At 35.9% G+C, this 144,179-nt stretch overlaps 1 protein-coding gene, 1 long non-coding RNA gene and 1 other non-coding gene across 9 annotated transcripts; 2 read left to right on the forward strand and 1 right to left on the reverse strand.

Moving 5' to 3' along the window:
• Positions 1-9,577: 9,577 nt before the first annotated feature.
• On the reverse strand, positions 9,578-106,277 carry PCDH17 (protocadherin 17). 7 transcript variants are annotated; one of them, XM_051850016.3, is made up of 5 exons: positions 103,902-106,277; positions 71,295-71,353; positions 70,989-71,158; positions 29,767-29,850; positions 9,578-14,304 (listed from the first exon to the last, which is right to left on the reverse strand). In XM_051850016.3, exons 1-5 carry the CDS (start codon positions 106,275-106,277, stop codon positions 13,622-13,624), a joined length of 3,372 nt encoding a protein of 1,123 aa, XP_051705976.1. In that variant the 3' UTR covers positions 9,578-13,621. The 7 variants fall into 7 exon arrangements, 6 of the variants coding, with proteins under 6 accessions (XP_051705976.1, XP_051705975.1, XP_051705974.1 ...); XM_051850015.3 differs by having other exon boundaries at positions 70,989-71,161; XM_051850014.3 differs by having other exon boundaries at positions 103,692-106,277.
• On the forward strand, positions 71,805-78,136 carry LOC138843693 (uncharacterized). The gene is made up of 2 exons (XR_011378649.2): positions 71,805-72,356; positions 74,711-78,136. It is a non-coding gene; the product is annotated as an uncharacterized LOC138843693 (long non-coding RNA).
• LOC127492206 (small nucleolar RNA SNORD29) lies at positions 90,897-90,961 on the forward strand. The gene has a single exon (XR_007921366.1). It is a non-coding gene; the product is annotated as a small nucleolar RNA SNORD29 (small nucleolar RNA).
• Positions 106,278-144,179: the final 37,902 nt, after the last annotated feature.

The raw sequence follows: 144,179 nt of genomic DNA on the forward strand, positions 1-144,179 counted from the left end.
GGGGCAACCGGGACAGAATCCGGCACCCCGACCGGGACTAGAACCCGGTGTGCCGCCACCACAGGCAGAGAATTAGCCTAGTGAGCCGCGGCGCCGGCCAGAATAATATCTTTTTAAATCTAACATTTTGGAACTCTCATATTGCTATATTATTAACTTTACTGAATAAAGTAATTGACAGGTGTGTGTAAGTTTGATGAAACGGTTAAAAGCTGTTGAGAATTGTAACCTGTCAATGTTCCCTGGGAAACAAAGTCTTATCTATCTGTTTAGGGACTCTGTAAATGACTGTAGTGAGTCACCTTTAAAGTGGCTGCTGTCACTTTAGGAACTGAGTCTTGAAATAGGAATACAAAGAGTGGGTATATATATATATTTGTGTGTGTGTGTGTGTGTGTGTCTGTGCTTCAACAAAAAAGGAATGTGCATCCCCAAACTCCAGGCTCTTGAGAGCAGAAGTCAGAAAGCAGTATTTTGTTACATTAGGCCCTGATCTATTGCTTGGACCTCTGTCTGTTTGAAGGTAGTAAAAGGTAAACAGGAGCAATACTACTGGTTGTTAAGTCATTCTAGGTTTTCATGTAACTTAATACTTTTAAGCTTTTATTCAGTGGGAGAAATGCATAGGAGAGTGAGGACCCTGTCAAAAGGAGAGAGGGAAATCTAGATTCATACCGAGTACCAGGAGCCAGCCACATGAGGGGCACCTAGGCCAGGAAGCATGAGGCGGGTGGCCCAAAGGCCATGCACCCTGGACATGCGCAGGGGCATCAAGCACCCGCAATGGCGAAAGGCCAAAGAAAAGGAAAACAGGGCCGGGCATACCCACACCGTGTCCCAGATTTTTAACCCACTTCTAAAGGGGAGTGGTTAATTAACCTGATTGGCCGGTGGGCACACAGGTGTGGTCAGGTAGGGGCAAGAGGTCACACATGGGCATGGTGAAGGCGTGGTCTTCCAGCTCCCAAACCTGATCAGCTTTATCCTGTTTGCCTGCCTACATCAGTGCCAGGCCAAAACCAGAAGCCAGGCACTTAATCTAGCCTCCCGCATGGATGTCAGCTACTTGAGCCATCACCTGCTGCTTCCCAGGGCTTGTACTACAGGGAGCTGGAATCCAGTGAAGCTGGTCCTCGAATCCAGGCGCTTTGATATGGAATGTGGGAGTCCCAGACGGTATCGGAACCACTGAGCCAAACCTGCTCGAGTATCCTCTTATATGAAAGTCTGCTGTGTCTTCTGGAAGCCACTGAGTCTCCCTGAAAGATCCTCTCCAGGCTGCTGAGTCTCTGTTCTTCTCTTCCTCCTTCTTCTCCTCCTTCTTTTTGGGGCTTTTTGTGAAAACCTGCATTTCCTGTTATTCTGGTAACGTTGCCATTCACTATAGTGTCTGATATCTTTAACTTTAACACACTTAGCACATATTTAGCCAAATAAAATCCAATCTCTACCTCTCGTGTGGATTGGCTATGGTAATTGCTATTTATATTAATTGGCCTGTCAATGCACAGACTTTCAACTTCGCCCCTGGAGTTCTTGTCACCCTTTTAACACATTACCATTATTATTTTAAAACTAGAGTCACTTCAAGTTCAAATTCATAAAATGTGCATTGGAACCGCCTACTCTGCATTACAGATGGGTAAAACAGAATAGGTGTCAAGAGAAATAAAACTTTTAAGAAAGCATTTGCACTCACCTTCTCCTCACCTCATTTAGAAAATCAACCTGACGCTTTTTGGCAATCCATGTATTACTTTGAAAGAATTAAAACCAGTATTTATGGTTGGAAGATGCCTAAGAGATCACTGGAAACATTCATTTTACAACATCCGGGCTCATATATAGTCATCTCACCTCTGTGTGTGCATTGTCATTTCTTGATCTGCCACCTACCTACCCACATCATCTTTCTTCAACCTGGTCTACACAAACTCACAGTGTCATGATAGGACAGATCCCACTACACACCAAGAACAGATGTCCTCAGGCTGGGGAATAAATTGGTCATGCCAATTGACCATAAGGCAGCAGAAGTCCCAGCGGCTGGCTCTTTGCCTTTCCTTTACAGATGGTGAATTCTGTTTCATCTGCCCTTCTTTAGGGAACTGGCTTTAGTCTCCTTCAAGAGGAATAAACTGCCATCCCAAATACCCTCCCCTCTCATTCTATGGAGATTCTTCCAATACGAGGGTTCTTGGCACTGACTAGAGCCAGAAATTGTACTGTCAGCTGCAGCAAGACATTGGCCCTGCCAATATCTAGGGAAGAAAACCTCAATAACAAGGTCGCGACAAGTCCTTGCTGCTGAAGAATTTAGAATAAATTCCAGCACTCATCTCTGAACTCTGGAAGAAGTCACATCAATCCACCTAACGTTCAGTACAAGATATCCAAATCCCAGTGCTATTCACTCTTCTCCCGCCCAGGGCAGTGCTTTTCCATGTGACATCCTTGGTGTTTTTGACAGGATACATCTTTTCTTGGGTGGTTATCCCGTGCTTTGTGGGATGTTCAGCAGCAACCTTAGCCTCTCCCCACTAGAAGCCAGTAGAGGAGACCTCCTCACTGCCCAGTCTTAACAGTGAAAATGGTCTGCAGACACTGGCAGATACCCCTGAGGGAAAAACTGCCCTAGTTGGGAACCATTGCTCTAAGGTCACTTTCCCCAATTTTAGGAGCTAAATACTTATAAGCTCTATGTAGAGATTATCATGGAAGCACTAAAACAGGACACCTCTATCAGTTTCTGTAGCCTAGGATAGTGGCCACACAGAATTCTTAGGACTGGAATTATGCTTCCTAACAGAATTGAAGCAGCAGATTCCAAGAGATGCTTGGAAAATCTAGGAATAATAAAAAGCTGTATTTCCAAGAAGGAAAATCAGCCAAACCTTTGATTTTTATCTTTCTGTTCTCTTTGCTTCCCAAGTCTTCAAGCACGATTACAGATTTCAAAGGAAGAATTATTTCTGGGAAGTTAGAAACATACACATAAATACTCTACTGATGGCTTAAAGCTGAGAATCGCAAGATTCAGCAACATTGGCATTGCCTCTAGATGGTTGGACCTGACCCAAGAACAAGGTACTATTAGGCAGCAACTTACAAAGAATGGATCACCAGGCAGCAGCAAGCTGTCCTGGTGTTATTTTCCTGAATCACATTCAGCTTGGCACGCCTTCCACAGAGCTTTCCAAGCTAGTGAGGCGAATTCAAGTGTTCCAAGTTACTTCTTCCTTAGGATAGACATGCACATGACATCTCCTGATCTTTGGATTCAGTATACTCCCAACCCCAACCCCATCTTTCTAATTATAAAATGTCCTGAGTTTAAAAATTTTTGTACATGCTTCCTCTCTCCTCTTCCAGAACGTATTTCCTGTACATCTCTGCTGCCAAAATCCTGTCTCACCTGAAATGCTCAATTCAAATACTGCTCTCTCTAGGAAACTTATTGGTTCCCTCCTCTCATCTCAGATTTCTTCAGCTTTGTCTTTTACTCTCTATTCTCTTTCTCTGATTTTTTTTCTTTCTTCTCACTGCATCTTGTGCGAGGGTACTTCAACAAGTTTGTGGAAAATAGAATTAAAAGAGGTTTATTTCAATATAAAAATCTTGAAATTCATTAATTTTAAAAGGGTTTTATTTATTTTCACTTTATTTCAAAGACAAAAAGACACACACACATACACACACAGAGAGAGAGAGAGAGAAAGAGAGAGAGAGAGTGAGAGAGAGAGAGAAAGAGAGAATCTTTCATCTACCAATTCACTCCCAAATGCTGCAATAGCTGGGCTGACCAGGCTAAAGGCAGGAGCCAGGTCTTCTACTTAGGTGGCAGGGACACAACTACTTGAACCATCATCTGCTCTCTTCCAGGACACAGATGAGCAGGAAGCTAGAATCAGGAAGAGGGCCAGAATTCAAAGCCTAGGCATTCTGATGCAGTATATGGGTACCTTAATTGCAATACCAAATGCCCACCACTGTGCATATTTTCCATAATATGCTTATTATGAACTTTTTGAAGTTTCTCCTATCCATGGATTTCAAAATTTTCTATATGTACCTTATTATTATTATTATTATCATTTCATTTGAAAGAGGAAGAGGGAAGCAGGGAGAGAGAAGGTCATACACAGATTTTCACCTGCTGGTTCACTCCCTAAATCTCCACAATACCTGGGATTTGCTCAGACCGGGCCAGGAGCCAGGACCTCAATCCAGGTCCCTCATGTGGGTGGCAATAACCAAACTATTCAGTTCATTACCTGCTGCCACCCAGCTGAACTGGGAACAGAGCTGGTTCATGACCCAGGCACTCTGATATGGGATGTATATTTCCCAAGTGGCATTTTTTAAAAAAAAATTGTATGTATTTACTTGAGAGGTAGAGTTATAGACAGTGAGAGGGATAGATAAGAGAGAGAGGTTTTCCTTCTGTTGGTTCACTCCCCAGATGGTCGCAACGGTCGGAGCTGCACTGATCCGAAGCCAGGAGCCAGGTGCTTATTCCAAGTCTCCCACTCGGGAGCAGAGGCCCAAGGGTTTGGGCCATCTTCCGCTGCTTTCCCAGGCCATAGCAGAGAGCTGGATTGGAAGAGGAGCAGCCGGAACCAGAACCGGCACCCATGAGGGATGCCGGCACCGCAGGCGGAGGATTAACCAAGTGAGCCACGGTGCCAGCTCCACCCCAAGTGGCATTTTAAGCACTGTATCAGACAGTTCCCCTAAAATTTATCTTTTAATACATTTTCCAGGGACATTTAGAATTACCCCCATACTTCTCTAATAAACATCCACCATAGACTATTTAAATATCTTCATTTCAAAAGATTGTCTAAATTCTATAGAGGCAGCAGTGCCATTTTGATAATATCTGTATACCTTACTGTATCAAAACATACAGTGGATGTTCCACAAATCAGATTGAATTCAATTCAGAATTGAATTGGTTTGCCATGATCTCAGGAAGGAAGCGCTCCATAGACATCACAGTTGACCCATTCATTTATTTCCTGTCCTCCTCTGTATTATGAAAAGAAAATAAATTTTTGTAGTTGTGCAAAATGAAAGAAAGGATGCAGAACCTTTAACATTTGAATTTAAGAGATGTTTTGAAGAAAAATGTAGGTTGTGAAATCATAAGCACATCATCTCAGATGAAAGGTCTTCAAAATCAAATGTTTCACATGATGAGCTCTTAACATGAAGATTTCTTAACAGGAGTTGCTACAGTAGACTAACATTGACTTTCTAACACCAGTGTTTCCATGAAGTAGCTAAGCACCCATGAAGATCTTATTTAAGATTCCTCATCTCAACCTACTTATTACATTGTGTACCTCCTATTACAATTAACTTTTTAAGTTGTCAATTTTACATACCAGATAGGTTGCATCTAAGAGTTATTGTTAGTTTTTCTAGAAGATTATGAAAGTAGTTGGGACATTATTAGGTAAGTCATCACCACCACTTTAACTAAATTATAGCATATGCAAAAGGTGGTTATTTTAATGGAGGATATATGGATAAGAAATACTATATTATATTTAATATTGAGATAATTTATAAAACAAAAATGAAAATAAGAGAAAAATCAAATGGGAGATAGTAGCTAACACTGTAGAATGTTTAGATAATACTATGAACAAAGAAATGCAGACTAAACTCCGATTTTTAAAGGGAAAGGATAAAATAAAAGTCCAAAAGTTTTATCTCAAAGTCAGATTACATTTAATGTAGTCTTTGAACTGCATTCATAAGAGAGAATAATATCAAAATATGATTTAATAATGTTAAAGATATAAAGCTGAGATATTTAGCAGATTGATAAAGTAATTGTATATCACATTCATTCTATTTTAACTTAGATTTCCAAAATATAAAACAATTAATTGATGTTAAAGGGACACAAAAATTTATTACTCAGCCTCTTGAGAAGAAAGTTTTTTATAAGTTGTAGGGAAGGATATTGGACAGTTATTTAGCAACGTTAAATTCAAGCAGAGTCAGACTCATTTCACTTTTGATAAACCCCCTGAAAATTAATTTTATGGCAATTGCAACCTCCTCTTTTTATCTGATCATTGAAGACATCAATAATACAATATTTATCCAATGTGGATTAAGCAAGTCAAAGTTTTAATATGTGTTAGTTATCCTACACACATAATAATGTTCCTTTAAATCCCTGTCCTCTTTCTTTTGTGATACAGGGTTTTGAAATTCATTGACTTTCAAGGCCTTGACATAGTGGGCAAAGCTGCCGCCTGCAGTGCTGACATCCCATATGGGCGCCTATTCTTACTTCCAATCCAGCTCTCTGCTATGGCCTGGGAAAGCAGTAGAAGATGGCCCAAGTGCTTGGGCCCCTGCAAGTGCCTGGGAGACCCGGAAAAGCTCCTGGCTCCTGGCTTCAGATCAGCGCAACTCCGGCCCTTTCTGCCATTTGAGGAGTGAACCGGCGGATGGAAGAATTCTCTCTCTCTGCCTCTCTGTAACTCTGCCTTTCAAATAAATAAATAAATCTTAAAAAAAGAAATTAATAGACTTTCATATATTTATATGTGTATATTGATCCATATATATGTATTAAATATTTAACTATCCTCCTAATATAGAATTTACATAATCACTTCCAAGAAGCCAGTGCTTCTATTATCTTAGCATATGCAAAACTCCATGATATAAATCCAGTCAACATGATTGTTTCCAGTTGAGAATAGATCAAGTTTATGTGGAAAACTCTGAGGATATTTTTTTTGAGATCATATCACCAACATTGTGAAACATTTTACAAATTACAAGGATGAATTAAGGGCAATTGGGCAATTTTAAGAGATAAATTTTAAGAGATATGATGCCTTTTCACTTTCTTGTGGATTACAATCCCTCTTCTGTTTGTCAAATGATTTTACACTAAATTATGAAGCATTAATATGGAGATCATCAAAAGTGCAATATGTGACTACAAATTTAATAGGGAAGTTATAAAATCAACTCTTTAAAATGCCTTCATGTAATAAGTTACAAATACTAGAGAGATAAATGTCAAATGGCATGATCGCAGAATTCACAAAATCTAGAACAAGCAGTTTTTAGTTTTCAGTCTGTGTGCCAGGCTTCTTACCTACTTGTCCTTCACAAAGTCTAACTACCTTCTTGAACTTAATCCTTAATTCTGTAATTCCTTGCAAATCTGTGAAAGTTCCCTGTCAGTGGAACAGCTGCTACAGCCAGCATTTATCAGTGCTGATTAGGTCTGTGAGGAGCTGCCACTGTTGTGCTGCAGATTAAACCACCACTTGTGAGCAGGCCTCCTGTATCACAGTGCTGGTTTGAGTTCCCGCTGCCCTGTTTCCAATCCAGTTTCCTGCCAGTGTTCCTGAGAAGGCAGCCGGTGATGGCTCCCTGCCACTCCCGTGGGACTCCAGCTCTCGGCTTCGGCCTGACCCAGTTTTGGTCTTTGCGGCCATTTGGGAAGTGAACCAGTGGGTAGAAAATATCTCTGTTTCCCTCTCTTTCTCTCTCTGTGGGTGTGTGTATGTGTCCCTCTGTCTCTCTTTGTCATTCTGCCTGTCACATAAATAAATAAATCTTTTTAAAAATGTAGGTATATGAAATTATTCTGCTAGTTGGCTAGAATGACTCTATAAATCCTTAGGAAAGCAAGCCTTAATATCATATGTGTGCAATACCATTTTTTTTAAAACAAAAATAATAATAATCTATATAAAAGTTATAAAATTTGATTCTTTCTCTTGCAATATTTAAAAAAATTGTGAAATGATTTGGCTGAGTTATGCAACTTCATAGAACTAGATTTTTAAATATATTATTAACAGAATTGAATTTACTAGAATGTTATAAATAATTTGATGGGTTTAAGAAAAGAGGAGTAGACTAAATAACAAATCATTTATCTCAAAGTGAATGTTTCATTTTTAAGTCATAAAATAGAACATCTTATTCTGAAGGAATAGCTATAAGTCAAATTTTGTGATATATAATTCGTAAAAGCTCACTAGTATCTTCCCTCCCTTAATTAATCCTTGCATATAAGATAGTTATTGCTATTTAAAATAGTCTGATAAAAATGTCATCTGTTGGTATCTCCTTCTGATATTTTAAAAAGAAACATGAAATTAAGCTTTACCTGCTTTTAAGAATACTGAGAAATTAATTGCTAATATAGAACAGATTGTTTACCATGATTAGTGTCTAAAATGAGTATTAAATGTTGTGTTACCTTGGTGAAACGTGTGTAGCGATCTACAAATGCAGATAACAGTTTGAAAATGATCCATTAATTGGTTGACCTATTTTGCCTGTGATATATGTTCCATTTATAATTTCCTTCTAATTGTAGCATGGCCAGATAGAGTTGTTCATCTGAATTTCTCAATGCTCCTTTAATCCTGGTTAGATGTTTCAGATGATTCACTTCACAGCTTAGTCTACACTCACACCTGAAGCATCAAATGGTATGGTAGGCATATGTTTTTTGTTATCCTTCAAAGTGAAATTATCTCATTATGAAAAGATAGTGATGTCAAGATAAAACAAGATCAATCCTTTGTTATTATATATCACCAAAGCATAAGTTATAAGTTTTTTTGAGGGCAACATGTAAATCTTAGTTTTCTTTGTATCTCAGGATCTCAATATAGCACCTGCCACCTCAATATTGCTGAATGAAAAAAAAAGGCAACAATAAATGAACACATGAATAGTGTTTTTAGTCTATACTGATAAGTTGAACCCACAAAGGTCTTCTCAATTTGGAAAAGCAATGCACTATTTTTGATATATGTTATGCTGTCAGAAGAAACTTAAATTAAAAACAGTTCAAACAGACAGGATACTGTGTTGGTTTGCAATTTAGAAGATGCGACCATGGCAAGTGAGATAACAGAAATATGAAATGAGTGGATTAAATGAGGAAACATACAAACAGCCAAATCCAATTTATAAAAAGAAATGTGTACAAGTGTTAGAACTTACCTAGTCATTTCTCCCACCACATCATAACTTAAAGACCAGGCTTTGTTTTGGTAAGCACATTTTAAAATTTGGTAAATACTTTAAAAATTCAATAGATTCTTGACAAATGTATAGAAAGAGTCAGTATTTTAAATTGCCCTGGTAAACATGTGTTTACTTTAAAATATCACTTACAAATATGTGCTTCCATCTCATATGTAAAATTATGAAAGGGATTAAAAATTGAATATTTTTGAAATTTTTTGGCATCTTATATCAAATTATCTTTCCACCAGTTGTGAATATTAAAAGGCACAAATATCATTAGGCTATAATGCCTGGCAGTTATCTGACTGGCCAACGTATCTAAGCCATCAGAAAGACTGCTAATCTACTTGTATTGAGAAACTAGTGGCATCTTTGTTAAGCAATTTTTTAAAATCTTACTTTACTAGAAAACAGATAATTAGCAAAAATGGTTATGATGCCACATTTGCTTTTCCAAAATAATCATGACCGGTGTCCCTGTGGTATGTAGTGTGTAACACATCACTTTCATATTAATGAATTCAAGGGAAGGCAACGCCACTATTAGTAATAGCTTTTTATTCGGAGTCCTCATTTTCCAGATAGGTCACATTAAACACAGCCATTAAACAATAGCGTTGAGATAAATCCATACAATGTATGCTGCTTTTGTTGTTGTTGTCCTTGTTCACCAATCACTTGGTGCAGCTAGGAACATTATGGAGCGATGGGGCTGGTACATGGGAATAGCTAACCTGCAAAACACTGGGGCCAGGAATGTCAGACTATAAGCAGGTTTCATTCAGTTATATTTCCAATCAACACATCTTGATAGCCAAAACTCCCATTCGAATCAATGCTGTCTGTTGTCAAAAGAATATAATTAGCCAATAACGAGTGGGCATATCCTATGCCAGACCTCAGTCTATTTATTGACTTCAACAACTTCTCCGTTAGACAGCATACAGCTTTTAACCTGGTTCTAATAAAGCATACTGCTCTATTACTACTTGACTTGCTTTTAGGATGCCATTTTTAAATTGAGTTATGTCTAGATCCTTTAGAGGGAAATTATGTTTTACAAGATCTCAGCTAATTTTGGAAAAGAAAACAAGTCAATTTTCCAACTAGAAATTCGTTTAATTTATGGAGAAGTGGGCCAATTTTTGTACATTGCCTGCAATAAGGATAAGGATGTCAGGTTAAGTAACAACATGAAAGCATTAATTGAAATCGCATGATATGTCTCTTTAATGTTTACTTTGGTATAGATATAACTAACACTGATTCTCACTACTTTTAACTTTGATTAAAAAGCTTTTTCATCACCAATGTTTAATGAAAAGATTTTGTTAATGATTCTTTTTTCATTTTTAGTTCATCAGCAAGCAATTCTTAGAACTTCAGATTTCTTACTAAAATTACCAGAAACTGATTATTTTCTGTGCTTGTCTTCAGTTATATAAGGACCTAAAAGACAAAGTAGTATCAAATTATTCCCTTTGAATGTATTGGGATTTTTTTTCCCAGAGGGGTTAGTATTTTTTAGAAGATGTGAATTGAGTTTTTTTCACATTCTAAATTATGCTGAAACCCCTTCAAATCTCACCATTTGATCATGAGTCACCCATTAGAGGAAGGTGCTCCCTAAAGGTGTGATTTTGGCATCTCATAGGCTTCCTTGGAAGCCAAGCACCAGAGGTCTGTGATAAAGGCAGTTGCCAGCCAAATGAATAAAAAGCGAGATTCCAACTCAACTATAAAGGCTTAGAGTCCTGACTGCTGAATTATCACCAACTTGTAAATAAATAATCACTACTAAATACAGATAATGTGTTAAACAGCTAACACTAGTAAATCACTGGTGACAGAGAGCCTAAAGATAAATCCCTCACACCTTGGCACAACCAATTCTTGAACTCTTAGGTTGTTTCAATGTCTTCAGACACATACAGTAGATTGAACAACTAGTCACTCGGAGTTAAGAATGCTTTAACAATAAACTCTACTCTCTTTCTTGATTTCGTGTACATACCTCTTTAGATTTTACTGAGTGGTTATCTGTCTAGTAAGAGAGAGGCAACACTTGGTACAACTAAATGGAAATCAGTTTTCCATCAGATTTCAGCTATCAAGCTAAATCAACCTGTAGTCTCCTGGCAAAAATAACATCATGTAACAGAGACAACACATTTCAGATACATAAATTGTCCAAAATATAGAGAGTCAATTAGGTTTCACATGTACAAGATCCCTTCTTTTCTAATTTAAACATTTACGAATAGTAAAAACCAAGAGTAGAGCTTTGGAAAGGCTGTAACTAGGAACCAAATACAGTTCTCAAGAGAATAAGGCTGATGGGAGTTGTCCACTCTTCCCTCTCAAAGCAATTTTGCAAACGAGGTACAGTCTAAAATCTTGACAGCATTTGACGGAAATATTTTCAGTAGAATTTTTTGAGGTTTAAAATTACAAAACTTAATTTGATTCAGTGTTTGTTTTTGCTTTTGTTTTTGTTTTTAATATAAGGTTTTTATGACATTTATGCTGTTTCTACACTGGCTTGGTGGCCAGAAAAGAAGGCACAGAATTCTCCACCAGTTTGCAAATAATGCATTTTCCTGCTCCAGTGCACAAACAGCCTTTATTTAACTCAGCACCACATTTTCTAAGGTATGGGCTCGAAACTGTTTGCCATGAAGCTGTAAAATGCCAAAACTTTTAAATGCTGAAGGAAAATGTCAATCAAGGCATTTTCCCATCTGCTACTACTTCTGCAAGTGCTAATTTTATTTTTCCCAATTCCTGAAATTTGAGGTTTCTTAGCCTCATATGGAAGTAGGTTTGAAATGTGCTAAATGTCACAAGACAAGGTGTAAGCAAATGAAGGAAATAGAAGGTGTATTGTTCTCAAAGGACACCAATAAAAAGAGCCAGAGGAGCGCTGTGATAAAGGAAAAAACATTTTGTTAAGACCCAGACCTCTTGAAAAACACCACACAATGCAAATAACTAGTGCTGGTACCATACATGCATTAAAGCATTTTCATGTTTTTGAAAGAATGAGAGCACACATTTGAACCACTTAAGATACTTTTGAGAACCAAGCAATGGTATGATATCTACATAGGCAGAAACTGTATGTTATTGAAAAAAACAAGAAGCATGAAGAAGTTTCAGGTATTGGTACAAATGTAATTCATGTGATTTAGCATGACTTTAATAAAAGCTTCTACAAGGACTTGCACATAACCATGACTGATGGATGTATTTTTTTTTTAACCTTTCAGTTAGCTCCATCAGCTCACTCAAACACATTTTGAACAGATTATGTACTGTAGTACTTGGTAGACTATACATTAAACAAGAGACTTTGCTCTGAGGCACTGCTTCCCACACTCCATGGGGAAAAGGAAGCAGGAAAAAACAAAACTCATAGAGTTCGACAGCTACCGAGGCAACACTTGCCATTTACAATATAAGCCCAAATATTTTTGCAACACAACTATATATTAATTTAATAAAATACACAATATAGCTCTTATACACTCAACAATTTGGCTCATATGCACGGAATCTGCAATAAATCAATAAAAATATGTCATTTGATGTAAACACATTGAATCTTCTTACATTTGCACATTTAAATGGTTATGTGATTTGTGTATGTCTAAGACATTTTTACTTTCCTGAGCTATTTTAGTGTCCACAAATGAATAAAATGCATTAATCATATTAAACCACTCAATGGTAACTATTTTTCAGAATTTTCTGTGTCAAATTTAAGACATCTCATCATTATTTATACCTTTGTTGGACACTAAAATGCTATATAGGCATCTTAAATCTTTAAATTGTCTTCTCTTTCAATGAAGTGAATTAGTCTACATGTGTGCAGGACAAAATGGACTATATCTTTTTACATTTAACTTTTATACGGCATGAGGCGTCTTACAAATGACCAATTTTTTTGTTCGTTTTTGTTTTTGACTAATGATATGGAATGTTCTTTGTGTTTATATGTGTGGCAGGTAACTTTATACAGAAATGTTTACCACAAATATGTGTTAATGTTTGGTGTAGCTTGGACTACGGCAAGGTCTTTTCAGGACTTTCAGTAGAAGCCTGTGATGACTACTAGAAATCCACCACCACAGATCACAAATTCGGACCCTGCTTTGTATGGGGTTTATAGGTAAACAGTTAAGTCAGCATAAATCACGGAGGACAGTCTTAAGAGTGATCAGAAATACTTCGATTCTCACACTGCATACCTTCCTAACAGATTGTCAAAAGGTGACTCGCCTCCTCATTCTTCTTGTTCTCTCCTTGTTCTTTCTCTCTCTTTTTTTTTTCCTCTTCTCTCTTTAAGCATCATTAATTCTGTCCTATTATAAGTTTGGTCAAAACAAAACCATTGTTATCTCTGAAAAAGAAACAGCAGTGAAAAGAACATACTTGTGGGCACTTCAGATGTTCACTAAAAGCCTTAGAGCAGCATTGGTCTTTCTTCAATCCCTGTAAAATGGGCTGTCACCAGGAGGGATCATTTTTAAACAGAAGAGACAAGAAAATGCCAATGCCTTTTTTTTTTTTTTTTTTTTTTTCACTTTCTCACAGCCACAGGGTCATTTCCCCGGCAGTCTTGCAAAAGCTTATCAATTTCTCTCACAACTTCCTCTGCATCCACCGACTCTCTGCCCAGATCCCTGTTGGGATGGTCCAACTGCTCGAGAACAGCGCCCATCTCGCTGGAATCCCGGCTGGCTCGGGAATGCACATCCGCGAAGACCCTTGCCATCTGATCAGAAGCCATGAAGGGAGGGTCTCTTGGTTGCTTACTGGGAGACAGATACTGACTGTCAGTGGGCAAGTACTGGCTGCTTGCTTCGGCCAGGGCTCCTGGTTTTGCTTCGCAGCCATCCAGGGAGCCTTTCGTTGAGGTGCAAGGCTCAATGCATGCCTTGGTGGGGCTGCTTGATGCTGAGGGGACCTCTTGGAGGAGAGGGCTCAGGGCACGTTTGGCTTTTAAATAAGGTTTAACATTGGCAATGAGAATAGTGTGCTCTCGCTTGTCTTTTCCAAATGTACAAAAAGTCTTTTTCCCAGTGGGATTCACAGTTTCGTAAGTCTCAGTCTCAACATTAGCTTCAACTGTGGGTACAAAGAGATTTGTGCGGTAATCTGCATTTTCAGCCTGGTTGGCCGCAGGGAACTGTGGCATCCAACACCTGTCAGAATGACCAAGCACTCGGCATTCGTCTGTGCAATTAACACACTCTTCCGGTTCTGCAAAACAAAAGAGAAAAGAGCAAATCCAATCATTAGAGTTTCCTTTAAATTTCTACAGAGGCTGTGATCAGCTCTCAGTGGGCTTGTTTGACCTCTGCTCTCTTAATTAAAAAGGAAAAGAAAACAATAATTAAAACATTTCAGGATGGTTGCATAAACCTGCTGGTTGAGACAATAGTTTTATTTAAGTCTATTCTCTAGATATTAACGAATTCCCATAGCCTGGGAAGAAGCAAAAAGCGGCCACTGGAGAATCATTCTCAGTAGAATAGAGCATCACTGTAGTCTGCGCTCCTGGGGATATCAGTCAGTCTTTGTTCTCTATAACTCATCCTAGAAACAGGGCACTTCAAAAGGATTATCAGGATTATTTTTTCCAGATCAAATAACAAGGCAAAAACTGGAATGCAAACTTCCATAACAAGCCCTAAACTGTTCTATTGCTATTTTGTTTCTAATTGTTATTTTGGAGACAATCATGAAATAAAGGGTTTCCTTTAAAAGCCAGGTTTTCCTACTGAGAATGGCAAATGGAATTTTTCATCAAAATATATTATGAATAAGCTTGTCAAAAAGTGCACACTATGATTTTATTAGCTGTGCATATGGGTCATGTAATCAGTTTTCTTCACTTTAGCTTTTGTTTTTGGTGTGAGCAGGTGAAAATGGACTTACTCAAATGGTATAGTTGAGAATTAAAGACAAATCACAATTTCCTGTTTTAAATAATAATGCTTTCAGTATCAACTTTTACTTTTCTCCTTTACCAACAGACATTTAGAGAATCTAGGTAAAGACTTCTTCAGTGGTCCTTATCGCAAAGATGCTTACAAGGAAATGCAAAAAAAAAAAAAAAAATGCCTTCATCCCAACAACAGCTTCATATTTCATTGACCCCAACATTTTAAAACATGACTTCAGATGAAATCTTCCCAGTTGCCTCTTTCCTCTGCGTGGCTGTTCCGTTACATTTAGTGATCACTTTAAAATCTGGGACTTTCTCTTTCAGGAGAGGATATTTACAAATTACCACTGTCTGATAGGAATAGAATTCCCTATCTATTTAGGATCCCTTGGGATTGCCTTTAGTTGATACTAGATGATCCTTACAACTTCATAGTATCCTGTGCAAGGAAAAAAAAGTCCACATAAAATTTACTTACAGCAGAAGGTAGCGAATTTAGGAGCACGGATAACTTTACGCAATTACTTCTCAGTCACAAATGAAATGTTAATTTAAAACACATAAATATAATTCCTTATCAAAAAACTCACAACTGTTTTATCTCAAAAGGTTTTAGAATTGAATATTTTCTTAGGAATTTTTTTGGGAAGGAATCAAAGCAGTGTCTTAACATCAAAAAATGCTATAGTGTTTCACACTATGTGTCATTCACACTTGTAAAGTGTTAAAAATATATTTAGTTTAAATGATAACTTATCTCTACATTAATTTTGTCACTTTTAAAAGAAATATATTCCTATGAGTAAATAAAAATCATTATTGAGTGTGTTATACAATACTGGCGTGAATGTTGAAAAACAGTCTGAATCTGAACAGACACAAATAATATATATATGATTTGAAACATTATTATATGACACCAACAGCAGCAGAAGTGGAGAGGCATATAACATTTTCTAAGAAGTCTTTTAAATATATTCATATTACAGCTGAGATCAAAGAAGCAAAAAGATGTCAGAAAACTTCAATATCAGATACCTGTTTTTTTTAATCTACATTCCATGGGAATTATAAATATCACCTCGATCTATATTTGTCAGTAAGCACTGGAAGCAATGATATCATTTCATCCGACCAATTTAATCATTCAAAAAGACAGTAGAAAACTTTAAAATCCGTTTCACTGGATAATAAATTTAATATCTTTTACAGCCATGATTTTTTTCTTAAATTCATTTAGAACCAATATGCTGTCTTTGAAATATGCTAACACCCTTTTATATTCTAATATTGACTGGCCTTCCATTTCAGTTACTTGGATAGCCAGTGGTGAATGAATTCAATATGAATTTAAGAAGCAAGAGAGACAGAATAATGCAGATGTATGAAAGTAAGAATCGACCTTGAATTTGAAACCACCAACATAAAATGATTGTTTGCACTTCATTGCTGAAAATCTGCAGCTTTTTACTTGACTCCTTTATGTCACATCCCAGGAAGCAAATTTTGAGTATTGATTATGATACATTATAAGCTGTTCACCTTGTGATTAGACTGTAATTTTGACAGCAGCAGTTCACAGACAGTGAAGAAAATCGAATGGACCCTTTTGTACAAACAGCAGAAACTATGAGCACAAAGTGAACTGGAACTGCGAAGGGTCAAGTGAGAATTTATGGAGAGTAGAATCATTTGTAAAGAAACATAAATAGATGCATAGGTAGGTGCAGGTAATGTAATGAGTGACTAGGCAAACAGAAAAAGTCAGACAAAATGAATATGGTAGAAAGAAGACAAGAGCAGTGAAGAGGGAGAAGAGGATAGAGGGAGAAAGACACTGAGGGATTGAGGGGGACAAGGGAGAGAAGGAAGAAGGGAGGGAAGTGGAAGGGATAGAGAACAGGAAGAGTTTATGGGAGATGAAGTAAGCGGAAAAGGGAATGGGGCAAGCAGGCTGCCACAGAAGCTAGAATTTAAGACTAGATGAGTTGCCCTGGGAGTATCTCTGCTACCCATACCTTCTATTATAGTTTTTAGAATCCTTTTAATAAGGTAATTGAGCATAATAAATAATAGTGTAAAGTATTTTCTCAAACACCCACAGTTTTTAAAGTAGATAATCAGTGTTCAGGGAGAATGAATCCAAGAATGGATATTTGATTGTAACCTATAGACATGAAAAAAGTGGGGCCAGCACTGTGGCATAGCAGGTAAAGCCGCTGCCTATGGTGCCTGCGACCCCCCCATATGGGCACCGGTTGGAGCCCCAGCTGCTCTACTTCTGATCCAGCTCCCTACTAAATCGCCTGGGAAAGCAGCAGAAGATGGCCCAAATGTTTGGGCCCTTGCACCCATGTGGGAGACCCAGAAGAAGCTCCTGGCTTCTGGTTTTGGACTGGACCAGCTCCAGCCATCGAGGGCATTTGAGAAGTGAACTAGTAGATGGAAGATCTTTTCCCTCCCTCCCTCTCCTTCTTTCCCCCTCCCTCTCCCTCTGTCTCTCCCTCTCCCTCTCGCTCTGTCCCTCCCCCTACCCTTTACTCTGCCTTCCAAATAAGTAAATAAATCTTTAAGAAAAATGAAAAAAGAAACAAATGGTCTTGATAGTGACTATTTGCATACATTAGATAATTGTGTCATAAAACAAGTTCAGAGAACCTGGATAAAAGAAATTAAAACAAAATAATTGATTCAGTATTCACTATTTTTTTTCCTTTATGGTTTTATTTTCATCCTTTCCTCAATAGAACAATATCATCCTTTCACAAAATTCACTCCTTACCAAGAAAGAAGGCACAATTCAAATGGTATGCAAGTGAGAGAAACTGAGAAACACATATGTTTATATTGCAAACAAAAAACAATCTGAAGCCCCATAGATGTAACTCTGGGCAGTTCTGCCTATGGGGAAAGATTTAGAGTGTCTAATCTTTTAAATGTATAATTACCTGAAGTATCATGTGGCAATCAAGTAACTTTAAACACTTGTTTAGTATTAATGATCATTTTCCTCGCTCCTATAGCTACATTGATTATTATAAATGCTCCCAAAGGGAAATATTTAAATTCAGTAACCATAGTTAGTTTAATTTTGCATCTTAATATATACAATATTTTTACTAAAGGTATAAGGTAATTCAAATGACTATCGTACTTGCAGATCAGCAGCAACATAAGTCATACACCCACACACACACATACACACACACAGACACATACACGTACAGGGTTTTTTGTATGTGTGACATAAAATTAAGCTTTTCCCAAGATATTGCCTCTCCAAAATCTTAAATTCACAGTCTATGAATTCCATAACATTGACTGTTAGTGCTTGCCATAAGAGAAATACAGGTGAATTAAAGGGAAAATGCTATATGCAATATAAGGAATTCCATATAGTAAAAGACAATATTTTATTAATTCAAAAAAATTGTATTTTTATGCTCTCTACATTGAATATACAGATTGAGTTCTGGATTCCTGGCTTCAACAATCTTGGTTGCTGTGGGCATGTAGGGAGGCAACTAGCAAATGCAAGATCTCTGGGCCAGTGCTGAGGCTCAATAGGCTAATCCTCCACCTGCGGCGCTGGCACTCCGGGTTCTAGTTCCAGTCGGGGCTCCGGATTCTGTCCCGGTTGCTCCTCTTCCAGGCCAGCTCTCTGCTATGGCCTGGGAGTGCAGTGGAGGATGGCCCAAGTGCTTGGGCCCTGCACCCACATGGGAGACCAGGAGAAGCACCTGGCTCCTGGCTTCGGATCAGTGCTGTACGCTGGCCACAGCAGCCATTGGAGGTTGAACCAATGGAAAAAAGGAAGACTTTTCTCTCTCTCTCACTGTCCACTCTGCCTGTCAAAAAAATAAAATAAAAAAAAAAGGAAGATCTCTGTCTCTCACTCTGCCTTTCAAATAAGATGAAAAATAAGTAAATAAAAAAACACATATACATATATGTGCAAATATATTGTACAATTTTACACCTAAAAGTATCAATAGATAACATTTTAATCTTTTCCTACAATTATGGATGTGAAATCTGTGATTAGATCAACAACTTTACATCTGATTTTAGAATTTTATGTAATTAAAATTGATTTGGACATAAAGACACTTGTAATATGCAAATCCACAATTGCTGATGTATCTGAAATTTCTATCTCCTCTCCCTGTTTAACTTAGAATAAGAAATTTAACAACAACCTTTTTGATATCAGAAAACATATCATTTGTGCCAAAATATACTGTCAAAAGAATTATATCACCATGGAACTATTCTAAAGTTATATCTAGGTAACTAAAAATGTCCTTAGATAAAACACAAAATTATCTACACTTAAATTATTGGATTTTAACAAAGTTGACCATAATTAAATTTGTACAATATGATTTTAATTTAATAATTTCCCTGAAAAATTAAGTGTACACAGGTATCTCAATGATCAGTGAGAGGTGTTAAAAAAATACCATGTGAAAGATTAAAACTCAAAGCCAAAACACTACTTAAATCAGCAAGAATTAACAAAAATTAGACTTCTATTGAGTATATGTATCTTGGAAAATTACAGGGAAACCCCTTGTGTGTTTTGATTCTGTGGTGTCAATGGAAAAGGGCATACTTTAAAGAGCCAGCCAAACAATTTTTATAGCATCTACCTCTTTATTCTATTTTATCTTGCTCCCGGGCAGGAATTTATCACAAATGAGAGGTTTAAACTTACTTTCTCTGGCTTCCAAACATTATAAACACCACCCAAAGAGAAATTTATGGCAACTAATTTGTAACCACTTAGGCAAATGTTTGAGAGCACAAAAAGATTTCCTTCCTGTAGTTTCAAACTAAACCTGTTCCTTCAGGGCTCACACATTTGTACACCTGAAAACATGCATATAGTTTCTGGCTTACTTTTTAACAGTGAATAAGCACATGTCTTTTTTTTTTTTTTTTTTTCTTGACAGGCAGAGTGGACAGTGAGAGAGAGAGACAGAGAGAAAGGTCTTCCTTTGCCGTTGGTTCACCCCCCAATGGCCACAGCGGCCGGCGCGCTGCCGCCGATGCACCGCGCCTATCCGAAGGCAGGAGCCAGGTGCTTCTCCTGGTCTCCCGTGGGGTGTAGGGCCCAAGCACTTGGGCCATCCTCCACTGCACTCCTGGGCCATAGCAGAGAGCTGGCCTGGAAGAGGGGCAACCGGGACAGAATCCGGCGCCCCGACCGGGACTAGAACCCGGTGTACCGGCGCCGCAAAGCAGAGGATTAGCCTAGTGAGCCTCGGCGCTGGCTGAAGCACATGTCTTTATCATGAAAGTTCCAAAACCTATGGCATCAGTGAAGAAGTTCTAAAGTTCTGTGGCAACAAAAGAAGGATAGAAGAGTTTTCTATGCTTTGTGACTGTCAACAAAATGTTTTTTATTTCTCTTTTGTAAACAGCTTTAAGCAGGAATAGTGCTCTTCTGTTACTGTGGCGCTTGATACTATTTCAAGAGCATCTTAAAATTACTGTTGTTTCCAAGCAGACAACTCTGTAGAAGGAGGCCTATTTTTTAATTTGTTTCCATTTTTTAAATTTCTAATTTACCTTCTTTCACCACCATAAGCATTCATAACACTTAATTAGCTATCTAAAAATGTAGAGAGCAGGCACCCATTTCTGTTTATGGGTGGAACTAGTGCTCTGTAGATTAATTCTACAGGATTTAAACCAAGTGCCCCTCATAGAGTCTCTATTTACCTGCATGCCATGCAAGCCAAGACCTTTGAGTGTCAGTTCATGTGCAATGGTTTTCTACTGAGAGGTTTTAGTGGCGTAACAACAGTTTACAATTACTGTCTTTTGTTTCATCAGCACACACATAATTAAACACATGCACATGCACATACATCTCTATGAACACAAATTACAGTTTATCCAGATACACTCTAATATTATCAAGAATATCAACACTGAAATAGAAATCCTGTCAGAATACAGGGCAACCAAGCTCTAATAACATGGATTTTTCTCTTAGTAGGTTGGCATAATTTACAATGACATCTTGTGACGTGACATGTCTCTGACATAAGCAGTTCTTTCTTTTTGAGGCTATGATGATGACTACTTATTTACTTTTGTTTACCATCCTAGAAAGCATTACACTAGCTATGATGATGGGGTGAGTTATTCCATATAAACGGCATCTGAACAATCTGTGTTCATTATTTCCACTGATGATGTCTATGTCCCATTTACTAGTACATAAGTTAAAAATAAACCTTCCGAGTTCACTCTATCTGCTCAGGAGAGGAGTTAAAATTTCACTTTCAGTATTATTTCTAGTGATACTGCTTGAAAGATAAGTTGTCTCAAAATCTCTTTTTTCCTGTATCAGAATTAAAATAAAGAGATATTCTAATATTATAATTTTATTGTATTCAGACTTTTCCCACAATTGTTCACAATAATGACCAGGTTTTATTTCACACTATTTTTCTTAACAAGCTTTGTATTTCTTATGCAAGCAAAACTAGGCATAGGAAAGGAAAAATATGACATGAGAGAATCAATAGCTTTATTTAATTAAAACATCATTCTTCAACTGCAGTGGACTGCCCATGTAACTTATAGGTACACAAGTATTTATGTTGTTTTACTAATCAAGTACCACAACTGATACGCAGATAAGTGGATGTGAGATATACTTTTGCTTTTTTTTATTTGTTAATGTAAGAGAAGGTATGTATTTTGCTGTAATATGGTCATTTCATGAGAATGCTGTTTCAAATGTTGGTAATGATACAGTGAGGAAAAAAAAACTAATACAGGACTCCAAAATCTTAAATTATTTCCTAATGATATAGTAAAGAATCATAATTTGGAAACATAGATCACATAATAAAAATAATATGAAACACATGTGTATATATATGGGTAGATGCACTGCCAATCTGGCTCCAGATTTTTACTTAGGTTGTGAAACGCATTTCTATCTGTTTCTGATAGGCAGACAGTACATTTTTGAAGGGGAAGTTATTATAACACCATCAAATAATCAAACCGCGGCAGCTCTGAAGCACCAATACTCTAGCGTGCACCTGCATTACACAATGCTTCTGAACATACTGCCATGGCTGCATTCAGACAGCAGAAACCACTGGCCTATATCATGTTCCTGTGAATCCAACCGCAGCTGGGTATTTGGAACTGCTTGGAGCATTCTCACTTACTACTCAATGCACCTGCACACCTTCAGGGATGGTTTTAAGTGCAACCCTTTGGACAGAATAAAACATACCAGAATGGAATTTTCTGGCGTTTATATTGATAACACATAGATAGTGCTATGAGTTGAAGAAAATTTAAGACACACTGAAATTGTATTTATGTTAAGGAAAAAATGCAAAACAGTATGAGGAAATTTGACATGGAAGTACTAGGAATATAAAACAATAAGAATCTAAAGCATGCATGGGAAATTTATGGCACAAATATAATTGTGTCTCATGGCACATTGCTCTGAGATTAACATTTAAAATTTAGTTGTCCCCCAACCCTTTTCTGTAGGCACAACCATCACCTGGGGGCAGCAACAGATGCTTGGAAGTGAAAGTACAGCTAAATGGGGCCGTCTCGTTCCTGTACCCTGAAGAGAACTGGCTGTAAAGCTCAATACGATACCAACGGAACAAGGTTTGTGTTTTCTTTGAGAAAAAGACTCTGACAGAACCTCTCAAGGAAAAGCAATACAAATCAACATATCACCAGAGTAAAGACAGCTTTAATTCTATGAGATAATTACATGTGTGTAATTCAGCAGTTACTTTATAGGTTGTACACAGTAACTCACATGACTAAAAAGAAAATCATAATATCTACCTGCTTTATGCCTAGGCATTGGAATTTACAAAAAAGAAACATCTTTAATAGAATGCTGTAGGACAGACACTCCATCAGTCAGAGGACAGTGGTAAATAGACCTAGCTCTACCCACCTTTAGAATTTTCCAGTTTTTAAACTTATAGTTGTTAACCAAGGAGTTTATTAAAACTCTGAGTGGAAACAAGAAACTAGTTTTGAGGGCCTTGCAGAAGTAATTCATAAGCAATTACTCTTTGAACCATGTCACAAGAATGTCAAGCAACAAAAATACATGGAAAAGTGCAGGTTATAGTGTAATGAAAGTGTGCAACAGGTAAGTGCTTGATGGGTTATTCAAAAAATTATCAGGATTTCAAAAGAGAATGGAGAGTAGGGAGAGGGCACTCAGGTAAAGGGGTTAGAAAGACAAACAGGCATCACATAGGGAAGTGCATTTCACATTAGAATCAGAGAACAGCTCTGGATGTCAAAGACTTGATGCTGTGACTCCAAAAATGAAATAACAACATAGGAGAAATTAGTAGTATCCGGAAGAATGGAACATTTCTGAGTAAATAAACAACATCAGGGAATGGGACTCTAATATACTAACTTATATGTCTTAGAAGATTATTTGGGTGTTTGATTAGAAAGGTATTGGACAACACTTACAAATTAAAAATAGGGGCTGGCGCTGTGGCACAGTAGGTTAATCCTCCGCCTGCAGTGCCGGCAATCTCATGTGAGTGTCGGTTGGAGACCTGGCTGCTCCTCTTCCAACCCAGCTCTCTTCTATGGCCTGAGAAAGCAGTAGAAAATGGCCAAGGTGCTTGGGCTCCTGCACCCGCGTGGGGGACAGGGAGGAAGCTCCTAGCTCCTGGCTTTGGATTGGTGCGGCTCTGGCCATTGCAGCCATTTGGGGAATGAACTAACAGAAGGAAGACCTTTCTCTCTGTCTCTTCCTCTCACTGTAACTCTACCTCTCAAATAAATAAATAAAATTCTTAAAAAAAAACATAAAATAAAAACTGGGATAAGACATAGAGTAAGGAATATTCAAATGACTATTATTCCTGAGAACAATATCTAGAGTTTGGGACCCAATCAGCGTATCTCTAACAGGTACAATAAGACTTGACATGATTCATTGATGCGGCCATTATAGGCCCCAAACATATCTTTCAGCTTGAATCGCATCCTATTTCTCCTAAACTAAACAAAGTTTTCAACTGGTATTTTATATCATTGCTTTTTATAATCCTGCTTTTTTTTCTGCTGCATTAGAAAAATTCAAAAGTTGTACTTTGAAAATTTATATTTATTAAATAAAAGTTGAAAAAATGACAGGCAAAAAAAAGAAAAAATATTTTTTTCTTTCTATACCTACTTTTATCCTTTTGTTCCTCTTTCTCTGATTTCCTGGTCTTATTAACCAACCATGATATTGCATATGATGACATGTCTGGAAGATTAAAGGGTCTTGAGAAGACCACAAGAGGAAAGGCTGAGAATCACAGGGACTTTTTTATGTGTTTAGGAGAGAAATGATAAATACGCCCACAAAGCAAAGAGAATGACAACAAATAAAGTAAAAGTTAAATCTCAGTGATATTTCAAAGTTGATACTTCTTATCAAGAAAAGAAGTTATTAAAGGGAATTCCTGAAATTTTTCTCTCAAATAAGCATTTCTATTTTAGCTAAAGATAATGTTCTGATTTCGGCACTGAATTGTATTTCTAGGACAACTGCATAACCCTTGTTCCTTTTTAATCTGTTTGTTTCATTGAGACCTTGATGTCTGTAGAGGTCAAATTGTACTCTTTGGTGTCCATTCCTTGTATACACAGAACATACTCTACCTAGAATTCTCAGATTGGACACAAGGCTGTGATTGATGTAAAAGAAGGGTAATTTAAAAGGTGTTAAATACTATTGGTAACCCAAAAGAGGGCCAATCACTCCTTACAAATTCTCAATTCAGAGTCATTCATTTGTGAGCCTGTAATGTTGTTTTCCAGTGTGATCCCAGGGCATAAACAAGTTTGTGTAAAATGGCTCTCTTCTGCTATGAGATATACTTTCTTTAAAGTAACACTATATTTGTCTGTTAAATACCATGTGTAAATAAAAATCCAAACTTCTTATTATTTAGATTACCACTTTAAATTAGAAGACAAAGAAATCCTGTTTGGTATATGAGCATATTCCATTCAAACATGGAGGTCAGAACATCCTCCCCTTAGACAATTTTTAAACCAGTGACACTGTTACTGAAATCAAAGCCTATATTTTTACAATCACCTCTTTATAATTTTAAATTATAGAAAACTGTGAATATCCTGAATATACCTTGGCATCTGTAGGTTTCTTTTTTCCCTCCTAGGCTTTTTTTTTTTTTCTTTTTCTTCTACTGCATCATTGCATCAAATGAGCCAGTTTCCCCTTTTTGTTTTAAGTTAACTATGTCTTTATATTACACCTAATCTGACATCTATCATTAATATATGAAATAATTTAAAAATCATTGTAATGTTTGATCTTGAAAGGGTTAATACAGCTTCCAGGAGAACCTGATTTATATGCAGTGAGAAACCTATGCTCTGGCATGCAATAGTTAGTAAAAGCTGTTTGGTTTTTACAAGGACAAATTTAAAATTCTAGCAACTTAAATAATACTGTGAATTTCAGATCCAAGACTATTTAAATATGCTACTATCTGTCATCTTTAGAGAGGATGTTTGTTTTCCTTGTGCTTTTATTGCCTCTGTAAGCTTACCCCATCTCTGATAATGACACTATTTTTGATGACATGGATGAATACATCTAAGATTCAAGTCATCTTCCTAGTAAAGTGGTAATCCAGTAAGGGAGGTCAATAAAAAACATGCCTATTAAGCCAAACTCTTTGGAAGAAGCAAACAAGATAGTCTTATTAGTGCTTTTCTCTCATGCCTGCTATTTGATTTCTATTGGGATATATATCTATTTACCAGTTTAAATCCCATGGTTCATCTTATCTCTAGCACTTTATTGTTTTCGATTGCTAGAAACAAGTAAACAGAATGAGGTGTCATTTTTCAGCATTCTCAAAAAACAGACCAGAGTTAATTCAGAGCAGCTAATCCTCTCCTGCTTATTATTTAGTAATTAATTGCTGCCAATAGGATATAGGAGTCCCGGAAGAAGGATTTTTTTAAATGAATATTTTAATATATTAGCATTTTAAATCTTTTTTTTTTTTTAATTTATTTATTTGACAGAATTACAGACAGTGAGAGAGACAGAGAGAAAGGGCCTCCCTCCACTGGTTCACCCCTTAAATGGCCGCCACGGCAGGAGCTATGCTGATCCGAAGCTAGGAGCCAGGCACCTCCTCCTGGTCTCCCATAGGGGTACCGGGGCCCAAGCACCCAGGCCATCCTCCACCGCCCTCTTGGGCCACAGCAGAGAGCTGAACTGGAAGAGGAGCAACCGGTACCAGAACCCGGCGCCCACATGGGATGCCGGTGCCACAGGCGGAGGATCAACCAAGTGAACCACAGCGCCTTCCCCAATTAATATATTAGCATTTTAATGACATTCTAGGCTCCAAAAGCCAAACGCTATTTATTAACCCCCCAGAATTCTACTCAGAGGTAGAGCTAAAGTTTCTATTTTTATCTTAAGTTGGGTGGACATGGTTCTACGTGAATAGATGAATACCTTGCCCAAATCAGAATTTTCAAAAATAAAATATTGTTGAAGAATGGATAAAAATATACTTTAAGATTTAAAAGAATAAGAGATATATATGAGGGCCGGCGCCGCGGCTCACTAGGCTAATCCTCCGCCTAGCGGCGCCGGCACACCGGGTTCTAGTCCCGGTCGGGGCGCCGGATTCTGTCCCGGTTGCCCCTCTTCCAGGCCAGCCCTCTGCTGTGGCCAGGGAGTGCAGTGGAGGATGGCCCAGGTGCTTGGGCCCTGCACCCCATGGGAGACCAGGAAAAGTACCTGGCTCCTGGCTCCTGCCATCGGATCAGCGCGGTGCGCCGGCCGCAGCGCGCCGGCCGCGGCGGCCATTGGAGGGTGAACCAACGGCAAAGGAAGACCTTTCTCTCTGTCTCTCTCTCTCACTGTCCACTCTGCCTGTCAAAAAATAAAAAAAAAAAAGAGATATATATGAAACTGTACCTCTCCATAAATTATTCCTAAAAAAATCACTTACATGACAAAAAATTAAAAACAAAATTTAAAAATAATTTTAATGTCCTTAGTGTGAACATGCACACAAAAATACACAAGTTATAATTAAGAATATATTTTTTGGCAAAAATACTTCCTGTGAAATATAATATTTTTGAGAGAGCTATTAAAGTTGAAAGGTAATCTTAGAATAAAATACAAGTACACAAAATAAAATAAATTTGGCCTTGATCTTACTCAAACAACCACCACCCTACCACCAACCTGCTGATATCAATACTATTAATGCTATTATTATTCTAGATAGTATATAACTATCTTGAGAAAGGGAGAAAGAAAGAATCAAAGGGAAAATAATTGGCACTTTAAGTAAAAGCCGTTCTTAGAATTACTTCTCTAAAGCTATTTTGTTCAAATGACCTGTAAACATGTTGTATATTTATTGGAAGACCATAATTTTTTATCCTTTTTGTCCTGTATGATTGGGTCATCCCAACTATGAAAATTTAAGCAAAATCAATACATTCAATATCCATGTTCCAGAGTAAATATGCGGGGACAGGTTTTGTAACAGTTTTTACTGGTAGTGACAAGTCATTTTTCAAGTAACAGTTTTAATATTTCATAATTAAAACACTGATGCAATGAAGAAATTGGGAAAAAGAAGTCAGGAAACTCAGATATGGAAAGACAGAATATGTGCATTCTAAATTACTGTGCTATGGATCAAACTAAGGTTCAAAACAGCTACCAGAATCACAGAAAAGCTCTGAATCACAGAAAAGATTACAAAGCAAGTTTTTAAAGGATTGAAAACTGTTCCTTACATACACTTTGCAGTATACACGAAACAGGTGTCTACAGTGATGTTTAAAATATTTTTTTATTGTGGAGAGTGTTTTCTGTGGTTTAATTGATAATCAGTCACACTCAGAACAAAGAACATAAGAGTGAAGTGCATTCCCCATGAGTAAATGTAACAGAGAGAGGAACACAAATACATAAGCATTTCAAACTTCTAGTTCTAATGTAAAAATTCTCAAATCTCATACTGATATCACAAGGAGAATCCATTAAGACAATCTTTCTTGCTTCAAGCAGGACACATTTGAGCTTTTTCCTTTAAAATTATGTATGTTGGAATTCAGAATTTTGTTGCTGCCAAAGCTATTTTCGAGAAGCTGCTTAACAATTTCTATGGTCATAATTGAAAAAGGATGTAATATGAGCTACTCAGTTTGATGTTCAAAGCCCTCTATAATCTGTCCCAAATAAATTCTGTAGGCAGTTTTTTATTTAAGAAGAAAATGAATTCTAACAGGTCAAATTTGTATATGTGCTTTCACAACAAATTTGTTTATATAATATTTTGGAAAATGGCAACAATCTTCTAACTCAATCCCAAAATTCCTTTTGAAATACTGTCAATCAGAGAAGTAGAAGCTTTCGCTTTACACATAGTTGACATCACAAAATCTGCTCAGAGGAGCCAACAACTTGAATTTGTATATCAAGCTGACCTGGAACTCTAGAAGACAATTTATCAGATTCATATGAGTTTGTTCTTTGACGTAAAATTATCCAGCACTAAAATCCAAATCACACTGAGTATAGAACACATTTACAAAAATGCCAACATTCTAACATATACAATGCATTGATCTGCTTGTTAGTTACAGAACACATGGGTTGCATTTATAAAAATCATCAATTTGGGAAATAGTGATTTAAACAAATATTGAAAGATAGTCATTCAGGTTATATTCCAAAATCTGCAAAAAATTATTATAATGATTATATATGTGCCAAAATAGAGAAGTCTTTAAGTTCCTTTATGTAAAGATTAAACCAGTCAGAAATCAATCAAATCTCTCAAAAGCATCCAAATGATCCACAGACATGGACTATATGAAAATAGACATAGCAAAATAGGATACAGTGAGCTAAAATTTCAGCTGAGATAGAGACACTACTTCCTGCTTTTTGCTTTATTCGTCTATTTTAAATGTTAATGTGCCTTCCCAGATTATCTAAATCATGTCCAGAGCGTTCTTAGAGATTAGAGTATATTGGCAAATGTACTTTAATATTGAGCTTCAGTGGCTATTGAAATTTATATGAAGTTGGTCTTGCCCTCCCTCTAGAAATCCTTATTAGAGTGGTATGTAAAGAATTTTAAATGTAATGTGCAAAGCAGCCTTTCTACAAAGTAACACGTACCTAATATAATGTGTAGTTGGCTGTCCAAGAGGAAAGGAGAATTTGAGGATCCAGTTTCTCAGCTGAGACAATTCTTCAGGCTGGAACAGCAAAGCAGCTTTCTCTCCACCCACAACTTACGCCAGAGGAAAATAACCAAGTGCTTCTTTTCTGCACCAGTCCACGTTCCATTCCATCAATTTCTTCTTAGCATTTCCTACACTATCTCCAATGTGAAATTAGTATAAGTGCTAGGGTTTTTTACATGAACTAATTAAGAATTCTACCACTTAAGCTCACTTAAGAATAATATGAAAAATCCCAATTTAAATGAATATTTAGAATTTTGTTTTAACCCATAGTACTACACAGCCCTTCCTGAAATACTAAAAGTACCAATACAGAAATAATAGAGTAAAATTACTTATTTACTACACTGTTCTCCTTTAAAGAAATAAAATCTACAAGTTCTTCCTGGCAAAGGTATAGTCAAGAGCGCCATTGTCTCACAAGTAAAATTTGGATCACAGAGAAGAAAGCTAGCACATGAGAAATTGCTCACCTGGAGGAAGCAGATCAACAGACTGAAGTCTACTTGTGATGGTGTGTAGGGTGAGGATAGCAAAGGAAAGCAAAGTCGGGAATGCTTGAAAAATAAAATATTTTTAGTTAACAAATAGAAAAACCAAGTGGGGAAAAAGGGGCCAATTGAATAATGAATCCTTCTGTATTAATTTTAATTTTTATACTAAAAATTAGATTTATCAAACTCTGAAAATATGGCTGTTGATATTTCTCAAGCTACGTAAGACAGCCTTTTAGGGAGAAAATTACTCTTGAGGAGTATTTCAACTTAGGTGAGATGAAACCAATGCAAAGTAACTATATAGGAACCCCAAGGTCAATGGGAAGAATACTCTCATGAAGACAATGTATTCCTTCTTAATTAAAACAAATACTTTTCTGTGCTAGTAGATAAAAGATGTAAACAAGCAAGCCATCAAAATTAAAATCACCAAATATCTATTCTATAACACCCCTGGAGACCAACACGTTAATAAAAATGTTTATTGCATTGTAATGTTAGTTGCACAATGTATGTTGTCTAGAACTGAAAACAATAAACTATTTGCAATTTGGCTTTCTCTCAGTAATCTGACTTCAGTAATAACTCTCTCTCTCTATCTCTCTCTCATTATCTCTCTCTCCACACATAATTTCTGTATCAGCTTCTATATTTTTTAGTTGAAATTAAATATTGATATAATAAAAAACTAAGGAAATGTATTCATTTTCATTTTTGGGAACCTCCAACTTAGGTGTATTATGGGCATGTATAATTGATACACTTCTTATACTAGGGAAAAGAAGAACATTTTGTTTTGCATTAATGTTATTGAAATGTGAAATGAATATGAGAAATCAATTGCTGCTTAAAAATCCTGCCAAAAAAAAAAAATGCCTGTTGGTGAGCAAGAGTAACTGTGTTTTGAAAATAGTCTCATTTTCTTAGTTTCAACCTTTATTTAACATCTGTTGTTTGCCCCTCCCTGGAATGTAACTTTGCAAGTTTTGGTGTAAAACAGGTTCAACAGTTAGTAACTGGCGGCTCAAATGTTTGTTTTTTTTTTTTGTTGTTGTTTTTTTTCACTGTTACCTTGCAGATGTTTCTTTGATTTTCTTTACTATCTCCCTGGCGTTGAGTTTAATTTGTGTATATTTCTTTAAGATTCTTAAAGTATACTCCCATAACAGGTGGAAAAACCTGATAATAAGTCTGCTTCATGCACATGTTTAAATTATGCCTATTATGATATTTAACACAGTAAAGAAAACACAGGTTATATAGAATATTTGCTTAGGGAAAGGGAACATAATCTCTAAATCACCTTGTTAACATGCTCATCTTAAAATTCTGTAAGGACAATTGTTCTTGCCAAGTACACATAAAGAAAAGTCTATCATCTAAGGCCTTCATTTATCCTTAATTTGTTATCAGATTCATTTGTCTTTTCTACATATGACATAATTCTCTTGAATTTTCAATCCATCAAGTGAATTTTTCTGTTTTTTTTTTTTTTTTTTTTTTTTTTTTTTTTTTTTTACTATATAAAAAGCTGATTATATTCATTGTATAATAATCCAAGCTTGGTAGTCAATATCTAATATATTTTAAATATATTCAAAATGTAATATTACTTAAATAATATAATTAGTCACCTAAAGTAATAAATAGTTTTATCAGAAAAATATTTCTCAGGGCTAGTGTTGTGGCATAGCAGGTAAAGCCACCACCTGCAGTGCTGGCATCCCATATGTGCGCCGGTTCGAGTCCCGGCTGTTCCACTTGCAATCCAGCTCTCTGCTGTGGCCTGAAAAAGCCGTGGAAGATGGCCCAGGTTCTTGGGCTCCTGCACCTGTGTGGGAGACCCGGAAGAGCCTCCAGGCTCCTGGCTTCAGATCAGCTCAACTCTGGCCATTGCAGCCATTTAGGAGGTGAACCAGTGGATGGAAAACCTCTCTCTCTCTGCCTCTCCTTCTTTCTCTGTGTAACTCTGACTTTCAAGTAAATAAATCTTTAAAAAAAATATTCCTCATCTAATTTGGAGAAAAAACAGCCATCTCTTGTTCAAATTCATGTTCACTCAGAACTTCAGAATATGACCTTAATGTGGAAATAGGGTATTTGCAGATGTGATTACTTAAAATGAGGTCATATTGGATTAGCTCTGGCCATAGTCCAAAGACTGTGTCCTTGTAAGAAAAGAAAACAGACACACAGAGACAATCATGCATGGAGAACACCATGGAGACATGGGGACAGAGATTAGAGTATGTGTCTAGGTTTGCTGGTAACCACCAGAAACTAAGAAAAGGTAAGAAAGCATCATCCTCCAGGGACCTCCGAGTCTCCAGGACTGTGAGAAAATAAAGTCTGTTGTTTTAAACCACCCAGTTAGCACTACTTTGTTTCAACAATCCTTGAAAACTAACACAAGCTGTAAAAAAATAAACTTCCAAATATATAATATCCAGATAGCAGGGGAAAAATGCTCTTGAGAATGGCAATAAACTAGGAAGTAGATTCTGCAAACGTGCAAAAAAACAATTTGGCAAAATAGATAAGTTCATATGCCAGTAAAATTGATGTCTCTGTCCTCTGCCTGTAAGATTTGCCTATATGTAAGTGTTCCAAATCATATCAAATACTTTGAAGACAGATAGGCTCTGACTTAAAATGGTTTAACAACTTCTTCCTTTTTTTTTTTTTGTTTTTACTTTATGATAGTGCAAAAGCAAGTATTCAGTGGAAACCATACTTCAAATTATAAATTTTGACCTTTTTCCATGATAGTTATATGTAGCATAATACTCTCACAATGCTATGCAGAGACAGCTACAGCTCCCAGTCTCACCAATGGGAGTAAACATCCCTAGTTGGGTGGTGGAGCTGGAGCCAGGAGGCAGAAAACCAACCAGGACGCACAGATGGGCGGCAGGAAATCCAACTTCTTAAGCAATCACTACTGCCTCCCAGAAGCTAAGCAAAAGCCTGCCCATCAGTTAAAACACCCAACTGCAGAACACCATCACGTCGTAACATGATGCATTGTAGAGTATAGATTCTTTACTCTCTCCCTCTCAATCTGTCTCTCAAAAAAAAAAAAAAAGGATTAAATACACTTTCAACTGCCAATATTTTCAACTTACAATGAGTTTATCAGGACCCAGCACCATTATAAATTGAGGCACGTCAGCAGAATATTTCTTTAGAAGACAACTGCAACTTAATAGCTCATTTGCCTTACCTTCTAAGTCTATGGAGGCCTCTCATTTTAGTTGGCATTATGTTTGATCTTTATGTACAGTACATCACATTTTTAGTATCATCCACAAGGGCAACTTTCCTTAAGTTTTTCATATAAACTAGTAGATTAAAAACAAAATTTATGACTGTGGATATGTACACATATGTGTATCAGTATTTGGATTAATAATAGAGAATCTTTCTCTATAAAACATCACACACATGCATGTTCTTAATCAGAAATAATATAGATGATAAACAGATGAGTCAAATAAGTGCACCTCGGGACTGTCTCAAAGCATATAAGAACTGTTCTCGGGGCCGGCACTGTGGCATAGCTGGTAAAGCTGCCACCTGCAGTGCCGGCATCCCATATGGGCACCTGTTCAAGTTCCTGCTTCTCCACTTCCAATCCAGCTCTCTGCTGTGGCCTGAAAAAGCAGAGGAAGATGGCCCAGGTTCCTGGGCCCCTTCACCCTCATGGGAGACCAGGAAGAAGCTTCTGTCTCCTGGCTTCAAATCATTTCAACTCTGGCCATTCAGCCATCCGGGGAGGGAACCAGCAAATGGAAGACCTATCTTTCTCTCTCCCCCTGCCTCTCTGTAAATAAATAAATCTTTAAAAAACTGTTCTCATTATTTTGGGAGATGAGAACTTACATATTAGAAATTGTCAATGTTTAAACAAGTACTGGAGGTCATTTAATTACATAGTAAAAATAAGGTAGATATATATGAATTTCCATTAAGAAATATGATGCTAAATTCCAGTAGAACATACTCTATATTAGCAATAATTGTAAGCATTATTAGCAAAGGAATTTCTTTTTAAGCTAATTTAGCACACACAAATGTTTCTTTTGGGGTTTGTACAGCTATATATTCATATTAAGATCTATTTTTTCTCTAAGACCCTATAGTTTATGAAAAAAAATAAATACTGTAGGAACAAAGACAATATTGAATAGCTTTACAAAAAACTGAGTCACTCTCACAATGGATCTTTGGCAACTTAAAAACTTTATTATTTTATTATATATATATGATTACTATTATATGTATTATTTTACTATAGTGTATATATATATATATAGTACTATACATGAACACACACACATATATATACACACAAGTAGCCTTCAAATGTTCATGGTAAATGTATATTAAGAAAAACTTGGCCAGCGCCATGGCTCACTTGGCTAATCCTCCGCCTGCGGCGCTGGCACCCCGGGTTCTAGTCCCAGTTGATGTGCTGGGTACTAGTCCAGTTGCTCCTCTTCCAGTCCAGCTCTCTGCTGTGGCCCAGGAAGGCAGTGGAGGATGGCCCAAGTGCTTGGGTCCCTGCACCCGCATGGGAGACCAGGAGGAAGCACCTGGCTCCTGGCTTTGGATCAGCACAGTGCCAGCAGTAGTGGCCATTAGGGGAGTGAACCAATGGAAGGAAGACCTTCCTCTTTGTCTCTCTCACTGTTTATAACTCTCTCTCTGTCTCTCTCTCTCACTGCCTAACCCTGCCTGGCAAAATAAAAAAAAAAAAAAAGAAAGAAAAGATAAACTATGAGGCCAGTGTTGTGGTACAGCAGGTTCAGCCACTATCTGCAACATAAGCTCCAATATTGGAGTTTCTGATTCAGTTCCCTGTAATGTGCCTAGGAAGGCAGCAGAAGATGGTTCAAGCACCTTTGCCCCTGCCATCCATGTAGGAGACTTGGATATAGCTACTGGTTCCTGTCTTCAACCTAGCCTAGCATCAGCTGTTATGGCCATTTGGAGAGTGAGCCAGTAGTTGGAAGGTCTCTTTCTCTCTGTCATTCCCCCCCTCTGTCACTCTGCCTTTCAAATAAATAATTAAAATAACTATGTATTAATAAACTTTTTCAGCAAAATAAACTTATGTTGTAATTCTGTTTTCCAAAAACAATTTGACGCACCTCACACCTCATTTGTGTATGTTTGTATGTGTAGTATTCATGTAAGCTTAGCAAATGCAGAGCCTAAGAATCCATCCATTAAGTTATAATATACTTCAAAGTGATTGAACCAAAAAATGTTTAAAAACTAACAACAGTGCCCTACACACAAATGCAAGATAATGTTTCCCCTTGTTTTGGGATATTGTTCACAGTATATATCTGCCGTGGTATTTCAGTTACTTTAGATGAAAAATTAATCCATGTTTTATTGTAGCATAGCAAATTACTCCCTGTCACTTTGTTTCAAATACTGTTTTCCAAGTGCTGTGCCCACATCTTAGGTTTTGGTAGTTTTTTGGATAGAGATTTGAGTCACTAAGCCATATTTTACAGTAAGGAAGGGCTATTAAATTAAAAATAATCCTAATATTTGTCTATCAGTAATTGTGATGACTCAAAAATATCATAGAAAATTAGATTTAAAAATCAGTTTAAAATATTATCAGAACTATAATCAATGGGTCAAATGCTCAAGAAATTTTTGGTTTTCTACAAAATGTCTACTAAACTGCTTCAGTGAGCAGATTTTGTTATCGGTAATTCCTACCAAAGAGTCATGAAGACATAATAAGCCATGAAATCATCATTATCCTTGACAATGGCTATAAAGAAGAGAGAAATCATTTAAGCCATTTCACTTTGATGTCAAAACAAAATGGCACAGTGACAGGTACAGACTGAGTTGTGATTAAATTCCAGAGACTACAAACCTATGCAGTTAAATTCTCATTCATTTTAGTCTTGCAACCGGAGGAAAGGCATCTAAGAATATAAAAATATCTAATCAAATCAGAAATAAATCTTATCTGAAAATTTCTCTGTGAATGACTCTTAACAACCATACAATGACAATAAAATAAAGACAAGTCAGAAGTCTTATTATGAAGATAAATAAACATAGCTGGAGGACTATGCAGCAAAAATTATATATTGAGTTTATATGTATTTCCCAAATACAAATAAATTATTTGTGATTGTTTTCTTAAAGTTTACCTTATCTTGACTTCTGCAATTACAAATATATTTTTCTACATGGAAAGGTCATAGTAAAATAGATTTTTAGTTAAAAAAATAGGCAAAATTCAAAAGGTGGCTGAAGTGTGGTCCTAAATGCAGTACCAATACTAGCTCCAGTTAATTCATTAAAAATCCTAGCAACAGAGAACAATAAAACATTTAATAGGAAGGACAGGAAGAAAAGAACTGGTTCCCTCCTTGCCAAAGACAGGGGTCTATAAAGTATGAAATGCAGTTTGTTTCATCCTGCTTTTCTTTACTCTCCCCTCCTTTCTCTTCCTCTACTTAGCACTCTTTCCCACATGCCCAAATTTATTGGTCCTTCTCTATTATCTCAATTGAGAAATAACACCTTGGCTTATTAACTAGTCCTAGAAGTTCTTGATGACCCTCAAATTGCCAGCCTTTGATTTCCTCAAGAAATGCCAACAAGTTCAGACCTGAAAATGTTGGACCTAAAAGCAAGCTGATTGAATTATACTCAGAGTCACGTAACTTAAAAAAGACCTTCACCTTTTCAGATCTGAAAGAAAAGAAGATATCTTCTGTGAGTTTTAAAATTTGTTTTGGGCAAAGGGAACTTATAAAGGGAACATGGGATTACAAAAAAAAAAAAACAGTTAATTTTCTCATTTGTGAAATTTTAATAAAAGTTAAGGTGATACAAAATGAAAACAAGGGTGTGAGAGATTAGCTTCATGGTGAGTAGTCTGATTAAAATGCCTGCATGTGCCAGGGTTAGATACTCAGCTCTGGCTCCTGACAGCAACTTCTTGTTAATGCAGATCATTGGAGGACTCTGGGATGGTTCCAGTGACTGGGTTCTTGCCACCCATGTGGGAGACCTGTGTTGAGTTCCTAGCTGCTAGCTACAGCCCCAGCAAAAGATGGCAACCCTTTCTCTCTGTCCCTGTCTCTCTTTCACATGCTTACATACGTACAGATAAGGCAGATCACACATCCCCATGTGCATATACACGCACTACACATGCTTTTATGGAGAAAGAAGAGAAGAGGCCAGTGTCACCTGGGAGCCTGCCAGCAAATCTGACTATGCCACTACTAGTAGCTATTTCCTACTTCCTAGTTTTTGAGTTCATTGTCAGTAGCAGAGGGTTAGAATGTGGTAAAAACAACAAGAGCCAGAATGTGATCTTCTCCTATGGATCCATGTAAGTCATTTATAAGTCAGAGACTGTGAGGCTTGTGACATGCACATTATAAAGAGTTTAAATTTGGCAACCCACCATAGCTGCATCTAAAGTTTCATCCACTGGGGCCAGCGCTGCGGCACAGCGGGTTAAAGCCCTGGCCTGAAGCACCAGCATCCCATATGGGCACTGATTCTAGTCCCAGCTGCTCCTTTTCTGATCCAGTTCTCTGCTATGGCCTGGGAAAGCACTAGAATATGACCCAAGTCCTTGGGCCCCTACACCCACGTGGGAAGAAGCTCCTGTCTCCTGGCTTCGGATCGGCACAGCTCTGGCCATTGCAGCCATCTGGGGAGTGAACCAGCAGGTAGAAGTCCTCTCTCTGTCTCTACCTCTCTGTAACTCTTTATAAAAAATAAAAATAAAAATAAAAGTTTCATCCACTACATGTGCTGTAAGCCAGATCTCTGAAGTTCTGCGTTCGTTCACTTTCTCATCTATAAAATGATGATAGCCTTGCAGGGTTCATGTGAGGTCTACATAAATACATGCTTGCAGAGTACTCAACAGTTCATGAGAAGCACTCTGAATTCTACTCGTATATTATAATGCTAGGGCAGGATTAGGAAGTCAAGGTAAGTTTTAAAGAAATGTGGTACGGATGCCATTTAACTATATAACCTTTTGCAAGTCGAAGTCATTTATTGTGGGACCCAACAAAGTCACTTCAAAAAGTTCACAGAAAAATGGAATTAAAACATCATGTGGCCCAAGTTCAGCCTAGTTAAGAGATCAGTTGGGTCACTCTCACTCCAAATCAGAAAGTCTGGGTTTGGTTCCTGATTGCAGCTTCCTGCTAATGAAGAACCTGGGAGGCATCGGTGATGGTTACTCACACCAAATGGAAGACCTAGATTGGGTTCCTCCATCATACCTTTTCCCTACCCTAGGGAGCCATTGTAAGCATTTGAGGAGTGAGCCAGCAGATGATCTTATGTTCTCTCTCTGTCTCTTAGGTGGATAGATAGATATTTACTCTTAAAAAATGAAAAGGGTGTTTATTTTGATAAAAATAACTGAGATCCAGACATAGATTCTCATAATACGCATTTTCTATTAATGTTTTTCCTTTCTTTTTCTAAATTTTTGATTAACACATTATATTTGTACACTTTATGTACACAATGCAATATTTTAGCATATGCATCCATGAACTTTTGAAGACCTCTCATATGTTTCAGTATCACAAAGCAAAACATAAATATATTATTATTGTTATTTTTAGTGCATTTAGTATAATATTTCTCACTCATTTTAAGTACAAAATAAACAGTATATATTATCTTTTGGTAGCAGTATCAATTTACAGCTTGAGTGGAAAGCTCACTAATATACTATTTGTTTTTATAGGTCATTTTTATAATGAATGAACTCAGAATTTAAGAATCATTTGTCATCTAACAGTATGATTCTCTAAATGGGGAATGTATTCAGAATACCTAAAACCAAAAATAGACATGGCACATTTTCCTGAATATAATTGAAATGGAAAATAATTTTAAACATTATTTTTCTATTAAAAATCAAACTACAGATCAGAAAGAAAAATTATGGGTATTTTAAATTTACAAAATGGACCCATATATTTTAGCAGTGGTAGTATGGCCCACAACTATGTATTCATTATTAGCTGATTTTAGTGACATTTTGTGGAAAAAATTGGAAAAACCCAAAGGGTAAAGGGATTTGGTCAGGGTCAAACAACAGGAATTAGAAGCAGATTGGAGTTTAGAATGCATGTCCGATGCATACCATACAAATTCTATTCCTTATCTCCTCTTCTACAATTTGGGAACCTAAAGTCAGGTGCAAGGGAGATGTAAAGTAACACAGTTACAAGGTAATTTGATAAATTTTAAAAGCTGATGCTAGCTTTTGTGTTCCTTTGATTTTTCCCAGTAAACCAAATTTATGTTAAAACATTCTTTTCTATCAGAACTTAATAGTGGAAGAGTATAAAGAGGAAGGCCTATTTTTAGCTTGACCTTCTATTCATTATTTGCATATTGTTTATTGACACTCTCAGAAATGGTGACACAAAATAGATTATTTATCTCTTAAGTGAACATTGTAGAAAGAACTCTTCAAAACTGCTTGTTCTAAATTTTTCCAGTCTAATCTAGTTCAGGCTTTTCATGGGCATGACTAACTGCTCACAAACAGAATGGCAATTATGTTAATAGATTTATTTTATGTTTTCCAAAGGTCCTTGTATAATATCGACATAACTGCAAACCAAAGAAAGAAAATTCAAATTCTTTAATCTCTTAAAACAGATACATCCATCCAAGCTTCTTCCCTTGAAGCTATAGTTTATATGAATACACAATTTCGTTTGAATCTCAAACGAGTTTATATTTTAAGGATGAGAGAAATTTTAGATGTAATCCAATAAATAATCTCTATTTCAGATAACAAGCTGAAATCCAGGGGCTGGCATTGTGGCAGAGAGGGTTAAGCTGCCACCTGCAATGCCAGCATCCCATACTTGTTCTAGTTCCAGCTGCTGCACTTCCCATCCAGCTCCCTGCTAATGTGCCTGGAAAAGTCATAGAAGATGCTCAAGTGCTTGGGTCCCTGACACCTTATGTGAGCCCCGAATGGAGTTCTAGTCTCAAAAATCATTCTTACTTACTGTATCTTTCCTTCTCTCGGTGTAACTCTGCCTTTCGAATAAGTAAATAACTTTTTGTTTAAGTTGAAATGCAGAACAGTTAGTGAGAAAACAAAAATTATTCTGATGATACCAAGTTTAAACTTTTCTCACACTACATGTGTCTATTAAAGTACTCTATAAAGGTGTGTTGCTAACATCCAGATACCCATAATGTGTTAACCACATAACACACTGAACAAACCAAAGCAATTTTGAAAGTAACAAGGTACACTTTAATATTAACATTAATAACATTAATAGATTTTTGTGAGCTGGCATGGTAGTTCAGCAGGTAAAGCCATACCTGACATGCTGTATCACTGTGCTAATTTGAGACCCGGCAGATTGGCTATGCCACTGCCACCTATGTAAGATACCTGGATGGAGTTCCTGGCTCCTGGCTTCACTCCTGGGAGTGAACCAGTAGATGGAAGATCTCAGCCTCTCTCTCTTTTGTTCTCCCCTTCTCTGTTACTCTGCCTTTCAAATAAAAATAATAATAAAATATAAATGGTAAACTTTTAAATTTGAGACGAAATTATTCAAGGGTACTTCAAAATGCTTATGTAAGATGAAATTGAGACATGATACTACACTGACTACAAAAGCTCCATCCATTTACAAAGAAAAATGTGGTAGAAAATCTTTATTATTTTTGTGAGAAACAATCTGTACTATTGTGAACAAAAATAAGGCATGTTAAAGGAGTCTGTATAAAAATATGCAAATCAAAAAATTAATCCAAATTAAGGCACTATAAATGCAACAATGAAAACCTGCTTGTGAAAAATCTAATGGATAAAGTAGCTAGTAAGCAACATACAAAAATACAAGAAAGATAAAAAGGCATTCGATGCAGAATGAAAACTCAAGTAGACAGTGCAAATTAATCCTACAAAACAGAAGGGAGAAATATAGTGTGCAAATTTGATAAAGAGATACTTGCAAGAATCACTTGAAGAATCAAAGGATGACAGATCAATAATTAAAGTTAAAAAGATGGATTAGAGAATAGTTCTTTAACATTCAAGAAATTAATATAAATGTCCATTTTTTTAAGTTGGGGAAGAAAAACATGTATAAATTATTTCACACACACAAACTTTAAAAACACAAATCAGTGAAACATAACTAATCACTGGTATGAACTTACTAATATCTCTTTTAACACAACATGAATTCATACAAGGAATACTCAACCTTACAATAACACAAGCCAAAGCCACTCAGCTGTACCACATCTAGTAATTATCTGGGACACTGAAAGATCCTGGCAAAAAGTTAATCTAATAAATCTACCATTATCTCTAATACTTCAGATCTGTGCCTTTAGCTAAACAGTTGTCAAAACGGAGCTCTGTTTACATAGAACTGAATCAGAGTAGGGGGAAAGATGTCAAGACTGTTCTAATTACATTTTTTCCTTTTAATTTTTGACATGAGTTAGCTGGCATTTTATTCTGATATTCTACATGGTGTCAAAGATCAGTTTATTTTTTCCACAAAAAGATATGCTACACAGCACAAAGGTGACTGCTCACTTAAGTTCTTTAGTTCTGAAAGCAGTTTAGGCAGACTTCAAAGCCATTCTATTAGGCATCATCTTGATTATAGTATCTGTGCAATCTAAATGAATCAGCTTCAGAGTGAGAGAGAACGTGTTGAATATTTTTTGAGTGGGTCATAGCATTCGATGACTTCTGTGTAATTTGTAAGTTCTTTTTTTTATACTGTGCTCAAAATTACTGAAATTGTGAAAACAAAATGGCATTTGGTGCTTTTCAATAACATAAGTGGGAATATTTGCCAAAATTTATAATCAATTTCCATCTCTCAGGTAGATCAAGAAAAAATGTCATGATTTTACGAAGCTCTGAAGACGAATATATGAAATCTGATTTTACTTCAAGCTGTGAATTTGTACATGACATGTTCTCTAGACTCAATTTCTCTATCAGGTCAACAACCAAAGTTTGTTCCCTGCAAATATTTTCCAGTAATGGTACTTACAGTAAGCACATATGAATGAAGGATCTTGTGTTTTAAAAAGAGAAACTAACAGAAAGCAATCAAAAACTGTGTGTGTGTGTGTGTGTGTGTGTATCTGTATGTGTATATAAATGCAGTCAAGTCACTCAATTCAGAACATTTTATAGATGTATGACACCAAAAATACATCTAGTCAAGGTAAAAATCTTATGTGATGAAATATCTGTGTACAATATTACACGAAAATGTACATTCCACTGTTTATCAAAGCTATGTATGTTCACTGTCATTGAATTCAGATGCTTGACTGCTGAGAGACATTGCTCCGACTCCTTTTCCCACATTCTTTCTTGCGTTAAAAATCACTTTCGTTTGAAGTTGTAAGATGCAGGTATTAAATCCATATACTTCGATTTATTTCATTATCTTTTTATTTACTTGTTTTTAAAAGTTTTAAAAGGGAGGGAGTAAGATCTCTCATCTCCTGGTTTGCCCCCTAAATCCCGCAAAAAGCCAAAAATGAAGCAGTCTGAGGCCAGGATCCTGGGATCCAATCAGGGTCTCATACATGGGTGGCAGGAATGTAAAAATGAGCGTTACCACCTGCTGTCTCCCAGGGTCTGTGTTAGCAGGAAGCTGGATCAGAAGCAGAGCCCAGCACTGAAAATCTGATTCTCCAGTGTGATATGTGGATGTTCCAAAAAGCATCTTAACATCACCCCAAAAGACTACCTCACTATTTTTTATTGAAAATATTCATTCTAGAATATTTCATAACCAAATATATATATTTATATATGTATGAAGTATATGAAGACAATAATTCTCATGCAAGTAGTATGATTTGGTAACAGGTAGCCTGTAGTTAATTTTCGGTAGCAACATGTTAATACAAGCCCAAGTAGCAAATAATGTAATAATTGATATTCACGGTCAACGAAAGAACTAATTGACTTCCTAAGATCATTTAATCTATATTGCCTATTTGGCAAGATCATGGAATTTTTTTTTATTTGTGTGAGTTGCATACATTAAATGTTAAATATATTAACCTAAATGGAAAAGGATAACTTTTCAAAAGTCCTAATATCAAGAAAAATCATCTGAGATTTTTAGCAAGGACCACTCAAAATCTGCAAAAATCACTGTTTGGCAATATGACTAATCCACATAAAAACCATGTATTTATGAATGAATAAAGCTTCTCAGTATATTCATGAAGGACCGTAAAAAGTTGGAAACCAGCCAGCATTTATGGAGTTTCCAAGTGATGAACCAAAGCGAAGTGTCTGAGAACTTAAGTGGGCGCCCCCGTGGCTAGAAGAGTGCCTCCAGAAAAGACGGCTTCCTTACCTTAATACAAGTAATGATCCCACTTGACGCAAGCATTTCCTAATGATTTCTTCAAGTCTACTTAAAAATCTAAAAATTGTAAGAATTATTTAAAACAAACCAAGTGGGCAATTATCAGTTTGTTGAGAGTGTCAATCAACTGTGAATGTAGAAGGAATTTCAGTAGATGAAAGTACTGCGAACCTTCACATTTAACTCCTTTTTTCTAATAACACTGATGAAAATTTTAGCAATATCACTGCCATTTGTACAGAGACAAGGTTTGTCCTCATTGTGAATTTCAATTTATAATTTTTAATTTCTATTGTTAACACTCAAAATATGTAAAATCTTACATCTTGTTTGTGAAAGAGAATTACTTCTTCTGTTCAGTGTAAATGATTAAAATAAATTTTGATCTCAATGCTTTGAAATATGTAATATATTTTATTGAATACAATTTAAGATAAGCAGTAAGAAATTCATTCTAAAACATTTTTAAAAATCCAGTTATTTTTCTTCTTTGCTTTTGGTTTGCGAAAAAATACCCATCTGCATTTTACTTTGTGAGACTAATCTATCTGAAGTAACACTGATATTTTCTGTCAATTCTATTTACCATATTTCTCTCACCATCTAATATCATTTTCTTTAAAATGCAAGGTTCAAAATAAAATTAACTTGAATGAGAGTGTAAATCCACTTTTAAATCTTTATATTTTTAAACTTCTTTTATTATTTGAGAGGCAAAGAGATTGAAAAAATGATATATAGAGAAAGAGCTCCTATCTGCTGGTTCACTCCCCAGATACCAGGCTGAAGCCTGGAGCCTGGAATCAAAACTGTTTCAGATTTCCCACTTGGTGGCAGGAATCCAACTATGTGAACTGTGGCCTCTGAAGGTTCCCCAAAACAGGAAGTTGGAACCAGGAACTGCAGCCAAGAATTGAACTTTATAGTGACACGGGCATCTAAAAAAGTGCTTAACTGGTAGGCTAAATACCCATTCTATATATCTATAAAATAGAAATTAGCTATCAAAAACTAAAGACTCAAATTATACCATCTGCAATTTTTGCTTTATCTTCTAAAATCAAGATAGCCAGTAATTTTTTTTAACTTTTATTTAATGAATATAGATTTCCAAAGTACGATTTATGGATTACAATGGCTTCCCCCCTATACCGTCCCTCCCACCCACAACCCTCCCCTTTCCCACTCCCTCTCCCCTTCCATTCACATCAAGATTCATTTTCGATTATCTTAATATACAGAAGATCAGCTTAGTATACATTAAGTAAGGATTTCAACAGTTTGCTCCCACACAGAAACATAAAGTGAAAAATAATAGATGATTTTTTTAAATGATGATGAAATCAGATCAGACCTATTGTCATGTTTAATCCCAGTGAGAGTCAAGTTGGATAGCCAGTAATTTTATTAATTACTGCATGCTAATAAAAGTAACTGATAAAATACAGTTACAGATAATATATAAAGATCGATGATTTATTCCTATTTCTCACAGGAACAATTGGTACAATAATATCATATATGCAAAATTATAGAGTTCACACATTGTATTTACATATACAATATACTTGAACTTCATCACTAAAGAGGAGTAAGATGTTTTTAATTCTTATTTTAAAAGAAGATCCTGAATTCAAGGAGTTAAAGGAACTTGTGCTGTGTCGCAATGGCAAACTAAACCAGAACTCAGGTTTTCTGCTTCTTTACCTACTTCCCTGTGAAACAACAATATACACTGGGCAGAGTAGACTTAAAATTACAAGCATGCTCATTAAGCAATAATCTCTCTTTTAACAGCATGGGAATAACATCTAAATTACAGAACTGTTTGTGGGACAGAAATGCTACATATATAAAATGGCTGGGTATAAAGATGTGATATGGCAAATGACAGATAAATATTCCATTGCACTGACCCATAATGCTTAAACCTGCCCAAATTTTTCATTCTAGAGTTCATGATTACTCAGAAAACTTGTTTTTTTGAGGAAAACTAATTGCCAGACTATAAGTTAAAAATTGGTGATTCAGGTGGAGTAAATAATTTACTTCCACTGAAGACCTAATTTACCTTTAGAAACCATTCCTTACTTACTCTCTCCTCCTTTCCTTTCCTCCCTTCCTTTTTTTTTTTTTCTATCTTTCATTTTATCTATAACCTCAACTTAGCTTTGTCTTCCTATGAGAACTCCAACTTCGGCAGCATCTCAAAATGAAGGAGTTAAGCTAAAATCACTAAATGGATGCCAGTGATTTACAAATAAACTAAACTTTATGGTTTCCCATCTGTTTTGGACATTTACTTAATTTTTTAAAAATGTAAATGATCAACATACTTGAAACCATTGTATTATACCAGTGTCACTATAAAGTTCAATTCTTGGCTGCAGTTCCTGGCTCCAACTTCCTGTTTTGGGGAACCATCAGAGGCCACAGTTTACATAGTTGGATTCCTGCCACCAAGTGGGAAATCTGAAGCAGTTTTGATTCCAGGCTCCAGGCTTCAGCCTGGTATCTGGGGAGTGAACCAGCAGATAGGAGCTCTTTCTCTATATATACTCTAGAATACAGTATGCCTTCTTTATATGATTAATTTTAATTTATTTTAAAAGAAGAAAACAAATTTATTCATTTATTTTGGACAGGGTAGTTTCAAAAAACTGTTTTCAATTGGATGAATGACACTTTTATATACTGGAATAAACATGTGTCCTACTTAATAGGTATAATAACTAGCAATCAAGTGGTTAATAAAATACAAAACACTAGATCTATAGAGCATAAAAGGCCAATATCTTTCTACGCCTCATCTGAGAATTATAGAAACATCCTGACCTAACTCTTTGGACACACAGGAGTTGCCCTCCCTATTCAGATCCTTGATTAATATACTTTAGAATGATACAACTGGCAATGGCCTACATAGGCTCTCTCTGAAGACTCAGCAAACTAGACTATTAAAATAGAACAATTATACCACCATATACTGCAACTGATTTTCAGCTTGCAACAAAAATGTTTAAAAGGTTAAAACTTTTAAAATAATCAAATGTTAACTTCAAAAGAAGAGGCTTCATTCAACAGAGTGTAAAAACAGAAGATAAGATTTATCATTATACAGTTTCTTTTAAAGAATGAGACTGGTATTGAGTGTGTTTATTCAAAAATGAATTCATGCGGACTATGTTTTGAAGGTTAAATTTTCCTATTAACTTTTGAATTAACTAGCATTTCAAATAGTTTCTGGACATGCACTTTTCACAGGAGAGACTTTGTATATGGGAATGCAAAAAAAAATAGTTCTTAATTCTCAAAACCTTTTCACATTTATTACTTACTGAATTGTAACAATTGATTTCTATGTTAGGTATGCAACTATTGCTAACATATTTTTACAGGTAAGAAAGTAGCTATTACAATATAGCAATTATATTATGGTATAAATGGACATTAAATACTTGATTATGAGTTCAAATAAACATAAATTGAAAAATTTTAACATGTAGATCACATAATATACACTGTATGTAATTTATGATTTGTCTTGATTGAAATGGTAAGCTTGAAAATGACATTCACTTTTACAAATTGACCTGGAAAAAATAAATCAGCAATTGTTTCTTCTCCTTTAAAGGGAAGGCTTAAAATAATAATAAAAAGGAAAGGAGCAAGAAGGAAAGAACAATAATTTTTAAAATAATTCATATTATGATACAAGTTAATTTGTGCTTTTTCCTTCTTTTCTGGATTCTGTTAGTTTACAGTTTCTTTTCAAATTGCCATTTTTAGAGATATGTTACAATTAAAGGATATGAAATATATAAAGAATTTTTAAATTTCCAGGTATAGTTCTTGCATATTAAAATGTATAAATTATTATAAAGTAACCAAACTAATTTACAGTTTATATTAACTCATTTTAATACAAAAGCATAATATCTTACTTTCAAATGAACAAAATTACTATATGTCAACCTCAGAGGGTAACCTCAAAACATACTACAAGAAAAGTAAAAAATTTATAATAAATGAGTACAGATATAATTAACTATTGATAAACCATGAGATTAGCTATTTAAAGTAACATTCAATTGATATATGGAAATTAAAATAGCCAATATGTTTCCTGGGTATGACTAGGAAATCTAGAATCTCTCATTCATTTCTATATAAAATTGCAGACAATTCGGTAATAAGCATAGAACTGTTACTCAAAGCATGAAAATGATAAATATCAATGTCTGGCTACCAGAAAATAGAAGATGAAAAGAAATACTAAGAGAAAATGTTATCAGCTTGAACCATGAAACATTATCAAGTTGAAATTATCTTCCTGAATTTTATGTCTTTTGACTTCCTGTTCTCACTGGCATTTATTAAACCATAAGTCACCTTAAATTGGTTTACTTATATTAAAATTTAATAAGCTCTCGTATTATTTCAAAATAGAAAGACAGTCTGATATGCATTCAAATACAGATTTTCCCTTAATTCCAAATTAAAGTAACTTTATCAGCTGGCATAATTTTTTTATTAATTAGACAAAGACAAAACATGAAAGGGTAATGTGCTTTTACATTGGTAAAAACTAAAATTATTGTGGACATGCCAGTTTATCTGTGAATTAAAATATAAATAATTTTCTTTCATATGGATTCACTTTTACCAATTTCTACTTCTAAATACACAAGGGAAATGTGTAAAGCTATTTCTAAAACTATTAAACTTTTAATTGATATGTGCACATAGTACATCTATCAGCAACAAAAATAGCTTGAAATTTTTTGAAAAATTAAAATGCAAATCTTAAAAGCTTTGACATTAAAAAATAATCATGAGAGAATCAAGCAAAATGATACTTGGTTTAACTTTTCATTTTTAATACCTCCATTTACTTATATTTTGATTTGCCTATGTTAATTCTGTAATTATTTTAAAAATCTCCCCACATGAAGATTACAATAAATTCCTATTTTCCCTGAAAAGTTTGTCCAGCGAATTTATTAAAAATATTTCTTTCCCCTTCACAAATTAGTCATCTTGTATAATAAATTATATGACCATACTACTAAATCCACTAAGTTCTGTAAAAATGGTTTTGAACTAATATGTGAATGAAATTCACTTCAAATGAACATATTTTATCTTCTTTATTTTTCACATACTAATAGAATTTTGTTTGAAATAATTAAATATTTGGCCATTATTCCTCCATATTTAATGTTAAGACTTTTCAGTAATGAATTATTAAATAGTCACCAAACATTAATACTCTTTTATAGTTTCAATGAGCTGGAGTAGGTGAATAAAAAAGTATACTGCTGACATTTTTCTGAGGATGTAATTTTTAACTCAAAGGCATGTAACTTAAATGTCTGCAAAACGATTCTGCCAAAACGTTGATACTGCATTTAAAAACCACAAGGGACACCATTTTCAAAGGTTATACAGCTATACTGTCAAGTGAAGGGCATACAGCATAGCTAGTTAAAGTAATGCAATTAGTGAACATGCTGTGGTTAGATTACTGGGAAAATTATAACTGCACAAGGCAAAGATCACATGATTTACATCACACATATAAATGATACCATCAAAGATTTTATTTATGGAAGATGCATTGCATCATATTTTCCTATCCGTGAAAATTTTTAGTTTTATTTGGAAGTCATATTCTTTTATCACAGCCATGTTTTGAATATATTATCCCATGAACTAAAAATTTATGATTATGTCATGTCCATTTATCACAATTAGTTTCAGAGGCATAATTTGAAGAAACAAGGTATATTCCCTTATAAATATTATGTTAGTAATTTTAAGTTTTCTAAATTGCCATGCCTAAAATATGAACTCCTGTACACATCATTAAATGATCTGTTTACATTTTAATTAGCGAAAGAAACTTTGAATATAATAAACTAAATTGTTATTACATTAAAATATAATAATTCTTAAAACTGATTTTTGAAAACATGCTGTTGCTCATGTAATGCCAATAGAATAGCAATAACCTAACATGAATGTCCTTAGGATGCATATCAAGACTAAAATAATTATTTTTGTAAATGATTTCATAAATCTGATTAAATATAAAATATGAAAATATAATTATCTTTCCTTCCTAAGAATATTTCCTTTTGGATACTGGACTGACATTGCATGACAACATTTTGAGAAATCCATACCTTGTTAATTTTATTTTAATTTCTCATGGAGTTTGTTTTTATAAAGAACCTTTAAAAATATTCATGTTCTTTGAAACAGTTTCTTGTTCCTTGTATCACAACTTAACAAAATCATTATAGATATTATCATGAGATATCCTTACCAGAATATTATCTGCAAGCATGATTAGAGTAATACTATTATTTACAAAAATAATTGTAAAGCACAAATATAATGTATTTTTCCCATAAAAGAGGCATGCATCAATAGGAATTGTTCAATTGCCATTTTTATAAGTTGAATAAGACTAATAATTCTGAATAAATTTAGGGTCAAGGAATTGATCAAGATGTTTGGATGCAGGACTGGCATTTTGGCACAAAGGATTAAGCCACCACCTAGGACACTCGCATCCCATATCAGTCCTGGTTGATCCACTTCTGCTCCAGCTCCCTGCTAATACTCTGGGAAAATAATAGAAGATGGCCAAGTACTTGGGCCCCAGCCACCCACTTTGGACACCTGGATGGAGTTCCAGGAGCCTGATATCAGTCTGGGCCAACCTCTGACATTGTGGGCATTTGGGGAGTGAATCAGCCTATGGAAGATTTCTCTCTCTCCCTCCTACTCTGCAATTCTGACTTTCAAATGAATAATGATTTTTTTAAAACAGTTGTATGCAATTGTGTTATGCATACACACACACACACACACACACATTCCAAGATATCTATTAAGGGAATCTGAAAGTATATATATATATATATATTTTTTTTTTTGACAGGCAGAGTGGACAGTGAGAGAGACAGAGAGAAAGGTCTTCCTTTGCCGTTGGTTCACCCTCCAATGGCCACCGGGGCCAGCGCGCTGCGGCCGGCGCACCACGCTGATCCGATGGCAGGAGCCAGGTACTTATCCTGGTCTCCCATGGGGTACAGGGCCCAAGCACCTGGGCCATCCTCCACTGCACTCCCTGGCCACAGCAGAGAGCTGGCCTGGAAGAGGGGCAACCAGGACAGAATCCAGCGCCCCGACCGGGACTAGAACCCGGTGTGCTGGCGCTGCAAGGCTGAGGATTAGCCTAGTGAGCTACGGCGCCGGCCATGAAAGTATATTGAGAATATCCAGGTCAATTTGATTGTAATCAAAAACTTCCATGACATTTTGGTATTTCACCACACCATAACTTCATCTGGATGATTCTTTCAAAAAACATCTACAAGCAACTTCAGTAAGATAATTAAGCAGTAATCCCTCCCTTTCTATTTTCTATAAGATGGTGAATAATACATTTTCCACCATTTCTCTTGTTTATCTGATATCTCCTCCTAACTCAGATCCACTTTCCACCTTCTCCCTCACCTATCTGACACCTCATCCTATCTCAAACTCACTTACCACTGTACCCCAGAGTTATTAGAATTTCTGCTTTTTTATTTCACACACCAGACAAATGGAAATGTACTTGTCATTCACACTGCTTGGAAAGAGATACCAAAGGGAAGCTATGGTACTAAATGTATATAAAAATAACTCTCCCACATACACAAATTAAATGTCCTCAATATCTAACTATCCAAAGAGTTATCCAAGACAGCCAACAACCTCTAGTTCCAGAGAAAATGAAGGAGACATGGAAGAATGATTGGATTATACTTTCTTTTCAAAGATATTTGTACCTCATTCCACAAAAAATTATCTGAGGTCATTTCATCATGGTCAGTATGTATGAACAAAAATTCCATTATTCTTTTCTGGTATTCATGGTTAAATTGGTGGTCTTTTTCATCCATTTCAGTTGTAATATTATAAATTATACTTTACTGAATCCAATTGAAAGGCACTATACAAATCAATAATGAAAGGCTTTTCACTTCTTTTTTCTCCTCAGAGAACTACTTAATAGCTACCCTTTTGATAATGCAATTTTAGGTTTTTTGTTTTAATGAAGAGTTGGCTTCTTTAATAAGAATGACCCTAAGGAGCCAATCAAGTCTATAAAATGCAAATTTAAATCTAATTGAGATTGTGTTTAATCTAATAGTTACTTCTGATTTGAACAAGTCAAACTGCCTTCAAAAACATTCTAGGAAACTCCATTGACATCAAGGGGTTTGCTCCACACACCTGGGAATAAGTTTTAGCTCTTGCACTCTTTCAAGTTATTACTGGTGTTTTGTGGGTCACTTTCAAATTAGTTAATTTCAACAATTTATCCTTCTCTTAAAGTTTCCTATGTAATACTATTTTCCACTTGTGAAATAGAGAACATAACGCTAGTGTTTTTAGTGATGAAATGTAGAAATGTAATATGAAAATAAAAGTTAAGTACCTAAAATTTTATTAGCAGATGAATTTGAAATTGCAACAATGTGGTCTTTTAGATTTCTAATATAACAATTGATATTCTGCATACACATTAAAAATTAGTGATTAAGTCATAGTCTGACAGCTAGAAAATTTTCAATTTTATTCTTCATAGCTAGTTTATACAGTAAGAGGCATCTGGCTCACCCTGTGCCTATGAGAAAATGCCAAAAAAAAAAAGCAAAATCATTGTGACAATAAGATTTGTGAAGCATACTACAGAAATATTTTAGGCTCAAAAATTCTAAGAATTCCTTATTCACTGCCCCAGAACTTTCAAACTACTTACAGAATACTCCTAGAGGAAGTAGTTGCACTTTACAATTAAATTAGCTTTCGAAACTCAAATGTATCCTCCTTTACCCTAGCTACAGTGACTGTACTTCTAAAGTTTGAAATCACAGATTATTTTCCTACTGCAAATCCAGCTTTTTATGTCATAAATCTCTTCTCTAAAACATCCAGACTTCTTTTCTCTTACAGATTTTATACAGAATGCATGACCAACTACTGGCAGCCATTTGTTTCCAAATTTTTTCTTTTAATTCACAACAATCACATGAATATGGTGTTTATCTTTTTACATGGGGATTATTGATGCAGATTGCCTTCCTTGATATCATTCTTTTTCCTCTTACAAATTGTTCAGTCATAGAAAAACTTTCTAAATGACACTATTATGCTGTGCTCCTCCGTACACCTTTGCTTCTGATCACCACAAATGCTCACATTCTCAGGTTAATATCAAAATTCATCAAAACTAGTCTAAATGTTTTTTCTGCTAAATTTTATGTTTTTTAAAAAAATATTTATTTTATTTATTTGAAACAGAGTGAGACAAGAGAGAGAAAGGGAGAGCAGAGAAAGAGATCTTCCATCTACTGCCTCACTCCCTAATTGGTCGCAATAGCCAGAACTGGGCCAGGCCAAAGCCAGGAGCCAGAAATTCCATCAGGATCAATCATGGAGTGGCAGGAACTCCCAGGGACATTAACAGGGAGCTAGACAGGAAGCACAGCAACATGGACTTACGCCAACACTCTGATATGAAATGCTGGTGCCCAGGCATTGGCTTAACCCAGTGTACCACATTGACCCTCCATTTTTAATTTTAAAAAATAAACTTTATAGCTTTAGATTCATGGAAAATTGAGAAGACATTATACAAAGTTCGAAGTATCTCACATTAGGCTGGAACTAAACTTCTTACATTGGTATGGTACATTTTTTCTCTATTAATGAACAAATTAATATTGATTCCTTATTACTGACTAAACTCCATAGTTTATTGAGCTGTCCTTAATTATTACCTCATGTCCTCTATCTGTTTGAGGATCCCAGCAGTATCTCACTGCTCAATTCTTTTCATTCACGTGAGAGGAATAAAAATTCCATCCCATAACTCTCCACACCTAATCTAAGATAGATTTTTACTACATCCAATTTTTATAATCAACTGTGACACATTCATTGATATTCATATGGTTAGATGGAAAACATTTTTTGGTCTGTCAAAGAACAACATCAAATTAGACATGGTTCCAAAAAAGCATTGAATAACACAAACATTCACTGAGATAAAATAGGCTATAAGAGTTGAAGATTTAGGTTTGTTTTGTAATGTTTCATCTCTTTGTGCCTTATTGTTGGTGTAAACTCTATTTGAGGAGATAAGAAAGAATGAATATCACTTTGAATAATCTGAAATGCTACATACATCAGTATAGCTGCTACTACATAGTTTTTACCTTGTCCATTATTTTGAGTTGATATCGCATACTAACTGTATAAATATAAAAGGGGATACTTAGTGTACAAAAATGAAAAATTACTTTAGTCTCCCACAAATAATTTAGAAGCAAATTATAGGTAAAATACTAATTACTATCATAGCTATTCATCTTTGAAGATTTTAATAAGATTTATTGGCAACACACTATTGACTCAATTTGAATTTCAGTGTGAGGTTGAATCAAAGCAAATAAAAATGTGACTTCTTTTTAAAGCCATTCATGATGCAGACAGATCACTCCAAGGTAGAATTAATCACTACACTGTATTATTAAAGTGAATTTGAGTAGTTTATCATTATTGAACTGATATCAGAGAAAAACTGGTTACATCTGAAGAAAAGTAATTCACTGATGATACTAACAAATATATCAAGGGTTTTCAAGTGTACTGGTGATATGTAAGTAAAAAAATACCAAAATGAATGTACATGTTTACATTCACAGATGCAGAGGTCTAAAACTAATTAAGCAAAATACTTAATTTCTATTCATAAAAGTATAATGTGTACTTATAATGTAAAACAGCTTGCAATTGGCTTCAAAAAACTGTCACGCTTTTTATAACAGTCAACATTTTAAAAATAGTTGTTAACAAAATATTGTTATGTGAACACAGAAATAGCTAGGCTGAAAAATAATGGGTTTTGCATACTCTTGTGCCCATAAGTCCTGTGAAAACACATTACATTTTGTTTATACATTTTGTGATTTCAAGGACAAGTCCCTAGCAACCTAGTACAGTTTCCCAGCACAATTACAATGCATTTGAGAAATTAATGATATTCTGGTAGATATAGGTTAAGTGTAATTAAAAAGTAAAAAGCTTTGCCATTCAAACTTTGGAGATAACTATATGCAATCACAAAATCATATATATTTTCATATATATATATATGCATGTGACTATAAAGCAGAAAATGTTTAGTAATCAAACACAAAAATGTACATCTCATCAGAACAAATCTAAGAGTTTATTTCTTAATCTCTTGGGTTTCATGTAGCCTAGTTTTTTCAAGTTCCAATATGTTACAGAAGGAAAATGTACAAAAAATTTATCCTAGTGTCCTCAGTGAAATGCAGTAAAGAAACCTAGGAAAATTCTAACCTCTGTAGAGTTATTTCTTTAACCTTTATCATTTTAAATATATGTTCTACCTAAAGCTTAAACTCCAGGGAGATCTCACACCACCCTCTGAAAAGAAAACTTACCTATCTTTTTAGAAATTATTCAGTAAATGTGTACTTTCCTGTTCTTTTTTTTCTTAGTGATGTCTTATTATTCCTTTTGACAAATCATTCATCTGCCATTATTTTTGCCACATTTCTATTGCTTATAGATTCAAATGGACTCACCAAAACAGATGGTTTTTAAAATCAGTACATCAGTATACAAATATGGTTAGCTGTATCAGTATTTCACAAATCAATAAACATTCTTAGTTGAGCATTCCAACCTCATGATTTTATTTCAAATATGGTTTCTGGGTCCAGTAACATTAAGTGTTACTGCTAAATCCTGTGGAATTTTTACAAGCATAAGGTTCTATATTGTATTTTCTCACTGGATAAACTTTTATTTTGTTGATTTCTTTTCTCCATAGTATAGACTTGATTTACTATTTTCTTGAATGTGTCATTTTTACCACTTGCTCTAATTTTTGCATATGTTTACAGTGTAATTTGAGTTATAAACACTAAAAGGCTAGTCCAAGTTTATCTATCTTTCCCTGGATAGCATATTTATTCTGAGGATCTGAAGCCACATGTTTCAAAATGGATTGTGTTCACTTTTTTGTATTGTCTTATTTCTCAAATAATGTGTTTAATTTTTTTGTTTTGAGGGGATTTTTGTTTCCTTAGTGCTTGTATGAATTTACTTTTACCTAAAATAGCCAACACTTTATTGTTACAGATTTTTCATTTAACTCTGATCAGTCTTACTGAAAATGTACAGAATGAACAGAAAGCTACATATCACATTGATATTTTTATCCCTTTTATATATACACAACAGTGTATCTCCATTTTTAGGAAAAAATAATTTTATTAAAATTTTTAAGATTCATGTATTTATTTAAAAGCCAGAGTGACAGAGAGGGAGGCAGGAGGGAGGGAGGTGAGAGACAGAGAGAGAGAGGGAGAGAATGAATAATCCTAAACTGGTTTACTGCCCAAATGACCACAGCAGCTGAGGATGGGCAAAGTCAAAACCAGGAGTCATGAACTCTAGCCAGGTCTTCTCAATGGGTAGTGCAAGGTGTCCGGTGCGTAACAAATCTTCCCAGGAAGACAAATCAATTAATTCACAGGCTTTTATTGGGGTTCCGCTCCCGGGCGAGGTTCCCCAGTCCCAACAGAGCAACAGAGCGGGGGGGCCGGGGAAGTCGCGCGTCAGAGATTGGGAGAGCTCCTTTTATAGATTCAGGGCATGGGGGTTAAAGGTTGAGGTGGGTCTGATCCTCACTGGTTGACCTTTAGGCACCCACGGGGACCTTGACAAGGAATTTTCTTCCCTGAAATCACAGGTAGGGACTTCTCCATTCCCAGAAGTATAGGCCTTCCTTCCATGCGGATCCCAAAGCTACCAGGTAGCAGGGATTCAAATACCTAAGCCATCATCTGTAAAACTTATTGCTATTAATAGTAGGATTTAGGTGGGGGCAGAATGAGTAATGAGGAAGAGAGAGAGATAAAACAGGAGTTCCTTTGTTCCTGACTTGAATGACTGGATAAAAGATAGGATTACAAGATTCTATCTTCAGGGGTGAGCTTAGGGCTGCAGCCCGCTGTGCCACCACTTGGTCCTCTGTGTCCCATATTCAAGTGTCTGGGATAAAGTCTTCCCTACTCTCCAATTCAGCATCCTCCCATGTCTTCAGTTTGAGGATAAATCTATTGAAAAGTAATTGGTACATGTCCTTAGTAGTACCAAGTACTTAGTATAAGTTCAATTCTTGCTAGCTGATCTTTTGTTATATGATTGAATAATCCCACACAGTTTCTCATGCACTTATAGTCTTTTAAGGATTTCATTAAAAACTATTTTAAGGTAGGGGTTTCAGCTGTGTTGTAAAGTAAAAAGGAAAAAGACAAAAAACAACTTTGATTATTGTCAATAAATAAAAATAGGTGAATTTTGAATTAGACAATCTTTCTTCTGAGTTATGTTTACTGTTCAGAATAATTTCAATAAAAATGTCAGTCACAGCAATTAAATTATGTGACATTATGATATACAGAAAATTAGAAAGTATTAATCACACCGCTGTCCTTTTGAAACTTGATGAATGATCAGTTTTGCTGTTGAATTCTCCATCCCTTCTGATCCCTTTTGATCATTATAAACTAAAAATCTGTTCAGATAGCCTTACTCAAAATAAAGTTATTAACTATCTATAGAATCAAATTTAAATTCCTTAATATGATATTCAATGTCCTTCATAATCTGGCCCTAAGCAATTTCTGGGTTCCAAGAAAACCATTTAAACATTATTCTACATCTTCCAATGAAAATATTTCTACTACTTGCCATTCCTGAATTATGCCATGACTTATCATGTCTCCAATTATGTTGTTATCCCATCTTCAAATACTAAGTTCACCTTTTGTCTGGTAATCCTATTCTCTATTCATTTCTATAACAGAAGTAATTTTATTTTTACATATATTATAGCATTTACCTAATGAAATTAAGGCTAGATGGATGGAGGATTCTCATCATCAAAGACTAAATATCTTAAAGATAAATGGTATCATAAACCAATGTTTATCAAAATATTCATGTAAAAACAGAATTAAAAAATTTAATGTATATGTAATCATCCTAGACGTTTATAAACTGAAAACTGGATAAAGAAGTTATGGTATATGTACACTAGGGAATACTACACAACAGTAAAAAAAAAATTGAAATTCTGTCATTTACAACAAAATGGATGCAACTGGAAATCATTATACTTAGTGAAAGAAGTGAGTCCCAAAAAGATAATTACTATATGTTCTCCCTGATCTCTGGTAACTAATAGAGTACCTAAAAGGTAATCTATAGAAGTGAAATTGACATTTTGAAATACAATTGCTTTAAATAGTTCATATTGCTCTTTGCTGGCATATTATTTCTTTTTTCTTTATTTTCCTTTCCTTAGATTTGTGTTTACTTAAGATTCAATCTATTATTTATTGTGTTGTAACACTGATGAGTAATACTTGTATACATAAAAGTTATTCTATATGCATTAACATTTTCTAAGATTTTCTTACTATGCCTCCTTAAATACTTTAGATATTTTTAGATTTTAGGGGCAAAAAGATTTTATATAAAGAATATTATATAATAAAGTCAATAATTAAAACTATGAAAGAAATGACTTAGGACAAAAAACAAAAAACAATTTCATCCTCCAACATATATTTTCAAAGCTCAAAGAAGATAAAATACAGGCCAGACAAATCAATTACCATAAAATATATATTTGTTTCAAAAATAAACCCAGTGTAACAGATAAGGGTGCATTTGTTATTGGCCTGGAAACCCTAAAAGTGCTACTCAAAATGATCTAAAATGATCTTATATTATGGTTAAGTATTTAAATGTCCCAGATTATTTTTTAACTTAAAAGTAGACATTTATAATTTTAAAACTATTATAATGTTGATAAACTCTTTTCTCTTGTTTCAATCTGAAACAAGATCCCAACTGCACAATTTTGTTAATATTTCAAAGAATACTAGGCTAAATAATTTCTCCTGGAGGTAAAAAAAAATCATTATTTTATCGTATGAATCATCACCAGGGCAACTTATTGTCAATAATTTAAGGAAAAAAGGTCCTAACATGTAACTGAAGTACAAGTCCAACAGTGATTTTGAAATGTAAAAACCACTCAGTGGTAAAAGTTGACTTGAACTGACACAGGCTATTTATTACCATTCTTTTATCCCATTTCAGTTTTTGTTTTTTTTTTTTTTTTTTTTTTGACAGGCAGAGTGGACAGTGAGAGAGAGAGACAGAGAGAAAGGTCTTCCTTTGCCGTTGGTTCACCCTCCAATGGCCGCCGCGGCCGGCGCGCTGCGGCTGGCACACCACGCTGATCCGATGGCAGGAGCCAGGTGCTTTTCCTGGTCTCCCATAGGGTGAAGGGCCCAAGCACCTGGGCCATCCTCCACTGCACTCCCTAGCCACAGCAGAGAGCTGGCCTGGAAGAGGGGCAACCGGGACAGAATCCGGCGCCCTGACCGGGACTAGAACCCGGTGTGCCGGCGCCGCTAGGCGAAGGATTAGCCTAGTGAGCCGCAGCGCCGGCCCCATTTCAGTTTTTTAATTAATTTTAATATTAAAGCTTTTAATCTTAACATTTTTACATCAAAAATATTAATGTTTGATTATAGGTACTACCATAGAATCCAATTGTGATATTACCGAATATATCATACTTTGAAGATCAGGAAAATGTTAATTCTGGAAAATACCAGATTTTAAGAATTGAAGATCTATATATCATAACATCAGCTTTTAAAACTTCATGAAACTTGAGTAGAAATTGTGGCATAACAGGTTAAGCTGCCACTTAGGATACTTGCATCACATATTGAAATACCTGTTAGTCCTGCCTACTCCACACTTTCAATTCAGTTTCCTCTTAATGCACCTGGGAGGTAGTGGATGGTGGTCCAAGTATTTGGGATCCTGTCACCCACATGGAAGAACCAGATGGATTTATGGTTCCTGGTTTCTGCTTTGCCCAGCCCTGGCTGTTGTGGACATTTGAGGTGTCAGCCAGTAGATGGAAGATCTGTCTCTCTCTTGATGTCGCTCCCTATCTCAATGTTACTTTGTTTCTCAAATAAATTAATCTTTAAAAAAATTCATGAGAGAGAATTATTATATTGAAAAATAAAGGAGGAATTAATTTTTATGTTAATATATTTGGTTTGAAATATTGCAGGTTACTATTTCTTGCTTTTTTTAAAAAAAATTATTACTTTATTTGTTGATTTGAAAGACAGAGCAACAGAGAGTGAGTGTGTGTGTGTGTGAGGGAGAGAAAGAATCTTTCCTCTGCTTGTTCGCTCCCTAAATGGACATAACAGCCAAGTCTGGTCTAGGCTGAAGCCAGGTGCCAACAGCTTCATGCTAACCTCCCGAGAGCTAGCAGAGTCCCAAGTACTAGAGCCATCATCCATTGTCTTCCCAGGTGCATTAGCAGCAAGCTGGATTGTGAACACAATGGCCGGGGCTTTGAACTGGCACTTCAGTATTATATGCCAGCAGCACCACAAGCAGCATCATTTCAACCTGCTGCTCCAAACAATGCCGGCCTCTATTTCTTGTTTTTTACCAATTAGAGATATGAAATTATTGGCCGGCGCCACGGCTCACTTGGCTAATTCTCTGCCTGCGGTGCAGGCACCCCGGGGTTCTAGTTCCAGTTGGGGCACCAGATTCTGTCCCGGTTGCTGCTCTTCCCGTCCAGCTCTCTGCTGTGGCCCAGGAAGGCAGTGGAGGATGGCCCAGGTCCTTGGGCCCTGCACCTGCATGGGAGACCAGGAGGAAGCACTTGGCTCCTGGCTTCAGATTGGCTCAGTGCGCCGGCCGTAGCAGCCATCTGGGGGGTGAACCAACGGAAAGAAGATCTTTCTCTCTGTCTCTCTCTCTCTCACTGTCTAACTCTGCCTGTCCAAAAAAAAAAAAAAAAAAAAAAAAGAAAAAGAAAAAGAAAGAAATATGAAGTTATGGCCACATCTGGTTTTATCTGGTTTTGAAAGATATGTACCTTATAGTAGAATATCCTGATAATTTCCAGAGTACCTCTGGCTTTCCACACATTTCAGTGTCATTTATGTAATTTAAGTGTTTATGTGAAATAGGAGATTGATGAACTTTGCCTTATACTTTATACAGAAGGCTGGAGCTACCTATCATTTTTCAGATAATTATATTTCCTTTACCTGATAATTTTCGCTCTTTATCTCTTCAAATATTTTTCCTTTCTTTTGTTTTCAGTTTATTTTTACTTGAAATCTTGCATCCCTATTGTGCTCCAAGGAGTATCTTTCCTCTAGTCCAATCCTTAAATATTGCGTTCTAATCAGATCTGCCTCATTACATTGATACTCAGTTGCCATGGAAGAGCAAAGCATTTTCCTTTGATAGCACTCTGCTCTGGCAAAACCACCCCCGCTCCCCGCCCCTACTACTCATCTCCATTTGCAGTCTTCTTGAAATTATAAGGAATGCTCTGCCTGTAATTCTTGACCACAGGTTCATGTTATAGCCTTTTAAAATCTCTTTTCTTTTTTTCATTACTCCATCATCACATCTGTCAGGGAAATCAAAAGTGACTTGCTATTGGTCACATCACACGCATAGTCCTTGAGTCTCATTTTCTTGGAGTTCTTTAAGAATCAGTAAGTTTTCTTCTTATCCATATTTGGCCATTGTGACACGGATCCTACCAAACTACTAGTTATCCCCTAAACATGTGTGTACTTTCCATTTTCCATCATTGTACTTATGCTTTCTATTGAACTTTTTTTATCTCTCAGAGTGAAAACCCTGTTCATCCACTAAGCCAAGCTCAAATTTCATCTCATATGAAATCTTCATCGAGCAATTAGTAGTATTTTAAATCTCCTCTTTGAAAATCAGCTCAGACTCTTCTATTCATACTAAAACAAAAATACATTATTTCTAATTTTTTATGTTTTATTTCCATTACTGGACGAAAAGTTCTTTTTTTATATATCTATTATACTGTGGTTTTTTTTTAACTTTTATTTAATGAATATAAATTTCCAAAGTACAGCTTATGGATTACAATGGCTTCCCCCCATAACGTCCCTCCAGTTGTGCTACAGAATTGGATCCTCATGAGAATGTGGGCTCCATCTGAGTAGCAATATTGTTTCACTCATTATTTAATCCTTAACTCTGAAACAGTGCCTGGCGCATACCAGACACCAAATAAATATTTTTAATAAATATTCAACATAGAGGTCAAGATAACCTTATATGCATAACAGACACTATACAAAGAATTAAAATCAAAAAGTACATTTGCTTCTTCCTTAAAAATAGCAAGCTTGAGTAATTATACACTTATGCCAGTGAAGCCAGATCACATATTTGGGACTGTCCTGAGAACTAGCTTGTGAGTCACAGAGCAAACTTAGTATCATTTTGTTTTAAGCAAAAAGAGCTATATCCAATTAATAGACTGGTTTAATTTGGCTACCATTACATTTGGTTACAAATGAAATCGAAAAATCTCTAAGTTTTAGTCAAATAAGTCATCCAGAGTTCTGCAGATCTGCACACAGTACTTCTCTTGGCAGGTTGGATTATTATTGAGCTCTCCTCCTCCGAACTTCTAAATGTCATCTTCTGTAAGATTCCTCTCTAGCCTCTTCTTTTTGCTCCCGAAATTCATCCTCATCAATTTACTTGGATTTAAGTATGATTCTATGGCTTCCAAATTTATACACCATTCCCTCTCTGATTGCAAAATGGTAATTGCCAGCTGCCTTTTCTGATAATTCCATATAGATGGCTCAGACTTTTCTAATGTGGGTGTCTAAACCTTAACTGTTTTCTTACTTTCCGAATGTTTTCCTTGCAGTGACTTCACCCTGTCTTCATTGAACCATTGAGTCAAAATCCTAAGATTCAGTACATGCCAAGTTTTATGACACCTCACTATTTTCTGAAGATCTCATCAAGGAAATGTTTATTTTATTGATTTTTTTTACCCTAGTATCTCTGAATGGTAAAGTTTCACAGGATCCAAAAATTAAGTCTACTACAATACACAAATAAGCACTGGTTATTTATAGAAAATTAACACATAGTGTTTGAAAATTTTTCTTAAATTTTCAAAAATTTAATTAACATGTTAAATAATTCAGGTGATATTCCATTTATTTGTACATCAAATCATTTTTCTTTCCTTTAGAACTCCTTACCCTAAAATCAACTTCAAATAAAATACTAAGCAAGTCATTAAAATTATAAAAGTAATGGCATACACCAAAACAAGTTTTGAACTTTTTACTTTATACATTCTTGCTACTCCTTCACTACTCTGGGCATCTTTTTTCCCTGCCTGCACTACTTCTTCAGCTTTCTAAATGTATCCATGTCTCTCTAAGCATTTTGAGAAAATTATGTCTCAATTGTTACCTCCTGAACACCCCCAGTGATTCTTTATCTGGCTTCATATCAGTAGGTTTCTAGCAACCCTTCAGTTAGACATCTACCATTTGTAGTCTCACACATTGCTTTTCTTTGCATCTACCCCAACTTGTCACACATTTCTTCATTTTGTCTGTACTTCTGAGAATGCTTTGTGATCCTCTCTTTTCCAGCTTTCCTCTGCCAAGTGTGCAGAAGGACCCACTCAGATGTCTCCTACTCCAAGAATCTTACTTGATCCCCTATATCTGGGTGGATTTTCATTCTCCTGACTCCAATAATGCTGTGGACATATGTCTCACTACAATAACTCCATAGTTTATATGCCAAATTCATTTACTAATCTGTGAGTTTCCTGCAGACCCATTTAGATTCATCTTTGTGTCCATTGGTACAATCATTTTATTAAAAAAAGAATAAGTGAGAGAACAAATGAATGAACAAAAATCTCTCCTGAAAGCAGCATTCTTTAGCTCATGAGTGAAAATAGCAAGCACCAATGATTAGGAGAACTTAAGACATTGTGCACAGACTGAAGAAATACATACATCTTTGTGCTTGGTGATAAACGACTCAATAGTGTCAACGACTCCATCTGGAGTAATATATTTTATTAACCTTTTGGAGCTTTTATTCAATACTTGTACATATTAATGAATTAACAATCAAGTACTCAAATATGACTTCTTCAATCTACAAATTCATAAGGAAATAAATGGTGCTATCACAAGCATGCTTTGTTTGGAGACTTGGAGGTCTCTATTGTGTGTTATAAGAAAGGCATGAAAGGCCATAAAGAATTTTAGATTGGAAAATTATAACCTGGAATTAGTATTACTTCTGCCACTAACTGGAAGATGACACAATCTATTTGTTTTTATTACATATAAAGGAAGCGTTGTACGCTAAAGAATCTTCTTACTTTAATGTTCTGTAATGTGGCTTTCAAAAGAACATAGACCCTCCGATGCTAGAATAGCCTATCAAATGAAATATTACCAACTTTTCTGGAGGAAGTTTTAGACTTATTAAATTAAAATTATTTTATAGTCCTTAACAAATGGACTGACAGCAATTTTAAATTTTCATAGTGTGGGGCACACAGCCAGTTTTGTAAAAGAATACTTAATAATAGCATAGAATTTTACTTATAAAAATAAAAAAAATTATACAAAACTATAAATGTAAAAGTCTTTGGTTTTGTTGGGATACTTAAAAGATACATTAATTATAAGGCTTAGGAGAGTGCCCATTTGAGATTTTGGAAAATACTGCCCAGACATTCCTAATTGGAATGTTTTAGCCAAAGTCATTGCTGAGCTTGTTAATGCAAGATAACAATCTCAAAATCACATTGAGTCTGCAGTAAATCATGCAACACTTGTTAGGAGGCTTTACAATGAGCAACACATGTTAGGGTGATAAAATCTTTCTCTATTTTCATGATACCAGCTGCTGGATCCTAGAAACAGATGTTTATGCATGAGAAAAAGAGATGTCAATGAAACCTTTAAAGTTAGGTGAACTATGGGACAGTTTCAAAGTTTGGTATCAAAAAATAAACTGAAACTGCTCAAAATTTGGGGAATACTTTATCTATCAGAATAAAAACCAGAGGAATTTTCAAAGTCCTAAAAGCACAGGAGAATAGACTATTATGGTTGAGATGCTACAGGCTAAATTCAGTTAAATTGAAACTCACAGGGTTTGAAAATAATAGTAAGTCCTGGCAAATAATACAAAGTCTTAAATGCCACCTAGGTGAATTATAACTTAGCAGTGCCTTCAAAAATTTGCAAATGATTTTTTCTGGAATTGAGTATTCAATAGTTCCTTCTTGTCTCCTGAATATGACAGTGATTTTCCATTTTCTTCCTAAGGTAAAGTTATTATTGATAAATTCATAGAAGTATTTCCTTTGAAATTTTTTCAGAGATTGGCAAATGTGGGTCATCTCCTTGTTTTGTTTGTGTGATACTGGGTTTTGCTGTTGGCTATCGAAAAGGTCTGGGAAAAATAGCTTGGTTGGAAGAATCAAAACTGCAGTAACCATAATGCGTAGTAGGGCACAGAATAGAGGTTTCAGGATATAAAAGTACAATCCTACTGCTTTCCTGGTTAATGTCAATTTTAGGCAAAATTGAAAGCAGGCCAAGTTTGTGTTCAGTGCCTTAACTCTGTTTCCTTAAACTCCTCCCCGTATCTGAATGTGTGGCTCTCTACTCAATGGGGTAGGTGAAGCTCTAACTTCTATTCTGCCATTTCCCTACTACAGTTTTCCTTGTATTTTTTTCCAGAGGAAATTATAGGTTGCTGAAAGCTTCTTAAAGTGTTTCCAGACACAAATAGAAATACAGTGAACTGCAGTCATTATATATTGAATTAGGGAGGAGGATTTAAATGAGTGAGGCTCAGAGGCTCCCCCAAACTGTGAAACCACATAACAAATACTGCAGTTATTTTAAACTAGCCTAAATTTATTTTGATTATGGGGTCCATAAACAAAATTCAAATATAACTTGAAGAAAACAAAAAAAAATCCATTAGCATTTGTTCCATCAATTTCTACAATGTCCTTTAGGAAGAGGGAAGGTGATCCTTAAGAATGTCATTTAGTTTTAAAACTAGAATCAGCCATGGCAAACCAAGGTTATTTGGCATTTCTATTTTTCTCATTTTTTCTCTATTATATTTTAATCAGAGATTCCATTGTTAAATGTTTTCAATTCTGAATGCAATTTATAAGTCAGATTTTCTAACAATAGAAATAGGACAGAGGAGCCACAGAATTGAATAGAAAAACAGAATTACAAGACCATTAAATAAAATGGGAAATTCAAAGAAATTTGAAAAGAGGAACTCCTAGGAAGCAGAAAAAAATCCTGGATGTAGTCATCGGAAGGGACTGACAGCTGGCTACCCAGAACTGGTGTTAGATTCTGTTACGTTCCTCCTGCTACCTTAGGCACAGGCCGTCAACAGAATTACAATATACAATTCTGTTTCACTAGTGTCAGACTTCAAGGACTTGCTTTCACTTAATTATAAAGATATCAGATTGATTATCCCGGAAAACTGAGAACTACAACTTAGCATCAATAAAGAGTTCAGGTAAATTTTGGCAAACATTTATGAGTACTACACATTTATTATTTAGGTAGCAATTGAAACTACTGAATTTTAAGGAATACTTATCAAATCTTTGTAAAAGAAAGGTTACTGCTAACAATCAAAATAATTTACAGAAATTCTAGTAGAGATAAATGAAAAGTTAAAGTACTTCCTTATAAAAGTCACTGAGTGAATCATATTCTGAGGCATAAGAACTAAGATAACTTCTAAAACACTTAGAACAGTTTTATTATTTTTAAACTGTATGTGGCTCTTTAAAGAAGAAATAACAAATATATTTTACTAGCTGTTGCTATTAATTACATCTTCTTATTCTAAAGTATAAAATCAGTCAATTTTCTGCATCTTTTTAAAATAAAAAATGCACACTGTATAGAAATATAAATTTACCTTTCTTGTATTTCACTATTATGGTACCACAAAACTTTCAAAGCATTTGGATGACTTTATTTATCTACCTTCCTACATACCAAGTTATAATATGAAATAAGAGTATAAATAAGGAATATCTAGTTAGCTAATAGGGAAGCAGAACACAAAAATATAATCAAATGAAATTTTCTCATTGCACTAAAATAACTTTTTTCAAGCAGAAAGTTTATTAGAATCAAATCTTTAAAGTTTTGTTCAGCTATATTACCATACATCAAACCTCCATTAACTGGTGAATTTTTTTGCTAAAAAAATGGCCATTAGATACTACCACTATGTATTTGGAATGATTAAACTGATGGCAGAAAAAATACACAAATGTCAGGAACAGAACAAATGGAAAAAATTAACTGTACAAAAGAGAAACAAAGTAACATTTGAGCAGATAAAATAAAATTTCCAAAGGCCCATGTCACTTCCAGAGGAAAATAATTATTAACAAAGAGACTATCATTGAAAGTATGAAGATTAGTTTTGGAATTTCCATTTCTAAATTAAAGAAATATTTCAATTTAAAAATAAAACATTATAATTCTAAAATGAAATCATTTAAATGGAAAAAGTCCAACTAAACATGAATATGAAATATTATATGCTGCTGATTTTTAATTGAAATCTGTGCAACCAGTACAAATTTTTAGTAAAAGAAGATGACAAATAGTTTTTTTAAAATATAGGCTTCATTTTCTGTCTCCTAAAAGTATCTTTACATTTGTTTATTAGAATATTTTAGAAGATATTAAAATTTGGGTTTAATATTTGATGTCTATGTGATATATTTGTTGGACACAGCTGTCATTATTTGTCATTTGGAAAGAAAGTTCTTCCTTATATGTATGCACATTGCTTCTCACAATGTTTTCCAAAGAATTCACAGAATTTATTGACCAAGAAAATAGCTGCTTGCTTCTTTAACATTTTAGAGGTATTTCTGATTAAACATGCACTATGTGCATAGTACAAGGCATTGGATGAGAGGGCAGGCTCCAAAGGTATTTTTAAAAACATTTGTAAAACTTCACTATTTATAACTGTGGAACATTGAAAAATTACTTAGTATTTATTGACTATAACAGTTCTTACCTGTATGTAAATGCTATAAAACCAAAGTAGGATGATATGTATTAAATACCAAGCAAACTATCAATAGCTTTTCAGTCATGTACATGAACTGTTTTCATCTTCTTTCCTTTGGTTTGCAAATATTAAAAGAAGTTTTAACTTACACTTCCATATGGATTTGCTATAATGTTATCTCAATGTATAAAGATGATTATTTGTGTAAATTCTTCCATTTGGAAACAAATTTGTATAGAAAAGACACAAGTTTTGCTTGTATTTAGATTTAGGATTAAATTCCAAATGTGTGGATTAATACATTTCCATCAGGATAAATTTTATTATATGTAAAGATGAAAATTTTTTTAGATTTTGCAGGTTATATAAGGAAACATTGGAATTAAGTTTGCACTGTATATAGTAAGTGGCAAGAATTTAATAAATTCAAGTTCTACCTTCTGATTCTATATGGATAGTCAGATGGATATAGACAGATACATAGATGAAAGATAAATAGATAAATCACATAAATGATGAAGAGAGATACAAAGATAGATGAGATGCAAATAGAAAGATAAATAGGTAAACAGATGACAGACATAAATGAGAGAGGGAGAAAACAGATTAACAGAGACACAGAGACAAAGACAACTTTCCTCTCCACTAGTTCCATATAGTTATTTGAAGGCAGGCTTCAGTTTAAATTTATTTTAGATATTCTTGAAGCATTTAACTTTTCTTTACAGCTTCAAAGCATTTGACAGATATTAAATAAATGCATAAACAAAATCAGTGGGTCAATTAGTCAATGAAATGTTATTTTAGCTAACCTTAAAATTCATGTTTTAAATAAGGGGAAGTCAATCTTGTTCTCATATGTAATTCACAGATTACCTAAGTGTAATTTTTGGATTCATAATAATTTCTCTTTATTTATCAATAGAGATGTATGAAAACTATTTGCTTGCAGAGACATTTCTATTGATATTCTTATCCTTAAACTAGCAGTAGATCATGTGTAATATTAACTAAAACATAATGCCACTTTTGCCTTCTCTTAAAGATGATAACCACCTTCTTAAGATATTATTGTTTTATATCAAAATTAAAAAAATAGCTTTTCAATATAAATTGCATTTTCAGCCATAATAAATGGGACAATCTTATTTTTCTGTAGGTAAAAGTAATACATTCACATAAAAAACATTGCTTAGTTAGTGGAGGGAACTCAAAGAGTTAAATATCAACAGTTCTTTTGTTTTTTTTATTAAGAATTTTCTTCAGATAGATTATAATAAGTACAAACTCTTATTTTATCCTGCTTTACAAATAGTATCCAGAGAATGATCTACCAATCACCAGATGTTTCATATACATAGATGGGTCTATCTAATGCTGTGTGTTCACATATTATGATCCAGCAAAATACTGCCTAAGATGTGTCTAAAAGATTCACATATATCATAGAATCACAGAGTCACATCTCAACATGTCCATTTAAGTCACTTCAAGTAAATATATATGTTTGTAGGAAGTATAGCTATAAGATAAATTTTCAAATTGCTCTGTTACAAGTAATTTAAAGACAGTAATGCACTGTTACAAAGAAAGTTGCTATGGTAAAATATAAGAAAAAAGTCATTGGTTTACAATTAATACTTAAAAGACAAAGTTTTGATGAAGTCAATTTTAAAATAAATCTGGTATAATTATATTCAAGTAGAAATATTAACATCTATATTTCTATACTGAGTATGTATTGATTTATTTTCAACATATAAATAAGTATATGTTAATACTTATATATTGATATGAGTACTTGTATGTTTATATTAAAATTTCAACATGATTTTAAATGTTAATAACACTGTATCTGCTGATGTATATATGCTAGTACAGACTGCACTATAGATAAAATTTTATTTTCTAAGAATCAACAATGAATAAATAACTTAGAAGCTATGTGTGTATAGTTTAAATGTAGTTTCTCAAAAAATCTGAAATGATAAATACTAACTACATTTTAAAACTGAATATTTTAAAGATTAATATGCCAACTAATTTTATATCAATATTAATCTAACTAATGCATTTGTCATTCTAAAGTCTAATTTATATAACACTTCTTTTCATTTTTCACAATAGAACATAAAAAATCTATTCACTAAGGCAAGTGCTGTAGTGAAAGTGGTTGAGCTACTGCTTGTAACATCAGCATCTAATATCCAAGGGCCTGGGATGAGTCCCACTAGTTTGCACTTCCAATCCAGCTTTCTCCTGATGCTCTTCAGCAGGCAGCAGATGAGGGCTCAAGTACTTGAGTCCCTGATGCCTAGTTCCTGCTTTTGGTTGTTGCAGGCATTTAGGGAGTGAACTAGCAGATGGAAGATCTCAGTCTCTCTGCCGCTCATTCTCTCTCTCTCCCTCTCTTTTCTTCCCTTCTCTCCATGACTCTCTCTCTCTTTCTCCTCTCCCTCTCACTGGCATTCTGCCTCCCAATTAAATTAAATCTTTCAAAATAAACCCTCTATTTATGATCTCCAATCTTACATGTAAAAGTAGCTTATTTATCTTTGGGTGAAAATTATCAATGAATGACTCATTGCCAAATATTTCATTGTGTTTGAAATGCTAAAATACCATAATTAATAAAAAGCCACATTAAATAAATTGGAGATAGACTTTTTAAGAAATCTGTATTAAAATGCTTCTGAATAAGCTTTTTCAGTGTAAACAATTTTGTATTTGTTTGGTTTTCATGAGCAGTTAGATGTAAACCAAAAGAAAGAACTAAAATTTTGGCTTAGATATTACTTGACTCTCTTGAAAGACTATTTTGGGGCCGGCCTTGGAGCTGGATTAAGCCTCTTTGATTGTGACATCTTCACCCTACATGAGAGCTCGAGAGCATGTTATCTCCACTTCCAACCCAGCTCTCTGCTAATGTGTCTGGGAAAGCAGCATAAGTTGGTCCAAGTCCTTGAGCACCTTTACCCACAAGGGAGACCCAGAAGAAGCTCCTGTTCCTGGTTTTGGTCTGACCCAGTCCTGGTTGTTGCAGACATTTGGGTAGTACACTAATGGATGGAAGATTCCTCTTTCTCTCTGTCTCCCTCTCTCTCTGCAACCCTGCTTTTCAAATAAATAAATCTTGAAAAAAAAAAAAAAGAGAGACTATTTTGAAACTAAAAATAAACAAGCCCTGGTAAGAGCTATAAATTTCCAAGAACTTATTTCACCTAAAAGGTAATGAATTTCTTAATTTTAAATATTCTAAATTAGTAGATTACAATGTGTATATCCAGCTAATGCATATCATATTTTTGTCACTGGTTAAACTCAACATAGGAAGGGTCAGGAGATGTCAACAAAACATGAACAATTCAGTAATTGTTGGTCAAGTTCTCATTTTAAGAATATTAAAGGCTGATATCCATGTTCTTCATTGTAACTCTGTTGTAACTATGATAGTGAATAAGTGCTTTCTGTCTGAGGACAATCAGGATTTTCTGTTTCTCTTATTATCAATAGTGCATTCCATGGTGATAAAGTGCAGTGCTGGTACTAATAGTTTTATAATTGCTTAAGCTTTACATTTTGTAAGCATTGGAAGACTTCACTCACCTTGTTCAAGTGGCTGGCTTTTAGTTGAAGTGGTTTTCATCTTGAGTGCCTCCCTAACAGACATGTCACAGCAGGAGCCTTTGTTAGTGTCTTGGTCACTGTCAGCCTGATCACTGTCCCCGTGCCCACTGTCTCTCAGGCTGGCTCTTTCTGGGTCCTTAAACGTGGAGCTACTGAAATACATATAAAGAAAAAGAAGAGAAAGTGTTGTCTCTACTAGTTTGAATCTGAAGTGTAGTCTCTTGCAAAGCAATTTTGACAGGAATGCAAATGGGGAAGCTGAGAAAGTTATTTAATAGGCCTTACCTTTGAACAAACTGCTGCCTGCTGCCCATGTAATTGGGCTCTGCGGGAAAATTGTCTGTCTGTGAAAGAGAAGGAAAAAAATACGTATAGTTGTACACTGGACAAATCTCCTGCAGAGCAACAAGATTTCCTAGTGGAAAAATGATTAATAATTCAAAATTTCCCTTAATCTTCAGATTTGTACATTTTAATTAAATTGGAAATTGCTGACATGTAATTATGTACTCAGAACAATTAAATGATTCCGGTCCACAAATTACCTGTTAAAGTAAACAATGAGCCTGTCATAACTGGCATTCTCTGTTAGCACCAGAATGGATAGCACTGTGTTGTTTCATTACTTAGATATTAAGATTGAATATTTGTAGGAGGAGTGGGAAAATGACCTAATTTCTCCATATTAAAAGTGTGAATTATTTAATAATACTCATTTTTAAGCATAATTACATCATCTGCTGGGATTCTGTGCCCTTCTTGATGCAATATCATTTAAAGGCATCCATTCCTCAATTAACAGATACAGGGCCTTTCCTTCAAATTTTGCCAGTAACAGACACAAGGATGCCACATATGGTTGAACTCATCTCTATGATTCATTGCTAGCTGTATCCCAATTATTGAAATTAAATCCAAACAATCCAATGGGAAAAAATGTGATACTTCCTGGCTATTAAAAACAAAGTAAAATAAAAATTAGGGGAAAAGAAGTTACTTAAAGCATTGAGAGTAAAGATGTTGAGGAGCTAGGCTTGTTTTTGTGGTTGTTTATACTGCTTCCAAACTGACATGGAGGTCTGCCAAAAAGAACTGAATTCTCCTTGTATCATGGAACAGAGTCTTTTGGGAGAAAGAGACTAGATCTTTCATAGATCTGCCTATACTGTACATTCATACACATTCCTTTTTCTTGCAGCTGACTCAGTGACAAAGCTTCTCCTGTTTTCTCATCACTTCATATCACGCCATTATTCTCTGAAGCAGCTATGGGTCCGTACAAGACCATCCAGCACACAAGTATCAGTAACACAGGAAGCATGCAATTCATGAAGCAGAGGGCCCAAGGTAAGGCTTAATGTAGTTCAATATGTGCTTTCTTTATAAACAAGGCTAATTTAAAGTAAGAGTATTGTTTTCTTCCCATATGATGATTTATTTGGCTTTATGAACTATTATTGAAAAAAAAAGAAATATGTTAAAAAATAGTTTTAAGTATCATATAAAGTCTGCTACACGTTTAGGGGCAGGGAAACCCTTCACAAATTTCTTAATCTATAATCTTTTTATATGCAATCCTTGTCCAAAGGATTTTTATCAAATTACATGCAAATATAAAGGTGAATATATCAGATTAACTTCTCATTCCTGTCTTTTAACTATTAGTTAGCAAAAGGTACTTTCATTAAAATGTATTAGTTTCCAGATTCAGTGAAGCATCATCTTTTTTGTTTCATTAATGAAAAAGTATTCTTTTAATAATAACTTTGATTTTCTAGTATAATTAATAGTGATGACTAACATCCATGGTAAAAATCTGTGCCAAAAAATGTTGCCAACTTTTAAGAACATAATTACTTAGGAATTTTACAAATTTTGCGAAATCTAGTTTGCTCTTTAAACTGATTAAAAGTATGTATCTAATACATTACTGCTATTAGTTAAAAGTTTAGGATAAGTGTCTTAGAACATTTTGGGAAAACAGAATTGTGAGAAATAAGGAGAAAGTAAAACGTAATGTGAAATTGGAAATTCTGGTTAGAAAAAATGTTATTATAAGTAGATCTGTGATTTCAATTAAGTAGGATGTGTCCCTATTTGGGACAGTGGAGAAGTGTTTCTTCTGTCCTAATAGGATTAGTTTTAAAACATGTTGGCATATTATTAAAGATATAAACTATTATAATAAATGAGAAACAAATAAAGAAACAAGACATATTTTCTCACTGAATGAAGAACTCTTAAACATTGCATGTGCATTTGTTTCTGTGTGTGCATAAATCTAGAATGCATCAGAATGTCTGAAGAACACCGCACAGTGCTACTGTTACCAAACCTTGTTTTGATGAAGAAAGAAAAATAAGAGGAAAGGAGAAAATCAGGGATTGGGAAAGAAGGAAAAAGAGAAGGAAAATAGAAGCAGAGAGAAAAGCAAGTAAAAATGCAAGATAAAAGAAAAGGAGGGTGAGAGAAACAAAAATCTATTTGAAAGGGAGGGAGGCAGGTGAGAAGCCAAGAGAAGCTGGTAAAACAAAACATGGGAAAAAGAAAAAAAGTTGCTTATAATCATAGAATTTCACAAAATGCAGATCAAAAATTTGTAACAATAAATACTAGAGTATCAACAGTTTACTAATTATGTCTGAACTTATCCATTAAGTAGATAGGAATGTGAGATTCTGTGTGTGTATAATTACCATAATGAAATAGCCATTTGTTTCTTAACAAAAATATAACTAATTCACTATGAAAACCACACAGTTTAATATATAAGGTAATATTTTCATTATTGAGGTTCCATGGTTATCTCAAAACTCATTTTAAAAACATGAATACCAAATAGTGGTAACTGCATAGAAAAAGTGAAAATAGAGAAAAAACACAAAGCAGCATCAATTAATTTAGAGGTAGGGGAACTTTCAGGTACTTTACAACATTGTATTCCAATAATTGAATTCTAGCTTCTACATTTATAATTCTTAAATTTTAAGTCTCAAAAGAAAATAGGTATGAAGTCATATTTGTTTAACTCTTTAGGTCTCAGTAAAATAATTTATAATAAATATTTACAGGTCTTGAAAATGTTAGCCTCTTTCTTACAAATTACTACAATGATTTGTCTTCAAGCCCAACTTAAACCTAGTGACTTTTAACTATTATTTCAAGAATATGTAACTTTTTTCACAAAAACTACTGTGATTTCAATTAGAGGGTAGTTAAAGTAATGTTCTCAAGTAGACATTTTGAAAAATGTAAGGTATGTTGATTTATTCAATCTTTCAATAATCAAGAACAATTTAGACAAAAATTTTCATTTTAAAGTACTATTTGCTCATGACAAAATATATCGGAATAGACATAAAACAATGTGTATTTCTATTTTTGTTTTTTTAAAAAAATTATTTGTTAAAAGCAATAAAATTTGCCTAATTTTTGTTCAGGGAACAAAGAAATAAGGTAATAGGCAAGTAAACTAACACTTTATATGAATAAAATCTTTAGGATATGAATGATTTCCTTGATTATTTGCCTTCACTCATTTTTCTACTAGTACTCAACAAATTACAATGTATTTACAAATGACATTCAAAATTTATCAGCATTATTCAATAGAAAACTAACCCTAAGCTGTGATACTTTGTACAACTTGGACATTCTACTAGAACTCAGAAACTCAGAATATGATTTTTTTTTTTAAGTAGCTCTTATGGGGCCAGCACTGTGGTGTAGTGGGTAAAGCCACTGCCTGCAGTGTCAGCATCCCATATGGACACTGATTCGAGACCCAGCTGCTCCATTTCACATCCAGCTCTCTGCTATGGCCTGAGAAGGTAGTAGAAGATGGCCCAAGGAGATGGCCCTAGTCCTTGGGCCCCTGCACCCCACGTGGGAGACCCGGAAGAAACTTCTGGCTCTTGGCTTTGGATCGGCCCAGCTCTGGCTGTTGCAGCCATCTGAGGAGTGAACCAGCAGATGGAGGACCTCTCTCCCCCACCCCTGCCTCTTTGTAACTCTGCCTTTCAAATAAAATAAATAAATCTTTTTTAAAAAAAAGTAGCTATGAGAAAGATCCAAAAATAGTAGCTAGTGAAAGTGAACCATGTTGGTTGAAATTAGGAAAGCTCTTTATTTGTGAAAGTAGATTAATCTGATATTGCTCTTTGAATGTGCCTTTATCTGAAAGTGTATTGAGTAAAAGGAGAAAAACAGGTTTTTTTACAATTAAAGAATTAAAATAGAATTTTTTAAAAAATTAAGCATTGAAAAAAATTCAAAATCTATTAATGATAACAATGTTCAATAAACTAGGAATGGAAGGAAACTTCATCAACTTTGTAAAAGGCAGCTGCCCCCCAAAAACACCCAAAAAGTGTAGCTACCATCATACTTAATGGTGAAAGATGAAAAGCCTTCCCCCAGGCAAGGAGGTTCACTCTTACCATGCCTATTTATCATTGTGCTGAAAGCCCTATCAAGTTTAATAATGCAGGAAAAATAAATAAAAGTATGTAAATTGGAAGAAAAAAATGACAATATCATTGTATTCACAGATAATATTGTTCAGGCAGAAAACAGCAAGCAATAAAAAAAAACACTGAGAACTAATTAATAAATGAATTAAGCAAGGTTGCTAGATTCAAGGTCATCACGCAAAAGTCAATCACGTCTCTGTATTCTAAAATGAACAATTTGGAAATAAAAATTTCAAAAGTGATGAATTTATAATAACTTCCCCTCAAATCAAATTCTTAGTATATAAATGCAAAAAGTTTGCAGAAAGATATGCTGAATGTTACAAAAATGGTGAAATAAATTTTTAAAATTCTAAATAAACAGAGAGTATTTACAGATTGGAAGATTCAAAATCATAAAGATGTCAATGTTCCCAAATAATCTATGCATGTTATATGTTTAAATTCCAAGCACGATATTCTTTAGATAAAAATAAGAGGATTATTTGATTTATATAGAAAAGTAAATGAACTATAATAAGCAAAGCAATTTTGGGAAATAGAATTAAGTTGAAAGAAGCTACAAAAACTCTATTTAAATAAAGACTTAATATTGAGGTTTTGTAAATTAAGGCAGTAGTGCCAAATGAACGGACCTGAAAATGGAACAAAACAAAATATAGAGGAAGCGGACCTACACAAATACCTATTTAACAGAGAATTAAATAGAAATGAACCTTCACCTACATCTAAATACGGATTTTGGATCTAAATACAAAGCATAAAATTATAAAACTTTTTAAAGAAAAGCTAAAATAAAATGTTTGTAAGCTCCTTAGATAAGATACCAAAGCATGATCCACAGAGTAAAAACTTGGACCTTATTAAGTTATGAATATTGGTTTTGAAAATGACATAGTCAAGAGAATTTAAAAACAAGCTGAAGCTTTGGAGAAAACACCTGTAATATAGTGTGCAGAATATGGAAAAAACTCTCTAAATAGTAGGAAATTGGTGGGTCTTTGGCTGAGTGGTTAAGATGCCGCTTTGAACATCAGCATCACATATTGGAGTGCCTGGATTCAAGTCCTGGCTCTGCTTTTTTTTTTTTTTTAGATTAATTTATTTATTTATTCATTTATTTTGAAAATCAGAGTTACAGAGAGAAAGAAATATTTCATCTGCTGGTTCAGTCTTCAAATTGCCACAGTGGCTGGGCCTGGGCCAGGAGTCATGAGTTTCTTCCAGGTATCTCATGTGGGTGGCAGGGACCTAAACACTTGGGCCATCTTCCACTGTTTTTCCCAGTTGCATTAGTGGGGAGCTGGATTGAAATATTGAATAGAGACCGGTGCTGTGACGTAGTGGATAAAGTCGCCGTCTGCACTGCCAACATCCCATGTGGATGCCGGTTTGAGTCCCTGCTGCTCTACTTCTGATCCAGCTCTCTGCTATGGCCTAGGAAAGCAGTGTAAGATGATTCAAGTCCCTGGGCCCCTGCACCCATGTGGGAGACCCGGAAGAAGCTCCTGGCTCCTGATAGGCACAGCCATGTGGGTAGTGGACTAGCAGGTGGAAGATTTTTCTCTCTCTCTACCTCTGCCTCTCTGTAATTCTTTCAAATAAATAAATAAATAAATAAATTTTTTTAAAAAAGGAAGTGGAATAGCTGGGACATGAACTGCTCATATGGGATGCAGGTGTCAGAGGTATTGGCTTTACCTTCAATGCCACAGTACTAGACCCCTGGTTCTGCTTCTGATTCCAGTTTCCTGCTAATGTGCACTCCAGGAAGCAGGTGATGGCTTAAATACTGTGTCCTTGGCACCCATGGAGAAGACCCAGACTGAGCTCTGGGATCTTCATTTTGGCTTTGGCATGGCCCAACCCTGACTGCTGTGGGTATCTGGAGAGTAAGTCAGTGGATGGAAGATCTCTCTGTCTGTGTATCTCTTTCTCTCTATGTCTCTCTGCCTTTCAAATAATCAAATAAATAAGTACATGCATTTTAAATAATTAAAAATGAATAAAAACCAAACAGTAAGGAAAAAAGATAAGAATAGACATTTCATCATCTAAAATATATTGAAGGTACATACAACATGAGGAAGTACTTTCTGAAATTAGCAGTCTGGGAAACACAAGTTAGAATCAGTAAAATGTTACTATATACCCATTAGATTAGATAGAATTTTTAAAATTAATGATAGTAATTGCTGACAAGGATGAAGAACAATTAGAATTTCCACACATCCAGGTGAGAAGGCAAGCTGGAACAAGTACTCTGGAAAACAATTTAATGGTTACCTATAAAGTCAACCATAAACCATATGACCCAAAATCCTATTTCTAGGCATTTACCTTAAAAAATGGATATTACACTAGTCACATAAAAATGTGTACTTGAATATTTAGAGAAGTTTTCCTTGCTAAAAACTGTATCGGCCTATATGTCTTTCAACAGGTAAATACATAGACTGTTATAACCATGTACAATGAAATACTATTGAACAATGAAAAAATGAAGTACTAATGCAACTACTGATGAATCTCAAAAACATGACAGAAAAAGAGATCAGCAGCTTCTAGAACTTAAAGCTGGAGCAATGTGTTACTAAAAAGAATATAAGGAAACTTTTTTAGGATGATGGCACTGTTGAGTATCTTGGTTAATTCATGAATCTACACATGTATAGAAACCTATATATTCCAAAAAAAGATTCATCACACTGTATGCCAATTTAAACATTATACCAAAACATATCTAACTTTATCATCTGCCTTTCATGCATGCTGAGAATTATTTTGCCTCATAGAAAGTAATTTTAAGGGGCCAGCATTGTGGTGTAGCAGGTAAAGCCACCTCCTGTGATGCAGGCATCTCATATGGGCACTGGTTTGAGTCTCAGCCACACCATTTCAGGTCCAGTTCCCTGCTAATAGCTTTGGAAAAGCAGTGGAAGATGGTCCAAGAACTTGAGGCCCTGCACCCATGTGGGAGACCCAGATGAAGCCCTTGGCTCCTGGCTTCGGCCATTGTGGCCATCTAGTGATTGAACCAGCTGATGGAAGATCTCTTTCTGTCTCTCTCTCTCTGTAGCTCTTTCAAATCAATGAATACTTAAAAAAAAAAAAAAAAAGGAAAGGAAAGGAAAAAGTCTAAAACTACAAATTACTTTATTAAATATTCATAGCAAAGAGTGTTTCTGAACTTGTCTTTTAAAATAATATGAGCCAACTTCCAAAACCTATGTAACAAGCTCATTTTCATTTGGACAGAATACAGATGGGTTTGGGATATGGAGATATAGCCATACCAGCAAACTCAAGCAATAGCTCTATAAGACAATCACTTTAAATGTGAATTATTTAGCTCAAATTTCATTTCTTTTAAAGATTATATTTTCTTGTATGCAGCTGTTTGCTCAGTCATTAAACAGATACTTTAAAGATTTCAGACTGAATTCACTGCAAGAGAGTAGCTTCTCTTCTTAACACAGGAAACAAACATAACTCAATCATAAAGAACTAGGATCCATCTTCAAAAAGAGAGAGTTTTTAAATTTAGAAAATACTTTCTAAGATTGATTTTTGAAGAAAAAAGAATGACTCTTCATTTGGAAGTAATCTGTAGCATACTTTTATAAAGACTCGGAAAACATGTAATGTAAACTAATTAGCATCTGAGATGTACCAAAGTGTATGCAAGATATTGCAAAGATATTTTACAATATTAGGGGTAAAATTGAGACAATAGTAGCTAAAATATATGGTTGTGTGCATAAATAAGATAACATATGAAAACTTCTTAGTTACATAATACAATTCCACTCTAATTTTTAAAATCTTTGTCCAACACTGTAATGATCATGAACTAATAATACAATTCCACTCTAATTTTTATTTTAAAATCCTATGCCCAACACTACAATGATCATGAAATAATGTAACTAGATAAAAGTATGGTAAACTTCAAAATGATACGTGGATGTCTATACAATGGGGTACCTGTGGGATGAGAAAAACAAAGACCTCATTATTTTAATCTTATATCTAAGAAAAAGTATCAGAATACTAGTCTTCAAATGTATCTCTGCAAAAGGAAGAAAGAAATAGATGAGAATTAGGAAGCTGGATTCTATGGTCATCATATATACTATTAAGTAAATGTTGCTAGAATTCAATCTGTGATTAGTGAGACCAAACTCTAGTAAGTAAATATGTAAACAATAACCTTAATATTAATTAACTGGTATTATATGACCAGCTATAGAGCCATATGACAGGAAACTTCCTATGGAGGGCACAAGTTTGACACACCAAAACAGATCTGGCATATCCAGAGTGATTGGTGTAGGAACACAGGATGCACTAGATTATAAACTCCCAGCATTCTTGATGTCTTCTTGCCTTTCTCTGTTTCTTTACCAAAGAGGAGACCTGTGGGACAGAGTCTACTTTCAGTCCAGTAACTAAATTCATTCTTCACACATACATTTAAGACGGAATAAAGGAATACAAAAAAAATCCAACATTTGACAATGTAAAATTCAAAGTATCTGAGATCCAATCAGGAACTCCAAGGTATGCAATAAATCAGGAAAATATAACTCATATCTGGGAGAAAAATCAATGAATAAAAACAGAGTCAAGGATGATAGAGATGATGGAATCAACTAATAATAGCCTGAAAATCTATTAGAAATATTACAAAGGTAGTTCAAAAATTCATGGAAAGCTTGAAATAAAAACATGGATTTTGTTGAAAAGTTCCTTCATAATACTCGTTTTCCATGAGCCTTTAAAGGATCCCCTCATTTGCTCAGGAATGTAAATGCAGAATACAGAGAAGTGCCTCCTTAGAATTTATACCTTCATTATTTCCCTTGCCTCACCTTAATCTTGGCCCTGAAGGAGATAAATGGAAGATATTAAAGGAGATCCAAATGGAACTTCTAGAAATGAAAATGGCTTTATTTTGAATTTAACATACGATAGTCCTGGCAGCAGGTTAGACGCTTGAGTCAGAATACATGCAGCATTTCACTCCAGGTTCTACAAGAATTTGCCTCAATAATTGTTTAAAATCCCAAATTTAGTTTTAAGTACATCTCTACAGACTTTACATGTTTGTGTCAACATTGTCCTAATATTTTGTAATGTACTAGATAGTGAATGCAAGTATAACAAATACAAAAAAAAAAGCAGTAACAATAAAAAGATGAAGAGGATTTTTAATTTTAGATGTATTTGTCTAGAAGAAGAATTCCTGAGGGAAAATGAAAGTAAATCTTTGACTCTTTGAAGTCCCTTAACAGATCAATTTACCTTTCACAAACTAATCTGGGTTTGGAGGTGTTGAGGAAAAACACAGTGTTTTGTCAAAAAGTAAATGATTCTAGATAAGGTGTTAAATAATACTTCTAAGTTCAATTAAATGTGTATGTTCAGTGTTCAGGAAAAGAGGAGTGGAATTTTGAAAAATCCGTTTGAATTAGGGACGTAAGGTTGATTTCATATATTGATCTAATTGAATTGAAAACAAAACAAAACAAGTTTGAGCTTTTCCATTCATTCAAAGGCATTGCCTTTGCATTGATAACAAGCATTCTCTTTGCAGCAGACTAAACACAAGGCAGTGTTAAGAGTAGAATAATTCACTTTAAGCCTTTTCATACCGGCACTGCTTCTGATAGCTTTGCCTTCAACAGAATATATGGTGTGGTACTTTCTACATTGCTGAAGTAGCAACAGCATTTTAAGCCACCACTTATAAAGTTATCTGACAGCACCTATGGCTTTCAAATTTTTAAAGTGCATGAAGTATGACAATAACTGTATTTATCAGTGGTTTTCAAAATAATCCGTTTTATACAACTATAGTGTGGTTGACATTTGTGTTTTGTTACTAAAGGCATAATAAAAGCACAGGATATTCTTACCAAATTGAGCAAAAAACAGTCTTCCTTTAAATTAAAATGGGAAGATAGGAAGAGCTGTTTCCTGTAAGAATTTTGAGTCTCTTGCTCAGTGAGAATGAGTAGGATTAGTTTTTAAAATGATCTGGGTATATATTAAAATCTCTTGCAAATGTTCAGTTTATAAATGAGTGATAACTTCAATAACTTATGTTTCAGAATTTAATTATGTAATTTATGATTCTTGAACACAGTCATCCTTGACAAGAACAAAGAAAATTGAGATAATCAAAAGGTAAAACGCATGCTATTTATTAACTATAAAAGTGTAATAGATAGTGAATGCTACACACTCCCTTTACGTATTTTCTGAATCTTGAATCCCAAGGGCCACTGAGGTGCTGCTGAATGCTAGACATGCTTTCTCCTTAATAATGGTAATGATGTTATGCCATGAGTTGATGTCTTAAGAAAGAAATCAGAATCTACTTAAGGATTGCTAACTCCAACATTCTCAATTCTCCGATTCCCTTCAGTGTGGTCAGCTCTCCATCCCAGCTCTATCCAATACCCAGTCTTCCCCTTTTATTCTAGAGGTGGTGGCAGGAAAAATTCAAAGTTCTTTTCTTTACTGCTTTGTGCTGTTTCTCAGTTAGACTTTTCATCTCTGACGACGCCTCTGCTTTTCACCCCTCCCATGTTCTCTTTCCATCTCTATTAAGAATACTGAAGGATTTTCCCACTGGAAAGAATTTCTAAAACTGGATTCTCTGCAATTGGGCCCTCAGGAATAAGAACTCAAGGCTTTAATGTGGCCAATGAAAATTCATTATAATTCTGAAATAGCTTTTCTAGTATTCCCAATATATGAGGAGAAAGAAGGAAGAGATAAATTGATGATGTCATTTTACCAACTACCCCTATGACTACTGAGTCATTACTTTAAATCAGATTTGATCACTTTTAAGGAACTTTATAATAAGCAAAAAATTTACAAAGTGAAATATTTATATGCAAATTAGTTTTTAGTCTAATTCATTCAAACCAAGCTGCACTAAATCTGAATGTAGGTTAGAATGTTATTTTGTACATTCTGCACTGGGAGATTTGGTGTATGCTGTCTTATATGAGAATGTACAAAACATTATTGGTCTTTATTATTCATTCTTCTCAAATGAACAAGGAGACACAGTGGAGTTATTGTCCACATTTTTAAACAGAGAAACTACAGCTAAGTGACTTTCATAGAGTTGCCTATCATATTCTCAATTCATTGTAAAACAATGAGTCTTACCAGAGACTGCTAGCACTAGTCACTTTCTGTGATGCTGCTATGAGACAGAGGAGGAAGATGATAATGAGCCACCCTAACATCTCTGGAAATAAGTTGATGAGAAATGAATGTAAGGAATACCTTGGGTGCATTTTGAAGTCCCCAAGCTTTCACATGGGCTTCAAAGGTAATTTTTAAGTGACACTCCCCCCCAAAAAAAGAACGCTACTTCTCTTGAAAATACTTATAAAAATTATTACTAGCTAAGCAAAAATGGTACTTAAATCAAGGCTAATAACAGATGATTCTTTGGGAGTCTGCACTTTTACCTTTTCTGCACTTTAATGTTAAATTCTTTTAATATGCTGAACATTATATATTAGTGTAATAACTAGATTTTTTTCTTTGACTAATAGCACAAAAAGATAATAGTATCCATTTATTATCAAATATTCTAATGCAAGCACTAGGCTTAACCATATGATTACTTACCATCATTATACTCATAAAAATTGTCAAAAATACTTACTTATAAGTATTATATAAGTATCTTAATACTTACCTTATAAGAACAAAAGAAATTAAGATACTAAATTCAGCCAGTGATTTTGTGAACTTCCCAATATCCCTTAAAAGGTTTAAAGGTGAACCAAATGCATACAATAGGTGTCATATATTTCATCACTTTATGTTTTTACAATATACTAAAATTAATACTTTTTGAATGCAATGATTTTGGCAAACACAGCTCACCGGTCTTGCAGCTCAAAATGTTGAGTTACCACTCAGAAATAAAGTCAATTATTACTTAGTAAGAGGCTACCTTTAACAAATGAGAGAAAATAGAATACATAGCTTCAGTTTTTTGTCTTGTTTCTACATCAGTCTTGCAAGCCACTACCTTTATAAGTGCATTCTAATTCCTAACAGGAAAAAAAAAGGAGGTTCAAAGTGAAATGGACTGATAAAACACATTTCTAATTTTTCCTTTCTCTCTTTATTGGCATAGATAATGTTTATTTTTTGTAATTATAAACAATAAATCAGTTATTAATGAATACTTTGGGAGGATTTTGATGTCCCCAAGCTTTCCATAGGCTTCAAAGGTAATTTTTAAGTCCTCATCCACAAAGAGAAACTGAAATAAAATTATAAGGCTCACCAAAACTGACTCATTAGATTTGAATTTCTGATTTTAAAACCAAATAGTAACTTGAGGCAACAAGTATGGAAGTTCAGGACATAATATACAAATAATGGTAGGCTTTTCCTTAGAAATGACTATTACAAAAGAAAAGATACTCTTCAATATAAGAGAAAAGTTAATTATTAAACAAATTTATGAGTATTAGATTACTAGAATATTTATCATTTTTCTCTGAAATATGAGAATAAGAATCATATTTAAATGTATGATTTTGTGGAAATAGTCTATTTTAGGTAGATATTCATACCTGAAATTAAAATAAAGCAATGTGTCTTTACTAATGCTAACATATTTTTAATTAAACATTAGCACAAGATAAAATGAAATCTCTCTCCTCTTTATCAGAGTATTACATAATGACTAATTTAAGCATCTCCAGTTCTTTCTTAGCTTGAAGACTTTAATTCTAAGAATTTTTCTCTTCCAATTAAAGAAACACTCTTACTTAAAACAATAGGCCTCCCTTCCTTCTTACCCAAGTTTAAAATAGGGATCATTTAAAAATACAAATAAAATCCTTTTGGTTTCATTATAAATTCTTTAAAATCTACATGATGCAGTTTTATAAACATATAAATTTTTAAAAATGCTAAGAAATATTCTTAATAGTAATGTCTCACAACAGTGTCTGGCCTGTGGCCTACTGGTTTTGAAAGTAAAGTTCTCTTGGTATTTAGCCATGTCGAGTCATTTACCTGTTGTCTAATGGCTGCCTTTATGCTTCAGAGACTGTATAGCCTAAAAATCCTAAAATATTTACTATCTGGCTCTTAACAGAAAAAGTTGTTGATGCCTGGCTTAAAAAGCCCAAGTCTCAGTTTTTAATTATATAATTAAAAATGTTACTCTAGTCATGCATGCAGATAAAATATTAATGAGGGATTTTTACACATGCACTATGCTTAATTAGGTCATAGTTTAAAAAAAAACACACGTTATTTTCTTTCTTGGTACATGAACTTCTCTCAAGGGATGTACATATAGAAAGCACTTAATTTGAAACTTGTTCACCTTTTTAAGGGGATTTCAGGGTTAGATGATCTGTAGTATGTTTATATTGAATTCCAAACTACTTAAAACTGCAGAAACAGTACCATCACAGGAATACCTGAAAACAAATTGATCTTAGACATATGGAGTTTCCTAGAGTAAATTACAAATTCCACAGGAGTAGACTTAGGGTGAGAGTAAATACCCCTTCTTTCCCAGCAACATTGCTCTTCAGTTCTTGGTTCCTTGAGAGAATTCACTCTTAAACTCAGATCATGCTCTTTTAAGATTTCTTATTTATTTTACAAGGTTATCTATTAATTTTTAACTTCACCTGTAGAGCCATTATAATTATTTCTTTTTTATGGATGGGAAACTGAAGACTGTGGAGTTCATGAAAGGATATTTAGAGCCTCCAAAATGGGTTAGTAATACGAACAAGTTTCACATTTTGCTTTCTTTCAAGTAACATATGACTCTTCTGGCTTTTGTGTGTATCATTCTTTCTTTTCCTTTTTTTCTATTTATCATTGTCACAAATTTTACAGATTTATTATTCTCATTCTAATAATGCTTGTTAATCTACACTCCCCACACAATTTCTAGTATCAGGTCACACCTTGTGGGATGGTTTCTTGGCCCTATAACTGGTCAACTCTGAATTAGATTAACACTAAAAAGTAAGGAGGTCCTCTAGATAATTTTGATCGGAATAAAAGACTCAAAGTCAATTATTTGATTAATTCTGAGAATCTGGGCTGCTTTGGGGATTTCCAAAATTTCAGATATGTTTCTGTGATACAGGAACTACCTGCAGACTCTTGAAATTATTACTGGACTTTTATTTGAAAGACTCTATGTCACTGTATTGTATTTAGGTCCCAGCAGAGTACTTTGTGTCTGTTATGTGGAAGACAAAAAGAATTCTTCTACAAATTGATCTGTACTCTTTGAACTAAGCTGCAGTACTTCATAGCAATGCTTATTCCTGATGAATGATGTTTTCATGCTCTATAGATGCCTCAGTATGACAAACGCATGTCAATCAAGACATTTCAAGTGATATATGAGCAAGAATCCTAACCTTTGAATAAGATAATCGTAGTTCTCTATTCTTCACTGTGTGTATACATAGAAAAGGCCACTGTACTTTAATTTCCTTATAAGAAAATAAGTGTAAAATGAAATCAGATGCAATTTAGCATCAAATTTTTAAATATTTATTATTATTAAAACAGTTCTTTCATAAAAATTACTCTCTGTTTCTGCCTGGTGTAAGCTTTTCTTGCCACAAAGTCTCCCTACATGAAAATCATGGTTCACAAAAAAGACTTAGTAACATCTTGCCACTTCAGAAATAACTTTGTTAGTTTAAGAAGTTTGATTCCTGAAAACCAATTTGTGCAAGATAGTTTACCAAAATTGCTTGTTTAGAATTAAGACAAAAATAAACAAGCCTGATTTAGAGAGTAGAAAATAGAAATTAATATTTAAGCGGCCAGCGCTATGGCATAGAGGGTAAAGCCTCCACCTGCAGTGCCGGCATCCCTTGTGGGTGCAAGTTCGTATCCTGGCTGCTCTACTTCCCATCCAGCTCTATGCTATGGCCTGGGAAAGCAATATAAGATGGCCCAATTTCTTGCGCCCCTGTGCCCACGTGGGAGACTCAGAAGTTGTTCCTGGCTCCTGGCCTCAGATCAGCTCAGCTCTGGCTGTTGCGGCCAATTGGGGAGTGAACCAGTGGATGGAAGACACCTCTTTCTCTGCCTCTCCTTCTCTCTGTAACTCTGACTTATTACAAGATAAATAAATAAATACATCTTTAAAAAAAAAGAAAAATATATTTATAATTAAATAATTTAGGAATTTATACTCATGAGAAAAGTTACTTTTTTATAATTCTAAGTAATCTGGGAGAAAATTGTATTCTTATACAACTGCTAAAATTTAGACCGATGGAAATTTTGTTTTTACAGAAGACTATGTTTGCCTATCACTATTCTGAACTTTAACTGCTCCAGAATATTTCATGTAATCTGCTCTAAACAACAACAATATTTTTGTGTTCATATTTATTCAACACCTAATATAGAACATAATCTTCATATAATAATCACAATTCTTTTTCAGTTCTTACAAAAGAACTATGAATAACAAGGATTATTATATCTTTAAACAGAAAATATCTAAGAAGTTTAAGAAGCTTGCATTGACTGAAGAGGCAATTTTTATTTTATTTTACCAGGAATGTTGTGATGAGAATCTTAGTGTACAATCTAACCATTTCTATCAGAGAGTGACCGATTATAACCAAATTATAATATCCCATTAAAGGGTCCAAAATTCTACCATTGTCAGATAATAAGAAGTACATTATTGACATGGAAAGATGTCCATATTATATTTACAGAATTTTAGGTAAAATCCAGCTTAACATCATATTTAATATAAAATTTTTTTGTAAAAAGTCTAGTTGTGTGGATGTTTATACACATGTGCTTTTGTACATGAAAGAAATAGAAATATATACAGAGTCACAAGCCATTATTCAAAATCCTTGCCTTCAGACATATTTTGTAAGGCTTCTTTCATAATTGTAATGAAAATTTGAGACATATGTTATCTATTATCCATCTTAAGTGAAAAATATTAATACACTAAATAGAATACCTAAAGTTTATAAATAGTTTTATCTGAGTTCTGGCCTGAGTCATTTGGATGTTTTAATTGGAGATAATAAGTTGTAGATTTACACAACAAAAGCTAGCAGTAACTACCTCAGAGTAGTAAGCCATAGGCTATTAAAATATATAAATCAAGTTTCTCTGTTTTCAGTCTGGAATTATGTAATGATTTCTTATTATAGACCAGACACTGTTGTAGATATGAGTTTTCTAGTAGACTTTTTGCTGTGAGAATTCCTGTTAAAAAGAAGGCAGAAATATAATCAAAATTTTGAAAGAAAATATGAAAATGAAACTCTAAAACTTGTAACATATTGGGAAATAAGCTGAAAATATTTTGCTACAAAAACATGGATTTCTGAATGTCAGGGTTTTGTGACATTTTTTGCTAATTTTTCTAAAAGTCTCTTTCTTTTTTTTTTTAATAGAGTAACTACTGAATTGCTAAAAGTCAAACAAGTCAGGAGTGACTGGCCCCGAAGTCAAATGTCGGTGATCCACCCCTGGAGGCTGACTACAAATTGCTAGTTCAACGATAGAGTAGTTGAGATCCAAAACACACCAGACTAGCAGTGCCTGAATCTCAGCTACACAGATTTAAAGGCACAAAGTCTCAGTGGAACAGCTTCATATCTGAAGTAATCTGTTATTCTGCAAAACACCTATGGTCCAAAATCTCTAATACTTATACTTCAACATTGATTAAAGAATTCTTCTTTATAGGTTTCTTAATTCTATTATTTGTTTTGCTTTTTATTTATATAAATTTCTCATTCATGCATCACACATATTTTTGTATAAACATGAGTGTAAATGACAAAGTACATAATTGTCCTAAGAATTGAAAAGGCAAAATAGTTGTTCTCTTCTGTAATAGTGTGTTTCCCTACTCTTTCCTTCTTTCCAAAACAAGGATTTCACCTTGTCATATATACCTTGAAAAAAATGGGCTTCCCCCCTTTCTGGAGGTAGTTGAAGTTTTTCAAATAGACTTAGGTAGTTTATAAAACTAAGTATACTTAATATTAAAACACTCTTTTTTCCCAGTCTGATTTATGGATCCTTGTACTGTTTCTTGGGAGGACAGAATATCACCAATATAAAATGGTCCACCCAGTACGATAGTATATACAAAGCTCAAGCTGAAAGCATAGCAATAAGCTCTTCTACTATTATTGCAGAACCAATAAATAAGCATAATGAAAATCATGGCACAGTATTACATTACTTTGTATTGCTTCTATTCATTAAAAAATAAGTGCATTTAAAATAATTTTACCTGTCAAATGATAGCTTTGCATTTAAGATAGTGCTGAAAGAAATATTAGTAAAGAAGAGATGCATGATTTTATGTGGCTTATATCAAGATTATGATGGAAGTACAAGGGATCTAAGCAGTAACTACTTCACATCAAAATGGTAATAAGCATTGTATCCAAAAAGTATACATCATTCACTTGTACTGGAATATTCTGATATATGAAGTCAATAAAAACAAAATTTAAAGGTCTTAAAGAAAGCATCCCTGTCAATTAGACTTTGGATGGATTCTCCTTTTTCAACACCCCTGTTTATTTAATATGCTAGATTATATTAACAGCACTGGCTTGTAAATAAGAAATATCTAAATCCTATTAATGGAGATATGCTGCCAAAGCAATCAGCTTCACCCGTAAAAAGTTTCTAAATATTTAGAAAAGCTGTGAAATGGGATTATAAGGTTAAGCTATGTACATCTGGCTCACTATTATATAAATATTTCGGGAATTTGATCTCATAGGCTAAAGAAACACCTGTCTAATCATGACTCTTTTTCAAGTTACATGAATTGCAGCGAGCAAAGCAGCACACAAATGCTGACAAGAAATCTTGACCAATTTACATAATGTACTTCTTATACTGGGCACATAATTTTATCATACATCATCCCTCTAAGTGAAGGCATAAAAAATATTCCAGAAAGGTTCTGTGGCACTGTATTTATGTTGATGAAAGGTGCTACAGGTGTCCGAGATTTCAAAACTCAACAACTACCTGAAATACTAAAAAGCTACGATGATTTTTTTCTTGTGGTATGATATGTAATTAGCATAATTGGATGCTGTGAAGTATGATTTTAGTGCATTGTAGATCCAGAGAATAGTAAGAAGTAGGAGCCCATGCATAAAGTAACAATAAAAACGTGAGCTGTTCTCCAAGTTAATAAAAACCTTAATAAGGTGAACATTAGTTGCTTTTAACCAGATTCAGGATTAAAAAACTAGGTTGACTCTTTATCAAATACACATCATCCCACTAAGCCTCATTTTTTCAAATTTTGTTAAAAAAAGAATTAGGTTAAAACATTCACTGAGATGGCTCTTATCAAATTAACTTCAATGTCCAGCTTGAAAACACAAATTTTGAAACTGTGGTTCAAAATAGCAGCTAAAGGTCAATGGATCAAATTTCTAATATTTCCCAGGAGCAGACGGGTGCAATAAAATCTGATGATTGAATTTTAAATACTTTCATGCACCTTTTATCTGTTTCCCCACATGTTGACTCTATCTTAATGCTCTAACAAGATAATAGGTTTATTATGATTAACCAAGTGAAATATCTCCACTTTACAATTACTTATATCATATTACCTGGGGATATTGACCAGGGTTCCTTTCTTCTCTTACCCCCTGGGCCTCTCCATCATTAATCCATACTCATATCCAATAAAACACAAGCCACAATATCATTAAATAACAAATACTTATAGATAATAGGATTTTTCAAGTTAAATAATCAGTAGTTAATGCAAATATTAAGTTCAAGCTCATGCACTCAATGTGAAATTTCAGAGTAAAATAATCTGAAGGAATCTGTCAACCAGTTTAACTACAAAGTTCCTTTTCCTATAAAATGATGAATTGACACACAAACTTATTCTGACCTGCAAAGTCATTAACACAGAAAAAATGTTTACTGAGCTTTAAAAAATCTATTTTTCATCAGTGGCAGTTGGAGAATTGTACTTCTACTATATCTTATTACAGCATACTCTTGGCTGAAGAGCAAAGAGAAAGAATCATGCTTTCACATAAAAAAGAAACATTTTACCTCTTCAAATACATAATCAAGCTTAGGGTAAAGGAAATTGAAGAAGGTTTTCATTTTAACTAATAATCAAAAGTTTCTGGTCCTTCAAATATATTCTCAAAATTTCAAGTACACTACTACTTAAGCTAACAGATTTCTATATATCTTTACCATGTAAAATCAACGATATGAATTCAATGCAGAAATGAATGTATAGCTAAGCATTAATCTGGTGATAAAAACCACTATTCCTCAGCAACATACACATGGATTTTAAAAAATGTATCTTTGCTTTCTGGGATGAATCAAACTAGCTCACTATGACTGATTATGAAAACAGTTGAACACCTAAGGGAAAAAAGTACATTTATCTTTGCATTATGTAAATATAAAATGTCATAAATATCCTTGTGAAAAGCAAATTTTCTGCTGAGATGTCACAGATTGAAGATAAAATAGCAAGGATCAGAAGGTCAATATAAGACGTAAATAACAATTCCTTCCTTTTGTTTCACTTAGAATTTTGTGTTTTGTGTGATACTTTTCAAATGTTTGAAGAACCTTTCAAAGTCTTTAAACAATGATACAAAATGTTTGTGGAAACAAGGACTAAAAAATTAAAAGAGGAGCACGGCAACTGTTGTGGCGTAGCAGGTAAAGTTGCCTCCGACACAGGCATCCTATAAGGATGGCAGTGTGAAAATCTCAGCTGCTTCACTTCTGATCCAGCTCCCTGCTAATGTGCCTGGGAAAGCATTGAAGGATGGCCCAAGTGCTTGGGCCTCTGCACCCATGTGGGAGGACTAGAAATAGTTCTGGACTCCCGGCTTCAGTCTGGCCCAGCCCAGGCCACTGTGACCATTTGGGGAGTGAACCAGTGGATGAAAGATCTCTCTGTCTCTCTCCCTCTCTGTCTATATATAACTCTACCTTTCAAATACATAAATAAATCTTTAAAAAATATTAAAAATAAGTTTATTTTGGTGCAAACTGCTTCTGAAACACACTAATAGTTTTTTTTCAAGATACACATTTACCATGAACTTTTTGAAGACTCCTCATATGCATGGATTTCAGAAATTTTTTTCACCAAAATGAATTTGTCTTTTAATTCCATTTCCAACTCCTTTTTGAAGAACTCCAATACAAGTTTTTATTTTTTTGAAATTAATTTATAATTCATTTTTCACTTTATTTGAAAGGTAGATACAGAGAAAGATGCCAGGCTAAAATCTAAAGCCAAGAATTCCAACATGGGTGTCCCCCATGAGTGGCAAGAATTGAAGTACTTTAATCATTGTCTGCTGCCTTCTTGGGTGTTCATAGCAGGAAGTAGGAATAGGACACAGAACCATAACTCAAATCATGGGGCACTCTTATATGGGGTGCAAGTTATGCCAAATATTCACCCAGTGGTTTTTAATTGCATGTTTTGATGTGAGGACTAACAAACAACTGAAAATTTATGCGTTTACTGAACATTCAGACGTCTGCAAACGTTACTTAGAAGTTACGTTTCCTCTAGATTCTAAGCCATATTCTTTAAAAGAAAACACGCATAGGAAAAACTTTCAGAAAAAGTCACACATTTAGAGAAATGAGGAAAATGCAGATTAACACAGGCCCAGTGGCCCATGGTATCTGAGAAAATATCTGCTCCTGGCACAGAGGCCTCCTGTAGTAACATGAAGCCAAGACATATGCTAGTTTTCCTTCCATCTGAATTGAGTAGCACTGTTTGCTGATGTGCTTTTTTTTCCAAAAATGTCATATACTTTAGGGTGAATTTACAGATTGATTAGAACTAAAATGTTTAGGCAAATGTGGATATAAAAGTCTGCACTGAGAACTCTTTAATTAATGCTATTTATATAACATATTTCCTAAATATGTGCTTGAAAATTTCATTAACAACAACACAAAGCATATTCAGAAGTTTTGAGGAAAAAATTGTAACTTCTCTTATTATTATTATATGAGTTTAATAATTGCCAAATAGGATTTTATTTTTGTATTGTCACATGGTCATTGGCAAATATCAAAGGAAGTATATATAAAATTATGCATCAAAAAGTAGAAAGATGTAATTCCAAAATAACTGTTTCTCTCTTAGATAGCAACTCATTTCACTAAGAAAGTCATGTGAAAAGAAAGTATTTGCACTTTATGAAGCATTTCCACAAATATAAGCACTTTACAAGTTAATTAAGTTATATACATTAATTTCTTAATTGGATAGAGCTAGGTGACCCTTAAAGACTTGGCAAATAGATATAACATGTAAAAAGAATGCTGTATAAGCCATACCAAAGAATGGGACAAATGATAAAAATTAGCTACAATCAACACATATTTTTTCTGGACATACTCTGTGTATGTGAGTATGTGTGTATGTCTTGTGATACTCATAACTGTGAACCTTGATCACCTGGTTTTCTCCATCATAATGTTATCAACATAACTATATAGAAAATTTCATTTCAGTTACTTAAAAGGTGGCAACTACAGATAAAAAAAATAACCACACTCAAATGAATTATTTACCACTAAGATATTATTACAAGGCTATTCACTTATATTACCCATATATGTATGTTTTAAACCTTGGTCTAAGTCATATCTGTGTTTGATTTCAATTCCAACATACATCTGATTAGTGATCTTGGGAACGACTAACCTTAGAAGTCTCAGTTTCTTCATAAATAACGTATTTATAAAAGTGCCTACTATGTAGAAGAAATTGTGCTTGGTTCTCTCAACCAAGGTGTTCTGCTGTCTGTACTTCCTTCATATAAAATAGTTTAAATACTTAAAACACTGATTCAGAAGATTGACGTTGTTTAGACTTAATATCTTTTATTATTTGGTCTGAAAATTAATTAGATTTATATTTAAAACAAAGTTTATAAACTACACCTATATATATATACTAATAATAGCATATATATTTATTAAAAACAAAGTTTATAAACCCTCACACACATATACTAATTTCCACATGTTTAGAATATATATGAAATGAAAGGAAATTGGTAGAGTGTTAAGTTGCCTGTAGCCATCTAATGTTAAAATCTTCATTATTGTTTTTTATTTTCTTTTCAAAACTGTATGTATTTATTTTTATTTATTTTGACAGGCAGAGTGAAAGAAATACTCAAAACATCCAAGGCTGGACCAGATCAAAGCCAGGGAGCAGGAATTCCATCCAGGCCTCCCATGTGGGTGATAAGGACCCAAGCATTTCTGACATCAGATGCATTTCAGTGTGCATACTAGCAGGAAGTTGGGTCAGAAACAGAGCCAGGACTTGAACTCAAAGCACTACAATATGGGATGAGGGCATTCTAAGCAGTGACTTAATCTGTTGCACCACAATACCTACCCCTATCATTGCTTTTTGAAATCCTTAGGCATTGAGTAGTTTTGAGATCAAGCACAGAATAGAAAATATTTCCATAGCTTCCACTGCATAAGATAATATTCTTACGTTACCACTTTTTTTTCACTTTACTTGCTAGTCTAGGTTCTGCCTTATGAACATTGCCAAATGGTCTTAGTACTGTTTACTTCAAACTTAACCAGGTAAGAGTAACATGATGGAAAATATTATCTACTTCTTTGCTGAGACATTACATGTCAGCTTTCTGCCTAGTGCAAAATTTAATGGTTGATTTGTGGATCTTTCTTTCTAGAGACTTACTATAGAAACACTGACATAACCTTTAGCCAGAGCAAACAGAGCCACTGTAATAAGCAGCCGACACCAAACCTAAAAAGCATGAGAAACAAAAAGATCCTGGCAGGAATTAATCTGCCATTTTCACACATCTGCCCAAGGGAGGTATTGTAATTGCAAAAATTTACTCTAAGACTGCTGAGACTCATAGTAATTATGTTTCTTTCTTTTTTTAATAGAAATAGCCACAGGTGGTAACAAATTGGGTTTTGAGATGGGGGAACTGGGCATGCATTCTAACCCAAATTACTATGTAATTGTCTTGATTATAAAATATCATGGAAAGTCTATTGCTCAAAATCAGAAGAAAAAAGTCTCCTTAACAGTATTCCCTGTCTTTTTTTAGTTTTTCTCCACTTAGGTATTGGCACATCTAATATCAGGGCCACGCCGTAGAGTCAGGCATAAACTTAAAAATTTCTGAGTTGGATTTAAATAGCATAGTTCTCAGATTTCCACATTTATTTTCATACATGGCAAATACTAGCTTTCCTAAGAAGGTCAAGACCTGAAAATTTTGCAAATAATTGCATCTGACAGCACGGAAACTACAAGGTTATAGACATTTATTTTTCAGTTTTTGTATTGATTTAAAAATGTTTGCAATTTTATATATGTATATCTGCTCTAAATAACTTGTATTTATTCTGTACTTGGGTTCATTCAGTAACACCAAATATTTCACTGTTTTACAAAATTATAAATGTGTTTCATGCATAATATGCCAAGTAAGGGTCAATCCATATCTCTTAACTAAAAAAAATCAGAAATTTCTTACTTAATTCACCAAGATTATATAACAAGATAAGTCATTAGCTTAAAAGTAAGAGAAAATATTCATTAATATAACGTGGATCATTCAAAACTTCAAATAATAGTAAAAATATAAAGTAGTCAAGTGTGTTGCCTTGAAACTATGAAAAGTTTGTATGTAATCCTTATTTCTACCTTAATAAAAATGACAGTTGATTTACCTTTTAATTTTTTGCATGACTTAAAACTCCTTTTACTAACATTTGAAAATAAGTTGATTTGGGATATATTATTTTAAAATAGATGCAAAATTGCAAAAGCAAAATAAAAATAATGTGTGTCCCAAAAAACTACAGTGAAAAAATTCACTAAAATTTGGATGATATTCTTTTTTCAAGACAGAACTATGAAAATCAAAGGAAGTTGTTTTTAAGATTATGCAGAAAGTTTAGATGCCTAGTATTTACATAAAATCGTATCATTAAGCAATTATCAGGTTTGAACTGGAAAATACCTCTGTTTGAAGCTGTTTCTTCTTCTTTCTCAAAATACTGAAAAGGTAACTTTTTTCTATTAAATTTTGCTAAGATTTTAAGCATACTATTTCTCAAACATTTTAATTTCTCCTTTCATCTACTGAAATGAGGACATCAGTAAAAATCATATACGGCCACATTTAGGTGAGTCTCATGATAATGAATGGAGAATTGCTTTTAGAAATTCAGTTCTGCATATTTAATCAGTCTGCTGTGTTGAAAGAATAGTAACAATATATCAAATATTAAGTCATAAAATAATCTCAGTGTACTCTTATAAAATACACTGTGTGGAAAATAAAATGAATGCCTTTTAGCAAAGGTATTTATATTGGAGATTATGAATGGAAACAAAACATTTCATAAGGATGGAAACTATGGTTCTAGATTTTTAAAACTGATTTAAATACACTGTGAACATGGATTTAAGAATTTATAATATAAAATTAGATTATAACAATAAAGATATTTTGGTCCCTGCAACCATTTCTGCCTACAATAAAATACCTGTTGCATTTCCATTTTATAAAAGTAAACTATTGGCATTTAGGACATAACCCTTCATATGTAAATATTTAAATTTGAGTTTTATTGAATTGAAAAACATGTACTTGTATGCATACAAATAATCAGATCATTGACTAGCAAAATAATTACTAAGGATTTAAGTAGAAATAATATGAAAAAATATACCAGCACATGACTTAATGCCTAAATTTCATTTTAAAAAATTACCACCAAGAAAAAAAAATGAAGAAAATATATCTAAAGCACCACAGTCATGTGAAAATTCTTTAGTCATGTTGTAAGTTAAATCTTTATTTTAAAACATGTATGCTAATGAAATAGAATTAGAGCCCTTCAGAACATGAAGTCATTATCTACATGAAGTATTAATATAATTTACAAACATATAGCCAAGGTTTCTTAAAAACAGTAAATATTTACAGCTGTAAGTATAAAGCTTTGAAACTTGAAATTGCTCTGTACTGCTTTAGTTTTAAAACTCTACAAGGGCTGCTTTTAGTTGATAATGAGAGTAAACAATAAATTGTATTTTAAATGGTCCCCTTAATGTGTTCCACTAATTAAACTCAATCAAATATATTACAAGTCAAAAACTATTAAATACTGTACAGAAAGCATATATTTCAAATTAGACATAAGATTATACTTATATTTACCTTGCTTATTTTTCATATAACACAAAGGATTCACGATACTATTTCATCATTAGAAATATAAAGAAAATGTCTTTAAATATTTCAAAATGATGGAAATAAAATGCATTTCTAATATCATTAAATTATTTTAATATATTCCATTCCTCTAATCAGACCCAAGTCTATTTATGTAGATTAGTTACATCTAAAGTCTCATTTATCCAACCTGTATTTATCCTTTGATCACAAAGCTCATTAACTTAAATGGTCTTTTATTGTTATGATTCATTTTCCCATAATTATGCTGTTTAACCATCTTATTTTTTGAATAAATATATGCAAACGTGCCAATCATACTCAGAACAGTTATGCTAGATGCTCAATGAATGGTAACAACAATTTCACTACAATAAAATTGCCTGGGATAGATTCAAGACAAGTCCTACAAGTACCAGTAATCAGAATGTCACTAGAACCAGAACAAACAGAAGTGTGTCACATGTGTCTTGATAAATTCACTTAAATATTGTCTGAAACAAATTTTCCTGGAATAGTTTATTGTACATGAGTAGGTGAAAGATGTCAGCCACATAGCTACAATTTTGCATCTGTTTTTTTATTTTATATATATGATATATATATATATATATATAGCTTTAAAAATACTGAACTTTTATTTCTTCAGTAGCAGGAAACCTGGGACACTTTTGCTTAGTCACAGCAGGGATGTTGTCATTAAGGACTTCTTTATTATCAATGATTTATTTCAGTAGACCAAAGGATAGCAATACATCACTGTCAAAGCTAGTGGTGAAAGCTGTGACTAACTGTAAAACACTGTATGCCACTGAAGAAACTTCTTGTCAAAATCTCCTTTACTAAAGTAGGTTGACAATAGATTAGTGTAGGTCTGATGAACTTTGTAAGTGTTGGATAGGTGGGTGGCAGAAGTCATACTCTCTTCAAAATGATAGGCAAAATGAACTTTCTGCCATTTTCTAACGAATATACCGTCACTGGTTGAAGGAATTTAATACAAAAAATATTGTTTCCCTAATGACTTTACTAAAATATGACTATAAGATAATGCCCTATGGGATTTATTAAACAGAAGTATCACCAAGGGGAATACATTCTAGAGCAATGACTAATATCATAATTAGCTGGTGCATTTGCAAGAATTTACCCACTATTGAGTGTATTGCAAGACTTTTCAGCATAAGGGAGTTAAGTTTAACTTCCTAACTGGCATGAGCCCAGTTAATAGTGGCTGCTTTTTCTTCTCTTATTGTTTCATCATCAGGCTCACAGGATATATTCTCATAAAACTTCCAGCCATACAGCCATCCTCCCAAACCAGAGACTTGGATAAAAGGTTCTTTTTCCTTTTTTCTCTCATTAACATACTTAAATTCCAATCCAAAGCCCACTGAAGGACACTTGATTTTAATGCATTCTTTTCTCTGGGATGATTGTGTTTATTTTAATGTACTTCAAATTGTTTTAAACTGTAAACCAGTAAAATTCTTAAATTTTAACATATTTTCAAAGAAGAAAGTTGAGTTCCTTTTTTAAAAGAGCTATTTTCAATTAAAAATTATAAATTCTGCTAATATTTGTGCTTGAGTGAGTACTCATATACATTACACTGAACATATAAAGACATATATACATTTACACACATAGTAAGTCCTCCAAAAAGTTTTATTGTTGTATTAACATAAACATAAGCAAAGCTGACTTTCACTGCAATAACTGCGTGGAAACCTTATAAATTTTAAAAATATTTTTAATTTAGACCTTCTATGTTTAAAGATAAAATTCTAGTGCACTATATTACATAAGCAGCACCAACAATGGAAAATTTGAAACCTAAAACCTGACAAGAGTATGAAACATGATAAAATGAAATGTTATGTTTTTAAACATTACTAAATATTTATCTGAAGATCTTGAAGGTTTTTCCTCTTAAAATATATATAGTTACTAATAGAGATGAAAGCTGGGATTATTTTTTAATAATTAATCTTTAATGTCATTTAAAAGCTGTACCTATGCATTGTAAAAAACTAAATAATAAACATTATACCATCAACCTTATGGAGAAAATTTTCTGTAAAATATGTTTATCTGTGTGTGTGTGTGTGTGTGTGTCTGTGAGTATGTATGTGGCTTGAACAATACAGTCAAAGGTTGCCACCTGTTTTAGAAAATGTAAATTTTTATTGACTATATATTTACTTGAGCTATATTCAAGTTGTTGAGTAAGAATTTTAAAGAATATTTTTGTTATATTTTTAATGATAACACAGATTTAAATAAAATGCCAAGATTAAAATTTGAAAATTGCTAGTGTAGATTTACATATTATAATACTTATTAAAATTATAAAACTCCCTTGTGCAACCCGAATAAAATGAAGAATTACCTTATTCTGACATTTTTCAAAACTTGATGAATTATCATCTCAGTGTAAGGATGATTAAGTGTTACCTAGCTGCCATTTATTTTATTGAAAACCAAAAACTAATGAATAAAGAAGTTATTACCTTGTGAAATTATCATATCAACTAATATTAAAAATGAGATTCTGTGATTTCTAGTTCATTTAGTTGAAAATTATACTTTCTGTATTTTCATTTATTAAAATAGAGAAATTCAAATATTTGCAATGGAAGTAAAATTCTCATGGATGTATATAAACTTAGAAAAAAGTAAAAAAAATAAAAATAATAGCATTTTGGATATTTTTGTATTTTAAATTCTTCTTCAAAGATATCCCAAACACTAATGGTCAACTGTATTTTAATTAGGTTTATTTACTTTCTTTGTAATACTTTTAATGCACAACAAAGTGGAAAATATTTAATGATTATGTACTCATGTTAATATAGTAGGAACTGTCACTTCTACTTTTTCAAAATTTTTAAGGAAAAAAATGGCCAATATTTCTTGAAGGAATGCAGTAAGAAAGACATTCTCTTCATTCAGCCCATCATAATCTCTGTAAATAGAGATGTATATGAAGTTTATGGAAACTAAAGGATGGAACTAATCAAACAAAAAAATCACAGCAAATATGTTCAAAATTATAAATGAAGAAAGAAATTTTTCTCATACATTGTGTTTGTTACTGAATTTATTGGAATACTAGAATACTGAAGATCATAATTTTGAGAATAACCTGAGTATCTCTTGTGCCTCTTTTATTAGAGAAATGGGGATAAAGGCAGACAGTGGATAATGTTGCTATTAAAGACAACATTTTCTCACATCTCTTCATTCTGAATATGTAGTTTGTTGTTTAGGTTGTTTATGATACTCAATCCTCCACACTTCAATCTCATTTTATATATTTTTGTTGGTTCTAGGAATTTGCCATAAGGTTAATCTACCTTTATTGAAAAAGTCATGCAAATAAATCAAAATAATTTTCTCTCTCTAATATAAAGGCTGTAAGGCTATGCCTAATGTGAATCTTTAGAAATTGATCTGTAAAACAGTGAGCAAGAATTTATTCCTTACAAAATTTATTTTAGATCTTTTCCTGGTGGCTCAATACATTTTTTTCTTTGATAGTATATGTTTTTGTAGCACTACAAAATAAGAAAATCAAGGATGTTTAAATAAACTGGAAATTCCCCTGTCACTGAGTAGTCCCCAACCTCTTCACTTTTTCTCTAGGAGGCCTTCCTTGCAAACACCTGTTGAAAAGTCACCCTGAGACTTAACAACTTATTCTTATAAACTGTGATTAGCAGTTATTCTTGGGAATTAATAGACTTTAGATTTCATATTAATACTTGAGATAATTCACACAAAAATTAGTCCTAGAAAAGTATATTATATATTTGCATGACAATCTATTTGCTTATGTATCACAAACTTTGTTAGCTATTTTCAAAACCAGTTTTATCACTTTATATGAATAAACCATTTCATTATAACTTGTATTATAGCTCACACCACTGTGAATATCTTAGTCACTTATGTATTATTTAAACATTTAACTTGTCTGAGGAACTTGAAAATTATCTAAAACAAAATCTCTCCTCACAAATCACTGTTTCTATACCAGCTTGCATGATTGTTCTGCATTCGTATTCAGTAAAAATATTCTTGTCTCTAAGAACCAACAGACATCAACTTTAACATTTTAGACACTGTGAAGCACAAATCACTCTGAAATATAAACAAATCTCAACTTTAACTGTAGTATGAGCTTCATAGATCATAAAACTCAAAAATTTCTTATCTCCATACTGTACCAGGGTATTATATCACAATTGTTGAATTCTTTGCACTCCATTAATAAAAACACACTGTGAAGCTTCTAAACAACAGAAAAGATTCTGGAAATACAGATGAACTAGAGCTAATTTTTCTTAGTATAACTGCACATTCTGGAATGAAAGTCTACCTTTGGAAATACATGTGAGATTACTAGTGTGTTTTCTTAATAGGCTGTATGACATACACACACTAATAAATGCACTTGAAACAAGATTGTGGGATACCTGAACGCTTTGATTTAAGCGCATCACTTCAGAACAATGTATTTGAAGCACACTAGCTAAAACATAAAGTTACAGTACTTAATTTATGCTCTTTTCCAGGATATCTATTCGAATAAGCCTGATAAATTAAAAGGAAATTAACATACTAGCAATTTATAAAGTATTCCTTAGAGGAATACGAAAAAATCAACAGGAAAAAATAACTATTCCAACAGTCTATGTTGAGGCTATTTATGGAAGAAAAGCAATATGGAAAATTGATCTGCTTTGAAAAAAAATTTTCAAGGATTTAGAAGTAAAACTCACTTTGTGTCTTTATGGATGGATTAGAATTCTAGAAGAAGGAGAATGTTAAGACAGTTTGTCCTGTGTGTGTGTGTGTGTGTGTGTGTGTGTGTGTGTGTGTGTTTTAACCTGTGTGTTTGTATATATATGTGTGACTTGCTTTGGTGTAAGTTTCACTGCTAATGAGAGGAATAATCATTATCAACCTCAAGCAATGTCCAGCTTCAAGAACATCATGGTGTAAATAAATATATCCATAATTATAGCATATAAGCATCATTATTCCTCAATACCTTCTGGATACTTAAATCCAAGGTTGTTCCTTACTACTCGGACCAAGAAATACGCTTTCTGGAAGCTCTACTGTAGCAGCTTCATTTTTACTAGAAACTAAGTAAGAAATCAATTCACAGCAATTGAAGTGGAAGATTAAGTGCCAATCCTTTGTGACATCTTTTTATTTTCAATGGTAGAAAACAAAAAATGCAGATAACACTTGTGTATTCATAAAATGACTACAGCAGGTCTATGAATTTATATTTTGGCATATCTCTTTCTACAGAGATGCTACCATAAATCCAAGTTTTACGTAGTCAAAGAAAAACTTTCATGGAAGCTACATTAAAAAAAAACTGAGTTATTTCTTTTTCAATCTCATGTACACCTCAAAAAATCATGAATAACGATATGTAGTAAGCACTAAAAATTGGGATTTAATATTTGATACCTTAGCATTTAGTAGTATCAAGTATTTAGTAGTATCAAACCTTCTATAAGGACATTATACTATCATAGGAAATAGATTTTGCTAGAAATTAGTGTATGATATGCTTGTTATGTCACAAAAGTAAGTTTTTAAAGTTTCACTACTCCGTTTAACAATGAAAACATTACATAGTCAAGTGTCATTAAGTTATTTGCCTTTCAAAGCACAAAATTATGAACAAATTATTTTCATTTGCCCCAAACTAATTTTGCTCCTGAAGTGTCACTTTTAGTTAAGCTCAATTTTACATTTCAAGTACTGCTCATCCAGAGTAATTTGTAGCAACACACATTCATAATAAGCAAGAATTAAGTTTTTCTCTGTCACAACTCAATAGTGGATAAACTAGACTCTGACTAAAGACAGTATAGTTACTCACTGTTGCTATAATTGATGCCCATGCTTTGTCTTTAGTTTTTGCCATATGTCAATAATTTTGAATCATATAATCTAATACATATTAAATATCACTTAGAAATGCTGACAGTGCACAGTATGCAAACTAAATGCATCCTGGAATTCAGAACACTTTCTATTTTCAATTTCACAAAATGAGCCTGTCACCCAGAGGTATATTATGTTCATTTCCCAGTGATTCCAAGGAATAGATCAAGAAAACCACAGCAACTTTTCATGTATAATGTTGGTCATTACCCCCAAACTGAATTTACTCACATTCCTGAAGGTGCTTCAGGCTATAACTCACATTTCAAAAACCTAAGCTAAACTAATGCATTATTCTGTAGTTTCAGTTGAAGAATAGATGGGATTCATGTCCTTTAAAACACTTTTGAAACATTCAACTAACTTTTTGAGGGGGTAAAAACTTAGTTGAAACTGACTGCAGCTCTAGAATTCTGACTAGTTGCTATTTTGCACTTCTAGAAGTTAACTTCTTGGTATTTGGATATAAATTTCTTTCATTTTGATATCATTTTTAAATGGAATTAAAATCTTAAAAGGGTTAAATAAAACTTTTTAACTCTGGGAATCCTTTGGTGTGAAAAGCAATGTGGACCAGCAAATAAAATAAATATGAATACTAAACACTGCTAATACTCATACTCCTATAAAAATAAACTTTAAAAATTCAACCGAAGTAAGAGATTTACATCTTTGGACTAGATCTTAGACTACACGGGGAAGGATTATTTGCAGAAAATATTGTACACACCCACACAGTGTCAAAAGTGTAAACCATTTCAGTTAAAAAAAAAAAAAAAACCCTCTCACTGCTTCTGGCAGTGTGGCTCGTCCTGTTGTAAAGCTTTCAGGACAGCTCCAAACCCAGAAATAGAAATGAAGTCCCAGCTACGCTAAAAGTGTCCTACCTGAATTATGGACATCCGAGTGGCAGGGGTCTCGCTCGCATTAGTCCCTTGTCCGGTGAAGCTGGTGTGGCAGCCTGCGTGCCCCTGGGGGACAGTCAGGTTGTTGGAGGCCGGTTTGAGGTACATCACCTCCGACCGGGGCGAGCTCAGGGGCAGGCGGGTCTGGTAGTCGAAGTACATGGGGGAGGTGGCCAGGGAGGGGCTGCTCACCACGTTCATGACGTTCATGGCGTTCCTCTCCTCCACCTCGCTCTGCACCAGCATGATATCGTTCTTGTTGATCTTCTTCTTCTTGCCCTTGCCCCCGCCCAGCTGCGGGTGGCTGTACTCGGCGATGCGGCAGTTGTAAGTGCGGATCTCCTTGTTCTCGCGCTTGCACTTGACGGCGATGGTGATCATGGCCGCTAGGAGGATGATGGAGATGGTGCTCAGAGTCACGATGAGCGGCAGCGACATGTCCCAGTGGTGCTGCTCGCCGTTCACCCGGGGCACCCCCTCGGGCAGGGAGCCGCTCACCGAGCGGATGATGAGCTTGGCCACTGCGGACAGGGTGGGCTTGCCGTGGTCCGTCACTTTCACCACCAGCTCCACCACCGGCGTCACATCTTCCCAGAAGGGGTGCAGCGTGCGGATCTCGCCGCTGGACGGGTCGATCTCGAACAGGTGGTCGTCGTTGCCGTCCACGATCTCGTAGGTGAGGCGCCCGCTCTCGCCAAAATCGCTGTCCAGCGCGCGCACGGTGCTCACCAGGTAGCCCAGGCCGGCGTTGCGCGGCACCTGCAGTTCGGCCGTGTCGTTCTGCAGCGTGGGCAACACGATCACGGGCGCGTTGTCATTCACGTCCAGCACGGTCACCCTCACCGTGGCGTTGCTTTCCAGGTGCGCGGGCGCCCCCGAGTCCTTGGCGAGCACCTTGAACTCAAAGGCCTTGGTCTGCTCGTAGTTGAAGGAGCGCAGGGCGTAGATGGCCCCGTTGGTGGGGTTGACGGACACGTAGGTGTAGATGGACACGTCGCCGATGTGCGAGGGCAGGATGGAATAGGACACCGTACCGTTCTGGCCCAGGTCGGGATCCTGGGCGAGCACGGAGCCTAGGTATTCCCCGGGAATGTTGTTCTCGTGCACCTGCAGCACGTAGAGCCCCTTGGTGAACCGAGGCGGGTTGTCGTTCTCGTCCAGGATCTTGACCGAGAACGACTTGGTGGAGTTGAGCGGAGGCGAGCCCCCGTCCCGAGCCACGATGGTCACGTTGTACTCGTCCTGGGTCTCCCGGTCCAGCGGGCGGTCAGTCACCACTGTGTAGAAGTTGTCATAGTTCTCCTCCAGCTTGAAGGGGACGGGACCCCCGGGCCCGCCCAGGCCGCCGCCGCCGCCGCCGCCGGTCCCTCCGCCGCCCAGCACCCGACACTGCAGCTGCCCGTTCTTGCCCGAGTCCCGGTCGGTGACCCGCACCAGGGCGATGACCGTGCCGGGCGGGGCTGCCTCGCTGAGCGCCCCCTGGCGGACGGAGACGAAACCGATGGACGGCGCGTTGTCGTTGCGGTCGAGGAGCTTGACCGTGACTTTGCAGTGGGCTGGGATGGGGTTCGGCCCCAGGTCTCTGGCCTGCACGTCGATCTCCAGCATCCCGTTCTCCTCGTAGTCCAGGTTGCCCTTCACGCGGATGAGGCCGGTCTTGGGGTCGATGGAGAAGAGCTCCCGCACGCGGTCGGGGACGTAGCTGCTGAAAGAGTAGAGCACTTCGCCGTTGGGGCCCTCGTCGGCGTCCGTGGCGTTCAGATCGATGACCACGGTGCCCAGCGGAGCGTTCTCAGGCAGTTCCACCAGGTAGGAGGGCGCTTCGAAGACCGGGCTGTTGTCGTTGGAGTCTATCACCTTCACGTTGATCTGCATGGTGGCGGAGCGCGGCGGCTCGCCGCCGTCCAGGGCGGTCAGCACCAGCGTGTGGTGGCTCTGCTGCTCGCGGTCCAGGGCCTTCTGAATGACCAGCTCCGGGAACTTGGTGCCGTCGCCGCGGGCCTTGACGTCCAGGGCGAAGAGGCCGTGGTCGTCGCGCGTGAGCAGGTAGGTGCGGAGCCCGTTTTCGCCCGCGTCCGGGTCGTGGGCGCTGGTGAGCGGGAAGCGGGTGCCGGGGGCCGCGTTCTCCGAGATGTCCATCTCGATCTGGTCCGACGGGAAGGACGGAGCATTGTCGTTGATGTCCTGGATCTCCACCTTGATCATGCAGATCTCCTTGTCGTTGGCGAACACCTCGAGAGACAGCTGGCACCTGGCGTTGTGGCGGCACAGGGACTCGCGGTCGATGCGCTGCTTGGTGTACAGGAGCCCGCTATCTGCGTCCACGTCCAGCAGGTGCGGCGCCGAGTTCTCCAGCACCCGGTAGCTGCCCGACTTGCTGCGCCCGCCGCTGCCGCCGCCGCCGCCGCCGCGGTCAGCCGGCGTTAGCCCGGGCTGCAGTCGGGCATCCTTGCCGATGTTGCCGATCACTGTGCCGGCCCCTTGCTCCTCGGGCACGGAGTAGTTGAGGTTTTTGAGCGTCAGGGCAGGGGCCCATAGCAAGAAGCAGCAACAGATGGAAAGGTACATCCCAGATCGGTGGGGTGCGGGCAGGAGCAGCCGGACTTGGAGGGGCGAGCCTGTGGGGGTGCGCGCCAGCCTCGGGGGCCCCGGGCGAGGCGAGCCCGGAGTCTGTGGGTCCTTCCTTCTTCCTTCCGCACCCCGGGCTGCGGCACCAGGCAGAGTCTCTCCTTATTCCGCTCAAGTTCCCCGAACCTGTTGATCTACAGCATCCGCACTGGCCGAGAGCGGCGGTGCAATGAAGCTGCAGGGGGCTTGGAGCGAGGCGGCGGCGGCTCCCTGCGGCTTGGGGGGCGAGCCCGGGGCTTTGTCTCTGCCGCTCGGACTTCGGGAGGCTCAAACTTGCGCGATGAGGACGGCGATCAGAAGGGAATCGAGGCTGGGAGGGCTGAGAAGGAGCGGAAGGCGCGGTGGGCTTTGCTCGCTCCCGCTGGGGCGCCGCCGACCCTCTCCCGCCGACAGCCTGCGGAGGAGTCTTCCCATCGGGTGGGGGCGGGCGCGGGGAGGTGTGTCTGCGGGCAGATCGGAAAGTGAAATCCTTGCTCGTTACTCGCCTCCCGCGATGGAAATGGATGGGAATGAGCCGCGCCGAAGCGGCAGTCGCTGATGTATGTTTGAATCTTCCTCGGAGCGCCGTGAGATGTCTGCTCGCCGCGCAGGCTGGTCTGTGTTCAGGCAGTGTTTTGCTGCATTTAGAGATCTAATCTTGCATTGCTGGCTGAAGCCACGGCGGCGGCGGACTGCATCTCCCAGCCGAGCGGATCTCTCTCTCTCTCTCCCTCTCGCTCGCTTCTCGCTCTCTCTCTCTCTCTCAATGCAGCGCAAAGAACTAGTGTCCCGATGTGTAGTTTCCTCCCCCTACCAGGCTCCGCCCTCTCTTCCTCGGGAAAGGCTCTCCCCTAAAATCCAGAAAGCCACAGCCTCATCAGCATTTGCTGTGTGCGTCTATATGGGGCGGCGGGGGGGGGGGGGGATATATAGATGTCTCTCCGCCTCTGTTCGTAGAACACACTGCGATTTCTCCACGCCGAGCCAGCCGCCGCCGCTACCATCCCATCCTCTCCCCCGCGAGCCAGGACTTCTCCGCAAGCAGTTTAATTCCAGTTTGCCGTTCTTCCCAGGCGAAAGGAAATCAACAGGCAACTCATGGCTGGACGTGCAGATCTGCAGGGGGAGGGGCGGCCGAATGAAGGGAAGGGGGAGCCCCCTCCCAGCCCTCGCGCACACACACCCTCCCTGTCTCCGCTAGAAGGGAAACAGGCTCCGCATTCACAGGGCTGGGCTGTCAAGTGCCTCTCTCTCCTTGCAATTCAGCACCTCCTTCCAGGGGCCCAGCCTCCCCGTCCTCTTCATCTAGAAAGGAAAACCTTGGCGACGAATAAAAGGGGTGACTATTTGAAACGAATAGCGTGCAGGTTTTCTTTTTTTTTTCTTCTATTTTTTTTTTTTCTTTAATCGTAGGAGGAGTGGGCTGGAGGCAAGGAGCCCATCGGGGTTCGGCGTGGTGCGTCCTGCAGTCTCGCTTTCACACAGGCGCCCTGGGCGACTCGGGCGGGCAGGGGGCGCGGGGGGCGCCGGCCCCGGGCAGCGACCGCGGCGGGGACGCGGGACCCAGCTCTGCGGGTTATTTCTGGTGTTCGAGGCGCCTTGACCTAGGGGAATGACACATCCAGAAATGCAGGTGTTCGGATCCGCCGGCTGAGTCAGAAGCGGCGGCTCAGTCCTCGCCTCACAGACCTCAGTGGCGGCTTCTTCCTAACGCTTTCTCTGACTCACTCTATAGAAAGAAAAAAAACCAGATTCGTGTTTGGGGGATTAAAAAAGCAGCAGCAGCGGCGGCGGCGGCGGCGGCAGCGAGAGAAGAGGCGGGAGGGAGGAAGGCGGAGCTGAATCCAGCAGCACTTTTACTCTACCTCTTTCTGCCGGAGTCCGAGGTGCTGGAAAACAAGGCGTCTGCTTTGCTAGAGGTACTTATTTATTTATTTGTTTTTGAAAAAAAAAAAATCTTTCCTCTTGGTTAGGCGTGAGACACCTCAGAGTGCCAGAAAAAGAAAAAAAAAATCAGGCTTCCAGAAATTGCTCACAGCTTAGCCCCGCACCACAGTTCGAGATTTCTCTCTCAGTGTTGTCTAGTCACAAAGTCCGGCATCGGTGGGCATAGTTAATTGTGCAGTCTGCTGTGGAGGATTTTTTTTTTTTAATTCCTCCTTTTCTGTCACGGGTGGTCTCTTTCAGTCTGGTGCCTGTCAGGATCACCCCAACGCCTGAGGAAAACGTGCGGATTGCAAAGCGAATAAATCCATCTCCGCAAGCGAAGCGGCGGAGGGGTGAAAGGCGGAAATTCAATTCAACAGTTGGAGGAACGTCTCCTCAGCCGCCCTGGGCCGCTGCCGCAGCCGCCGGGCGCTCTCCCCAGCGTCTCTCGCCGACTGACTATTCACCTCACGCCGCCGCTTAAACATTGATACCGATTCCCTGCCAGCCAATCCGCCCGAGGAGAAAGGCCCCGCCTCCTCGGCCCGCGCCCAATAGGAGGCGGCGAGGAGACTGGTGGGGGCGGAGCCAGAGTCCGCAGCGCTCCGGAGCCATTGATTAGATCGGTGAGCTGCGAGCCCAGCCCGCCGGCCGGGGTCCTGGGCGCGGCGGAGGCGGTGTTCGCTCACAACCCCGCCGCCGGCTCGCTTGGGTCTCTAACGACCGGGAAAAGCGCTTCCCTTGCTCTGGGAAAGAGAATAAAAAAAATGTTTGACAGTGATTTATTATTTTTTTTTGTCCGATATACACAGAAATAGGAGCAGCAGCGTGCTTGCAGAATAAGGGAGCTGCGGTCTTTCCCGCACATACAGAGACACTCGATCGCACGCACGCACGCACACGCACTCACCCATGCCAGGGAGGGCGCAGAACCCCTGAGAGCGCGCGGCTTTGCGAGCGAGGTGCGGGGGGTGTGGTGCGTGGTGCTGTGTGTGGTGTGTTGTGTGCATGGTGCGTGTGGTGCTGCTTGTGGTGTGGTGTGGTGAGTGTGCGGTGTGGTGTGGTGTGGTGCGTGTGAGGTGTGGTGAGTGTGCCGTGTGGTGAGTGTGCCGTGTGGTGAGTGTGCCGTGTGGTGAGTGGTGCGTGATGTGGTGAGTGTGTGCTGTGGTGTGGTGAGTGCCCGCGCGCCTCTTCCCGGTGCCGTGTGTGTTTCGGTGCTTTTCGGGGTGTGTGAATCCCAGGGTGTTCGCAGGCCCGCCTTCCGCCAACGCCGCTGGTGAGAAAACACCGCGAGCAACGAGGCTCCCGACGGAACTTTCTTCACCCTGAGAGAAAAACCGGGTGTCCCCAGGCACCCATGCAAGGAAACTCACTTGATTACGAAAGTATTTCAGAAGAAACGCAGGCGCCCGTGGCCAGGGAGGCCGCCCGTCCTCTGAGGAAAAGGGTTCGCTGTCGATCCCAGCGTGTTAGCTTGTTGAAACGCACAGCTGCCTACGCGGCACTCCGGGGTCTACCCTTTCCAGTCCATCGCCCCTTTCCATCCCAGCCCAGGCCCAAGGTAAGGCAGACACACATGCACGCACAATAGCCGTGGTGTTCTGTGCACTTCCAGTCTGGGTCTTAAAGTTCCACAGGGCGGTTTGCATTTGATGTCCTGAAGACAAAATAGCCATTGAAAAAAATCACGTTTGCTACAGCTCCTACACATAGAGGCAGACTGTAGGTCAGGAAGGTAGATCAACAGCTCTGTTAAGATTGCTGTTTCATAGGTAACCGCACACACACATACACACACACACATCCATCCCGACTCCAGGTTCACGTTCTTCTCCAACTTCAGTTTGTAATTGTAAAGATTCATTTTCTCACACTATTCTCACAATTGAAGACTGATTTGCTAGTGATCCAGTGGTTCTGGAAGAGAGTTAAGAACAACAACAAAAAAAATTGAAAGGGTGAGTGTTTTGATTGCTAGAGTATTGATTGCAATTCATAAATACTGAAGTTAAGTTGCCATTTATAAATTGTGAATGACTAGCATACAAGTCTGTACCATGAATCATTCAGGATTCAAAGAAAATCAAATCCAGACCAATTACAAGAAAGTTCTGAAGATTGTTGTTGGGATAATTGCTTAAAGATTCAGGTAAAGGAGCTATTTATTTCCCGGAGGTTTCAATAAGATAACCTATAGTCTGAATTTGCAGTCTGATCTGTATCCAAAATTTATCACTCCCTTAAGAGACTCTACACTTTAAAAATCCAAAGAGAAACTCTTACAGCCAGATCTTAAAATCCTAAAATGTCTTTGTATTCTGTAAATAGGTAGTCTATCATGCATATACTGTGCTAAACAATGAAGCTGGAGCTTTGTTGTAGAAGTCTGGGTTGCTTTGCTTGCTTGGGTGCTTAACTACAGCTTTATGTCTCTTTGGGATTAGTATCTGTCCCAACACAAGGTACCTTGGAAACTGAAGCTTTGAGGCCTTAAAGGCAACAGTTAATTTAAGAGTAGTTATATACACTCACTTATTAATCACAAAACCCACAAATCTTTGGTTTTTTGAATTACATACTAATTAAAGGGAATTATAAAACACTCTTTTGAGAAACTTAGCATAAGAAAAAAGAACAATTGGATTAGAAATTTCCTAGGAAAGGATATCATGGTTTAATTTATTGGCTTTAATTAGATATAGTATTTTGCAATTGAAGAGAGATTAGAACAGCGTCTAATAAGACACTCAGTGGTATGAAAATGCATTTGCCCATCACCCCTCCAGAGTAATTATGTCACACCTCCCCCTAGTGTATGGAAAAAGAACTACCAAGCTGATGGTGAATACCACATGGTGTTGAGAAAAGAGAAATACTTATCAGATAATTTTCATATACTTTATTTAACCTGTGGTACTGAATGTTGTTGTTGGAGAATGACATCTACTCAAATAATTAATTTTCATTCTAATATCTTATAACTTTTATTTTTTAAAGGAAATGGAATCAATGGATACCTCAGTTTGAATTGTTGGCCTTCCCTTTAATCAGACCTGAGGATCACTCTTAATTTGTAAGCATGTCATAAGTCCTATCTTTTCCCACATTTTTTTCTATTTATAATTCAGTTATTAAGGAATGTCTTTTTAACTATGCTTAAAATATTGATCTTAGTTTAAGAGAGAGATGATACCAGTATTGTTAAACAGCTCAAGAATTGTATTGATTTTCATAGCATAGAAAGCTATGGACAGATGACATTACATTGAACAATCTAGAAGAAGGTGGTGTTCTACAAAAAGATATTTACAGTCACATTTTTCAGAAAGAAGTTGATTGGTAATTATTATTTAAAATTAAAAATATTAGTCACTACCTTAAACCAAAATTGTATCACTCCCCTAAAAATACATATATGCTGACAATCTAAAGAACTTATGTGATTGCTTGAAATATATGCATGCACAATAATCTGAATCAAGTATTTGGAAAGATGTATAAATATAATATTTACCTAATTAAGAAAATATTATGCTAGTCTATGTGAATTTCAAAGGTAAAATAATTGTTATATTGGAATGGCTTCATACAGAGAAGCATTAAAGTCTATAGACTCATAAAGTATGATTAATACTGCTACATTACTCCAATAATTGAATTAATAGCATTTTTATTAAGGAATAATCTTAAACATGTAATTTAATGGAATTTTATGTAATTTAACAATTTTACCTTAGAGACACTCTTTAAAATTTTTCTGTTTACTAACTGTAGTTGGGTGTTCTGAGAGTTTATGTATGCAGTCATGATGGTATCAGTTATAACATTCTTCAGCAACTTGCTATACATTTTAGTTCAGTAAAATATGGTTCTTAGGAGACACTTCTGATATTGATGTTTTCAACACAGTGATTGTTTATATGAATGGAAAAAATGCTCTTTTTACTATCCCTTTCTCTATCATTTTACCATCATTCTACTACCTGGTTTTATATATTTTTATTTGTCAACAAGGCACTTCCAAAAACTAAATTCAGTACCTGAATTATTGATGTTAGAAGTTTTGGTTTTCCATATCACATTTAAATATTCAAGTGAATGATAGTATTTCATTCAGAACTTGTTCCCATAGTTGGCCATATTTTTAAAATATATTTGTGGTCACCTCTTATTCATAACCATGCAAGATTTACTTATCAAAGCTTAACCTTTATACAACTGAGAAATCCACACAACTAAGAATTGCTGTAATGTATTTTTCTTTTTAATATAAATGAGCTTAATAAATAGTGCAAATTACGTATGCTTTTTTAAACTTCAAGATAATTGTTTTAGAATTTAAATATATTTTTAGAATTCAATATCCTCGTAACAATAATATATAATTATAAAATAGTTATATAAACAGTATTTAAAATTTTTCTAGATTTTACTAAAATTATAAAATGTTGCTATTAGAAAAACAATAAAGCCGGGAAATGTTAGGTTTTAATTATCTTTTGTACTGTATAAATATTATATTAATAGAGATATACACTTGCCATCTTTCCTATCACATGAAATGTGTACCCAGTGTACACCTAGAATGAATTATAGGATGAATTTAACAAAGACATGCAGGTTATAATTTTAAGGGATTAACTTTAATTTTAAACAATAAATGAGCTAAGTTTGTAAGTGCTATTTATGGATTTTGCATACATTTTTAATCTGTAAATCAGAAGGAAATATTTATAAGTTAGTAGTTGATGATCAATTCCTGAACAGTGACATGTATTTAAAGATAAATATCCTGAAGTATTGAGAGAAATTTAAAACATAACAGTATTTTTATACTTATATTTTATAATTGAAAGTTATTTAGTGTGGTTAAAATGAGTTGTATTTGTGTGTATTGGTAGACCATGGAAGGAAAAGAAAGTACAGTCCCCAAAATGTTACAATATTTCAAATATTATTAAATTTCAAATATATATTAAAAAGGGAGTTAAATTGCACTTTGAAAAATGTAATTCTGAGAAATGTTATCTTGAGTTTAATAAATTCCAAGTGCTATATTTATATCTTTTCCTAACTTACTCAGAAATAAGAGTTCAATTAATTATAGAACTTCAACACTCCTGCCCCCATCAGAAGTTACACGCTAGCTCCCCCTTGTGGTCACTTTGACAATAAAGTGAGGCATTCCAGCATTTGGGAAATTCATATGAAAATTAGGTTTGTTTAATCATCATGCATTACTTTTAAAATAAATGAAAAACTGATAAATGAAATAATTTATATATGCTGCTTCTGAATCATTAGCATAAAGTGCTGAAACTGGAAATAAAGGTAATATAGTTATTTCATGCATGGTGCAGTAATCCATGACTTCTTATACATAAGCATGTTAGGACAGTTGTATAGCTGGGAGACCAGCCCTTGGATAGAACCCAGGAAATTTGATTCAGTAGGTGGCACTCTTTCCTCAGAGTCAGTTTTACAAGGATGGCCTGAAAAGATGTTTCAAAAGCTGTGTCACAGGAGGTCTTGCCTTTCAGGTGAGGCAAAAAACCAAAGTTTATAATCACTTCTGGTTATAAGAGGTCACACATTTCTTTCCATTGTTCTGAGGTATTCACACAGCCTGTTATATAGCTATCATACAGAGATACGAGAAGAATATGCAGGAAGAACCCTGGGTTCTTCAGAAAACAAATAAATGCTCTACAGATCCTCCACATTTTATTTATCATCATAATCATTAACCCTCTCAAGGTTCAGAGACAAGGTCTTACCTGGATAATTATGTTCCCTTGATGGAAATTCCTCTTTTCAATGAGCTGGGCATATTATTTCCCTTTACCTTCAAAAATTCACAGAACAGTACAATTGAAAAACCAAGCCCTGTTAAATAGCTATTGTCTGTTGCCCTGGAAATAGCACATGTTTGTTTCAGGTAAAGCACTTTGTTTAGGTTTTTCCCCAACAAACATTCATAAACAAATATACATCTATCAAAATAATTTCTGTTCTAACTTGAATGATGTTTCTGAGATCATGTTAAACGTTAAACAAAAGAAATCACTGAAATGCAGTTTCTTTAATATTACTTGGTTTGATTGATTTGTGAAGCTTCTAAAACCTGATTTCTAACCTCAATATCCATTATATTCTGATACTTGTTTCTAAAGAAGGTGAGAAAAATATGCAGAAAAAAGGACGTGCTCATTTATAAATTGCAATACTAAAATAGAAATAGAAGGATGTATAGTATTTTACTTAAACGTTGAAGGGATTAAGTTCAACTTTGGTAGAAAATGAGTAATACATTTTTATTTCTCATCAGTGGTTACTTTAGTAAAAGTCTGACATGTGATAACTATAAAGGTAGTATTAAAAATAATTTAGATGGATGAGTACTTATTTAAATATTGGCTAACTCTTCTCACAACAACACAGATTAAATTTGGAAACATATTGACTGTGAAATATAGGTAAGTTGGGGTGATTGATTTTCCTTTTCCCAATGATGTGATCAGCATAGGAATCAGAGAAAGGCATAAAAAAGGAAAGATTTAAAATTTATTGCATTGTTCAGAGATTTATGTAAATATGTTAACAATATTCTGAAAATATATCAGTAAGGAACAGTGCTAATTAAACTCTTCTGTGACAAAATCTGCTGAATGCTACAGAACCATTTCCCATAAATTTGCTGTTGATCTATAATTTCAATTTATTCAAATAATTTCATGAATACTTGTCGCAATTTTTTTTTTATTTGACAGGTAGAGTTATAGACAGTGAAAGAGAAAGACAGAGAGAAAGGTCTTCCTTCTGTTGGTTCGCTCCCCAAATGGCTGCTATGGCCAGTGCTGCGCTGATCAGAAGCCAGGAGCCAGGTGTTTCTTCCTGGTCTCCCATGCGGGTGCAGGGACCCAAGCACTTGGGCCATCCTCCACTGCCCTCCCAGGCCACAGCAGAGGTAGAGGTACAGACAGAGAGAGAGGGAGAGACAGAGAGAAAGGTTTTCCATCAGCTGCAGTTGAGCTGATCTGAAGCCAGGAAACAGCAGCTTCTTCAGGGTCTCCCATGTGGAGCATTTGGGCCATCTTCTACTGCTTTCCGCAGGCCATAGCAGAGCTGGGCCAGAAGTGGAACAGCCGGGACTTGAACCAGCACCTATATGGGATTCTGGCACTGCAGGTGGAGGCTTAGCCCACTGCGCCACAGCGCCAGCCCATTTATTGAAATCTTATGTACTTGGCTGGTGTATTCATTCTCTAAAAACATAAAGGGACTTCTATTTAGAAAAATGGTTAAAAAAAAAGTAGCTTTGCTCTTCTATTATTCAAATTTTAAAGGAATATTGTGGCACTGTGGATTAAGCTGCTGTTTGAGACAGCTGTATCCCATATTGGCGTGCCTGGCATGAATCTTGGCTTCTTAATGCTTGTGATCCAGCCTCCTGCAGATGTACCCCATGGGAAGCAGCAAATAATAGCTCTAGTTAATTGGGTCCTTGCAACCCTAAAGGATGACCCACGTAAAACTGGTAGCTCCTGGCTTTAGCCTGACCTGGCTCTATCTGTTAATGCCATCTGGGGAGTAAATCAGCAGATGGAAGATCTCTGTCTCTTTATCTCTGTGCTAACCTACCTTTCAAATAATAAATACATAATCAATATTGCTGCAAATATAATTTTGCGGAACATTGTTTTTTTTTATGCCTTTGTCAAAACAGTGGTTAAAACGCTCTTTGATTGCTTTAAATTTTATGATATATGGGGGAAATGGTAATTTTTCTGTTCAATTATTGTTTATAGCCATTATATAAATTCCCACTAAACTAGAGTCTCTTTGCTTTCTACTTGTTAAAATTCTTATTTGGTGAAGTAATAATTCATTTTACTGTAATGTAAATTTAAAATATCTCAAAAACTAAAAAACAGAAAGAAAGGTAGAAGGAAGGAGGGTGAGAGGAAAGAAGGGAATATCAATATGTTCTTAGAATTATATCTACAAATTACATTGAATATGTTAAAAACTAATTAAAATTTAAAATAAAATAATTAAATTTTAAGAGCTGAGAGGGAGTTGTGTAAAGAACTACAGTTAAAAATTATTCCTAAAAAAATTATTCCTAAATTTCTTGAAAAGTCTATTTTTAAAAGCAAACAAGGTTCCTATGCGTATGACTAGAAATTTCATTTGAAATGAGAAGCTTACTAGATTATAATAGTTTGGAGGCAAGTGAATCTCACAGTCAGCAGAGAAGTATAAGATATACCATGTGCAATTTTTTTTGCTTTACTATTCAGGCTTAGCAGCAACATGTCTACTAAGATATAAAGATCTTTCTGTGACTGGTGAAAGATGGACATATAATTCTGTCTAGTTTCAGGTAAAGGGCACTGCTGATGTGAACAGGAAAGAGCAGTCAGAGAAAGGCATAAAAATATGAGGATCTGAAAGTTTATTTTATGATTCAGCCATTTCAACAAATATAAATTAATAAAAGTAATAACTAGATTGTTGAATCGTGAACTCTTCCAAGAATCTATTGCATGGATTTAAATTCCAAATACATTTCCAGTATACTTACATATAAAAATATACATTTAAAATATGAGATACTTGTTAAAGAGCCATTCATGAAAAAGCAACCAATGAGATTCTTTATGATCCATGAATTCCATATTAGAAGAATTATAAATGCTTTGGGTAGCCTAGGATATCAGTCAACATGTGAGTTAAGGTAACCAATGAAATCACTTAGGAAAATAAAACCAAAATAGTTGGTTATGAATGCATACATACATGAAGAGGAAAAACCATTATTAAGCAAAGCCTGAAAACCTGTCCTAATTCCAGAAATAACCAGTGACAAGTGTAGTTGTAATTTATTCTTCCCTTGCCTCAAATTTTGTTAGATTGTTACTGGAATTATCATTAGAAAAACAGGAAAATGAAGAGACATTATTGTGGAGCAGATGATACACTTGAGTAACTAAAGATGGTTTATAGATGCAGGTAAGAAGGGACAAGACTGAAGAAACCTTGTCTTAATTCCCGAGTCATGTCCTTGAGAATAAGAAGAGCTCCACAGACATGAGCATTTAGTCTACAGGTTAAGACACCTAAATCCCACTTCAGAGTCTGTGGGTTCAATTCCTGTCTCTGGCTCCTGACTCCAGCTTGCTGCCAATTTAGACCCTGGGAGACATATTGATATTTCCTTCATGTGAACCCCTGCCCAGACCTAGGCTTATTTAAAAATAAGATCATGCCAATTGCATTAGGGTAGCACTAGACTATTTCATGGCAATTAGCCAAACTGTGGAACTTAATATATACACAGTCTGCTTTGTATTTCAGACTGACTTCAAATTAGGTTGAGGTTTTATTTGGATTCAAAATTTTCATATCTTCTTTTCAATCAATTAGACAGAGCTCTCTCTCTCTTTGTGTTTATCTGTCTTTCTGCCCTTCATGTAAATTACTTATTTAAAAAATATATATAAGATTCTGGACACTGTAAATGTCACGTTCATAGAGAGAATGAACAAACAGAACAGTCTATGGAGAGAGATGATAAGATATTTTATTTTAATAGTAGTTTTGGGAAGTGTATCAGAGTACTAAGCATCTCCTTCAGTCTGAGTTTGTTGAAACTCTGCAGTCTCTCAAGGAGTCTGTCTTCATCCTGAATGATCTCTGTCATTGTAAGGATGAACAGGGTGAGTGTATCAAACTGTAAAACAGGTACTACAGGTTAGAGTTTCAGGGCCACATTGAGGAATCTTGCATATGTTCTCCTATGAAGTAGAATTAATGCATAAACAAAAAAATCTTTAAAAAATTCTAGTTCACATTCTTATAATGATTCTTGGTGAGAGTGACTCCATTAAACTTGAATAGGTGGTCATGAATGAAAATGCTGTGAAATGCATAACAGTGCACTCAATAATAGAGATAATAGTGCAGAAAACAGAAATACATGAAGAAGTCAGCTATTTTCCTACTACTCAGATAAATTAGTTGAATAAAGAGATAAGGAAAGCAGAGGAAAATAAATACGATGACAGGTGCAGGCTACCCATTACCAGTACATAACAATAAATGGAAGAACTTATAAAAGAAGAAAACAATTAGAATGGAGAAAATGAAGACAACTTTAGCCATAAAAATCTGAGTAAAGTTTTTTAGGAGGTAAGAAACGGTCCCAGGTTTGTAAATTAAACCAACTCCCTCTGTACTGGGCATCTTTCCTTGAATTTCAACAATGATGAAAAAAATATTAAATTTCAACCCTGGGGCTGGCGCTGCAGCAGAGTGGGTAAAGCCATTGCCTGCAGTGCCGGCATCCCATATGGGTGCTGGTTTGAGTCCTGGCTGCTCCATTTCTGATCCAACTTCCTGCTGTGGTATGAGAAAGCAGTAGAAGATGGCCCAAGTCCTTGGGCTCCTGCAACTGCATGGAAGGCCTGGAAGAAGCTCCTGGCTCCTGGTTTCAGATAGGCACAGCTCTGGCCAATTCGACCAATTGGGGAGTGAAGAAGCAGATGGAAGACCTCTCTCTCTCTCTCCTTCTTTCTCTCTCTGCCTCTCCTCTCTGTGTGTAACTCTGACTTTCAAATAAATAAATAAATCTTAAAAAAAATTCAACTCCAAGTTATGCTTCCCAAGGTTGCTTTGGATGGGCTCCACTTTGGGCAGGGATGCCAGATGCATAGGGATCTACTATATTTGCTCAAGTCCCAACTCACTGATTGCTGTGGTTTGGATATTACTCTCCCTGTTCCTCAAAGGCCTGTATGTTAAAGGCTTGGCCCCAGGGTTGTGCTCCCTGTAGGGCTCTGTAAGTGTGTTCTTGCAAGGTAGTTTCTCAGAAGAGGGTGGTTACATAAGGCTGAATTGGGCCCAGTTGCTCTCTCTCTCTCTACTTCCCACCTTGCCATATAATCCTTCTTGTCTACCTGTTCTGTCAACCACTGCCCTCATTGGAACCATGCCAATGGGGCTACCAATCTTGGACTATGAACCTCCAGGACCATGAGCCAAAATAAAACCTTTCATTTCACAAGTAGGTTCCCTCAGCTATTTGTTCTAGTTATAAGAAGCTTTTGAATACACCAATCAATGCAAGAGGAGTTTTACTGTTTCCAGGACAAGAGAAGTGTTTAGGTAACAATGCTGATAAGGAGAAGAGCAGGATAGCATGGAAACTCAGTAATCTGACATGTAGGCAAACCATTTGTGGTTAACCCATGGAAGAACAAAAATTCTGCAGTACCCCCTCAAGCTCTTTAATACCTGGACTCGATTTAAACTTGAAAAACATTTCATAATTAATTATGAAATTAATTGATTTCATCCTCTCTTCCTTTCAAATGCATAAAAGGTAGATAAAAGGGGCCAGCAACTGTGGAGTAGTAGGCTAAGCCTCCGCCTGTGGCACCGGCATCTTGTATGGGTACTGGTTCATGTATCAGCTGTTCTTCTGATACACTCTCTGCTTTGGCCTGGGAAAGTCCTTGGATCCCTGCACCCATGTGGGAAACCCAGAAGAAGCTCCTGGTTCCTGGCTTTAGATATGCTGGAGTGCGGCTTTGGGGAGTGAACCAGCCAATGGAAGACCTTTCTCTCTGTATCTCCTTCTCTCTGTCTGTAATTCTACCTCTCAAATAAGATTTTCTTATATATATGTATGTGTGTGTGTGCATGTGAGATTGTGTGAGAGAGAGAGAAAGAGAGAGATAGGTAGAGAGAAAAAGAGAAAGAATGGGCACTCCTGTTCCCTGTGGTTCACTGCCCAAGTGCCCACAACATCCAGGCATATGCCAGACTGAATCCAGGAGGCCAGGTCTTGGTAAATTTTCCAGATTGGTGGCAGATATGTAAGTACTGGAGCCATCATCTTCTGCCTTCCTCAGTGCAGATTAGGAAGATACTGGAATTGGAAATGGAGCTGAGACTTGAACCCAGTCACTCCCTTATAGGATGTGGAAATCCCTAGTGGCATCTTAAGTGCGGCACCGAACAATGGTCTCACAAATCTAATTAAAAAATAGATTCATCTGGGGCTGGTACTGTGAGTAAAGGTACTGTCTGGAATGCCTGCATCCATATGGACGCCTGTTCCAGTCCTGGCTGCTCCACCCCTGATCCAGCTTCCTCTAATGGCCTGGATAAAGCAGCAGAAGATGGCCCCAGTGTTTGAGCCCCACCCACCCACATGGGAGACCCAGATGAAGGGTGTGGCTCCTGGTTTAGGCCTGGCCTAGCTCTGGCTGTGGTGGCCATCTGGGGGAGTGAACCAGTAAGTGAAAGATGTCTCTCTCTGTGTGTCTCTCCTTCTCTCTCTCTAACTCTGACTTAAGTACATCTTACAAAAATAGATTCATCTTTTAAATTTCTGATCCTAACTAAAACTACGTATTTAATACAGAACTTTTGGTTCCTATAAAGCCACACAAACATTATAATTATCTCTGAGGGCAAAAGAAAATGTTGGTAAGTGATATTAAAGAACAATCCACAAAAATAGAAATACAACTCATTGGTTTAGCAAATGAGATGTAAATTTTAGGACCTGGAATTATAACAGGGAACAAGACAGACAAGGGAAGTCCTTCATCTAAGACCCAAGGTTGTTTCCAAAATTCAGTTCTGTGAGATTGTAGGAATGAGGTCCTTATTTCCTTCCTAGTTTTTTGCCATTAGATTTGCTTAGTTACCTGTATTTCTTGTCATGTTGCCCCTCTATCTTCACACCAACAAAACGTGTTCCCTCTCAAGCTTTAAATCCATCCGATTTTCTCTTCTGTTGAATCTCTTTTGCCTCTAGTGAGAGACATTTCTGTGCTCTTAAAGGCTCAAGTTGTTCATTTGGGTCCACTCAGATAATTCAGAACAATCTCCTCTTTAAATGAAAGTCTGTAGCTTTAGTTACTTCTGAAAAGCCCCTTTCCATAGAATGTAACAAACGAGTGATTCCAGGGATTAGATTTGAGCATTTTTGAAGGAAGCATCTGCCTAATCACAAAGATTTAGGTAAGTAAATAATAGGACAACTGTATGATAGCATAGTACTGAAGTGTTAATATAAAATATAAAATGAAGGGTGGGTATACAGTGGATTAAGCTGCCATTCGGGATGATCACACCACATATCAGAGTGCTGGTTTTAATCCTGATACTCTATTTCCCCTGATCCAGGTCCTTGCTAATGTGTCTGAGAAGTAGCAGCTGATGGCTCAAGTACTTGATTCTCTGGCATCAACAGGGCATTTTGGATGGAGTTCCTGGCTCCTGGTCTTTTCTTGGTCTAGCTGCAGCTGTTAAAATCTTTGGGGGAGTGAACCAGCTGGTAGAAGATCTCTCTCTGTAATTTTGTCTTTCAAATAAATTAATAAATAAATCTCTAAGAATAAAAATGTTAAAGTTACATTAAAGCATAATAAAAGCTAAGTATATATCACTAGAACTTTCTTGAACTTGTGTAGATAGTTGTATGTAGGAAAATAAGAATTGAGATAAACATCAAGCATTTATGTGGATATACTATTACTATTTGTGTCTGGGTAGAAGTGTGGTATATGCTTTCTTTTTTTTTTTAAGATTTATTTTATTTATTTGAAAGACAGTTACAGAGTGAGGTAGAGCCAGAGAGAGAAAGAGAGAGAGAGAGAGAGAGAGAGAGAGAGAGAGAGAGAGAGAGAAAGGTCTTCTCTTTGCTGGTTCACTCCCCAAATGACCGCAACAGCCAGAGCTGTGCAGATCCAAAGCCAGGAGCTAGGAGTTTCCTTCAGGTCTCCCATGTAGGTGTAGGGGCCAAGCACTTGGGCCATCTTCTACTGCCTTCCCAGGCCATAGCAGAGAGCTGGATTGGAAGTGGAGCTGCCGTGACTCGAACCAGTGCCCATATTGGGATGCTGGTGTTGCAGGCCACGGCTTTAACCCACTGCGCCACAGCGCCAGCCCTAGTATATGCTTTCTTAATATGTTCTATTTAACGAATTTTGTATTGTGAACACATATTGATTCATGTTAAAGAAAATATCTAGATAACCCTTCAGTATCATTGGCATACATTTCTACAGTGATCCTGGGCAAGTGGTGGTGGGCTCTTCAAGATCATATGTGCCATTAATGATGTGGAAAATATTATAAGCAAACCTTAGTTTTCAAATGAAATTCAGTTAACTTTTTAGAGACTGGATTTTCTTATCCCAAATGTATGAAAAAATATCTGATGTTCCTCCCTCCCACATTTGTGCATACCAGATGATATTTGGAGAAAACTTTGTTAACTCTAAAAAACAGTTGTCACCATTATTAGAGTATTAGTCATTTGTAGCTAAATTATGATGAAAATGAATGTAGCGAACATTTAAGGATTGTGAATTTGTTTTCATAAAAGAGTTATTACATTTGTTCATAATTGCTAATCTCTTGACCACCCTGAATGCCATTTGTTCTTAAATGTTCCAAATGTTTAGAAATATGCTTTTCTGGACTGATGTGTTATTTGACTAGTTCATCAAATATATTACATTTCTGAAATTAACTTGCTTTTAATGTATATGTTTATTATAAATGACTCATGAGGTCATATTTCTACTTTTGTTTACTTTTTCATTTGTTTGCCTCTGAATGTGAGGCAGCATAAACATAACTGTAAAGAGCACAGATAAGCTTTCAAAATGTTATGTGGCATTTTACTCAAACATCTGTCAAGTAAAAGGTTAGAATTTTCACTTCTCCAAGGAAAAACACACCAATTAGCAGCAATATTCTGCTGCCTATTGTATGACTTTGGTGTGGGGAAATTGACATGCTTGTTCATTATGTAGAGGACATGTGTACATGTGACTTTATTTACAAGTTGATTCAAAAGACAACTTCTATAAATTATTTTGATAGTTGTTTTATACAGACACAATAAGCTTCAACATGGAAAGCATTCTATATTCTATATTCTATTACCAAAAATTATCAGCTAAATCAATTAACAATAACCCCACGTATTCCAAAGCAGTAATAGACACCTGTTTTCTGAATTTGTAGTGAGAACTTGCCATTAAAAGTCCTATATTGAATAAAATGCTTGATGCCATATTTTAACATCACAAATTGATGTATCTAATATCAGAAAATTATCAAATAATAACATTTCTAAGTTTTTAAAATAATTTAGGAGTGTTTTAGTAATTTAGATTTGTCTTAAAAACTTAAAATTATTTTAAATTTGTCTTTGATACAAAATAATATTATATAAGCTTTTAAAAATATGTTTCAGTCATAGTTTCATAAAAGCTGCAGTACTCTACTAAATGGATAAAATAGATCATACTAATCATGTTTTTTACAGAAATTATTTTTATTCAAGTAATGATAAATCAAGCACATATATACTTACCACAACATTGTATTTTTGAATGGGTATGTGGGATTTCATTATGTTGATTTATTATCATAATTAATTCCTCCCTAATAGGAATATGGATTGGTGCTAATGTTATATTTTTAAGTGTCAAAATTGATTTAATTGTTAACATATTTTGTATGTTTATACAAGTTCTGTTTGAATGAAATTAATTTGTAATAAATCAGCTAGCTATATCAAAAAAATGTATTTAATAACAAACAGAGTGCACAAAGTTTAAGGATTGTATTCTTCAAAAAAATTCATAAAAGACAAATAAAAGATAAAGAAATATTTCATATTAGAAGAGATTAAAGATATATGACAGTTAACTATAATGTCTAGTTCTAAACAAAATTTTAAAAGTACAGTAAAGACCACTGTTTGATAAAGCAACAGCACTGGAACGCACAGGGCTAATTAAAGAAAGAACATCTACTGTGATTTGGATGTGATTTAAAAGTATCTTCCAAGGGTTTTTGTGTCATACTCCTTGATGTGGTGCTGTCAGGAAGTGATGCTTTGAAGGGATTAAGGTAGTTCTGGAAAGATCTAGTTGCAGGAGAATGAGCTCAATCCCCGGTTTGTTCTCTGCTTCCTTTTTCAAAATGTGACCTCTTATTCCCACTCAGGTTCCCGTCATTATAATGCTATCCCCCAGTCTTTTGTGAATCTCTCACAAAAGACTGAACCAATGGAATTGTGGGATCTGTGATATCCTTACTCCAATGCTGTGAACTAAATAAACTTCTTAATATGTTATCCTATCCAATCACTGTGTAGTACTGATGAAAAATGGACTAATTCAGTATCTATGTCACAACATTTAATGTCAGTAATTATATTGGATTATTTAAGACAATATCCTTCTTTCGCAGAGATATATGTTAAAATATGTGGGAATAAATGGTCATGATATACACAGGAAATTTATTCAGGAAATAAAATGCATGTGTTTATACATAGGTGCACATGTATATGCACATATGCATATAGGGATGCACATGTTTACACATGCACACTATCTAGGAGGAATAGAACAAAATAAGAAAATATTAAAATATTTATAAAAGTTAAATCTGGGGCCAGCATTGCGGTATAGTCTGTTAAGCCACTGCCTAAAGTGCTGGCATCCCATATGGCGCTGGTTTGAATTCCAGCTGCTCCACTTCCTATCCAGCTCCCTGCTAATGTGCCTGGGAAAGCAGCAGAGGATGACTCAAGTGCTTGGGCCCCTGCTACCCATGTGGGAGACTCAGAAGAAGCTCCTAGCTTCTGGCTTTGGATCAAACCGTCTCTAACCATTGCAGCTATTAGGGGAATGAACCAGCAGATGGAAGACCTCTTTCTCGCTTTCTGTCCCTCCCTCTCTTTCTTTGTAACTCTGCCTTTTAAATAAATAAATCTTTTTTAAAAAAGTTAAAACTAATATTTCTCATTTTTGTAACTTTTTTGTAGGTTTAAAATTGTTTCTAAGTAAAAGGTTATTAAAATAAATTAAAAAATAAGGAAATCAATGAGTAACATGAATGGAAAATTCACTAAGAAGACATAAATCATTAAAAAGATGCAAATAGAAAATTTGGAGGTGAAAATTTTCAATCAGTGAAATAAAAGAATATGATTGAGAACTTTAACAGCAGAGTAGAGCAAATGGAATAAAGAATTTCTCATCTCTCGCCCAAGACTTTTGCAATAAGCTAATCAGACAGAAATAAATAGATAAGAATTTTAAAAAATTAACAGAAGTCCATGTGAAATATATGGTACCATTATGTAAGTGATATGATGATAGGGATTCCTGAAGAGAAAGAGAAAGAAAAGGACATTGAGAATTTGCTACATGAAATAATATGCAAATATTTCCGATGTTTTGAGAGAGATATGGACATTCAGATATAGGAAGCTCAAAGGACCCCAAGCCGACTCAACCAAAAAAGATCTCCAAGAAATTTTGTAGTCAAATTGTCCAAAGCTAAGGACACAGGAAGACCGAGAAAAACATCAAGTAACATATAAAGGAAAACCAATTAGACTAACAGCAGAATTTTCAGCATAGACTCTGCAGGTCAAAAGAGAGTAGGATAATATACTCAAGGTCTTAAAAGAAACTTCCAACCAAGAACACTATATGCAGCAAAACTATGCTTTAGAAGTGAAGCAGAATAAGGTATTTCTCAGATATGCAAAAGCAGAGAATATTCTGTACCACTAGAACAGCCTTCCTGAAAATTAGGAAGGTGAAGTAACACCTTGACAGTAGGGATTCCATTTTAGAGCACCCAAGACTCCATCCTGAGAAAGCACCCTGCACCGTGACATTCTGGTCTGAAACTATAATCTAAAACTCAAACAATAGCAGTACTCATAAAATAACAGTACACTACACCCCACTTGGCAGAGCACAGAAACTCTCTAGCAGGATCACTCAAACTTAAAACGGATAAACTACACCTGGATTAATGTTGAGATTGTGATTTGTCTATTGCCAAGATTGTAATTGATATTAGTTTCGAATAGGCCTCAGGTCATCTTGACCCTAGTATCCATGTATTATCCCTCCTCTCCTTGTGGATTTTACCTTTACAAACCCTGTTGCTTTGATCTTTCAGGGTAGAGTTTTTTAGGGCATGAACCCACTCTCCACCACTGGCAAAAAAGAATCATCAAATTTTTACCAATGTGTGGTGCTCCTCTGTTTGCACTTGCTCAGGGATAACAAAGGGTGTCCTGCATTAGAAGTAAACATGAGGCTGGGGCTGGCATTGTGGCACAGTGGGTTAAAGCCCTGGCCTGAGGTGCCAGCATTCCATATGGGTGCCAGTTTTGTCCCTGCAGCTCCTCTTCTGATCCAGCTCTCTGCTATGGCCTGGGAGAGCAGTGGAAGATGGCCCAAGTCTTTGGGCCCCTGCACCCACATGGGAGACCCGGAAGAAGCTCCTGGTACCTGGCTTCGGATCCGTGCAGCTCCGGCTGTTGCAGCCATCTGGGGAGTGAACCAGCAGATGGAAGACCTCTCTCTCTCTCTCTCTCTCTCTCTCTCTCATTCTGTAACTCTGTCTTTCAAATAAATAAAATAAATCTTTAAAAAAAAAAAAGAAGTGAACATGAGGGGCCAGCATTTTGGCATACTGGGTTAAGCTGCCACCTGTGATGCTGGCATCCCAAATGAGCGACAGTTGAGTCCTGGCTACACGACTTCTGATCCAGCTCTCTATTAATGTGCCTGGGAAAACACTGGAGGATGGCCTAAGTGCTAGGCCCCTGCTGCTCATGTGGGAGGCCTGGATGGAATTCCAGGCTCCTGACTTCAGCCTTGCCAGACCCTGGCCATGCAGCCATTTGGGGAGTGAACCAGCAGATGGAAGACAGCTGTCCCTTCCTGTCTCTCTACAACTACCTTTCAAATAAATAAATAAATCTTTATTTTTTTAAAGAAGTAAACATGAAAACACATGACACTTCCAAATTCACTAACAGGGTATTTAAAATCAGTGACCGATTAACAAAATGACAGATGTTAGTTCTTATCTATCAACTCTTTCCAAATTGTTCTAAGGAAAAGGAGAACTAACTCTCCTATTCATTTTGTTCTTCCTTTTCCTTTAAAATATTTTTAAATGCTTATTTATTTGAAAGGCATCAGGACAAAGAGAAAAGATCTTGCATGTATTCGTTGACTCCCAACGAATAGTATAGTATGGGCAAAGGCAGGCAAAAAGCAGGCATCCAGAACCCAGTCCGGGTCTCCCATGTGCATATCATGAGGCCAACTAATTGAGTCATCATTTACTGGCTCCCGGGATGTGCGTTAGCAGGAAGCTGAAATGGGAAAGTGGAGCCAGGACTCAAACACAGGCACTCCAATATGGGTGTTGCAAACAATCCTGAGTGTTACACAACATGCCTGCAACTTCTTCATTCATCTTTTATTTGAACAGAATTTACTGCTTTCCATCCATACTTTTCCAACCTTCTTCCTTATATCCTTCCATTTTCAAAAATTCGTTAGGAAAACCCAAAGGAAGGAAGCAGCTCTTTGCTAGGCAGGCAAAGAGAGCAGCTTCCTGATTGTGTTGGGAGACTGGCTACATGCATGGAAGTTAGACTGAGGGGAGTCATATTTCACACTCATGAAGGGAGGCATAAATATGGAAGTAGGTGGAGGTAATATGAATTCTAAAATTTTGTGGTGGAGGGGCTGGCACCGTGGCGCACTAGGTTAATCCTCCGCCTGCGGTGCTGGCATCACATATGGGCGCCGGTTGTAGTCCCGGTGCTCCTCTTCCACTCCAGCTCTCTGCTGTGGCCCCGGGAAAGCAGTGGAGGATGGCCCAAGTGCTTGGGCCCCTGTACCCGCATGGGAGACTGAGAAGAAGCACCTGGCTCCTGGTTTTGGATCGGCACAGTTCCGGCTGTTGCGGCCATTTGGGGAGTGAACCAACAGAAGGAGACCTTTCTCTCTCTCTCTCTCTCTCACTGTCTGTAACTCTGTCAAATAAATAAATAAAATCTAAAAATAAATTTTGTAGTGGAATTAACAGTACTGGTATGTGTTTGTGACTATCAACATACAGATATCAATGAATAGATATCTACAGAGACATAAATAAATAGGTGTGTATGTGAGTGTGTGTATGTGTATATAATATACACTTTTGCACTTGCTCACCCCTGTGTTTAAATTCTCTCTTTTGTGTCAGTAGAGTTTAGATTTTCTTTTCAAATATCATAGTGTTGAATAAAATCTTTATTGCCTACTAATCTGGTCTGGTGGAATTTTTCTTTTAAACATCTTATGATAGAAATTGTCTTTAGAGTTAAAAAATTTACTATATTACTGCATGTAAAAAGATAGTAATCTTTTCTTTCAAGGAAGAGTCATCAAAATTCAATAAGCATTTATATTTGTATTTTCATTTTAGGTCAATGGTTATCAATTTTGACATCATATGTTAAACACTTGACAGGATTAATTTTGGGATCATTTTATGATATGTTTTTAAACTTACTTTATTGCTTCAGTAATCCCTATGAAGTTAATTCCATTTTTCACCAATGTCAGTTCCACAAATTTTAGCAAACTATTTTACTCATGTCAGTCATAAATAGAAATGGCTTGATACCACAGTTTAAGATGAATTATTTTAATTAATCAAGCACTTAATTCTATTTTAAAAGGCAGACTTAAGAAAGTATTTTTGTTTCCTTGATCATTAGCTTGATAATAGAATTAAGAACATATACTGTTAAAATGTTTTAGTTATGTTTTATCTGGGTTTAATCAACATAATAAAGAAGTATTTCATATTCTATTGCTATAAACATTCTATATAATAAATATAGTAAATATGTTTTGTATTTAAAGCATATGTGCTTTAAATGATTGATAGGTTAAATAAACTAATATACATTAAATATATGTAGGGCAATAGTAGGGTTTGAATAATCTTATTGTCTATACATTTTCTTAAATTATTCTTTTATTCTTTGGATGCAACAGAAATGGTTAGAACAACAAAGATTAGGCTAGCTATACAAAAGATTGGTGGGGCTGGCACTGTGGCGTAGCAGGTAAAGCTGGTGTCTGCAGTGCCAGCATCCCATATGGGTGCTGGTTCAGGTCCCAGCTGCTCCACTTCTGATCCAGCTCCCAGCTAATGTGCCTGGGAAAACAGTGGAAGATGACCCAAGGCATGGTCCCTGAATCCACGTGCGGGACCCAGAAAAAGCTCCTAGCTCCTGGCTTTGGATCGGCACAGCTCTGACCCTTGCTGCCATTTAGGGAGTGAACAGTGGATGGAAGATGTCTCTTTCTCTCTCTCTCTGCCTCTGCCTTTCTGCAACTCTGCCTTTCGAATAAATAAATAAATCTTAAAAAAAAAGATTGGCATTTGGTTGGCTATGGATAAGAATAAGTGCCAACACAGATTAAAATAGAGCAATAAATCACTTACTGTATAAAATATCAATTCACCAACCAATATTTAATTTGAATGAGTGTCATATTGCTGTACTACATATGGTTTAGATCTCAGCCATCAGAATGGAGAAAACACATGAGACTAAATATCTAGTCACATGCTAACACATTTTTTGGCTGTTTTGGTTTTTTGGCTGTTTATGGATATGCTTGCTTTTTAATATTCTAAATCAAATAAGAACATTACATATGCTGAAATTTAGGAGTCCTATAATAAAACCATACCCTGTGATCACAAAATTAGTAAGTATAAGGCAATATATAGAGGAAAACAATTTTCCATCATTGCATATTAATTTCATATTGCATAGTGATTTCATATTGCAATATGTTTTAGAACATGAAGTTTTGAAAGCAAGATGTGGAATGAAAAGTACTTAGATTCTGAAATATTTCTAATGATAAGAACAATAATGAGTTGACCCAATATTTCATTTCTCTTACAAATTTTGTTTGGGTTTTAAAGGATATAATTTAAATTCAAACAAGAAACATAGTAGGTCTAAAATATTCTTACATCCTTAGATTTTGAAATCATAAGTGATTTCTTTTCTATCTTTCTATGTTTTAGCTTGTAATATTGTCTGGTGAAAAATCCAATTATTCTGTTAGAGAAAAAAGCTAATATAAAAATGTAACGTAAGAATGATTTTCAACTTCTAAGCAGACCATAGTCATTTTATATAATTTTTAGGTGTCATTTTATATAGACAATAGACTATGTACCCAATTACATTCCTTTTCTCAGCAAACAGTTTGCTATCAAGAGAATATGTGATGAGGTTTAATCAAAGATTAGAAGTTTTTAATTAAATAGAGCCTTTTTGACTAGTCATTTGACATTAATTACTATTTTAGTTGGATTCCTTTTGATTTAGAAAGGGCCCTTAGCACTGCAAAAATTATATTGCATCACAGAAATTGTTGATAATTAAAACAAAAGCTTATCATCAGTAGCCATCACACACCTTAAAAAAAGGAACATCATTCTAAATGTTAAATGCTGCCTTAGATTAAACAGACTAGAGGGTTTTAAAGGGAAAATAACAGATGGCATGTCAAACCAGTTGCTTTGGATGGGCAGTTTGAAAGTTGTTAATTGTCATGATTTATAAGCTGTTTTGGAATGTTCAGTCATACTTCAAGTGGCTAACTGATGGTAAAAGGTGTATGTGCGATTCTAAAGGCTCAACACCCCTGTGGGAATCATAAACCTAACTCACACCACTGCTATGAACAGAGATCATCAATCAAGTTTAATGCTAAAGAAAAACTGACCTATGAGTTCAAATAATATTTTCATTTGTGGACTTGTGGGGAATGAAATGAAAGTTGAAACTCTAAGAGTTCTCTGTCTCCACAGAGTACCCACAGTAAGAACCACCATCATCCCTGTGACTTGAAGTATGAGGGTACTTCAAAAACTTCATGGAAAAAATGGAATTAAAAGGTGTTTTATTTTGGTGCAAAAATTGTTTGAAATTCATGTATTTTTTTAATGATAGGTGTTTTCTATGACCTTTTAGAAAACCCTTCCTGAGAATGAATTTCAAAATGTGTTGCACCAAGATAAACTTTTAATTCCATTTTCCATGAACTGTTTGATGTGCTATTGTATATATGTATGAGTTTTCAAATTAAAAATATTGAATATTCTGATTAAAATAACTTGAGTATCAATGAACTAATCTGTTTTGAAAGAATCTGAGACAAAAAGTGATGACTTAACACAAGTAACAGTAAATTAAAAAATAATTATGACTACAGTGATTTCTGCTATATAGATGTAGACAATGATATTTTTCCAGTTGAGACAAAAGAATAACATATTTTCCAGTTCTGGCTGCTTCATAGTAGAAGGCATTCAATTTTAGTACAATTTGCCTTAGGTTTGGGTTATTATCTGTGGACAGAGTAAAGCTAATTGGCCTGAAAACGGATGTCACCCATGCCCTTGGCTTCATTAGCACCATGCACTAACCAACTGAATTAAATAATCATAGTAGTAACAAAACAGAACTTTGAAAATGTACAGTTGTATGAACAAAGGATATGCAGTACCAAGAACATTCACCTTTTTTACACCATGTGTAAAAAGCTAGTTAAATAAAATGTGTTCAATATAATTGTACCTAGACCATCTTAAGGAATGCATTCTTGCACAAGTGTGGAACAAATTATATCAATAACTGTCACCACTTCATTCTTCATTGAAATAAAATTGTAAGTATAAATTTATAAGACAGTATCATCTATGTTGCCTTTATTTATTTATTTATTTATTTATTTTTGACAGGCAGAGTGGACAGTGAGAGAGAGAGACAGAGAGAAAGGTCTTCCTTTTCTGTTGGTTCACCCTCCAATGGCCGCCACGCACTGCGGCTGGCGCACCGCGCTGATCCGATGGCAGGAGCCAGGTACTTCTCCTGGTCTCCCATGGGGTGCAGGGCCCAAGTACTTGGGCCATCCTCCACTGCACTCCCTGGCCACAGCAGAGAGCTGGCCTGGAAGAGGGCAACCGGGACAGAATCCGGCGCCCCGACTGGGACTAGAACCCAGTGTGCCGGCGCCGCAAGGCAGAGGATTAGCTTAGTGAGCCGCGGCGCCGGTTTTATGTTGCCTTTAGAAACATATAAATTTATATTTTATTAGCAACATTCTATGTTTATGTGTTATACATGTTATACCATTTTCATGTCCAATAGAGACCCTCTATGTAAATATACAGGAGAAAAAAATGAACTACATGCTGTGATGCATGGCTGGAGAATGAATTGACCTTGTCCCTCTCTTCTCCATTCTTAGGGTTATAAAAGCTGGAATTGCAATAAAGGATAGCTCCTTGACAAATACTCTAAGATGATAATTAAGCAAATGGGCTCTGCCAGATTAATGTGCCCCAAATATCACCAAAATAGACCCTCTATTTAGCAAGCTGCAGAAATAAAGAAGTATGTAATTAAGAGATTAGATTGGATTTTATAATAAATTATAATTGTCATTTATTTGTAACAACTAACCAATTTATGTGTATCATGTCACTTAATCCTTGCAACGATACTTTGCAATATGAATACCAACCAATATTCTACAGATGAGAAAATGAGAAAATTCAAAGAGGAAAAAAACTTTCCAAGATGACCCGGTTGGAAATGGTCTAGTTAATAGTTAAGTCAAGATCATATTTGGGAAATATCAAGATTAAAAGATAAGATTAGAAAAACAGCAGCTTTGTAAAGAGCTCCACTTGGCATTTCGGTAAGTAGACTCCATTTTTCTTAAATGATGGGGAGTCACATTTGATATGGAAAACAGTCAAAAATATCAGGTAAAAAGAATATACAGAGGAAAAACAGATGGACATTGGAAATGTATCTGTAGACTGAAGTCCCATAAGAACAGACCAGGGAATTCTCTTCTGAATACGTATCTATATATTTAATCATAGTCTGTCTAGTTCAGTCTTCACCTCAGAACTTCCTGTCTAGTTTGGGCTCTTGTGATTTTTAATACTGTATCAGAATCAAGAATGTAATCTCAATCTCTTTTGTTTTCTCTAATTCATATAAACATAAATGTCTCTGGAAAAATTAAGCCTCTTGCTCTTTCTTTTCTTTTTTTGTAAGATTTATTAATTTGTTTGAAAAGCAGAGTTACAGAGAGGCAGAGGCAGAAAGAGAAAGGTCTTCCATCTACTGGCCCACTACCAGATGGCCGCAACAACTGGAGCTGCGCTGATCAGAAGCCGGGAGCTCGGAGCTGCTTCTGTTCTCCCACGTGGGTGCAGGGGCCCAAGGACTTGGCCCATCTTCTACTGCTTTCCCAGTCCATAGCAGAGAGCTGGATAGGAAGTGGAGCAGCCGGGATTTGAACAAACGCCCATATTGCCTGCACTGCAGGCGATGGCTTTACCTGCTACGCCACAGCACTGCACTCCCCTTTATTCTTCATAAAAGAACTCTACAACCCCATTTGATTAAATGCAGACCCTAATATGAATAGAATTCTATGTCTTTGAGTCTCCACATCTATCATAACGTCTAGTTTAGTCCTCCCAGGTCTCAGAAGATCCCTTGGAACCACTTGTGGAAGTTCTGCTTGTTTAAACAAAACCAAAGCTTTTCACTTCTATCTCTTAAGAAAGCAACTCCTTGTTCCCCTAAAAAAACTATTTTCAGGAATTTTTGTGTGTGTGTGCAAGGGGCACAGTTTGCAGATCCTATTCAAGGATCTTTGTCTTGAGATTGAGAACCCTGGGAGACAACAGGAACAGATTCTCAACAATGATGTCTGTAACATAACAACTCTGACTCCTGTTGTCTGTGGATAATGTATAATTTGATGTTTAGTCTTGAGTATGGATATTTCTCATTTTGCTTCTAAATAAAGGAAATATTCCAGATTTCTTTATCAAAGCAGTCATCTTTGGCATGATATCAATCAGACAAGGGGTGAAATCTAAGAAAAATCCTTCATTTTGGTGTCAGAAGCTTCAAATGCTTTCCCCTTTCCTTGTCCAAACAGGAGAACACTGATAACTTTGCATTTTCTCTTACTTTGTTCCTAAGAAAATAAAAATATATAGAAGTTTTTAAAAAATTTTTGATTTCATAGCCTTGAATTTGAAATCAATTATTTTGTGTGTGTACCTATGTAACACGGTCTCAGATTTAATCCAAGGATGAAATTTAACACATGAAACATGAAATAATTCAATTCACTATTCACAGATTGTACTGCATTTAAAGGAAGAAAGAAAAAAGGAAGGTTCTGTTTTCAACTGATATATATATATACATATATATATATATATATATAGACAGGCAGAGTGGACAGTGAGAGAGAGAGCGACAGAGAGAAAGGTCTTCCTTTGCTGTTGGTTCACCCTCTAATCATGGCCACCGCGGCTGGCGTGCTGCAGCACGCGCACCACTCAGATGATATTTTTTTTTAAATATTTATTTATTTATTTGACAGGCAGAGTTATAGACAGCGAGAGAGAGAGAGAGAGAGAGAGAGAGAGAAAGGTCTTCCTTCCGTTGGTTCACTCCCCAAATGGCCGCAAGGGCCAGCTCTGTGCCGATCCGAAGCCAGGAACCAGGTGCCTCTTCCTGGTATCCCATGTGAGTACAGGGGCCCAAGCATCTGGGACATCCTCCACTGCCCTCCCAGGCCACAGCAAAGAGCTGGACTGGAAGAGGAGCAACCAGGACTAGTACCCGGTGCCCACATGGGATGCCAGCACTGCAGGCAGAGGATTAACCAAGTGAGCCACGGTACCAGCCCTCAGCTGATATTTTTAAACTCAGAAACATATCCTTGAGCTGCTGCCCACATCCATATCAGAATGTCTGGAATCAGATCTCACTTCCAACTTATGATCTAGCTTTCTGCTAATGTGCATGGGGAGGCAGGTGATGATGGCTGCCCAAATACTCAGGTCCCCATCGCTCATGGGGGAGACCCGGATGGAGCTCTGGCTCCTTGGTTTGTCCTGGTCCTGTCCCTTCTTACTCCCACACCCAGGCATTAGAGAAATGAACCAAACGGTTGGAAAATTCTCTCTCTTCCCCACCTTTACTCTTTCCCTTCCTTCCACATCAGTCTGCTTTTCAAATAAATAAATTTTAAAAAAGAAATATATCTAATTAAGGCAATTAAATGTAAAATCAATAATTATAATAAAAAGCATAGAAATAATTGAGCAATTTTTCTCTTAGAAAATGTATTTGGGAAGACTTTAAAATTAAAACTGTATTTGGTATTCTTTGCATTGCTTATTTTTCCATAGAAAACCTATCAGTTAAAATGATGAATTTTAACCTTTTCCATTTCTCCCAGAGAACATTTAATTTATATTCTTCAGGCTTTTTGAAACTGGCTCCACATACTGATGAAGAAATTATTGTTTTTATAATATTTACTAAGTCCCAGTTACTGAACCTTCCTCAAGGACATTTCCTTTACTTTTAATGTGTAAATCTTTGAGAATCATTTTGGGGGAAAAAAGCAAGGAAAAGGCATTAAATATGCAGCTAATTGTGTAGTTTAATGAATTTGAATTAAACCCTAATATATTATATTAAATACAATGCATGTGGTGAATAGGAAATAAAAAGGTCATGATATCTAAGAAAAGTGGGATCAAGAGCTGGAATACTAATGGATCAAAAATGACCTATATAAAATATTCCTTTGCTCTGAAACCAATTTTGTTCTTTTCAAACTATTCTCACAAGAACTCAATAAAGTCAGTTTACTTAATATGACTTTTTAGTGCTCTGTGACTTCAAGAAAGTACAGTGTGCTATTGTATATTAAAATGTGCTATTTTCAGAAATAATTAAATAATAAATGTTCTGAACATTATCTTAAAATGTACAATAAGCTATAATTTAAGAAAAACTTCTTGTCTCCTTTTACAATGACAGACATTGAAAGACAATGCTCAGATATGTTGACTCATCTTGTGGAAAGTATCCCTGCCTAGATCATCATGCTAGAATAGCTACCTAAAAAGAAATATGTAGAACCACGATGGCTGGAGTTGATCTACAGGACTATTTTCAGGGTGCTTTCATCTCAAAAAGATTTTTCACTCAGGAATAAAAACAGAAAGATTACCTTCAAAATCTTTGTCTCATGATACTTTTATGATTTCATAATTTCTAAAATATATTTCAGTGGGAAAAACCAAGCTCTTTATATTATTTTTTCCTTTCAAATCACTTCAATGATTGTATTAAGGTGATAGCATATTACTTGTTGCTTATTATATGATATATAAATGCAGTTTTTTGATGTAAACTTTACATTTCAAAAGGGAGTAAAGCAATTTTAAATATTCCAACTCACTGGCTGGCGCTGAGGCTCAGTAGGCTAATTCTCCACCTGCAGCGCCGGCACACCAAGTTCTAGTCCCAGTCAGGGTGCCAGATTCTGTCCCAGTTGCCCCTCTTCCAGTCCAGCTCTCTGCTGTGGCCCGGTAGTGCAGTGGAGGATGGCCCAAGTGCTTGGGCCCTGCATCTGCATGGGAGACCAGGAGAAGCACCTGGCTCCTGTCATCGCATCAGTGCGGTGCGCCGGCCGCAGCGGCCATTGTGGGGTGAACCAACGGCAAAGGAAGACCTTTCTCTCTGTCTCTCTCTCTCACTGTCCACTCTGCCTGTCAAAAAAAAAAAAATATTCCAACTCACTGCTCACTCTGATAAGGCTCCTACCTTTCCTTTCTTTTCTGGCTGGTTTCTTCTCTTGGTAGGAGCATGGACTCTGGAGACTCTGCCTTGGTCACAATCTGGGACTGCCAGTTTCTAGCTGTGAAATCATGGAGTACTTTTCTTTCTTTCTTTTTTTTTTAAAAAGATTTATTTATTTGAAAGTCACAGTTGCACACACACACACACAGAGGGGGAGAGAGAGAGAGAGAGAGAGAGAGAGGTCTTCCATCCGTTGGTTCACTCCCCAATTGGCTGCAACTGCTGGAGCTGCACTGATCCGAAGCCAGAATGCCGGAGCTTCAGGCCAGGGCATCACAGCACCAGCCCCTGGAGTAGTCTCTTGTCTGGCTTCAGGTAGTTCAGACACCAGGTAAAAGCTTCACTTACACAATGGACCGATGAGGCAATGTTTAGTAGGTTTGCATAAAATATCAGCATATAGTTAATAAGATAAAAGTATCCTAGACTCATAATTGTAAGTCAAAATAAGTGGAATCAAATAAGCGTGAATATATCTAACATACATAGAAATAAACTGTAATCATGGATTAAAAGACATCTTTAAAATCATGACTCATATAACGCCTCTCTTGCAAATGGGATGTCCTAGAATTATTGTCTCAAAACTATTGCTTAATTTTAGAGAACTTCATTTAAGCTTCATAAAATATGATATGGTAATCATTAGCATAATTTGTATGAATAACAAATAACAATGATGATACTGCAGTTCTTTTAATGAAATAACTCATTATTTAAGCTGTCTAAGCATAATGCATGACAGCCACCCTATCAACAGAGGAGTTAATTCAATGCACATGGTAGAACAGTTTAAATATTAAGCCATCAATCAATCATTCTCCCATCCTAGTTCATGAATAAGACTATTACTTTTTATTCCTTTCTACTGAAAGTATGAACATAATCAATTGTAATTTTCTAAAAAATGAAGCAAATTAACATTTAAACTCCATACTCATATATGTTTTCATACTTTAAAAGTACTTAAGAATTATCCCATAGATAAGATTCAAAGGAAAATTACTTTTTAAGTCAGTCTTTGGTACCAATCAAGAGCAAAGCATTTAATTGAAGTCACTTGCATATACTTTGTTAACATGATGGGTTTCTTTTAGCGCTAACAGATAAGAGCTACCAGTTTTTAAAAATATCATGTTTCAAGAAAATTTTACGTTTCACACCACACAAGGGCATTTTTTGTACTACATGTTTCTCATGTTTCCTTGAGAAAAAACTTGAATTATATATAGTACAAATCCATCTATGTTAAAGCAGTTTACAAAAATGGAATTACTGGGTTTGGCATTGTGGGACAGTAGGATAAGTTGCTGCTTGTGATGCTGGCATTTCCCATTGGAGTGCCAGGAGGAGTTCTCGCTACCACATTTGCAATCTGGCTTTCTTTCAGTGTGCTTGGAAAGGCAGTGGAAAATGCCCCTGCCACCCTTGTGTGAGACCAGGATCTAGTTCCAGGCTCCTGGCTTTATCCTGGCCCAGACTTGGCTGTTGTGATCCTTTTGGGGAATTAACAAACTGATGGAGGCTCACTCTCTCCTCCTCCTTCTCTTCCTTTGTCTTTCAAATAAATAACTAAATGAATAAATAAATCAATCTTTTTGAAAATGGAAGAACTTAACTATAGTACTTACTAGACTCAAAAATATATCAGTAAGGATAGTGTAGATAGGTACAACGCAAGGGTGTAAAGTTCATGGGAAAGCAGAATTAAAAGTTAAATTTACTTTGGTAGAGAAAATTTTGAAATACACTCATAGATTTTTTCATGATAAACTTTTTCCATGAAGTTTTTTTTATAGATTTATCTATTTAGTTGAAAAGCAGAGATACACTCAGGCAGAAAGTGAAGGAGAAAGAGAGAAAGAGGGGCAGAGAGAAAGAGAGAGAGAGAGAGAGAGAGAGAGAGAATCTTCCATCCGCTGATTCATTCTCCATTTCAATGGCCAGACCTGGGCCAAGAGAAAGCCAGGAGCCTGGAACTCCATGTGGATCTCCTAAGTGGGTGGCAGGGCCAGAGGACTCAGGCCATCTCCCGCTGCTTTCTTAAGCACATTAGCAGGCAGCTGAATCAGAAGTGGGGTAGTCAGGATTCAACCCAGCCCTGCTGATATTGCAGGTGGCAGTTTAATCTGCTGTACCACAATGCCCGTCCCTCCTTGAGCTGTTGAAAAATCCTTTGTATGTAAAGTAATCCAAAGAGTTGAAAAGATTTTGAAAAAGTGTACAATTGTCTTCTTTCTGAGCTGCATGAAAGTGTCCTCGGAACCAGCATACAAAAAAGGAATAGAATAATAATGTGCTGAACTTTTTGCTAATTGTTGATGGTCTGGAATTAGAAAATCTTGTCATAAATACAAAGTGTTTGCAAACAAAACTGCAGTCATTCAGGTATCCTATTAAAAAGACCTTATGAAGAGATGTTGGGAATTCTTTTTAATAAAAGTGCATCCAAATTTCTCTTTTCCTGCCAGGGATGCTGTTATAAATCAGTTGCACAATAAAGAATATGAGTGCATATAAGCAATGTGTAGAAAGCGTATAGAAATAATTTTCATGACAAAATTCTATTAAAATTGGGAAATCACCATTTTAAGAGTTAATTTCTTATTTGACAAAAATCCATTAAAATTGGGAAATCACTATTTTAAGAGTTAATTTCTTATATTGAAAAGCAATTATTTGTTTAATTTGAGATGGCTTTAAATTTATAATAAATATTCGATAAGGAGTTTTAAATGTGTCAGGGCCCAAAAGGAGAAAAAATCTAGCTTCTGATGGTAACACTTTAAAAATGGAAGATTGTGGGGCTGGCGCCGTGGCGCAGTAGGTTAATCCTCCTCCTGCAACGCTGGCATCCCATATGAGCACCGGTTCTAGTCCTGGCTGCCCCTCTTCCAGTCCAGCTCTCTGCTGTGGCCCGGGAGTGCAGTGGAGAATGGCCCAGGTGCTTGGGCCCTGCACCCACGTGGGAGACCAGGAAGAATCACCTGGCTCCTGGCTTCGGATCAGTGCAGTTCTGGCCACTGTGGCCATCTGGGGAGTGAAACAACGGAAGGAAGACCTTTCTCTCCCTCTCCCTCTCACTGTCTGTAACTCTACCTCTCAAATAAATAAAATAAAATATTAAAAAAAAATGGAAGCCTGTAATTCCCAGTAATGAAATTTTCTGAAGTATTAGAATCAGAGTAAGTTCTCTTTACTTTGGCAATTGTGTGCATTTATTCTGTAGGACAGCATCTGTCCCCTGGTCATCCCCTTACATGGTGCCTAACTTATTGACATACATATAAAGAAAGAGAGAGCAAGGTTCGTATGTCTTTAGTAGTTATATACGTACACATATGTATACATACATATACAAATGTATAGTTACTAAACAAATTTATATAGATATATATGAGATACCTAAGTATATATATATATTCAGTAGTTATACATATGTATGTGTATATATACATATGTACATGTATCATAAAAAATCTATGGATGGATTTCAAAATTTTTTAATTCTACTTTCCCATGAACTTTAAACCCTTGCATTGTACCTATTTACACTATCCTTGCTGGTATATTTGTGAGTCTAGTAGGTATCATGGTTAATTTCTTCCAATTTTAAAAAATATTTATTTATTTATTTATTTGAAAGAGGAGAAAGAAGAGGAGGGGAAGAGAGAGATACACAGGTATATGTATGTGTGTATATATATGTATGTATTTGGTCTACATTATACTAAATGCATGTATACACATTTATATATATACCTATATTTCTATATATGTATTCAATAGTTATAATATGTTTAGCATTCCTCAGCACAGTGAATATAAAAGAAACTACTTTTATACTTGTTTTACCAAATGGAAAGAGATGCATTGAAGACCTGCAAAGACAAATCTCTTAACCCTTCAGGAAAGAGAAGCTGAAAAAGAAGGAGAAAGAAGAGGAGAGGGAGAGGGAGAAGGAGGAGGAGGAGGAGAAGGAGAAAGAGAAGATTGGGAGACTATTTCAGATTTTTTTTTAAGATTTATTTATTTATTGAGAGGCAGTTACAGACAGAGAAAGGGAGAGACAGAGAAGTTGGTTCATTCCCCAAATGGCCTTAACTGCTGGAGCTTCCTGTAAGTCTCCCACGTGGATGCGGGGGACCAAGCTCTTGAGCCATCTCCTGTTGCTCTCTCAGGCCATCAGCAGGGAGCGGGATTGGAAGTGAAGCAACAGGGACTCAAACCATCACCCACTTGAGATGCCAGTGCTGCAGACAGAGGCTTAATCTACCACACCACAGCACTGGCTCCAGAATTTTCTTTTTAAAAAAAGAAATTGTGGGCAGCATTGTAGTATAGTAGGTAAAGCCACTGCCTACGACATCCCATATGGGTGTTGGTTCATGTTCTGGCTGCTCCACTTCCAATCTAGCTCCCTGCTGATGGCCTTGGAAAAGCAGAGGAAGCTGTCCCAAGAGTTTGGGACCCTGCCACCTTTGAGGGAGACCCAAATGGAGTCCTGGCTCCTGGCTTCAGTCTGGTCTTTGTGGACACTTGGGGAGTGACTCAGCAGGTGAAAGACCTCTCTCTCTCTCCTCTCTCTCTAACTCTGACTTTCTAATAAATAAATAAATCTTAAAAAGAAAGGAAAATAAACCAATACTGAATGACATTTAACAAAAATACAGTATCAATACTTTATATCAAATCAAATATCAAAACTTTATATCAGTAGGTATAAATATCAACATCCATAGGAAATAATAATTTACAATAAAATGAAGAGAAGATTGAAGAAACGCCCTAAATGCTTGAATATAGACTAGAATTTGTTCTAGAAGAGGTAAAATAAATTCCATAAAAATTAAGATTAATATGGAACATTCTCTGTAGAATGAGAACAGTTCAATCAGTTGCTCCAAATCACATTTATTTTCTTTGGTACCAATCATACCACTTGGATCTGTAATAACTCATATAAATATAATGTTGCAAATTCTATTTGTGTGTTTTAGAATTGTAGAATTGGTCTGTGAGGTGATAAACAGTTATAGCTATAGTGTTGAATGCAGCATTTATAGATAATACACATAATTTTATATCCTTCTGTATAAAGACAATTCTTTACTATTTCAATTACAGCAGGTGTTACTATAATTAAAAGTATTACATGTCTCCTAAATGTTACACAGTATGACATATGATATCTATAACTATAACATTTATTTTTCAATATCTTTATGTACTTTTAAGAGCAAAAACTGGAAACTAAAATAAGTTGTTAAATAATTCTACTTTGGTGCATTTTCATTTGATTGTAATTGCTTTCTCTATGAATGAGAAATATGTTCTCTTTCTCCTTTGCCTGTTCATCTCGTTTCTTTTCTTCACTCCGTAGCTACACTAATTGAGTTAAACTGATGAAACAACTATCAAAATATAAGTAAAAGTAGCTTAGAATATTATTAGATCATTTTTTATATTCTCAAATTCACCTTAAGTGAATTACCTTAATTATCTTTAACTATTCAAATTAATGCAGACATTCAAGTTCCTGTAGTTCTCATTCAATTTCAGTTGATGGCTGATACTCAATGTATTTTGAAAAAGATATATCTCTAGTTGAGGAATTGTGTCTAAGAGCACAAATGATTAATGGCATTAAAATGAGATGTATTGTTTTGTGAAATCCAAAAGGGGTTAGATGATGGAAAGAAAAATAAACCTAATCACAGTTCTGATCACCTAGCATTACACGAAGTTCAAGGCCAATTTAACCACAAAGTAATTAGAAAACCGTGAAATATCTCGGTTGTCTTTTCATATCTGTTTGTATATATGCAGTCTGCCTAAATGCCAGAAAGAAGATGCGGTTTGGGTTTCATGACTTTAAAGCCTTACGACATAAGTAGGATTCTGTCAGGTAGAATAAATATAGAAGCAAACAATGGAATCCGCACCTTTTTAGCAGTTACACATAGCTTCATCAAATATTCCAGAGACTCTTCCCTCTCACTCAATGAAAACTGCAGCTTTGTTTAACATGCCATCAGTGGCATCAGAACTGCCCTGCAGAAAATACTTCCAGAATCCTCAGGAGGTCTAATACAGGGGGAGCTCCCTGGTGGTTGATTAATACTTTGTCTTGTAAAATACCGCTAGGCTAACATGGCACTTGTACTATCACTTCTACATATAACAATGCAGAATCAGCATTTTGTATCAAATTGAGACATCCACTTTGCAATAGTGTTAATAGCAGAGCTTAGAATTTGAGCAACAACCTACCATGGGGAACTATTCCACTCAGGTAAATGAGATTAATGTGATCTTGTCCATAACCAATTTCAGTGTTGATCTTGCTTTGTTTTCTTTGGGGGAGGTATGCTATCCTTTAGCTTTGGGAGAAACCCTATCATGAGGATAAAAGCTGCATGACCAGCTAGTCATATAACACGTCATGAAATATGACTTCCCTATTGTGATTTGAACACAAATTGTAATTGCAGCAATGTTTAACAGAGCTTTCAACTATCTCACTCCAGAAAGGAAGCTGAATAAATATGACCCTGAAACGGTGTGTGTGTGTGTGGTATTTTATGTAGAAACATTGTTTTGTAAGAAAATCAAGTTAAAGGCCGGCACCGCTGCTCAATAGGCTAATCCTCCGCCTTGCGGCGCCAGCACACTGGGTCCTAGTCCCGGTCGGGGCACCGGATTCTGTCCTGGTTGCTCCTCTTCCAGTCCAGCTCTCTGCTGTGGCCAGGGAGTGCAGTGGAGGATGGCCCAAGTTTTGGGCCCTGTACCCCATGGGAGACTAGGACAAGCACCTGGCTCCTGGCTTCCGATCAGCGCGGTTTGCCAGCCGCAGCGCTAATAGAAGGTGAACCAACGGCAAAGGAAGACCTTTCTCTCTGTCTCTCTCTCTCACTGTCCACTCTGCCTGTCAAAAAAAAAAATCAAGTTAAAAATCATTGGCATACAATCCACACATGGAGAAAAATTAAGCTTATTTTATGCAAAGAGCTTCACATACAGGTTTACCTTAACAAATTTGTCATTAGGTAAATCATTCCTATGTGAAAGGTGAAAGTTTGTTTGGGTTTACTTTTTCAGTTAATTTTTTAAGATTTATTTTATTTTATTTATTTATTTATTTACAGGCAGAGTGGACAGTGAGAGAGAGAGAGAGAGAGACCCTCCAATGGACACCGTGGCCAGCGCACTGCGCTGATACGAAGGCAGGAGCCAGGAGCTTCTCCTGGTCTCCCATGGGGTGCAGGGCCCAAGGACTTGGGCCA

This window comes from Oryctolagus cuniculus, chromosome 9 (genome assembly GCF_051225735.1).
Source record: "Oryctolagus cuniculus isolate XC-2025 breed Fujian yellow rabbit chromosome 9, ASM5122573v1, whole genome shotgun sequence".
Classification (NCBI taxonomy): Eukaryota; Metazoa; Chordata; class Mammalia; order Lagomorpha; family Leporidae; genus Oryctolagus; species Oryctolagus cuniculus.

Excerpts from the sequence above, each read along its gene's own strand:
- PCDH17 (XM_051850013.3), bottom strand. The coding sequence starts at position 106,277 with ATGTACCTTTCCATCTGTTGCTGCTTCTTGCTATGGGCCCCTGCCCTG. Across the intron at positions 71,354-103,691 it reads CTCGGATGTCCATAATTCAG|ACAGACAATTTTCCCGCAGA; the intron begins GTAGGACACTTT and ends TCTCTTTCACAG. Across the intron at positions 29,851-70,988 it reads AAGCCAGCCACTTGAACAAG|CATTCCCGACTTTGCTTTCC; the intron begins GTGAGTGAAGTC and ends TTATTTTTCAAG.